The sequence below is a fragment of the Symphalangus syndactylus genome, chromosome 14, assembly GCF_028878055.3.
Source record: "Symphalangus syndactylus isolate Jambi chromosome 14, NHGRI_mSymSyn1-v2.1_pri, whole genome shotgun sequence".
Taxonomy (NCBI): domain Eukaryota; kingdom Metazoa; phylum Chordata; class Mammalia; order Primates; family Hylobatidae; genus Symphalangus; species Symphalangus syndactylus.
This window is the reverse complement of record NC_072436.2, coordinates 43400420-43522315: the sequence shown is the minus strand read 5'-3', so window position 1 is coordinate 43522315 and position 121896 is coordinate 43400420. Positions and strand designations below refer to the sequence as shown.

The window sequence follows — 121896 nt, the reverse complement described above, 5'->3', positions numbered from 1 at the left end:
CTGGCAGTGGGGATCCAAGGGCATCTGGGCAGAGCACTAGGAACTCAGCTTCATTACCAGGGAGCATCAGTGAGGATGAACCCACTTTTGAATCCCACATGAAAAACCCAGCACTGTGTGAGTGCCACCAAGAACCTTGAGCTCTGTGTGGTTGAAAAGCTTCCTTCTGAAGTTGGAGCTGAGTAGTCGTTGAATACAGGGTGCACATGGGGGCTGAGGATGGCGATGAACTACAGTGGTGGCACATGTGGGATTGATTGATCTGCCAGCTCAGCATTGATCTGTGAGCTCTGCCCTGGTCTTTGCCAGCCAAGCTGGAGGGCCTTCAGCCTTAAGGGGAAGTCCCCCTTCTTATCCCACCACACCCTGCTGCCCTGATACGGAGTGCGGCTACTTAGGTAGGAAACCCTAGAATTTGAGATACAACATTCTAGCCCCTTTCCATGGAGCAGGTGGTATGGGTCCAAGCCAGGGAGGTCCTAGGACAGGGTGTTTCCTACTCAGGGCAGCAGGCCCTCCTGTAATTGAGAGACCTGGGGTCAGAGTCGAAAGTCACAGAAACGAAGATGGAACCTGAGACCCAGAAGCTGGAAAAGACACTCTGGGGAGGGCCCGAGGCATGTCTCATGACTAAAACACAACACTGAAGGCATAGGGGATGCGGAAGGAACAGGAAGAACAGGAAAAGTAAACAACCAGGAAGGATTCCTGGGAAAATGCATGACCACTGAGCTATGATGATGACAAAACTCATAGACAGACTTGCTCCACTTAAACTAAAGGGACAAAATAATGTTTGTTTTTTGGGTATATTAAATGGATCTTTACTTAATTTCTGAAAGAAAGCTGAAAATATAAAACTGCTATACTTTTCCACCTGACATTGAATATTATAATGAAATCTCTGTGATATATCAATGATAGATAGATAGATGATAGATAATAGATATAGACATAGATATATACAGATAGACAAAGAAATGTTTTTCAGTGTATTTAGCTATGTAAGTACACCTTGATGCCTGCACCCCATGGGATTTCACAGAGATGTCTGCCTGGCAATCAGCCCCCAGCAGGATGCTCCTGTCTCCCAAGGGTTTGCCTTGGCAAGAAGCCTTTGGACATTCAGCCCGCTGTGTGATTATGCCAAAGTCAATCTAAAGCTGAAAAACTACTTGGAAATAATAAAGCAATCTGAACACAAGGCTTTACATAGTGTGCCTGTGAAGGTCTGTGATCAAAAGCCTTGAATTTCAGCCTTGTTTCTGGAATGTTGTCATAAATGTTAGTTGACAATCTATAGAAATGGAAGTCTTTCATTTCCCAGGCACAGGGACCTGACTCATGCTTCTCAAGCACACTTAAACCTCCGTCAACCCATCCAAAGGTATTTCACTTTAAATATATTTCTGATTAAGAGATGGGGGTTCAGGCTGGGCGCAGTGGCTCATGCCTGTAATCCTAGCACTTTGGGAGGCCGAGGGAAGCGGATCACTTGAGGCCAGGAGTTCAAGACCAGCAATGGCCAACATGGTGAAACCCCATCTCTACTAAAAGAAAAATAAAAAAATTAGCTGTCTGTGGTGGTGGGCAGCTGTAATCCCAGCTACTTGGGAGGCTGAGGCAGGAGAATCGCTTGAACCTGGGAGGCAGAGGTTGCAGTGAGCTGAAATAGCGCCACTGTGTTCCAGCCTGGGTGACAGAGCGAGACTCCATCTCAAAAAAAAAAAAGAGAGATGGGGGTTCATTGTTTAAAAAAAAGAAAAAGAGAGAGAGAGAGAGATGGAATATTATAAGCTTCCAACTTAGTGGGAGATGGAAATAAGAAAACACTGTAAGAATCCTTCCAACCTAGAGCCTATGAACTTGAAATGCAAATGTGAATAGATCATCTTCTCCCTTCAAAAGCTCCAAATGGAAACTCTGTGATTTGCTCCCACATCTAATTCTCCAGTTCCAAATATTCTGCAGGATTATTATGTTTTCAACTGCCTAGCAGATCTTCCCATCTCCACAAGTAATAACCCTCCATAGTACCTCAGTGTTGGAAATGTTTAAAATGACCCTCTACGTGCTGCTACTCCTTCTCCTCCTTAACCATTTATTCCTTGTAATTTCTAATTTCCAATTGCTGTTTATGAAAACAGTATTTTATTGGGTATCTTTCCCCTTGATGTCCAGTAACTTAAATACTATGATATAAAAGTAATAATACTTAAGCATTATAATTTAAAAGCAATACATCTTCTGTTACTTGATGGGGATGAGAGAAGGAAGAAAACAAGGACTTTGCTTAATATACATTTATATACACACATTCATAACAAAAAATACTCATGACAATTACAGCCTTCATTTCTGTAAACGGTTATGTGGTCATACCTGATATTTATAACTACCTTCTTCCACTACCCATTCCATATTCCTATGCTTCCTACAAACACCTCAGCTAGTCATGCACCATTACCTGGTGAGGTTACCCAAGGCTTCATCCTGAAGGGTCTGGACCATAAGTAGTCCTGCCCGAATTCAACTGTAGTTTTCCATTGAACTTAATAACAAGGCATGGTATACAAACACTCAAAGTTATCTCATGGATTCCAGACATACTCTTGCTTGTTTCTATTGTGGAGCATGGGGGCCATGGACATTTGGGACACTTCTTCATGTAACTTACTTGTGCCTTTAGGGCCTGCTCAAGCCCAATCATGTATACATCACTTCCATTTCATGGTGAGTTGCTGCTCTGCACGCCCAAGTTTATGGCTTTGTGGATTAGATAATAGCTCATGATGGGCATCTCAGGTCATATGGTAACTTGGGTGTCCATGGTTAAGCATTCAGTCTCTACCTAGGCCCAGTAGCAGGCCAAGAGCCGTCTCTCAAAAGGAAAGTAGTTGTCTGTGGAAGATAGCATTGGCTTGCTCCAAAATCTTGAAGACCTGTGCTGTGATTCACCTGCCAAAGATTCCACACAGCATCCCTGTCTGCCACTGACACCTCAAGCACCATTGGATCTGCTGGGTCATGTGGCACAAATGGCAGAACAGCTTGTGCAGCAGCCTGGACCTATTGCAGAGACTTCCACTCTTCTGGGTCCTTCTTAAACATAATGAATTTTCAGATTGCTCAGCAAATGGGCTGATGTAAGACACACAAAGAGGAAGATGATGCCTCCAAATTCCCAAGAGGCCTACTGAGCATTGTGCCTCATTTTTGGTAGTAGAAGGGAAAAGATGCAAGAACTTACCCTTCACATGAGAAGGGATATTTCAACATGCCCCATACCACTGGACCCTTAGAAATTTCACGGAAGCAGAAGGCCCCTGAATTTTAGTCAATTTATTTCCTACCCTCTGACACTCAAATGTTGTACCAATAAGCCCAGAGTGGTTGCTACTTCTCGCTCACTAGGTCCAATCAGCATAATGTCATCAATAAACAGAACAGTGTAATATCTCACGGAAGAGAAAGGTAATCACATCTCTGTGAACTAAATTATGACATAGAGCTGGAGAACTGATAGACCCCCAAGGAACAATAGTGAGGCGTGTTGCTGGTCTTGCCAGCTAAAAGCAAACTTTCTTATGAGCGTTATGGACAGGCATGGAGAAAAATGAATTTACCAGATAAATAGCTACATGTCAGTTCTCAGGGATGTGTTAATTTGCTCAAGCAATGAAACCACATCTGGTGTAGCAGCTGTAATTAGAGTCACCACCCGGTTAAACTTATGAGAATTCACTGTCATTCTTTAAGATTCATCTGTCTTCTGCATGGGCCAAACAGGAGAGTTGCATGGGGATGTGGTGGGAGTCATCATCCCTGCATCTCTCAAATCCTTGACGGTGGCACTAATCCCTGCAGCCCCTCTAGAAATGTGGATTTGTTTTGATTTACCATTTTCCTAGGTAAAGGCAGATCTAGTGGCTGCCACTTGGCTTTTTCCACCTTAATAGCCCTCACTCCACAAGTCAAGGGAATAATGTGAGAATTCTGCCAACTGCTGAGTATGTCTAGGCCAATTGTACATTTCAGAACTGGGGAAATACCCACAGGATGGGTTTAGGAACACACTGGATCCACTGTGAGAAGGACCTGAGCTGAATTCCATGGCTCATCTGACCGCCATAAGCCGTTACTCTGACTGTGGTGGGCCACGGTGGAATTTTGGATCTCTGGAACTTAGTGTCAGTTCAGGGCCCACGTGTTTAGTAGTGCCCCAAGGGTCTGATTATTTTCTTTTCTTCAGTGCATAGTCACCCTGGTAAAAGATAATAAGTCCTTTTGAGGAAGGCTGGAAGAAAGATTATAAATTTTGGTGGTGTACTGAGGCCCATCCTCAAAGAAAGCACAAACAAAAATTAAAAATAAGTAAATGGAGCTTCATCAAAATTACAGACTTCAGACTTCAAAAGAAACCATCAAGAAAGTTAAAAAAAACTATAGAATAGAAGAAAATATTCATTAATCCTCTATCTGACAAGGGACTTCCGCATAAAATATATAAAGAACTCTTACAACTCAAAATAAAAATGGACAAACCGCCAAATTTTTAAATGGGCAAACTTATATCAATCCTTCACATTTCTTTGATTTATGAAAGAAAAAATGTTGCAACATATAGAAGATCAGAGGAAGGAAAGGAGGAAGCAGAAGCTAGAAAAATCTAGATTGTCTTCATGAGCCAGAGGATGGCAGAAGCTGGCCCAAGTCTGGAGCTGGCTGAAGATGAGGCCAATCTCTTTGCAGCAAAACCCCCGAAGCATGTGGATCGTATGGATGGATTTTTTCACTTTCTGCCTTGTCATTTAGTCTAACAACTGAGACTCAGATGAGAGCTGAGTAAAAGGTCTCAATCAGGCCACATGAACCACCTCCACCTCCACTAATTCAAGGAAGAAGAGGTGCAAAACCCATGCCCACCTGTGTAAGTGCTGCTGCAGGTTTGATAGAAAATCATGATCAGTCACCAGCTATAGGCAATACATGTGTCTCTGTGAGCTCCACCCCCACACCTCCTCCACCACTTCTTCCATCTCCCCTGTCAACGTCTTCATTAGGAGCTTCAGTGACTTCAACTGCTCTCCACCAAGACCTCTCCCACCTCTGCCTCCACCTCCAAACACTGCCTTGGGAACTCCAGCAGTACCACCTCCTCCAGCTCCTTTCCACATTTTCCCCAGCTGTCTTCACCCATCTCCTCCTCCAGCTGCTCCTCTACACATCCCTCTCTGCCGGGAACTAGTGCTGTCCCAGTTCATCCATCCCACAAGACATCAAGGCTACCTCCAGCCCCACACTACCTTCTCTGGCTCCACTTGGTATTCAACCATCATCATCTGTCACAGTTGCAGTCCTGCTCATCCTCCCTCTGGCTATATCCAACTTCACCTACTGCTGTCCCAAGTCCCCAAGCTCCATGAATGACCCCATCTCCTCCAACACAAGTTCTGTCTGCTTATGAGCCAAAGCGTCATCTCCCGGCCGTACCCATAGTCTGGGTTGCCAAGAGTGTACTTCTGGAAGCAGTAAGGAAAGGTGTTCACTTACACAAAGTAGAAGAGCAGGGTGAAAAGAGAGTTCACCATGAAGACATTGAAAATGATGTTGCCACCGTCCTGTCTTGCCATACTGCTGTGGAATCTAGTGATTCAGAAAATGTTTCCAAATTTGATGAGGTAGACTGTCTGGAGAAATATGCATTGATAAATATTTAAAATTCAAGGTAAGTGACCTTTGTGGTGCTTGTTCTTTGAAAATGTTTGCTCATTCTAGTGTTTTACTTTATTTCCCTTATGATAAATAACTTTTCCTCCATAAATTTTTATTTCTAAGAAAAATATTTCAAACTAAATGCTTTACAGTGGTACATTTTCTTCCCCTAACAAAATCCAATTTGGTCAGATAAACTACTAAACGTTGAGCGTGGACATCTGTTAGAGTAGCAGATTCAGTTTTTGGACACATTTTAATTGTACGCTTCATGAATTTTAATTTAAAGAAAGCCACCGAGATTGAAAAGATTGAAATCTTGAGGGCGGCTATATCTGTTAATGAGCATTTGTCCATTTCATGATACTATAAAAGAATAAACTGCCTTGATTACAGAATCATTGAAAAAGTACATTTAGCTTGTAGTGTTGAACTCTCATATAGGAATCTTGAATTTTTTAAATATTATTTTGTTTTTAAATACTTAGCTCTTAGTTGAATGTTTTGTAGTACCCCCTTCCTCCTTATATACTGTGTAGTATGATGTTGCTAGTCCATAACAGTTAAAAATTTTCCACATTAAATGCTCTGGCTTAAACATACATATAATTATATAACTGCTAAAAATGATTTTTGTAATGGGCAAAGAACTTGAATAGACATTTTTTCCAAAGAAGATATAAAAATGGCCAAAAGATACTCAGCTTAATGAGTCGTTAAGGAAGGCAAATTAAAACCACCATGAGACGCCACCTCCTACTCACTGGGATGGCTATGATAAAAAAGGAAGATGATAACAATCATTGGTGGAGGTGTAGAGAAATTTTATCCCTCATACACTGGGGGTAGGAATGTAAAATGATGCAACTACTTGGGAAAATAGTCTGGCAGTTCCCCAAAAAGTTCAATAGCATCACATTTGACCCAGTAATTCCACTTCTAGGTATATGCTCAAAAGAAATGAAAAGATCTGTCCACACAAAAGCTTATACATGAATGTCTATAGTGGCATTACTCCCAAAGCTAAAAGAAGGAAACAACCCAAATGTCCATCAACTGAAGGATACACAAAATGTAGTATATTCCTGGAACAGAATACTATTCAGCCATAAAAAGGAATGAAGTGCGAGACAGGCTACAACATGGATGAACCTTGAAATGATAACGAAATTAAAATGTAAGATTGAGAATATTATGAAAGAAGCCTGTCACAGAAGGCCACATACTGTGTGATTGCATTTATATGAGATCTCCAGGCTAGGGAAATCTACAGGGATATAAAGTAGAATTGAGATTGCTGAGGGCTGGGAGCAGGAGGCTGGAGGATGGCATCTAAAGGGCACCGCATTTTGGGAGGGTGATGAAAATGTTCTAAAATTAATTGTGGCACAACTCTGTGAATATGCCAAAAGAAACACTGAATTGTACATTTTAAATGAGTGAGTGAATTGTATGGTGTGTGAACTATATCTCAATAAAGTTGTTACAAAAAGAAAAAAAGATCAGCAATATGGAGACTTCAAGATGACATTGGCAACTCACATGAGGAGAATGATCACAAAGAAGCCAGAGGTGCAGGGAGGAAAAAGTTTACTGAAAGTGACTTTTACGTCAAGTTCAAGAGTTTCCTCTTTATTCTATACAGCAGAGTGGGCAAGCCAAAGCTCACTGCCTGTTTTTGTAAATAAAGTTTTATTGGAACACAGTCCCAACGATCTGTGTAATGTTGTCTGTGGCTGCTGTCACAAATCAGCGGCCAACTTGAGTAGCTGCAACTGACACCGTGTGATTGACAAAGCTTGAAGCAGTCACCACTTGGCCTCTTACAAAGAAAGCTTGCTGACCCCTGCTATGCACAGGGTGAAGCCCCTGGGATGTTTAGGAAGGTATCTCTGCTGGCTACTTGGAGGGTGGTTTGATGGAGAACAAGGAGAGCACACTTGCTCTAGTACCATATTCTTTCTTCTCACAGGCCCCAAAAACTCCGTCAGTCTCTTTCTCTTCCCCAGAGCTGTCAGCTCCTGCTGGAACCTCCTGTCTCTCTCTCTGCTGGGGACTCCACAAAGGGAAGCATGGCCCAGCATTCCACTTCCCCCGGCCCTAAGACTGGGGTTGCAGACCCTTTCCTTTTGAGATTTTTGTATCTCATCACTATAAGGAAATAAAGAGGGAAGAAGCAAAATCCACAAGTGCTAAATTCCATAAATCATATAAAGCTCTTATAAAGCTCTTATTTCTTTGTTTTCTCACTTCCTAATGCAGTGCCTGGTGATCAATGAATGGTGAATGAATGAATGAATGAGTGAATGAATGAATGGTGATCCTTGCTAGTCTACTATAGAAATCTAAGTATCTCTGTATGCCTTCTCTTTTATTTCTGAGGGAAGAGTCCTTTGTGCCCTTCTGCATGTTTTTATAGAATTCCTAGGCTCCCTCCAAGTTTCTGGCTTTCTGTAACAGTATCGTGATGCCAGCATCAACATTTAAACTAGTAGCCATCCCCATGAGAAGGATATTTAAGGGCAGACCACTTAAATCTCACAGGAACTGAGGAGAGCACATGGCCTTTTCTCTGTGGCATGATTTTCACAGAAGCTGCTCACTCAGTGATTTCCTCCCACTCTGGAGAATGAGTTCACCCTGGGTGTGCTTATCTCCAGAGGACAAAAGTCCAACCCTGATTTTGTATCTAGGTGTGGCCAATGCTATCAAAGGTAAACTCATTAATCAGCATCCTGATAAGGTGATCCCAGAAAATGAGTTATTGGAGAAGAAAGCTGTACCAACATAGGAGCTGCAGCTCTGCCAGGATGTGGCCACACACCTTGATGGTGGGGCCAATGGCAATCGCGCCTTCCTGATGCCAGTTAACCCTGAGTCAGAGTACTCAGATAGCCCAAAAGCAAGACCTGACTAATGGCCCTTTCAGCAAAACCAGGACCTGGACCCTAACTTCCTCACCCGATGATACACCACTTGTCCTTAAATGCCGAGTGTCAGTAACCAGAGAGACAGAGAGACAGACAGAGAATGTATTTGTAACTTTTCTTTATTTTTTGTTTTGTTGGAAAAAAATACATAGGCATTTTAATGTTTTCAATCAGATTACCAAAGGCCCTTCAAACTGTACCATTTTATCTCTTACTAACAGTATTTTTTTAATACTTTAAGTTCTGGAATACATGTGCAGTACATGCAGGTTTGTTACGTAGGTATACACGTGCCATAGTGGTTTGCTGCACCCATCATCAACCAGTCATCTACATTAGGTATTTCTCCTAATGTTATCTCTCCCCCAGCTGCTCACTCAGCAACAGGCCCTGGTGTGTGATGTTCCCCTCCCTGTGTCCATGTGTTCTCATTGTTCAACTCCCACTTATGAGCTTTTCTTTTAGTCCTTTAAATGAAATGGATTAAAACATTAAATATAAAATATGCTATTAATTTGGTAAGCGTATGGGATTCTTAGCCCTTTGAAAGACAAGAATAAATTTCAGATGACCTTGGCTAGTAAGAAAAATGTCTCCAAAAAGTGATACTGCTCCACACCTTCAACCATCAAATTACCCTTTGCAGTTAACATGTGAGACCCCAAGGATGAGCGAACTTCCATAGAGGAGAGAGTGAGTTATAACTGTTTTAAACATGTGGCCAGAGAACCCTCAGGTATTTGGGGAGGGGATTCAAGGGGTAAGCTCTGCCGTAAGAAAGTAGCTGAGGCCCTTTGCCTCCAGAAATCCAGCCTGGAGGCCTGGTCTTGAGGGAAACGACTCAGCAAGGAATACATCTCATGTTGGTGCCAATCCCACTACTCTACATTCACCAGGAAACAAAGCTATAGCAGGTGGCCTTAAAATGGAGAGTGATGTGGTATTCAAAAGCCTCAATTAGAGAAGCAGCCTGCTGGGGTTCAAATCCATGCTTTGCAGCTGTGATGTGGAGCAAGGTATTTACCCCTCATTGTCATCATGACAGAGGAATAATAATAGCAGCTACCCCACAGGGTTACTAGAGGTCTACATGAAGTAATAAAAATGTGAAATTCCTAGAATTGTGCCAGTTATAGAGTAAGACATATTATATCATCATTAATATCATACATAGATATTTTGACTTAAAGAAAAGGTACTAAACAATAAAATGCAGAAGTGTGTTTACTGAAACATGGATACCTTGAAGAACAATAACTATAGTGTCAAAATAGCCCACTTGGATTGCCTGACATCTATATCTGGTACATAGACCTACAGATAAAATACTGGACTGTATGAGCCTGCTGTGTACTTGGATGGCCAAGAACTATAACAATTTCTGGAGAGAAGTATATTAGAGTAGGAAGTCTTGGAAGAACTGATGCAGAAGAAATAGGCTTAGCCACCAAGACCCTGTCATTGGCCCCTTAAGACTATTACAGTTCAGTGGGACAGTGAGATACCCAATGTCACAGTCATCTACACTCTACCTGCTGAGATGCTGCAACCCAGAGTCTGTTCCTGCTGAAGTTCTTTTCAGACATCAAAAATTCTGCCCCTTAAATTACCCTCTATAACCTGGTTCTGTTAATTGCCCCATGCCCTCTAAAGAACCAGTCTAAAACCTGCCATATTTATTTGGATAGATCCTTCAGTTCTGCCCATCTTTTAGTTTTAGTTGCTGAGCTGGAAAACATTAAGAAAACAAGAATCTGCTCTGTAGAAAAATATCATTATAATCTGATTGAGAAGAACATAAATTGAGTAGAAAGTCTGGAAAACATAGAAAGACAGAAGGAAAAAGCAACTGTAATTGGATCCTAGTTTCTCATCATCACTAAAATTTTACATATCCTGACCTTGTGATTTTAGACATTCTGGTGGTTGGGTAGTACTACTGAATTGTGATATAATTTTCAATTGAATTTATTTAAAATAGCATGAGTTGGGCACAGTGGCTCATGCCTGTAATTCCAGCACTTTGGGAGGCTGAGACAAGTGGATCACTTGAGGCCAAGGGTTCAAGACCAGCCTGGCCAATATGATGAAATCCCGTCTCTACCTCTAATACAAAAAAATTAGCCAGGTGTGGTGGTGCACACCTGTGATCCCAGCTACTCGGGAGGCTGAGGAAGGAGAATCGCTTGAACCCAGAAGGCGGAGGTTGCACTGAGCCAAGATTGCACCACTGCACTCCAGCCTGGGCAACAGAGTGAAACTGTGTGTAAAAAATAAATAAATACATAAATAAAATAGCTTATTTAATTACTTGATTTGATTTATTTCTCTGGTAATTACTGATGTTAGCATCTTCATGTATTTATTGGTCAGATCATCATTTGTGAAGTACCTGTTCAGGTCTCTTGCCCACTTTGCTATTTGGCTGTCAGTCTTTTTCTCATCGATTTGTAGGAGTTCTTTATATAATCTGGATACAAATTTTTTTTAACAACTTCTATGTTACAACGGAAGAATCTTCTTCCACCCTGTGGCTTGCCTGGTGAGAGGTAGTTGAATCATGGGGGCGGGTTTTCCCCATGCTGTTCTTGTGATAGTGAATAAGTCTCATGAGATCTGGTGATTTTATAAAGGGCAGTTCCCCTGCACATGTTCTCTTGCCTGCTGCCATGTAAGATGTGCCTTTGCTCCTCCTTTACCTTCTGCCATGATTGTGAGGCCTCCCCAGCAATGTGGAACTGTGAGTCCATTAAATCTCTTTTTCTTTATAAATTTCCCAGTCTCAGTTATTTCTTCTTAGCAGTATGAAAATGGATGAATGCAGTCACATTTGACAAGTGGTTCACACATCCTTCCCCCATTCCCATCCCCAGTGACACATCTCATCCCAAGAGATCAGCATGGCTAATGCAGGGGTAGAGGCTTTGGTGTATCTTTTTCCATACAATTGTTGATGGACAAAACATTTTTTACAAAGACAGGATCACACCAAACATATCATTCTCTAATATGCTGTTTCACTCACTATATGATCAGTTATTCAGTGTCCTAACATATGTATAAAACATTATTTATTAATTTGAGAAATCCTAAAAGTGTGTTGGGACTATCATGGGTCTACTTTCCTGTGTTTTTTAAAGGTTCAATTATCACATATGATAGACCCAGAAACTTGCACAGGAAGCCCCCAGTTAAAAATTGACTGTGCTCAAAGTATACTTTCAGTCTTTTGAAACTTGAAAGATATTTTCCCAAGAAACAATGCTGAAATGAGTACTAGGTTCTCAAGATTAGAGTAATATCTACAATGAACTCACAAGGAAGCTGAAACACCAGGCACTCCAAATGAATCATAAGTAAAAAGATAACACTACTGCAAAACTAGCTATTAAATGAAACAGATTATTGTATTTACTTGAATGTCTGTGCCTTAAAACAAACTGCCAATTTAGCTGGAGAAAATGGTAAATGAAGTTGAAAACTACCATGGAATTTTGAAAGAAACTTCTACTTTTTCAAAGCTCCAAAAACTGATAGTGTGTTATGGGTTGAATTGAGTCCCCCTCAAAAATGTTTAAGTCTTAACTCCTAGTGCTCGTGAATGTGACTTTATCTGGAAATATGGTATTTGCAGAGGAGATCATTAGGGTGAGCCTTAATCCAATATGACTGATATCCTTATAAAGGGGGGAAATTTGGACACAGGCCACACAGTCAAGACAGAGACTGGGGTGGTGCCTGCAAACCACCAGAAGCTGGGAAAGAGGCATGAAACAGATTGTCCCTCACAGCTCAAGAAGGAGCCCATACTGCACCTTGATCTTGGACTTTTACTTATCAGAGCTGTGAAACAAGAAGTTTTTGTAGCTTAAGCCACCCAATTTGTACAGAAACCCTGGGAAATTAATGCAATGTGAAATTAATGCAATGTGATTCTTCATTATTTCTAACTTTGTGTCAATCACATCTCAGGATTCCTCTCTTCCTTAATACAAATGTGCCACATCCCCATGCCAACAGCCATCAGCCATGGCTGGAGTGGGGCCAGGGTCAGCAAATGGAAGGATGAGTAGGAGAATATGAAAGAAAGGAGACAGTAGAAAATGAGGGAAAAAGAGACTTGTTCTGTCTTTCCCTGGGTGACTGGACAAGAATTAGACAAGAAAAGAGAAAGGGAGAATTAAAGCCAATGAGCATTGCAAAGTAAGAAAAATGGCTTGAGAAACACATAATTATGTGAATTGCGGATGGTCAAAAACAGAAGGAAAAAAATTTAAACGACAAGGGAGCACAAGCCAGGAGAATGCTTAGCCAGTTTCCTGGACAATAAGCGAGATCCATGAAGTTACAAAGGAGTCAGAGTTTGCCCACCTAGTACCACACGACCTGCAGGAAACAGCTTGTCTGCTCATTTGTGGACTTGGTCAAAGGATCTGTGTGACTGAGGCAAGTGTTACAAAGCTTGCCCGAAGCAGTTGCAGCTGTAGGAGGTAGTGCACCCAGAAGGAATGGCTCTGTCCAGGGGGGAGACCTTTGCTCCCGCTGCTCTTCAAAGCCAGCCTGCTGGAACACAGGCACCTTCCACTTTGTGCCAGTGGCACAAAGCAGCTTGGGTACTTTTCCCAATTGAAAACCATGATCAGATCCCTCACAAAACTCTTCCAGGAGGCAATGGTGACTTTGGTCTTTCTAGTGGAACAGAGGCTGCCGTGTGGACACTCCCCTAACTCCAAAGAGGGCACACTTTACCTGGTTCTCAGAAACAGCTCAGAAAGTTCCTGAGGCGCATGAATCACAAATCAGGGAAAAATCCATGTGGATGGATTATGTATAAACCAGGGCAGGGACCAGGGTGAGGTAAAGGAATAGCATTGAAGGAGGCATTCATTCTCTTGCACAGCCCTGGAGCGAGTGTCTCCTTAACATTTTGCACCTTAGTTCCCTCATTCAAGTCCCAGTCCTGATGAAAACTAAAGTTTTTGTTTCATTCGTTTATTCGTTCAGTAAGTATATTAATCCAGTTGAATGGGTACATGGTACAGGTGGTCTTAGAGATAGGCCCCAGTCGACGCACTGGGAGAGTAGTTAATTTCCTCATTAAAGTAAAAAGAGAAAATTGCTGTAAGAGAAGGCCAAATTAATCCTATGGACCACACACTGTATGATTCAATTGACATAAAATGTCCACAATAGACAAGTCTATAGAGACACAAAGTAGGTTTTGGTTTCTTAAAGCTGGAGGTGGGGGTAGGAGGAATTAGGCATGACTACTAATAAAATGGGGTTTCATTTTGGGGTGATGAAAATATTCCAGAATTGAGTGTGATGAGGGTTGCACAACTAAAAACATTGAACTGTACACTTGGGTGAAGTGCATAGTATGTGAATTTGATCTCAATAAAACTTATTTTTAAAAAAGCATATGGTAGTTCACGGTAGAGATTGCTTCCAGCTATAACCTAAGGAAAGGCTTCAGGGAAAAGATGGGTTTGAAGCTGAAGAATCTGACTCTATGGAAACAGAGTAAGAACATTTTTTTAGAGATGGGATCTCACTATGTTGCCCAGGCTGGACTCAAGTAACTGGGATTACAGTTGCACAGCAGTGTGCCAGGCTAAGAGTAAGAGCATTTTTGGCAGAGAGAAACAAGAGGGAAGCAGGGAGGCAGGTAATTATAGGATGCATACAGGGGACAGTAAGTCATTCAGTTCACCTGTTGTGTGGGGCCCATGGTGGGGATGGTGTTATATTAAAGAAGGCCTTGAGCCAGGCATTCAGGAGGCTTGAAGTGGGAGGATCACTTGAGCTCAGGAGGTCAAGGCTGCAGTGAGCTATCATCATGCCTCTTCACTCCTGCCTGGGCAAAAGAGTGAGACCCTGTCTTATAAAAAATAATAATTAATGAATTTAGAAGGTCTTGAATTCCAAGTGGAAGTACCCAGAATTTGAGGCATAAACAACCAAAAGATAGCCTGATCTGAGCTGAGCTTAATTTATATTTTGAAAGTATGACAGACTAGTAGCGAAGAGACCAGAAATAAGGAGACTGCTAGAAGATTGTGCAGCATCCCAGTTCATCTGCCACAAATATGGAGGAAGCAGATACTAGCAGTGGTTACTAACTGCAAATTCTGGGATTGTAGAAACTGTGACCCATGCAGACAGCAAAGGCAGGGAGATGCAGCATGCAGTGCAGCATGGCACCAATACTGGCAGACACTTTAGTAGACTTAGGGAATTTAACTGCAGAGAAAATGTGAGGTTGCACTAAGAACTGTGAATCAGCCCTATGGGGCTGAAAATTGACAGCATTGGGAGAAGTGGAACTGGGAAGAGAGCAGAAGTAGAAAAATAAAGTTCAGCCGGGCACGGTGGCTTACGCCTGTAATCCCAGCACTTTGGGAGGCCGAGGCGGGCAGATCACCTGGGGTCAAGGGTTCGTGACTAGCCTGGCCAACATGGTGAAACCCCATCTCTACTAAAAATATTTAAAAAAAAAATTAGCTGGGCATGGTGGCACATGCCTGTAATCCCAGCTACTCAGGAGGCTGAGACAGGAGAATCGCTTGAACCCGGGAGGCGGAGGCTGCAGTGAGCCGAGATTGCGCCATTGCGCTCCAGCCTGGGCAACAGGAGTGAAACTTCATCTCAAAAAAAAAAAGAAAGAAAAAGAAAGTTCAATTTATTTGAGAAAAAAAAAAAGAGCCCTTTGGAAACAAGGAGTAAGAAGTGTCGACAAAGAAGCATTAGGAGGTACAGGGTCAAAGAAGACAAGGAAAGCTTTGGCAAGAAAGGCAGATGGGGTGCAGAATTATGCTTCAATTCCAGAAAGAAAAGCACTGGGGTAGATACAAGGTTGGGGCTGGCAGAAGAGTAGCAGTTCAGAGATCATTAACACTTGATCCATTTAATTTCCCAGGTAACCAAAGACACCATGAAATATAATCTGCCTCTACTAAAGTGTACCTTTTGTACAATAAGGCAAGGTATAAATAAGTACACACCTAAGCTCTAGACTTTTGTTCTATCCTCTCTGCATTTCAGTGTGGATGAATACAGCTTGGGAAGAAAGGAAAGAAGAACCAGCAGTTTTAAGCACTTACTATTGCTATGCAAAGTGTATTCATTACCGTTATTGCTTTCAATCTTAAAGCATGGATTGGAGACAGGCAGTATTACCCACACTTCATAGATGCAGAAATTAAATCTCAGGCTAAGGAGGAAGGAAAAGGGAGTTCACCAAATAAGCAGGAGCCTATCTGAAGCCTGATGCATCAGGGCCTAGAGCCAACCTTCCATTTCCCCCCAGCCCCCACCTGTTTAAGCTTCTAGGCCAGTGAGAGGAGGGAGGTGCCAGACAGCTGAGGGCCAGGAAAGATGTGAGAAACTCTAGCTGGTGACCGAGAGGAGTAGAGTGTGCCCTTAGTTCATATGAACTAGAGGGAGCTGGTATTTGCACAGCAGTCAGGGTCACATGAGTGATCATGGTACAGTGAGAAGTTCTCCCTCCCAAGGCGAGGTCACAGGGTTTGTTTCTGTTCAATCCGGATTTCTCCAGTAAAAGCTTCAACTTCCCACACTGAAGCTGAGAGCCTCCCAAAGTGCTGGCTACCTGCTGAGCGCCCCTGTAACTCTGACACTGTCGTAATTTGAGCCTCTGCGATTGCCGTCTGCTTCCTGTGAAAGTCCTTTCCGTGCCCCAGACCCTTGAGTGGGCCTTTCAGCTGCTGACTTTCAGCTGGAACTTGAAGGTAGGAATACGGCTTAAAACAAATTCTGTACCTAACTCGTTAATTGATTTTTTAACCTTTAGCCACATAGGTGCGACTTTATAGATGCATTTACTCAAACCAGGAAAGATCCTAAGTATCTGATAAAATAATATAAAAGAGCTTTGTAACAGCCTCCAGCCAAAAATTCAGACCTAGAAATTCAGGACCCCCCTCAATCACCTCCAAAAGCTCTCTCCCCAGTAATACTATCTCTGTCTTCCACCCTGATCTTTTCCCAAATACCCTCCCTGTCCCATCCTCCTCCAGGGCCAGCTCAACTTATCTGGCCAAGACTATTTCTTTTTTTTTTTTTTTATTGTACTTTAAGTTTTAGGGTACATGTGCACAATGTGCAGGTTTGTTACATATGTATCCATGTGCCATGTTGTTTTGCTGCACCCATTAACTCGTCATTTAGCATTAGGTGTATCTCCTAATGCTATCCCTCCCCCCTCCCCCCACCCCACAACAGTCCCCGGAATGTGATGTTCCCCTTCCTGTGTCCATGTGTTCTCATTGTTCAATTCCCACCTATGAGTGAGAACATGTGGTGTTTGGTTTTTTGTCCTTGTGATAGTTTACTGAGGATGATGATTTCCAGTTTCATCCATGTCCCTTACAAAGGACATGAACTCATCATTTTTTATGGCTGCATAGTATTCCATGGTGTATATGTGCCACATTTTCTTAATCCAGTCTATCGTTGTTGGACATTTGGGTTGGTTCCAAGTCTTTGCTATTGTGAATAGTGCCGCAATAAACATACGTGTGCATGTGTCTTTATAGCAGCATGATTTACAATCCTTTGGGTATATACCCAGTAATGGGATGGCTGGGTCAAATGGTATTTCTAGTTCTAGATCCCCGAAGAATCGCCACACTGACTTCCACAATGGTTGAACTAGTTTATATTCCCACCAACAGTGTAAAATTGCTTCTTCCACGACAGCCCTCCTCTTATGCCAGCCATTGACTAAGACACATGCTGGGCCTGCAAGGGGACTGAACTAGATCCTGTGCTCCAAGGGTCCAGACTTATAAGCAAGTAATTGTACGACATGGAGTAAGAACTATAAAATTTGCACACAAAATACTATGGGATCCCATGGAAAGGAGTGATTACTTCTGTTTACAGAGTCAGGGATGCCTCCACAAAGGAGGCCATAGTGATCTGTCCTGATAAGATGAAAAGGTTCCTGCTGGCTGCTCAAGGGGAAATGTGTGTGTCTACATGCCTGACTCTCCAAGGGCAGGAACCAGGTGCTGATGTGGCCCAGCAATGAGGGGCCTGGGGAGGGTGAGAAGGACTTGGGACTTCTCCTGTGGGAACTGGCAGATCCCTCTGCTCCCACTGCGCTACCCAGCTGCCTCAATCTCTTGCTGCATCTCCTTCTCCCAGCTTTAGCCAGGTTCTGTCACTTCCTGTGCAAGCCTCCAACAAGAGCAATACAGTGGGATCCACAGTTCACTGGACAGCCAAGCCCTTAACCGCCCTGGTCCTCAGCAGCAGCAGGTGCCCTTACACACATGCTCATAGCCATGCCCAGGCCCTCGATAGTCAGCTACCTGCCCAGAGCACAACACCTACCACAGAGTTGGTCAATGTGTTGCATGAATGATTCTCAGGACATTATTTCGAGGCCAGAGCCCTAAGCTCACATGTACACCTGCCTACAGGTGTACATTGGGAAGTCCCATAAATACATCAGACTCAACCCCAGAATTGGACTCACCATCCCCTCACCCCCACCCTATGGAGGACCTTCTCACTGTGTCCTTACATGGTCTTTCCTCCATGTGCACACATCCTTGGTGTTGCCTTGTGTGTCCTAATCTCCTCTCATTACAAGGATACCAGATTGGAATAGGTCTCATCCTAGTGGCCTCATTTTAACGTATTCACCTCTTTAAAGACATTATCTCCTTTCTATGCTAACATACTATGGATTAGGACTTCAACATACGAACTTAGAGAGACACAATTCAAACCATGATTATGTCCGTCTTAGTCCATTTTGTGTTGCTAAACAAAATACCTGAAGCTGGGTAATTTATAAATATAAGAGGTTTATTTTGAATCATGATTCTGGTGGCTGAAAAGTCCAAGAGCATGGTGCTGGCATCTGCTCAGCTTCTGGTGAGGGCCATGCTGCATCAAGACATGGTCAAGAAATAGAAAGGCAAGCAGGCATCTGTAAAGGGACCAAACTCACCCACTTCTGGGAGATGGCATTACTCTACTCATGTGGAATCCACCCTTATGGCCCAAACACCTCTCACGAGACCCCGTGTCCTAGCACTGCCACACTGGCAGTTAAACTTCAACAGAGAGTTTTGGTGGGGACTAACCACATCCAAACCACAGCAGTATCCAAAAAGTGTTTTGTAGTTTTATGCTTATATATATGTATACTTTTTGTTCATAACTATGTATAAATAGTTTTCTATCACTATCACTGCCATAACAAATTATCAAAAATTTAGCAGCTTAAAACAATACAAGTTTATTATCTCACACCTCTGTAAGTCAGAAGTCCAAACAGGTGTCTCTGGGTAAAATCAAGGTGTTGGTAGGGCTGTGTTCCCTTCTGGAGGCTCTGAAGAAGAATCCCTTCCAAGCTCATTCTGGTTGTTGGCAGAATTCAGATTCATGTGGCTGTAGGACGGAGGTCCCATTTGCTTGTTGGCTGAGGTTCATTCTCAGCTTCTGGAGGCCATGCCTTGTCTTGTGTTCCCCTTTGTCTCTAAGCCATCAATGGCAAGTTGAGTCATTCTCATGCTTCCAAACTCTCCAGCCACTTCTTCTGCCACATGACTCTCTGACTGACCCTTCTACACCCTTGTCCACTTTTAAGTGCCCTTGTGGTCACATTAGACCCACCTGGATAATACAGGACATGCTCATTGCCTTAAGGTTCTTAACCTAAATTCCATCTGCAAAGCCCTTTGCCACACAATGTAATGTATTAGGAATTAGGACGTGGACATCTTTAGGGCCATTATTTTGCCTACAACAATATACATTTGAAAAAGACAGATAGAAATACATCAAAATAATAACAACTCTTGTGTGATAGATGTTTTCCTTGTACATTTGGACTTTTTCTGAAGTTTCTGCAATGTATAACTTTAAATTCACAATAAAAAAAACAAGAGGCAATTTTTAAAGAAGGAACATAGGATTTGTATACAGGTGTTGGCTGTGATCCTGGGCAAGTTATTGATCATGTGACTGTCAGCTTCCTCACATTTATGAGGCTGATAATTATTCCTTCCTAATAAAATTGTCATATGAATTAAGAGAGAAGAAGAAAAGTCCATGAAGGACCTAACATAGAAGGCCTGCAAGAAATGTTTGTTCTTATCCCTCCTCTCCTGAATTTGATCATACCATAATCTCAGGAGTACTATCCAAACTCCACCTTCTTTGATATATTATAAATACAGCTGCTTCTCATATTTGAAAATTTTCAGAAATAATTTGTCTTTCATTTTCCAAAAATTGTCTTCATCTTAAAGGGCTCAGCTCAATCTGGAAGCAGAAGCCACTGTGAAAACTGGCCTCGCTAGTTTTCTCATCCATTCCATGAAGCAGCTGGGCCAGATTATTTTATTCAACCTCTAGCAAGCAGGTACTGTTACATTTTCTGTAAGGACCCTTTCAGCTCTGAAGTTCTATCACTCATATTCAGCAAAAGTTAAAATAAATGTATACAAGACACTCAGTCCAGCATTGGCAAATTGACGTGTTTGATAAATGTTAGCTTTTAACTACTATTTCATTAGTAGTAGTAGTAAGAAAGGTCTTCTGGAACCCCAGTAGCCAGTTATCCTTGAGTAACAGTGATTTACATCTTCTGCTTTCTCCTTTTGGTGCATTTAAAAGTGTTCCCTCAATACAACAATGACACACACACACACACAAACACACACACACAACGCAAAACTGGGCAAAGCAGATATTTCTCCTACAAATGGCCAATAAGCACGTGCGAAGATGCTCAACATCATTAGTCATTGGGGAAATGCAAATCAAAACCCCAATGAGCTATTTATCACCCCACAACCATTAGGATGGCTATTATCAAAACCAAAAAAACAAACAAAAAACACAAGAAACAACAAGTGTTGATGACAATTTGGAAAAACTGGAATACTTGTGCACTGCTTGTAAAAATGTAAAATGGTGCGGCTGCTGTGGAAGATGCTGTAACATTTCCTCCAAATATTAAACATAGAATTACCAGATGATCTAGCAATTTCACTTCTGAGTATATACCAAAAAAAATTGAAAGCAATAATTCAAAGAGATATTTGTACATTGATGTTCATAGGGACCTAATTCACAACAGCCAAAAGTTTCCATCAACAGATGAATGAGTAAACAAAATATAGGCTGGGCACGGTGGCTCACACCTGTAATCCCAACACTTTGGGAAGCCGAGGTGGGTGGATCACCTGAGGTCAGGAGTTCAAGACCAGCCTGGCCAACATGGCGAAACTCTGTCCCTACTAAAATTACAAAAATTAGTCAGGCATGGTGGCGGGCACCTATAATCCCAGCCACTCAGGAGGCTGAGGCATGAGAATCACTTGAACCCTGGAGGCAGAGGTTGCAGTGAGCCAAGATCATGCCATTGCACTCCAGCCTGGGTAAACAGAGTGAGACTCTGTCTCAAAAAAAAAAAAAAAAAAAAAAAAAGGTATATATCTACAGTGAACTAGGGAAGGAAATCTTATCACATGCTACAACACGGATGAGCCTTGAAGAGATTAAGCTTTGGATCAAGCTTTCAGTTAAGCGTAAGATTAAGCTTAATTAATAAGACATTCACAAAAGGGCAGATATTATGTGATTCCACCTAAATAAGGTATATAGAGTCCATAGAGACAGAGAATAAAATGGTGGTTGCCAGGAGCTGAGGGAGGGGGAATGGGAAGTTATTGTTTAATGGATACAGAGTTTCTGTCTGGATGATGAAAAACATTCCGGAAAAGGATGGTTATAATGGTTGCATAACAATGTGAATGTACTTAATGCCTCTGAACTGTACACCTAACAATGGTTAAAATGATCAATTTTATGTTACGTGTATTTTACCACAACTTCTTAAAAAATCTCCTCTATTCTTTTCCCATAGGGACCCCCAACCCTGAGACACTATGGCCCTGACCTCAGAGCTGGGGAAACAGATAAAACTGAAAGAGGTGGAGGGGACCCTCCTGCAGCCTGCAACTGTGGACAACTGGAGCGAGATCCAGAGCTTCGAGGCCAAACCAGATGATCTCCTCATCTGCACCTACCCTAAAGCAGGTGATTGCAGGGCAGGAGGGACAGCAAAGACCTGCTGAGCCAGCATGGTCTCATCACTTAAGTTAGAATACCCCTTCATAGGAAACCTGCTCCTTCTTATTGTTCCACAATGGGTTTTGGAGCTCAGGGCTCATGCAGGATGCCTGATATCCCTGAGTTTTCCAGGAAAGCTGCCATGCTCTACCATGCACTGGTCTTGGGTGGAGAGACCCTTGCCTGTGCTGCTCCACTCCCTACAGAGATCCAAAGTCCATCCCTCATGGACTTCTATCACTCATGGCAAACAGGATCCTGACCCAAGGGGAGGTTGATGCAAACACCAAGCTCTACATCCTCTTCGTTTACTCGGGACTCTTCAGGGAAGATTGTCTAAAAGGTTTCTGCTTCTTATCCTTCCTTTCTGAGCCTCAGGGACAACGTGGATTCAGGAAATTGTCGATATGATTGAACAGAATGGGGACGTGGAGAAGTGCCAGCGAGCCATCATCCAACACCGTCATCCTTTCATTGAGTGGGCTCGGCCACCCCAACCTTCTGGTGAGAGCACCTCTCTCTTTCTTTCTTCCTGCTTTCTTTCCCTCTCTCTTCTGTTTTCCCCTGTCTTTTCTCACTTTTCTCCTCTTCTCTCCTCTTTCTCTCTCTCTCTCCCCCCTCTCTCCTTCCTCTTCTCTCTCTCCCTCCCTCTCTCCTTCCTCTTCTCTTTCTCCCTCATTTTCACTGTCATATGTTTCTTCCTTTTATCTTCCTCTCATCCTCTGTCTACATATTATTTAAGATTTTTTACCAAAAGTGAATCACCAAGTGAAAAGGATGTGTGCTAGGGTCAGATTCTGCCTTATTTTCTTCTTAAGCCCTCCCTCTGATCATGTGCAACTGTAGATCACACTGAAGATGTGAAAAACCATAAGCCATTTATTCCTTCTTCTATCTGTACCCCAACCTGATAAAATCCAGTGCAGCCAGGAGAGTATCCAAGAATTGATAATTCACACACACATACACACACACACACACACACACACACCATTGCATTTGGAACCAATTATTTCTGTTCAATAGAGAAGACTTTTCAGGCAATGCTCAACCTGGAAGTGTTTCTCTTCACATCAAAAAATAAAAGAAGCTAAAAAATACAACCAGAATGCTATATTTCAGGTAACTGGAGCTGCTGGAACTATTTTGCAAAACAAGGATAGGAGGAAGGCCTACTTCCCTAAATTACAGCATTGCAGAGATCCATGTGATAGAAAGCTGGGAGCACAGTAGCTGAAGCTATGAAAATGTAGTTAATGCAGCTCTAGCATGAAGTCTAGACTTGGAGCAACTGTAGACAGAGGTCTGATAAATCCCCAAAAATGTCCTGAGATAGAAATTCCCTGATCTGATGCATACAAGACACTTGTAACCTGTGGAAGGAGGTGTCTCCAAGTCAGAATAGCCTTAAAGGATTTTGCTTTCCCCTATAATCCTACCATTCAGCCCCTCTGGCTCCTCTGGCTCTCGAAGAAGAGAAAATGGTCACTAGGTAGGTAACCACTGGCTTTGTAAACCAGTGCCTGTTCCCGCCCTTCTCTGATATACCTGTGGGGCTCTGACCCCATAAACAGGCCAGCCTCTGCCTGCTTAACCACGATCTCACTCCATGTGCCATCAGGACCTGCTGTTTTGTGTGTGTCTGGTCTTCTGCTCCTTGAGCAGCAGGATGGTATAATAGTTAAGGACTACCAGGGTTTAAATCCTGACTCCATCACTCACCTCACGATGTTTAAATCCTGACTCTGTCACTCACCTCACAATGTTTACATAACCTCTCCGTGTTACAGTTTCCTTAGCTGCAAAGTGTGGATAGAATCAAGGCCTATCTCAAAGAGTTGTGAGCATTAACAAATTCAATATAGGTAAAAAGCTTGAAGCAGTGCCTGACACTCAGAGGATACTATCTACGTGTTAGCTATCTTTACTAACCACTACTCCAGGCCCCATGACCCCGTCTGTTCCCTGATTATCTAAGACCAGCATTTTTTGTTTATTTAAAGATGGAGGCTAGCTCTGTCACCCAGGCTGGACTGCAGTGGTGCCATCATAGGTCACTGCAACCTGGAACTCCTGGGCTTAGGCAATCTTCCCACCTCAGACTCCTGAGTAGCTGGGACTACAGGTGAACACCGCCACACCTGGCAAATTTTTTGTTTGTAGAGATCGGGTTTCACTATGTTTCCCAGATTGGTCTCAAACACCTGGCTTCAAGCAATCCTCCTGCCTTGGCCTTCCAAGCCACTGGGATCACAAACATGAGCCACCACACCCAGCCCAAGAACAGCTTTTGATCTTTGTTCTACCTCCTGCCCCTGCTGCTGCCCAACGTCTTACCTCTGACAATTTGAGAGATTAAAGAAAGAGGAGAGGCCTAAGCAAGATTTCTAATGAAGTATTCTCAGCAGTAGAGAGCAGAGTGTTCAATCACTAAATCAGCATAAAAACCAGGATAGAGCTGTAGAATCCAGAGAAAGGATGGTAATCAATCGGCCAGCTTCACATGTCATACAGAGGCACCCTGGCCTCTTTAGGAACCAAGGTGCCCTGTGTGAGAATAACAAACAGTCTCAGGCTTTATGATCTGCCCAGTCATAAACAGCTGAATGCTGGCTGGAGACTCAGCTGTGCAGTGGTTGTTTGTTTTTTTGTCTTTTTGTTTTTTTTTGAGACAAAGTCTGGCTCTGTTGCCCAGGCGGGAGTGCAATGGCGTGGTCTTGACTCACTGCAACCTCTGCCTCCCGGGTTCAAGCAATTCTCCTGCCTCAGCCTCCCAAGTAGCTGGAATTACAGGCACCTGCCAGCACACCCAGCAAATTTTTGGTATTTTTAATAGAGTCGGGGTTTCACCATGTTGGCCAGGCTGGTCTCAAACTCCTGACCTCATGATAAACCTGCCTCGGCCTCCCAAAGCGCTGAGATTATAGGCTTAAGCCACCGTGCCCAGCCAGTGGTTTTCTTTCAGAGTAGATAATCCCTGCCAGTCGAGGTGAGGAGCACCACTGGGAGGAGACCAGTTGCTGACATAGACTCCTGGCTGTCGGCCAAAGGTCTCAACCACCCTTGGAGCATTCTGGAGTGGTCAGGCACTACTGGACAATGGACAAGCTTGTGCCCTGCATGGTCAGTCTCCCTTCCAGGCCCCCTTCTGCTCTTCCATCAACTCCCAGCCTCGTAGCCATTCTGTGACAAAAGGGATTACATCTGTGACCCACAGAAAATTGGTTTGGAAAGACTTTGAAAAGACCTGTGTGCATGTGTGTGTGCATGTGCATGTGTGTGTGCATGTGCATGTGTTGGCATGCATGTGTGTGTGTCAACTGTATATAGGTGAAATCTAGGAATGACCCACTCAGTTTCAGCAACATCTATGCTCAAGGGCCTATACTGCTCATAAGACTTCACACCTACTTGCCCTCAATAAGTTATAGTCCCATAGAAGAAACCAATGCAGATGATACAACAATAAGCGTGGAGTGCTACTGGCAGGGTGAGGGGAACATGGCCAAAGAACAGTTCCTGGAGGTGACACCTGAAATGATAAACTGTTGTCATTACTAATTTTCTGCCTTTGTCTCCTGCCAGAATGCAAACTCTTTGATGGCAGGAAACAAGTTCTCTTTAACTTTGTACTCCCATGGGGCTGTTTCTACAGTATTGGCTGAATTGATTTATCCCGCACAGCCACATGCAATTTGGCTCAAATCCCAAGGCTAAAATCTTAGTGCAGCTGATGAAGGCCAAAAATGACCTCTTTGCCCCCTTCTTCCCCACTAGTGGGCTTGGGAATGGGCCCTGCAGCCTGGGCTGTCATGCACATTCTCCATGCTGTGCTTCTCCACCCTGAGTCTGAGCAACCATCATGGTATTCCTGGCGGGTGAGGCAACCCCATGGGGCTTTTCTGAATCATTGATGAGAGAGAGGTGGGGCGAGGTTGTGGGGGGGCAGAATGTACAATGTACCTATGTTCATAAAAGAAAACACTGGTCAACTGCTTTATGTAAAGCTGCGACTCCACAGTATCTCTCTCCTGTAGGGGATTTTTGGCAGAAAATTTGGAGTTGGAGATGGACTGAGCCCACCAACAGGGCTGGATCAGGAGTAGGAGTGGGCCTCCTTACTTGTCATGGGCAGGAAGGATGACTGTGAGCCATCTGAGGACCACAATGACTGAGTACAGATTTCCCAATTAGAAGACTGGGTCTCTTTTAGGCATTAAGTGGTTACTGCCCACAGGGCATTAAATCAGGTGTAATAGGAAAGAGGAGAGCCGCGAGTACCAGGAAGGAAATCAACCAGCCTGTAGATCTCACTTTCTGGCAGATTCCCTGAATTTGCTCCCCAGCTTGGGACTGACAGTCCAACTCCACCCATAACCTTCCCTTCTGTCCTCTATGTCTGCTAAGGTTTCTTATAGTTTTCATCTCTGTGTTTCTCTACATTGTGCTTCTTTAGCTCTGCCACTATTTTTCTTTTCAGCTATATAAGCTCTGCTATTTAACCCTACTCATTGTAGGTTTTCATGTCCAAACACTTTATAAATCTTCCCAGTCTTTTTAGTAGTCTCTTGTTTCCTTGCTCATGTTTTCAGCTTTCTCTTTTATTCCTTTGCACTTTTTTTTGAGACAGGGTCTCACTCTGTCACCCAGGCTAGAGTGCAGTAGTGCAAGCACAGCTCACTGCAGCCTCAATCTCTCGAGCTCAAGCAATCGTCCCATCTCAGCCTCCCAAGTAGCTGGGACTACAGGTGCGTATCACCATGCCCAGCTAATTTTGGTATTTTTTTTTAGAGACAGGATTTCACCATGTTTCCCAGGCTGGTCTCAAACTCCTGAGCTCAAGCAATCCACCTGCCTCAACCTCCCAAAGTGCCAAGATTACAGACATGAGCCACTGCCCCTGGCCTTCTTTGCATATTTTAAACATAGTTATTTATATTCCCTATTAGGTACCCAATAACTGAGGTCACTAGGTGTTTAGTTCTTCCACCTGTTTTTTTCTAGCTCTTGTTCATAGGGCTTTTCCCTCATTTGTTTTGTAATTTTGTATAAAAAGCTCTTTTCTCCCTGTCTTGATCTCACACCTACATTGGAACATTTCCAATCTAGAATAGTTTAAGTTAACTTCTGGTCCAAGCTGGTAGTATGATTTCATATCCATGCATGTAGTATGAAAACAGGATTGTGGTTATGAGTTCTCAAGAAAGCCTCTTTTTCTGCACCCAGAGGCGAGGCAAAGAAATTACCTTACCTCTCTTTGTCAGTAGGTGATGTTTTTCTCTCTCACCTTTCACTGAGGTAGCAGACATCTGAGTTTCTCTGGCTAATGCATGGGTCTCTGTTCCTAATCTGTGCCTCACTAAAGTCCAGGCCTACCAGCCTCTTCCCTGAGCAGAGGTCACTGAACTGAACACTGGGTGTCCAGGGGGTGAACCCACTCAGGGCAGCTGTCATCAAAGCCTTTGCCCACTTCTCCATCTTGCAGCTCCCTCCCTCTTCACTTTGGTCCCTGGAGGCTCCCCTTATTTTCTTATTAGCCTGATTATGCACTTAAATGATATGTTTGGTGTTTTAATCAGAATCTGCAGGTGTGTGATTAACAGGGAAGATCTTCGTAATGTTCAGGCCACCATGTCTCCAGCAGTGAAAGTACTTGGAGAGACCCTTGAAGAGTGAGTGGGACTGTCCAGATGTGTAGAAATGAGGGCCGGGGAGAGGCACAGGGGCATGGGACAGCAGGACCAGGGCATGTGGAAGGACAGAGTATGAGCTGACGTAGAAGTGGAGCTGAGGAAAGAGACTAGAGGCAGGACAGCTTTGCAGTTCTTCTAAGGAATATGGACTTCAAAAATGGTTAAAGGTGGTTTTCCAACTTTTTAGTACCAAAACACTTTTTTATTTAACAAAAATTACCATGATTATATGATCCAGCAATTCCACTTCTGGGTATATATCCCAAAGAAATAAAAACAGGGTCTCAAACAGATACCTGTACAATCTACATTCAAAATAACAGTATTCACAATAGCCAAAAGGTGGAAACAACCCAAGTGTCCACCAATGGATGAACTGATAAACAAGATGTGGATATACATACAATGGAACATTATTCAGTCTTAAAGAGGAAGGAGATTTCCAGCACTAACTTGACCCAGCTCCTCTGACATGATTTGCATGAGCCTCTCATTCCCATACTAGAGTGGAAGCTCCTTAGGGAGAAGGTCTGTGTTTTTCTTGTCTTTGTTGCCTTTTCCTCTAACCTCAGCTTAACACAATGATTGCACAAGCTGCTCATTAAGGCTTTTAAATGACAGAGTAGAAATCATGACTCACAGGCCAGCAAGTACATACGTTTTTAGAAATGAAACAAGTGATTGCAAACAGGCCAGGTACATGAGACAGCCTGTTGCAGGCATGTGGGGGTCATCTCTGGCTGGCAGGAAGATGAGGGAGACCTCTGCTCTCTGGTCCTGGCTGACTCTGCCTCAGCAAGACATCACTTGCCCATTCTCAGCTTCTATCACCTCATCCTTAAAGTGACAGAGTAAATTAACTCTAAGGCCCCATCCAGGACCCAAGCTGTGTGATTCCACAAAAATGAAAATTATATCAATAATCCCATTGTAAAATCCCGAAAGAACGTCAAGAGACTAGCAGAAAGATAGGTGGGTGATGGGATATCCTGAACAGAGCCTGGATCATGAGGTCCCCGTGTAGTGCTTGTACTACGTAGATATTTCCTCTTGAACTATTTTAAAGGTGTGGAAAAAGCCAAAGCAATGCCCTCTCCACGGATACTAAAGACTCACCTTTCCACTCAGCTGCTGCCGCCGTCTTTCTGGGAAAACAACTGCAAGGTAAGATACCAACAGCTCCCTGTGACAGAAGAGAGAGTAAGCCAACCAAAGCGAGTCCTGCAGACCCCAACGCAGAGCATTCATCATCACCTTTGCCTCTCCACTGTCTCTGATGCTTACCAGCAAAGAGAAAACGTAAAGTTCTACACTCAGCAGGACATTCGCCTGAACAGTTTCAAATAGGACATGAAGGCAGGATCCAGACTGAATTTTTGGAGGGAACTAGAGACATGGGGAGGCAGTGAGTGCAGTAAGCGTAGCTGTGAAATGAAGGGGAGAATGTGGTGGTCCCAGGCTGCAGGCCATGGGGAGGTGCTCTAACAGACCAGGGAGGGAAGAATGAGAGGAAAAAAGCTAAAGCTCTTCCCAAAGGGGGCCAGGTGCGGTGGCTCATGCCTGTAATCCCAGCACTTTGGGAGGCCGTGGCGGGTGGATCACGGAGTCAGGAGATCCAGACCACAGTGAAACCCCGTCTCTACTAAAAATAAAAAAAAGTTAGCTGGGTGCGGTGGTGGGCACCTGTAGTCCCAGCTACTCGGGAGGCTGAGGCAGGAGAATGGCGTGAACCTGGGAAGCAGAGCTTGCAGTGAGCCGAGATCATGCCACTGCACTCCAGCCTGGGCCACAGAGCGAGACTCCGTCCCAAAAAAAAAAAAAAAGTTCTCCCCAAAGGGTAAACAGATGAACAAGCAGAGCAACACTCTTCAGGACACCCCACCTCAGCCTCTGGTAGACTCTGAGTTCTTCGTTTTATTTATTCTGTGACTTTATTTGTATGCACCCTGGTGCCTAATAAGTTCCTGGCACGTAGAGGGCATTAGACACGTCCTTGCTGAGTCAATACGGAAGTGGCTGTAGAGCAAGTGGAGTCAAGGGTACAAACTGAGCTGCCAGCCTTGGTGAGAAAGTGGGGCACTGTTTCCTTACAGGCAGGAATGAAGGGGAAAGAAGGGCTAAGAAAGATATGTTGCTAGGGGACTGGAGTGAAGTTGGAGGACTCAAATAAATGACTTCAGTCCTTTCAGCAATGTTGGATAAAGGGACAAAAACTTCCATTTCCAGAATTACGGCAAACGAGGTATTCTGAACCTCTAAAGCCCTTATATGTAAAACATCCAGGATTACTGCATAAAAAATCACAAGTTTCCTTTTAAATGCGTAACTGAGATAAAAATAAAGTCCCTAAGTTTATAAACTGCAGAGGAAACTGAAACTCAGAGAGGCAAATTGAGACTGGGACTCTCCTGGGGAAATTTGATGACCTGGATAATCCAGCAACTTGAGTTTTAATGGCTGCACAGGGACAGGGCCAAAGCCCACGGCACAAGGAACCAGAAGAACGAGGAGCCAAAGCTGGGACCACTGAAGGGCTACATCCTCAATGGATGGGTGGGGGAGGCAGAGGAAGACCTTAGGGAACCGCTCCGCCTTGACCTAGGCTCTCAGCTCCGTTGAGAATGTGTAGCCACAGGTTTCCTCTCTCAGGGTTTGGGATTCAAAATTGCACTCCTTGCATTGTCCAAGAAACTACAAGCAGAGAAGTTACACAAGGTGATCCCCACAGCCAGTGTTCCCAGGTCCTCTCTGTAGTGACACAGCTGCAACTCAGACCCCCATAGGATCCCCACTTGAGCTCACCATCCCACATTACGAAATACACAAAAGAACAAGCCACCATGAGATACAGTCTTCAGAAAGAACCCGTGGAAGAGTCAGACCTCAAGAACTTCAGACAATATAATTATCAGCTTTAGAAATAAAAGAAGGTTCAAGTTGTGTGAATAAATGAAAAAGTGAATCAAAAATAAAATAAAGAAATAAGATGCTACTTTTAGACGAAGAAGTATTAAGTAAATAAATGGAATTTCTATAACAAAAAAATATAAAATCATGGAAATTAAAAACTCAAACATAGGATAAAGTGCAGAACAGCTGCACAGAGAATTAGTGAACTCAGACAGGAAGGTTTGAGGGTAAAGGTTTGAGGAGAGAGGAGAGACCTGTGTCTGGAGCTAACAGCCAAGAGATGGAGCACAGGGGGGATTAATAAAAGGATTATCAAGCAGCAATGAAGAGGAAGAAAACTGAGGATAAAAAATTTAGAAACTCGGGGAATTTTTTAAATCAGCATTTCTGAAAACCTTTTTTACTGGTGCTTAGCAGCTTGGTAAGTTGGAGAAGAGAAGATGGGCAGTAGGACTTAGTAGACAGTAACAGAGTCAACGCTTTCAGGAACAGGGTTTCTCAACCTTAGCACTTGCTCTAAAGGGCCTGGGGCTTGATATAATCAAGCATGGCAAGACACGCAGGTACAGTGGTGACTGTCATAAGGAAGAAGTGTGTCCTCGCAGATCCCTTGAACAGGAGGCATGGCACACAGAGCCTCACAAGGAAGCAATGGGATAGGTCAGGAGGAAGAGAGAGTGAGTAGGAGACACAGGCAAGAGCCTTGATGTGGTTTCTTTGGGAAGGAATAGATGAGGCGAGGTAGGCAGGCTTGGGATTGGCCAGTTTGAACCACTGCAGCAGGCTTTCAGCCACAAGGGCTGGGCCTAGTGGTCTGGTATCTGACCCTGGGGTGGTCAGGGCAGGTGAATAGTGGCCCCGTGTGTAAAAGCCCAACAGTGGAAGTGTTGGGGGTGTAGGCTCTGGGGTGATGTCAGCAGTTCCTCCAGAGTCAGCAAAGCCCCAGGATGCCAAAGCATCAGATACAGAATACAAAAGACATAATTAATACAGCACTCCTGACATTTGAGGCAGATTTCTTTCTTGTGGGTGGGAGCAGGGGACTCTTCTGTGTATTGTAGAATGTTGAACAGCATCCTTGGCCCCTGCATGGATGCCAGTAGCACCACCACTCCAAGTTGTGCAATCAAAAATGTCTCCAGACATTGCCAAATGTCGCCTAGTGGACACAATCATCCCATCATCCCCAATTGAGAACTTAAAAGTGAAAGAATAAAAAAGCACAGCATTGAAATAGGTGGTCATAGATCTGAGATGCGTAGTCAAGAGGTCCATTTGGGATTGATGCCGTTAAACTGTGAACTGACTACTGGATAAAAGGTCAGATTTGGTAAAATGAAAGGTTGGGAGGGTAGAGGGTTGTGAAGTTGTGGGCAAAGTGGAACTTGAAAGGATGTCTGTAGGGGCAGAGCTGAAATGATTAGAGATGGAAATCATTCAAGCTGAGGAGGCCAGAAGAAAAATAGGAGCTATTTTCTTGCTGTGTGGCTCAAACTCTTAAACATGAAGCTTCTGTGCATCTTTGGGAGGGTGCGGGAGGGGTCATCAGTTTACGCTGATACTGTAGAAGTCTCCTATTCACGTGGCAGGTCACAGTTTATAGAGAAAGATTTTGCTCCTGATACCAAAGGGGCAATCAGGCAATCTAATCCTCACCAATCCCTAATTGATTAGCTAATGAAAAGCACTGAGTTTGAAGTAGAGAGCAGACTTGATGATGAAGCAGAGACAGAAAGAAGAGAGAGGTCACACGGCCAAGTCGCAGGGCCAGCACTGCAGAACTGAGCCAGAGTGCACAGCAACCCTCAGGATGGCTCCGCCTAGGGGAACTCTGTGAAAGTCCACTTTTTATACCATCTTTTACCCACCTCTTTTCTTACCCCAAAGTTCCTTTATGTAGCTCGAAATGCCAAAGACTGTATGGTTTCCTACTACCATTTCCAAAGGATGAACCACATGCTTCCTGACCCTGGTACCTGGGAAGAGTATTTTGAAACCTTCATCAATGGAAAAGGTATGGGAACATCCTTCACACGCTTGCATTCTCACTCCAGCTAGGCTGGGGCTAGGGAACCACAGGTAGCATTTTATCCCCTAGAATGCCTGTACCTCATCAGGTGTGTCCTACCACAGACTGGGACTGGGCAGAGCAAGCTGGCCACTTTCTGAGTGTATGTCCACAGCCCTCAGCAAACATCTTCCACCTGATTCAAAGCCTTTAATTAGAGCCATCCTCTTCCAAACGGTGTCCCTGTCCCTATGTGATTGCACATAATAGACAGGAAGCCACTTTAGGGAGGATGTTGGGGCAAGTAACCCCAAGGCTGTCCCTATCTACATCACCCTCAAAATCAAACAGATCAGAACCCTTAGGACATATCTAATCCAGAATTTGGGTTTTCTCTCTCTAACTCACTTCAGGAAAATCCCTAATACTCAGAAGGTTTTGTACGATGCCTATGTAGACCATTCTGTTTCCTGTGTCTATTTCAGTGGTTTGGGGTTCCTGGTTTGACCATGTGAAAGGATGGTGGGAGATGAAAGACAGATACCAGATTCTCTTCCTCTTCTATGAGGACATAAAGAGGGTGAGTGAAGGCTCTGCAGAAGAACCATTTTAAAGTGGTTCTTCAGGTGCAGAGAAATCCAAAGTTGTTTCAAAGGACATCCCAGAGAATTGTAGTATTTCTTTATGATACTCTCATTCATTCCAGTCCAATGTTACCCTTGCCACAGGACCCAAAGCATGAAATTCGGAAGGTGATGCAGTTCATGGGAAAGAACATGGATGAAACAGTGATAGATAAAATTGTCCAGGAGACGTCATTTGAGAAAATGAAAGAAAATCCCATGACAAATCGTTCTACAGTTTCCAAATCTATCATGGACCAGTCAATTTCCTCCTTCATGAGAAAAGGTGTGTGGTGCCGCTTTATCATACATTCAGATTGTCTCGTAACATCCTGCCTGCCTCTTAGCAGACAATATTGAGTTTTATTAATTCCAAGACAATGCACTTCAACTATTCCTAATATGTGTTTCTAATAAAACCAGGGATTTGATCCTGTTATAGAAGAGAGCTTTCTCGGGTATTGCTCCAGTATTTGGTTGCAAGAACAGAGAGTCCCTCAAACTAGCCCCAAAGAAAGGGGCTTACTGTGAGGATTCACACTGGACAATAAAGGAAATGCAATCACATAGAAAACTAGGAAGAGGAGCCACCACTGGTCCAGACCTCCCGGGGGCCCCTGGATCTCAGGGTCCAGGACTCAGCAGCAGGAGGGAGGTGTCTTTGCTCCAAAGCTCTACCACTTACAGGACTCAGCTGCTTTTCACATATCTTTTAGGCATGGCTTCCTCTGCTGACCAGCTTCCCGTCTCTGCACCCGTTACAACTTTCTCCCACTTTATAACTTCTGATGACTCAGTTTCTGCACATAACTTGGTCTTGACCCTTGCCCAAACCTTCTCTACTTCATGAGTTTCAACTACAACTACTGTTGAGAACTGCGTCATCCTCAGTATTTCTTAGTTCCAATTCCCAAAGGAGGAATTCTAATTGGCCCATCTAATATTTTTTAAGAAAAAACTTTATCACTTTCTAATTTAAAAATCAAAACATGTCATTGTTAAACATTAAATTGGGCTGGGCAGATTGGCTCATGCCCATAACCCCACATCTTGAAAAGCTGAGGCATGAGGATTGCTTGAGGCCAGGAGTTCGAAAGTAGCCTGGGCAACACATCAAGACCCCATCTCTACAAAAAAAAATTAATTAGCTGGGTGTGGTGATGCATCCCTGTATTCCCAGCTTCTCAGGAGGCTGAGGTGGGAGGAGCACTTGAGCCCAGGATTTTGAGAATGCAGTGAGCTAGGACCTTGCCACTGTACTCCAGCCTGGGTGACAGAGGAAGACACCAGCTCTTCATAAAAAATAAATTAAATTAGCTGGGCACGATGGCTCACGCCTGTAATCCCAGCACTTTGGGAGGCTTAGGCAGGCGGATCACGAGGTCAGGAGATCAAGACCATCCTGGCCAACACGGTAAAACCCTGTCTCTACTAAAAATACAAAAATTAGCTGGGCGTGGTGGTGCACACCTGTAGTCCCAGCTATTCGGGAGGCTCAGGCAGAAGAATCACTTGAACCCAGGAGGCGGAGGTTGCAGTGAGTCAAGATCATGCCACTGTACTCCAGCCTGGTGACAGAGCGAGACGCTGTTTCAATAAATAAATAAATAAATAAAATCAATATAAAATTAAATTTTTTAGAAGTCTCTCCACCAAAACTCCACCCCCAAGAAGTAATTACCAACAGTATGGAAGTCCCTTTCTCCCTCATTTATAACATACAGACTTTTTATTCACAACAGTGAAATCATGGTATACACACTGCTTTGAAACATCTTTTCTTCTTCCTCTTTGGTTTTGCATGTGCTTGAATTTATGTTGTTGCATTTTCCAATCTACAACAGTATTCCATACCAATGAAACAAACCAAGAGAATTCTGCCCCTTTTCTCTTTGGATAACCAGTGGTAATGATTTGTCAAGGTGCCCTTCTTCAGGCTCATACATAACCATCTTTTTATACACCCTCCTTCTTCAGACTCATAGAGACACAAAGATATGTAACCATAATGAAAGCTTGCTCCCTAAAATGCAGAATGGGGTCATATTTTATACCTTTACTTACCAGGATATGAGAAACCCCTCTAGGGCAAGGCATATAGACTCATACACCTCATTGATTTTTTTGGTCCCATGTTATACCAAGCTAAGGATACATCATAATTCATCCAACTACTCCCTTAATGATAAACACTATAGTTATTGTTGTTTTCAATGTTTGTTTTTATGCATAATGTTACAGTAAATATCTTTGTGCATAAATTATTATTTCCTGATGCCTTTATTTCTGTTGCATAATTTTCTGGAAGAGGTATTGGTGAGGGAAAGAGAATTTCCCCTGTTTAAAATTAGTTTAAGTTGTTGTTTGGTAAAAAATAGTATCTCATTCATATTTTTCCAAAATTGTTTTTTGTTGAGATATAATCAAAATACCAAAAATCCACAGATCTTAAGTATACAGTTCAACCCATTTTGATAAACGTATACACCCACACTACCAGCACCCCAATCAAGATATGAAACATTTTCATCACCCCAGAAAGTTCCCTCCTGTGCCCCTTTTCAGTCGTCTACCTCCAGGGACAACCGTTTTCCAACTTCTATTACTCTGGATTGATTTTGCCTGTTGCTGGACTTCACATAAATGGAATTTCACAGTATTTACTTTCTTGTGTCTGGTGTCTTTTGCTCAACATAATGTTTTGAGATTCCTCCATGTGGTTGTGTGTCTGTAGTTCATCCTTCTTTTATGTCTAGGTAGTAATCCATCAGGTAAATATACTACAGGTGGGGCCAGGTCATGCAGGCCACTAGCTGCCTTGGGTCAGTTGTCCAGCTGACTTAGAAGTCCATCCCCCTGCACAGAGTCTCCTGGGACTGCTTCTTAGAGGAGAGCTGTTCGTGGACAGGTGTCCACTGAAGGGGGAGTTGGGTGAGCCAGGTATGTGGACAGGCCAGATTCAGTATGGGCACTACACCAGTTTACTCAGGGACACCACATTTTTCAATCAGAGAGTGACACTCCTGTCTGGCCTTCCTTTTTCTAGGAACTGTGGGGGATTGGAAAAACCACTTCACTGTTGCCCAGAATGAGAGGTTTGATGAAATCTATAGAAAAAAGATGGAAGGAACCTCCATAAACTTCTGCATGGAACTCTGAGCAAGATGTAAATAAAATTAAAAGGTGGATGGCAAGAGTGCAAATACTACCTTCAATCCTTCAGTCCCAGCCAGAAGAATCTCTGAAAGCATATTGTGAATGTATACAATGTAGTATAAACGATCTCTGTGATGATTAACAGTATGTCACCACTTCATTTTTTAAAAAGGATCATGTCTAATGCCCATTTTCCCAACTATTCTTTCCAAAGTAAGATATAAGATACCTTAATAAACTAAGTAAAACATATGACTTGAATACAAAAGGATTGTTTTAATCCCCGTTCTTCTGGAAAGTGTGTCCTAGTCTCCCAGTCTAGAACATCATAATACCTTGAGTATAAGTCCAAATATTAGGTTATATCTATATTAATAACAAAATATCTGGCATCTGTCCTGGCCATTCAGGCAACTCCCAATCCTGGAGTTCTGTCTGGTCACTATCAGAAGGAACACTTTGAGGGAAACCCTGGTGCAGCCAGCCCTGAGGAAGCATGGCCTGAGTGCCCTCACTGGTGGGTGGGAATAAAATGGAAGTGCACAGAGGAGATGTCAGAAGACCAAAACCTGGTTAATAGTCCTAGTGCTAGGTCATATAGGAAACAGAAAGCATGATAGTGGCCTTTTGGGAACCCAAGTTGTCCTGGTGAAAGCAGAAAGGAGGAGACAGGATGGCTGTCAACAGTGTCAGCATGGGCATGGCTCCCAGGTATGGAGGTAATTGGGTCTTGGCTTCAATGCCACCCTTTTGGGAAGCCCTAAACCAAGTGAGGTGTTCTTTTCCCTTGCTTCCCATATTTGTCCCAGTTGCAGCCCTGCTGTTATGTACTTACTCATCAATTTCTTATCTATACCTCTCACTCAATTGTTAATTCTTTGGGTTCAGTCTCATGCCATATTTACTCCTAGTACCTAATGCAGTGCCTGGCACACAGCAAGTGCCCTTGAGAACTTGTAGAGGGAGTAAAAAAATGCATGGATAAACGACTGCAGCAAATCACAAGTTTTCAACTTTGACCCTTTTAGTCCCAAATAGTGGCATTCCATAGCTGAGGGTGGTAGGAACAGTTCACCCTGGAAGCAGGCAATAAGAGGAAGAATGAAGCCAACTAAAATTCTGACTGCTTTTTGTTGGATTTTGTAGGGTATTTTTTTTAAATAGAGTCTTGCTATGTTGCCCAGGCTGGTCTCACCTGATTGCTTTTTATTATTGCCATGCACTGGCAGTTCCAAACAATGTCAGTGTTAAAATATTTCTCCCTGAAAAAAAGAAAAGGAAAGGAAAAAAGGAAAAGAAAAGTGAAAAGAAAAACTCCTATTGGCCTAAGTTCTAAATAATAGCTAGGTTACCACTGAGTTTTAACTATATGCATGTAAGCTTCAAATAAGCACCTTTTTATTATGTAAATAAATAAAAGTGATCTGTATCCCCACTACATTGTAAAATTTGTGTTACTTGGTTTCATGTCTTATTCACCTTTGTATGGAAATTAATTCAGAAACCCCAGGCATAGAGTCTACTTCTATAATTCCAGCAGGCAGATATAGCTCTGCCTGCTGCCTTCCAAGGTTAGGTTCATAACAGTTCAGAATCCTGCAAGCTCACTTCAGGTATAACCTGTGTCTCCAACCCTGCAGTATTTGGATATTGCTGTTTAAACAGTAGATTTGGCATAGATGATGGTGGCACAATGGTTGTAAACGAAAAGAAGCAGAACACCTGAGTTCATTCAATTCTCTCATTGGGGTTTTCAGTTGTATCCAGAATTTAAAACAGTAAAATGTTTAAGAGTGTGAACAGCAACATTCACACATTTGTTTAGTAAGTACAAAGTTGTGCTCATACAGGAAGTTTACTGACTTTGAATAATAACTTTAAAAACAAAATTTACCCTTTTCTAGGTGTGAATTATTTGTTTTAAAATTTAAGAATGAATCAAGAAAATAAAATATTACACCAGTGGTATGATTTAGTAATTGTCTGACTTATACTTTTTGTGGACATTTTAGTTTTATTAAAATTGGCATTCTGATTTTTTTTACTGGCGTTGAGTCTATACACAAAGTTGAATAAAAGAAAACTTTCACTGATGACATTTCTTTACTATTATTATTATTTGTCTCTATTCATGATTAACACTGAAAATAATTTTGTTGTATAAGGAAGTAATGTTGATATGGCTAGGCTGTGTCCCCACCCAAATTTCATCTTGAATTGTAGTTCCTATAATTCCAACATGTGGTGGGAGGGTCCCCATGGGAGATCATTGAATCATTGAGGTGGTTTTCCCCATACAGTTCTCATGGTAGTGAATAAGATCTGATGATTTTATAAGGCGCTTCCTCTTTCACTTGGCTCTCATTCTCTCTTGTCTGCCACCAGGTAAGACATGCCTTTTCACCTTCTGCCCTAATTGTGGGGCCTCCTCAGCCACGTGGAACTGTAAGTCCATTAAACCTCTTTTTCTTTATAATTTACCAAGTCTTGGGTATGTCTTTATCAGCAGTGTGAAAATAGACAAATAAAGTAAATTGGCACTGGCAGAGGGGGGTGCTGCCATAAAGATACCCAAAAATGTGGAAGTTGCTTTGGAACTTGGTAACAGGCAGAGGTTGGAACAGTTTGGAGAGCTCAGAAGAAGACAGGAAAATGTGGGAAAGTTTGGGACTTCCCAGAGACTTGTTGAATGGCTTTGACCAAAGTAGCTTATAATAATATGGACAATGAAATCCATGCTGAGGTGGTCTCAGATGGAGATGAGGAACTTGTTGGGAACTGGAGTAAAGGTAACTCTTGCTATGTTTTAAGAAAGAATGGTGGCATTTTGTCTATGCCCTACAGATTTGTGGAACTTTGAACTTGAGCGAGATGATTTAGGGTATCTAGCGAAATAAATTTCTAAGCAGCAAAGCATTCAAGAGGTGACTTGGGTGCTGTTAAAAGCATTCCATTTTAAAAGGGAAACAGCATAAAAGTTCAGAAAATTTGCAGCCTGACAATGCAATAGAAAAGAAAAACCCATTTTCTAAGGAGAATTTCAAACCAGCTGTAGAAATTTGCATAAGTAACAAGGAGCCAAATGTTAATCACCAAGACAATGGGGAAAATATCTCCAGGCCATGTCAGAGAACTTCTTGGCAACCCCCCCCATCATAGGCCCAGAGGCCTAGAAGGAAAAGATGGTTCCATGGGCTGGGCCCAGGGCCTTCCCTGCTGTGTGCACCCTAGGGACTTGATGCCCTGTATCTCAGCCACTCTGGCCATGGCTGAAAGAGGCCAATGTAGAGCTCAGGCCATGGCTTCAGAGGGTGCAAGCCCCAAGCCTTGGCAGCTTCCATGTGGTGTTGAGCCTGCAGATGCACAGAAGTCAAGAACTGAGGTTTGGGAACCTCCACCTAGATTTCAGAGGATGTATGGAAATGCCTGGATGTCTGGGCAGAAGTTTGCTGCAGGGGAGGGGTCCTCATGGAGAACCTCCTCTAGGCCAGTGCAGAAGAGAAACGTGGGGTTGAAGCCCCCAAAAAGAGTCCCGACTGGGACACTGCCAAGTGGAGCCATGAGAAAAGGGCCACCATCCTCCAGACCCTAGAATGGTAGGTCTACTGACAGCTTGCACAGTGCACCTGGAAAAACCACAGGAACTCAATGTCAGCCTGTGAAAGCAGCCTGGAGGGAGGCTGTACCCTGCAAAGCCAAAGGGGTAGAACTGCCCAAGACCACGGAACCCACCTCTTGCATCACAGTGGATATGAACCTGGATATGAACATGTAGTCAAAGGAGACCATTTTGGAGCTTTAAGATTTGACTGCCCCACTAGATTTCAGACTTGCATGCAGACTGTAGCCCCTTTGTTTTAGCGAATTTCCCCCATTTGGAATGGCTGTATTTAGCCAATGCCTGTACCCTCACTGTAGCTAGGAAGTAACTAACTTGCTTTTTATTTTAAGGCTCATAGGTGAAAGGTACTTGCCTTGTCTCAGATGAGGCTTTGGACTGTAGACTTTTGAGTTAATGCTGAAATGAGTTAAGACTTTGGGGAACTGTTGGGAAGGCATGATTGGTTTTGAAATGTGAGGACATGAGATATGGGAGGGGGCAGGGGAGGAATGATATGGTTTGGCTGTGTCCTCACATAAATCTCACCTTGAATTGTAGCTCCCATAATTCCCATGTGTTGGGGGGAGGGGACTGGTGGGAGATAATTGAATCATGGTGCAGTTTCCCCCATACCATTCTCTTGATAGTGAATATGTCTCACGAGATCTGATGATTTTATAAGGGGTTTCCACTTTCACTTGGCTCTCATTTTCTCTTGTCTGCTGCCATGTAAGACATGCCTTTCATCTTCCACCATGCTTGTGAATCCTCCCACCTCAGTTTCCCAAAGCACTGGGATTACAGGCATGAGCCACTGTGCCTGGTCTTTTTCATTTTAATTGCAGACACAGTTCTTTAGTACTTGCATGCTTGTGAGGCCTCCCAAGCCATGTGGAAATGTGAGTCCATTAAACTCTTTTCTTTATAATTTACCCAGTCTTGGATATGTCTTTATCAGCAGCATGAAAATGGACTAATACAAAGATAGTTTTAAAAAAAAAATCATTCACTCCAGGGTCAGCTATGATCCCAAAAGATAAAATGAGTTCTGACTTTTAATTGGTTGGTTGGTTGGTGGGTTGGTGGTTGGTTGATTGGTTGGTCCTGTTAAAGAAAAAATTATTCAATGACACTTATTAAAGCACAGTAGGGCAGATTTTAGTCAGGACCACCTCCATAGGTGTAGGGACCATGGCAATGGAGTCTTGCAGTGGAAGAGATTGTGTTCAACTCTTAATATGACATGGGCAAGTGGGAATTTATAGCCTTGCAGAAGGGTGGAGAAGGAGGGATAGAAAATTCCTAAGAGGAAACATCATCGGTAAGGAAAGGGATGGGTTTTGGCTACAGTGATCCAACAGGCTTCTTGCTAAAGATAGGCCAGGGTGATTAGGTATTACCTGGGTGGTGGAGGAGTATGAAGAACCTGATCAGATGTTGGGGGTAGGGAGTTCCTGCTACATTGACTTAATAGTTTTCTTGCAAAAACTGGATTTTTCAAAGAATTACACAGAGGGGTATAGGAGATATGTTAAAAGCCTTACTAAAGTTTGGTCAAGAAAATAATCTTTGTCATTTTGTTTAAACTCTTTCTGCTTCCTTTTTCTCCACTCACTAGGACCTAAACATGCCAACTTTGAGGTTTAGTATTTCAAAGAGCTTTGAGGTTTAATGCTGTGAGATTACATGGGACTGTGAGTTTTTCAAACACCCATAAGTCACATTTAAATTCAGGCTTCCAACAACCAGTGGAAACTACATGGCAACTGGAACACGTTAGAATCAGGGTCAAGAATGAAAAGCCGCATAAATGTCTTCTTTTGAGAAGTGTCTGTTCATGTCCTCTGCCCACTTTTTGATGGGGTTGTTTGTTTTTTTCTTGTAAATTTGTTTGAGTTCATTGTAGATTCTGGATATTAGCCCTTTGTCAGATGAGTAGGTTGCAAAAATTTTCTCCCATTGTGTAGGTTGCCTGTTCACTCTGATGATAGTTTCTTTTGCTGTGCAGAAGCTCTTTAGTTTAATGAGATCCCATTTGTCGATTTTGGCTTTTGTTGCCACTGCTTTTGGTGTTTTAGACATGAAGTCCTTGCCCACGCCTATGTCCTGAATGGTATTGCCTAGGTTTTCTTGTAGGATTTTAATGGTTTTAGGTCTAACATTTAAGTCTTTAATCCATCTTGAATTAATTTTTGTATAAGGTGTAAGGAAGGGATCCAGTTGCAGCTTTCTACATATGGCTAGCCAGTTTTCCCAGCACCATTGATTAAATAGGGAATCCTTTCCCCATTTCTTGTTTTTGTCAGGTTTGTCAAAGATCAGATAGTTGTAGCTATGCGGCATCATTTCTGAGGGCTCTGTTCTGTTCCATTGATCTATGTCTCTGTTGTGGTACCAGTACCATGCTGTTTTGGTTACTGTAGCCTTGTAGTATAGTTTAAAGTCAGGTAGCGTGATGCCTCCAGCTTTGTTCTTTTGGCTTAGGATTGACTTGGTGATGCGGGCTCTTTTTTGGTTCCACATGAACTTTAAAGTAGTTTTTTCCAATTCTGTGAAGAAAGTCATTGGTAGCTTGATGGGGATGGCATTGAATCTATAAATTACCTTGGGCAGTATGGCCATTTTCACGATATTGATTCTTCCAACCCATGAGCATGGAATGTTCTTCCATTTGTTTGTATCCTCTTTTATTTCATTGAGCAGTGGTTTGTAGTTCTCCTTGAAGAGGTCCTTCACATCCCTTGTAAGTTGGATTCCTAGGTATTTTATTCTCTTTGAAGCAACTGTGAATGGGAGTTCACTCATGATTTGGCTCTCTGTTTGTCTGTTATTGGTGTACAAGAATGCTTGTGATTTTTGTACATTAATTTTGTATCCTGAGACTTTGCTGAAGTTGCTAATCAGCTTAAGGAGATTTTGGGCTGAGACAATGGGGTTTTCTAGATATACAATCATGTCATCTGCAAACAGGGACAATTTATGCAGCCAAAAAACACATGAAGAAACGCTCCTCATCACTGGCCATCAGAGAAATGCAAATCAAAACCACAGTGAGATACCATCTCACACCAGTTAGAATGGCCATCATTAAAAAAGCAGGAAACAACAGGTGCTGGAGAGGATGTGGAGAAATAGGAACACTTTTACACTGTTGGTGGGACTGTAAACTAGTTCAACCATTGTGGAAGTCAGTGTGGCGATTCCTCAGGGATCTAGAACTAGAAATACCATTTGACCCAGCCATCCCATTACTGGGTATATACCCAAAGGACTATAAATCATGCTGCTATAAAGACACATGCACACGTATGTTTATTGCGGCACTATTCACAATAGCAAAGACTTGGAACCAACCCAAATGTCCAACAACGATAGACTGGATTAAGAAAATGTGGCACATATACACCATGGAATACTATGCAGCCATAAAAAATGATGAGTTCGTGTCCTTTGTAGGGACATGGATGAAACTGGAAAACATCATTCTCAGTAAACTATCGCAAGGACAAAAAACCAAACACCGCATGTTCTCACTCATAGGTGGGAATTGAACAATGAGAACTCATGGACACAGGAAGGGGAACATCACGCTCCGGGGACTGTTGTGGGGTGGGGGGAGGGGGGAGGGACAGCATTAGGAGATACACCTAATGCTAAATGACGAGTTAATGGGTGCAGGAAATCAACATGGCACATGGATACATATGTAACAAACCTGCACATTGTGCACATGTACCCTAAAACCCTAAAGTATAATAAAAAAAAAAAAAAAAGAATGAAAAGCCACCATGATGGCTTTTCACATGTAAAGCACAGTGTTTTGCAACTCGACCAGTTGTCCACAACTCAAGCAAGGAGGGACCAATCTAACAGGAACAGAGATGCAAGAAATAGAACTAGCCCCAGGAAATTCAGTATTCAAACTAAGATGCAAAGGGCCCTAGCACACCCTCTCCCCACATATACCTGCACCATAAGTATGTACCAGCAGCTAAAAAGAAATGATTTTATGTTTCCTTCCTCTTAGAGTTACAGCCATTCTTCATTTATTCATTCGTTCATTCTCAATTGTACACGTACTATGGCCAAGTACTGTGTGAATAATGGGGATACAGTGGTGAGCAAAGCCCTTCCCCTATGGATTTTATGGTCTAGCATGTGAAGCAAAAGTCCACTAAGTCGTGACACACATCACCAACCGAGGAGAGTGCCATGTGAGATGGTTTCAGGCTTCGAGAGGCCAGAGCAGATCAGCTGAGACTGGGGCCTGCGGCACAGCTTTCCTGAGAGGACATGGTACTTCCTAGGTGTGAAGCATGTGCTGGCTTTAACTAGGCAAGAGACTGGGTAGAGAAAAGGAGACCCAGGAGCAGTCTTGGTGACGGGGGCTATTTCAGGGCAAGAAGGAAGGGCTATGAGGGGAAGAGCCACAAGCTCAGGGAGAACTGACAAGATGCCCCAAAGAAAGATGGGCATGTCACACGGGGCCTTGATGATCATAGCAGAATGTTAGACTTTATCCTAGGAGCATCAGGAAGCCCCTGCAGGCTCCAAGAAAGATGGTGAAATACTCAGACTACCATGTCAATATGTCAACTGTGTCTGTGCCATACACACAGCACAAGGGTGGAAGCCACACTGTTCCAGTTGAGAGGGCTGGGAATTGTTCATGGGTGTGGAGACTTTCAGGATTAAGGGTTAAGGGGGCCTCCTCCCTCAGCCTCTCACACCTGGTTACAAAAGCAGGAAGTAGAATTTCAGGTTGACTAGCAGGATACTCACTCCTTATAAAAAAAAAAAAATTTAAGACAAGGTCTCACTCTGTCGCCCAGGCTGGAGTGTAGTGTCACAATCGTAGCTCACTGCAGCCTCAACCTCCTGGGTTCAAGCAATCCTCCTGGCTCAACATCCTGAGTTGCTAGGACCACAGATGTGTACCATCATACCTGGCTAATTTTTATTTCTTACTCTGTAGAGATGGGGTCTCACTATGCTGCCCAGGCTGGTCTAGAACTCCTGGCCTCAAACAATCCTCCCACCTTGGATTCCCAAAGCACTGGGATTACAGGCATGAGACACTATGCCTGGTCTTTTTCATTTTAATTGCAGACACAGTTCTTTAGTACCTAGTATGCTAAGTACCACTGGAGATTCATGAGAAGAGAAAGAGTAATAGGAAAAGATTAGGGTGACCAAGCCTCAGATCAGCAAGCAAACTATCAGAGATTCACAGATCTCTCTGAAAAGAAAAATGTGGCCTGAGATATTTAACAGATTCTCTATCAGGACTGTTTCTCATATGCAGCAATATATCCGACCCAAAAGACACAATTTGGTTAATGTCTTAATAATACAGAAGTAAACATACCCAAGCAGGTTGCTGCAAGTCAGAGATCTCAGAGATTAGCCCAATGCTGGTCAGGTTGTCAAGTGTTTGTGAGAGTGACTGGTGTGGTATTCTCTGCCCTGCCTGTGGCAGGCCAGGTCTCATTAACAGTTGAACAGGCAGCCCTCCCTAACAAGTGTTTTAGCACTGACTGAGTGGTTAAATATTAAAAGCTGAAAGAACCAGTGCCCTTATACAAAGGCTGGAATGTAACAAAGGCCCACAAAGAGTTTCGCCTGGGCCTTTCCTGGACCTTGAAGCATGACAAATAATGAAGGAATTCTTAACAGGACCCATAAAGGATTAAACAAGTTTTTATGGGTGGTCTAAAGAAACTCCCCAGACCTCCACAAACAGGTTTTATTGGGGGTCTAAAGGAACTCGATAAACCTCCATGATTTAGCAGGAGACAAGATAAGGGTTATTACCCTAGCACCTGGACCCATCTGGATTAAGTAAATTTACTGAGGCTCCAAAGGAAGGTCTTCAAAACTCAGACCTTAACTATAGATTAGAAGACGTTAATCACTTATGTCTTTGGATGAATGCACATTTGCATGTAGACATATAGCTTAGAAGGTATATAATCCCTGGAAAACTGTAATTTTGAGTTGGTGTGGCAATATTTTCCAGGCCTTCTCCTTGTACCTAGTTACAGAATTAAACTCTCTTCTTTCCTAGTTCATCTGCATCTCATTACTGGGCCATGAGAATAAGCAGCCTGACCCTCGGTTTGGTCTGGGAACATGCCTAGTCAAGGGCATCAATAGGGTCACAGAATAGAGGTTGGTCCGTGGCCATTCAGCCTTGCCCTTTCCTGCCTCTCTTCACTCAGCCACACCTTTCCCTCTCCTTCTTCCCACCTCTCCCACTCGTCAAAGGACGAGCTGGCCAATCATTTCCAAATGGGGAATACTAAAAACACAGGGGAAGTGCAGATAACTTCTAGCATTTCCTGTCCCCTCAAGAGGATACTTAACATAGATTTTCAACAAAAGAATACCATGGCCTAACTGTGTGAGGTATTAATGGAGGTTAATTTATAAAAAAGAAGGAGGAAAGCTGTGCTTGCTTTCTCAGCAGGGAAGCCTATGGACTGAGCCAGGTCTGAGTTCTGTGCCTACGCAGGCTGCCCGGATCTAAACTAGGCACTGTAAGCAGGGCGCTGCAGGAGAGAGACTGACCTCACCAACTGCGTGGGAGCTGGGTGAGGCCTCTCGCTACCGGCTATCCCCCACTCCCCCACGAATTCTGCTGCACAGCAGAGACAGCCATACTCCCCTCTGGGTCATAATCCCATTGGCCTGAGAACCACCCCTGCATCCCCCACAGTGGCCATGGCAAGCCCCGCCCGAAAGCTCAGACCAGCCTAACCCCGCCCCTAACCGATGGTATTTCTCTACCAGCCCTAGTAGCATAACACAAAAGACATAAACTCTTGAGAGCTTTATGGTCCCACCTATGAGCTGAGAAACAAGAATACTTACCCTGGTCAACTTAGAGCAAGCTTATGTCCCACCACTACTACTGCAGCAGGAGCTCTCTTGCAAATTCCACCTCCGGGCTGGTAGCCATTCAACTCAGACCATTACAGCAACTCTTGGCAGAAAAACACTGCTCCCAGAAATAAGAAAACAACAGCTAACACCACTGCCGGCAACACCACGGTCCTGAGTCTGCCCACACGACAACTTCGCTGCTAGCATAACCAACATTTGAGAAAGCTAGCACACTAAATGTCTTCTACAGCCAAGGAATCTCAGAGCCTACATCACTTCCCTGCCACTTCCACCCCTGCAGGTGCTGGTATCCACTGCTGGGAGACGTCAATATGGGTCACATCACAGGACTCTTTGTAGATATTCCCCAGCACCAGACAAGAGCCTGGTAGCCCCACTGAATGGCTAGACCCAGAAGAGCAATAATAATCACTGACGTCCAGCTCTCAGGAAGCCCCATTCTCAGGCGAAGGGGGAGAACACCACATCAAGTGATCACCTTGTGGGACAAAAGAATCTGCACAGCAGGCCTTGAGTTCCAGATCCTTCTGCTGGTGGGAAGTTTCTCACATCAGAGACACAGCTGCAGTGCTGGGCACAATAGGTAAAGTTTAGGTGAGCAAGATCAACTATATCACAAATATCGAGATGAAGAGAATTGAAATAACTTTTCCCAGATTTGTTTTCCTTGTTTTCCCTTGTTCTCTCACCCAAATCCCCTAATGACTGCTTGTGGCCCTTCCCCACTCCACAGAACCCAGAACATGAAGTTCAAAAGGATAATGGAATTTATGGGGAATAAACTAGAGGAAGAGCCTGTCAAAAGAATTGCTCAGCACACATCTTTTGAAAGTAAGAAGAAAAACCAGATGACCAACTATGTAATGATAACCTGTGACATCATGGACCACTCCATCTCCCCATTTATGAGGAAAGCTGCCTGCCAACCATCATGAATTTCCTTGAGAAGAATATTACTACATAACTAGTATTTTGGGAAAGAATATTAATATGTTTATTTCCTTTTTATTCATTTTTTAAAAGATAGAAACTCACTCTGTCACCCAGGATGGAGTGCAGTGGTGCAATCACAGCTCACTGCAACCTTAAACTCCTGTGTTAAGGCAATCCTCCCACCTCCAGCCTCCCAAGTAGCTGAGACCACAGGTACACACCACCATGCCCAGCTAAATTTTTTATTTTTTGTACAGATAGGGTCTCACTGTGTTGCCCAGGCTGGTCTTGAACTTCTGGGCTCAAGCAATTCTCCCACCTTGGCCTCCAAAATGCTGGGAGTTCAGGCATGAGCCACCATGACCAGCCTTATTACCTTTTTAACTAACATGATGCTGCCAATAATTTTGAGGTTTTCTCAAAATATTAATAAGTCTTTGAAAGAAAATAGATTGTGATGTGTACCTGTAATAAGAATTTATACTTTTTAATTATCTCTAAAGTTTCACTTTATGGAAAAAGTATTCAGAATAGACTTCCCGTCCAATCTCTCAAGCACAATTGCACTGCTTTTAAGGGACCATTGAAGGGTGGAAGGATTACTTCTCAGCAGCACAGAATAAGAGATTTGATGAAGACTAGGGAGGAAAATGGCTGACTCTTCTCTGACCTTCCACACGGAGCTCTAAAGAGAGAGACAAAGTCTATACTACACAGGGGCAATTTTATTACCCTATCTTCCAGTTTTTATTCCCCTTATCACTGTTTTTCTCTAGAAATGACTTCCTGAGCTTGCTCAAATGTTCAGGCAAGAACTGTAAATTACCCTTTCCTCTCTGCATGCCCCTGGAAAATAAAATCGTTTTGTTAGCTAAGGAGCTGGGCTCAACATTCTTCACAAACTGACTGAATAGTTGTAAAAGAAATTTGGAACCTTGTCAAAAGTCTGGTGGTTAAGTCTCCAAACCAAAGTTTCGAGGTCCTGAGGTCAGCTGGCCACGTTCTTCCACCTGTCACCTGGCCCTGTCCTTCCCAGGAAGAGTATCTTCTCTGATGGGTGCTTGGCAGGAGAACCCCCCGACAGCTTTGCTAAAGTTTTCTGAGAGCTAAACCAGTCTAAGACTTTGCCTACCCAGTCTTCCTTCCTTCCCTCTTTCCTGCCCTTCTCCACAGGGGTTACTACTACACCAGGCTCTGACAGCCCTGCTCATTTATAAATCCCTCACAAGCGTTGTCCCTCAATAAATCTCTTACTCTTACTCTCTCTCAGTGATAGGCCAAGCATCTGCCTATCACTGAAAAGGGAGCAATATTCTCCCTTTGTTAGAGTGACCATTATATTTATGATTTACTGTTAAATTCAGATGTGCAAATACTAGGTTGAGTCATTTGAAATTGGTATTAAAAAAGAAAGCAAACATTCAAGAATCACAGAGGCAGCAACTTCAGAAAGATGAGAATTACTGAAACAGGATCTTGGAGGAGGGGCATGTGGAGAAAACCCCCACCCCTGGGGAAGGAGCACAACTTGGCCAGGGCTCTGTCCCTGAGGACACTATGAAGATACTGACTCTGAAGTGATCTGCACACTGGACTCTGCTGCTGCTACAGGAAGTGAATTATCTCGCGGATACCACTCACTGGAGCAAGAAGGCAGTGAAGAGAGCAAGTCCCTACTCCTCCTTTTGTCTCTCAGTCTCCCTGTGAGCAGAGACTCAGAGAAGACGCACCAGCTGGCCCAGTGGAAACACAGATGGCAGAGTCCCAGCCCAGCATCTCAAAGAAAACCCGAGACACGTGAACTAGGACATGAGAGGCAATAACTTTATAAATAGGCCAGCCAATAGCTGACCTTTTTAAGCTCAAAAATGGCCATTTCAATAGTTCAACCTAATGTGTGTGTTTGTGTGCGTGTAAATATAAATGTATATATGTAAATATAAAATATATTCTCATGTAAAAAAAAAAAACCCAGGCCGAGCACAGTGGCTCATGCCTATAATCCCAGCACTTTGGGAGGCCAAGGCAGGTGGATCACCTGAGGGTGGGAGTTCGAGACCAGCCTGTCCAACATGGTGAAACCTCGTCTCTACTAAAAATACAAACTTAGCTGGGCATGGTGGCGCATGCCTGTAATCCCAGTTACCCAGGAGGCTGAGGCAGGAGAATCGCTTGAATCTGGGAGGTGGAGGTTGCAGTGAGCCGAGATCATGCCATTGCACTCCAGCCTGGGCAAAAAGAGTGAAACTCCATCTCAAAAAAAAATAAAAAATAAAAAATAAATAAATAAAAATCTAAACTTACCTAAAATAAATCAATAGACTTACTATTGTTGGCAAACACTTCCTCTCCTCCTTCTGCTGGAGACTCCAGGTGGCAGGTCTTCTCTGAAGTCTCAAAGCCCCTGCAAGGGCTCTCAGGAGCAGCGGCAGTGACTGCAGCTGAGGCTGCAAAACGACTGAGAGTGGGATGCCACAGCGGCTATTGTGAACTTGGTAGAATTCTCTCCATCTAACCAACTGAGGCAATGTTTCTCTGATGGCCTTTATAATGGTTTGTTTGAAAGGTGTGGTTAGTGCCAATGCCCAGCATGCCAGGTGACACATTCTAGAAAGTAAATGAAGTAGTATGAGCTCTAAAATCCCTTCAACATGACTGAGGGAAGCACCCTTGCTTGGGTTGAGTTAATCTAAATGCTGAGAGAAATCCCAGCAGAGGTGGTCCCTGGAAAAATCTGCCTCTCCAACACAGTGGCAGGGCCCATTTGTTCTGTGGCCCATTGTTCAGCAGCCACTCATTTCAAACTGAGTGGAACTTACAGCCCCGATAAGGCACACAGCTGGCTGAGCCAGCAGCTAAGTGACATAAATAAGGAGCTGCCAGTCCTCCCACACTACCAGGGAGCCAGAATCTCAGAATTAGAAAAAGCACTTAGAGGCCGGGCGCGGTGGCTCACGCTTGTAATCCCAGCACTTTGGGAGGCCGAGGCGGGCGGATCATGAGGTCAGGAGATCGAGACCATGGTGAAACCCCGTCTCTACTAAAAAATAGAAAAAAATTAGCCGGGCGTGGTGGCGGGCGCCTGTAGCCCCAGCTACTCGGAGAGGCTGAGGCAGGAGAATGGCGTGAACCCGGGAGGGGGAGCTTGCAGTGAGCCGAGATTGCGCCACTGCACTCTAGCCTGGGCGACAGAGCAAGACTCCGTCTCAAAAAAAAAAAAAAAAAAAAAAAAAAAGAAAAAGCACTTAGAGATCATTCAGACAGGTGGTCAGGTAGCTCTTTTGATGTCATTAACTGAAGTGTCATTGTCTACATATGGAAAAACTGGAAGTTTCCACAAAGGTTAAATATACCAATGATCCAGCAATTCAAATCATAGTCATACACCCAAGAGAACAAGAGAGAATGCATCTGTCCCCCACCCCCCAAAAAAAAGTGTGAAAATATCATAGAAGCTCTATTCATATTCATAATCACCAAAAACTGGTATCAACCTATATGTCCATGAAAATAAGAATTGAGTAAAAAATTCTGGTATATTCATTCAGTGATATAGTATATGGCAATAGAAATAAATGAACTACTGATACTTGCTGCTGATACTTGATGAATTTCAAATACATTATGTTGAAAGAACAAAGCCAGACACAAAGGAGTACATAATGTATGATTCCATTAATTTGAGGATTAAGAACAGACAAAACTAAACTATGGTGACAAAAGTCAGAACAGCCTCTGCCTTGAGTGTGGGGCACTGGTGCAGCATCGCCTGGGAAGGAGCATGAGGGAATTGTCCGAAGCAATGGGAATGTCCTATATCTTGATCTAAATGGTAGTTATGTGGGTGCATATAGAAGTATAAATTCATCAAGACATAAACTTACACTTTATGCATTTGTCTGCATGTAAACTGTGCCTCAATATAAAAAAAAAAACTCGTTGTAATAATAGTCCTCAAATATTGCAGTCTAACCTCTCACAGAACAGAAACAGACCTGAGATTTAGGTAACTCTCTAAGTCAGTCTTGGAAGTTGGGATGGAATTCCCAGCTGGACTGTCCCAGCTGACAGCATGTGAACCTAACATGGGCACCTAGCATGTGATATGTCAATAGAAGCATGGGTCTCCCTGGGTCTGGGGAAGGTGTTTCTCCAAATCTCCATGGATAACCAAACCCAGAAGGGAGGATCACTTTCCTTTCTGTAGGGAGAGTAACTCCAGGTGAAGAGAAGGAAGAAGGAAGGGAATTCCTGGAGGCTTGCTCCAGGCATTCCTTCAATATTTTCTCTCAATTCCCCATCTCCATGGGCATCCACAGGACCAGGAAGTGACCTCCTGGACTTGGGCAGGCCCCTAGACTGGTGCCCCACTGCTGTTCTTCCTCCTGGCAGTACAGAGGTGCAGCCCTGCCAGAATCTCACCAGTAGAAAGAGTGAGGCCTATTCTGGCACAATGCTGAAGATTTTGTTCCAGTTCTACCCAGGAGTCATGCAAATTGTCTCTGTTTGCCTGAACATATTTACCTGTAATGAGTGACCAGAGCTCTGTGCCCAAAGCACTGAATACATAAAACCCATGTGAATCTCGACTTTCATTTACTTTTTACTTTCCCTTGCTGGTGCCCAAGACCACGGTGGAAGGAATGGCTAAGGATAAGGTGGAGGAGACAAGTGAGTTAGAATGGGGCTTGTTACCCCGAGAAGAATTTTCCCAAGTGAATGGAATCATTCTTCAAAAGAAAGTATGCGATTTCTGGGATAAGATCTGGAACTTCCAAGCCAAGCCTGATGACCTGCTCATTGCTTCTTACCCCAAAGCAGGTATGTACATGTACATGAGAAGAGGGAAGTAGAAGTTGGAGCATGTATCAGCACCTTATGGGGTCATGTAGTAAAGTCAAAGAGCAGAGGAAGGAAGTGTCCTTGTCTATAAATCAGACAGAACGGCAAAGGATCTAAGATTTTTCTATAAAACTATAGGGATTTTTTTAGAGATAGAGTAGTTGGTATATCAAAAATATATAACTAGTCAAAGCAGATTCTTCAGATTAAAAAAATCCATGTTATTCATTTTTTTTCTTTCATTCAACAATTACCTATCAAGAATCTTCTAAATGCCAGAGACTGGCACCAAGCATAGTGATCGGTAAAATGTTTGTTATCTTTGTCCTGCAGAGATTTACAGTACAGTCTAGAGAAGAACATTAAACCATTAAACAAATCATTTCACAGAATTTTGATTACCTGTGATAAGATCTTAGAAAGAAATGTAGAGGGTGTAATGAGAGAACATTGGGGGGTCCTAATTTAGGTTAAGGAATTAGTACTCTGAAACTCTGAGCTACTGTGATTATTACATAGGGAATGTATTATCAGTTTGCTCTGGCTATGAAACAAAGTACCACTAGCTCAGTGGCTTAAACAATAGATATTTATTGTCTCACAGTTTGAGAGGCCAGAAGTCCAAAATCAAGGTATCAGCAGACTTGGTTTCTTTCGAGGGCTGTGAGGAAAGGCACTGTTCCAGGCCTCTCTCTTTGGCAGGTATATGGCATCTTCACATTCACATTGCACTCTCCATGTGTGCACATCTACCTCCAAATTCTGCCTTTTTATATAGACATCAGTCATACTGGGTTAGAGCCATCATAATGACATCATTTCTATTTGATTACCTCTATAAAGACTCTATCTCCAAATAAGGTCACATTCTGTGGTACTGTCGGTGAGAACTTCAACATATTAAATTGGGGGGGCACACAAGTTAGCCCATAACAGAGAGCATGGAGAGGAAGGTTTCCATATGCAGACAGGAGCAGTAGGACTTACTGATAGATGGGGGGTGAGAGAAAGACAGGAGACGAGCTTTGGGGCTGGAATGATCAGGTGGATGCCAGTGCCAAGAACTGACTCAGGGAAGTCCAGCGAGGACCAGGTCTGAGAGGGGCCAGGGCATCTATTAGGCAGTTGAATGGATTGAAAGGGGTCAAAAATGGACTGGGGAACACAAGATGTGTGTGTGTTGCCATTTCCAGAAGAGAAAGAAAGTAGCTTGGACTAAGGAGGTGAGAGTGCAAATGAAGAGTGAGAGAAAAATTGAGGTATTTTGGAGGTAAAATTACTTGAGACCCGAGAGGAAGTGATGACTTGTGGGTGACTCTCTTCTGGCTTTATCAAGTGAGTGGCCTCTTGTGCTGGGATGGGAAAGCCTGGGAGAGGGAGAGGCATGGAGCCTATGCAGGAGGTGGGCAGGTTAAACTACAGCTCAGTTTGGGATATGTTAAGTTTGAGGTGACCTTTAGACCACTAAGTGTTGACGTCAAGGGGCTGTCAGAAATACAGCACAGAGGGAAGCCCACTCTGGCTTAAGATATAACTGGAGTTGCTACAGATAGTGAAATCTCAGGTTAAATGGCCTACGGCAGAGCCTGAGGCAAGGATTCAGGTACACGTGATTTATTGGAAGGCTGCTCTTTAGGAAAAAAAAAAAAAAAAAAAAAACCAGTAATGGTATGTATAGGATAGGGGAAGGGAAGGGGCCAAGTAAAGATGTGGCATTGGGTAAAGCCTTGCCCTGATGTGGTTAGGGCAGGAGGGGAAGGAGTAGAAGAATGGAGACTTTCTCCATTAGGAGCCTCCCTTCAGAGGAAGACACTTCTCTAGCAAAGCAGGTAGCTGAGAGACATGAGCGGCCAAAGCTCACAGCCATGGAGGAGGTGAGCGGGTGCAAGAGGCTGGTACAGGGGATCTGAGGAAGCCACCAACAGTGTCTACTAAAGATGGTGTTCAAAGCAATGGGAATGAATGAAATCACATGAGAAGAAAGCATAGAGGAAAAAGAGGGCACAGGACCAAACCCCAAGAAGCTTTCTCACTTAGTTGTTGGACAGAGAAGAAGTCAGAAGTGGGTAGTGTCCTGGTAACCAGTGGAGTGAATCTTTGAGCCAGAAAGATCTGAACTGAGTGCCTGTTTTGATCGAATTAATCACATGGCTGTCAGATGGGCACTGCACTTGGTGCTTGTAAACAGCCCCAGCCACAGCCTGGAATGACTAGTGGGTTTTCTTTCCTCAAGTTGTCAGTTGTATCAACACAGATTCTATTTGACTCTCCTGGAGGCAGGATTATCCCCTGAAAACTTGAACAGCCTTTTTTACAAAGCAAGTCAAGTTATCCAGGGTCATACTCTTAGTAACTTCCCTCTAGGATAACACTTATCAATGTGGTAGAAGAAATACTATGCTACAAGTGGGAAATAATTATGAAAAGAGAACTTCATTCGAGTGAGAAGTTTATCTCCTGAGACTCATGAGAACTGAGCATTTTCCCAGCTCAAATCTGGAAAATGAGAAAGAGCATTTTTTCTGAGACTAGCTACAGGGCATGACAGATACTTGAGACATGCAGGAAACAGCTGACCTGATGCTGTGGTAACTTCATCATTTATCCTCCAAACTAAGTCATCTGATATAGAAAGAGACACTGTTAATAATTAATCTAGGACAACAGAATCAAGCTGTATTGCCCTGGGTAAGTTGGAAGGTTACAGTGACCCTACAAAACACAAGCCATCCCAGATGCTAGGTTCCAGGCCCCATCTACTACTTACCTAAGTAAGTCAGCCTGTCGTAATCTGAAATCATGATCCTCACTCCCAAACGAGCCCCTTTTCTTCCCAGGAAGCAGATTCTGAGTTGAAGGTAAGTATGTGAGATGTTTATTAGGGAGTGCTCCTGGGATCACTCCCTCTGGAAGTAAAGGGAAGAAAGCAGGATTGTCCAGAGGGAGAAGTTGAGCTTCAACTCAGTCCTAGCAAAACGCCTCCTATGGGATGATCTGAAGCTGGGATGGCCCTGCAAAGTTGGTTCCATCCCAGCTGGGGAGAGGGGAGCAGAGTGTCAGCCAGTCCCTGGATGGAAGATGTCCCAGGAAGGGACCTGGAAAGGGCTGAATAGCTGCGGGCCATCTGCCAGCAGCATCCCCAGCAGCTGATGGAATAAACACTTCCTTTCAGAAGCAAAATCTGGGCTGTGCATCCGGCGCCTTTTACAATATCCATGAATAGCCGTAGAGCACAGCCCTTGCCACAGCTTGCCTGAGCCATGCCATGGCTTTCTGAGTTGCCATTCAGGTCAACAACTGTGCCTGGAATTGCCACCTTGTTGGTGGAGTCCACGGAAAAGCAGACATCAACTTGTGCTGGAAACTAGTCCATAGTGGTGACTGAGAAGCATAATCTAGTGGAACTCAGCTCCCCAGGGCAAGAGGGAGGCAGTTACTGGTGAGTACGACTCATGATGCAAGGTGCCCTGTCAGCAGGCTGAGTTGGGAGCAAGTCTGGAATGTGAGGCAAGGAGGTCTGGCAGAAGCCCTTGCACAGTGTGGGCCAAACAGGAATAGGGTCAGGGGCCACTGAGGGAGCCCAGGTTTCCTGAGATGCTCACAGCATCTACGACAGCAGAGCCAATTACAAAGGTGGAGTCTGGAGGATGAGGCACCCAGGACTTCCTGTGAGAGGCTACAGGCAAGCAAGGCCCAAATTCCATGCTCAGAGCTGAGAGGAAAAAGCAGAGCTAGCCTATGTGGAGAAGGGCTCTCTGGAACTGCCAAAGCAGTGTGGATTGGGAATTAGGACAGCACATCATCAGGAGGCAACAAAGGTTCGAAGATGAAGCCAGTGCTGACCCCAGAAGGGCAGAAAGAGAAACTGGTTTTAGTACAGAGTAGAAACTGACCAGGAGCTGAGCAGCTGGCACAAGGGCATAGTATAAACGTGGGGCCAGAGCCATGGCACTGCACCCAGGTACCTCTATCAGGGTACTAGGAAAAGGAGACCAGGATCACAGAAAACTGGTATGGGGGAGCCATGATGAGAATGGCACCTTCTTCCCCAGGGCTTCCCTGAGCACGGTGGTCCCATCTGTTCTAGCTCTGGCCCTCAGGATGTACACTAACACCCTCAAAACATGAAGACAGCTACCACTTCTTTAGCGCCTATGGCAAGCTGGATTCTGCCTATTTTCTCTTCCAACTCACAAAACCACGTGAGAATCATTAATATAAATCAGGTTTACGTAATTCATCTGAAACCACCCAACGCATACATCGTATATAGGAGTCGAGTCCATTTGATTCCACAGCCCCACACACATCCAATCCATGCTTCCCCACAGAAAAACAGGACCAGGTCAGCCAAGCGTCCCAGAAGCCAAACAAGGATGCACTTTCTGAGGACAGACACTGCAGAAGCCAGGGCCCAGTCCAAGAAAGCCCCAGAATCAGGAAGGAGATCGCAGACGAGACCTTGAAGAGAAACAAATTTTACCCTCGAGTGCAGCAAACGTCATTTTTTCATTTACAAGGAGTTCACCTTTCTTGTAGAAGCCACTGTTTAACTTTTCTTTGCCTTTGAAAGAGGAATTCATTCAATCTCATTTTTTCAGTTTGCAGATTATTTGAAATTCTTACTTTTCCTTCTTTTTCTTATTATGGACATTGTGTCAGTTCCTTGGTTCTAAAAAAAATAAAAAATAAAAAAATAAAATTAATCCAAGGAAAAAAAACTAGACTACTTATTAGCAGCCAGAGCTTTTAATGGTAAAAGTTGGGGTTTGGGAATTTCTGTGATTTTCTTCAAATGGAAATTTTTTAAATAATCCCTGTTGTTACATATAATAATTATTTGTATTATTGTTTTATAGAAATACCAATGCATATTCAGATTTTTTAAGTACATCATTGGAGTACAAAAATAAAGAAGTCACATTTCTACCCTTAACCTTTCTGGTGAGGAAAAGATTATCTTAATAGTTGGTTTTAATTCAATGTTGTAAGCAACATAAGTGAGGTATTAACAGGCAAATTAATTTTTTATAGCACGTTTCTAACTTCTAAGTTGCAGAAAAGCAATAATCAGTTTCTCAGATCTTTATTCTATTCTCTTTCAGGAACCACTTGGACACAGGAAATTGTAGATCTGATACAAAATGATGGCGATATTGAGAAAAGCAGGTGCGCTTCCATTCAACTTCGACACCCTTTCCTGGAGTGGATAAGAATGACACACTGTGGTAAGTCTTCCATTTACACACCCACAGTCCTCGCATAAAGATGAACAATTCAAGAGTAGACAGTATGAAAGTCAAACATATTCTGGTGGGGAAAAACTCCCTTTAATCCCTAATTCTAAGTACTGGATGAAAAATAACTTTTCTTGTGCTAATCTAGATAGATCCTTTCACCTAACGTATTTCGCTTCAACACTGAACAATAGAGAGGTACAATCTCGCAATTAAACAAAGTATTCAACCAGTTACAAGTGCCAAGCATTAGCTACACAGTTCTCACCCAACAGAGTCCCGGCTTGCTCATGTGGCACCCCAGGGTCAGTGCCAAAGACATCTGGCACCAAGGACCACAGATTCAAATTTGGGATGAGCCATGCACTTCCCATGAAAAAATAATAAGTGTCATAGTCATAGCTAAGATTTTCATAGCACATACCATTTGTCAGGCATTATTCTTTTTCTATATATATACTTTAAGTTCTGGGGTACATGTGCAGAATGTGCAGGTTTGTTACATAGGTATACATGTGCTATGGTGATTTGCTGCACACATCATCATCTACATTAGGTATTTCTCCTAATGCTATCCCTCCCCTAGTCCCCTGCCCCCCAACAGGCCCTGGTGTGTGATGTTCCTCTCCATGTGTCCATGTGTTCTCATTGTTCAACTCCCACTTATGAGGGAGAACATGTGGTGTTTGGTTTTCTGTTCTTGTGTTAGTTTGATGAGAATGATGGTTTCTAGCTTCATCCATGTCCCTGCAAAGGACATGAACTCATCTTTTTTATGGCTGCATAATATTCCATGGTGTATATGTGCCATATTATCTTTATCCAGTCTATCATTGATGGACATTTAAATGGCTGGCATTATTCTAAATAGTTTTTGCATATTAACTCACTTATTCTTCACAACTTGTGAGGTAGCTTCCAGGTTATATGTGAAGAAATTGAGATACAGAGGGATTATGATTGCTGAAGGTCCACAATTAATAGGTAGCAGAGCCAAGATCTGGACCCAGGAATTCTGTTTCCTAAGTTCATGCTCTCAACCACTAAGCTATGCAGTGTGCGTGGATGTGTGTGTGTCTCCTATATGGACTCCAGCTATACATATCTGAGGGATAGAGTGGAATTAAATAGTCCAGGTTGGACCAGCATTGGTACCTGGTCATCTTTAATTAGACTTTTTCTACAGAAATCCATTCTAGTTCCATCTGAACAATTGACTTCTGACCTCATCTTTGGGAAATGAATGAACAAACTAATGGCCTAAAACCAAATCTTGCTCGTTGTCTTCTCTCTCATTCCCTTTTTGTGGGTGGAGGGGTACGATGGGGGGAACTAGACTAACATGTGCCAGGTTTTCCAAACCACGCATTTGGTGTCATACCAGTGTGCTTGAGAAAAATGGCCAAAATAAGGGTTAAATATAATGGGTAACAGGTTTTGAAAAGTGTTCTAGTCTATACTAAGTGATCTGGGTTTTACCCTGGAGGCCATCTGTGGACACATCTTTGAAAGTCCTCAAGACCTCTAAAACAATTTCTTAATTATGATTTTATTTTCATGATAATTAAAAAATACATAAAGTAAACACATTCTGGGTCACCTGGATGATCACCATGCAATCTAAATTCTGCCAATGTGGTCTCATTGTCCTCATTTGCATTGGTGCCAACAATCCCTTGTTGCCAAGCGGAACTGTGGTAATTTCTAAAGGCCAATGGGATGAGAAATGGAGAGGACACTTAACAGTAAATAATATACCAAATGAAGGCCAATGTAGCAAAAAATCAGAGGTATGAAAGGAAATACAAAGTGCTAAGTACTAAAAGAAAATAGGGAGAAATGGTTTCTTATCATCTAGGGGTGAAGAAGGCATAACATGGCACAAAACCCGGAAGCCATTAGGAAAAAACTGAAAAGATCAACTGCATAAAAATTAAAACTTTTTTAAAAATTAAAGAATAGCCAGGAAAATTTTTGCAGGGATCGACCAGGCTAATGCAATGCCTTCCCCAAGGACCCTGAAAACTCATCTTCCTGTACGACTGCTGCCTCCATCCTTCTGGGAGGAAAACTGTAAGGTAAGCTTAAAACAGAAAATATTCAGAGACAAATTTTCCTCATGAGAACATAGGGAGCAGTTTATTGTATCATAACCATTGCCCAGCCATCCCTACATTGTGTCTGCCAGGAGCAGATTATGGAACCTACTATCATCTTCCATGTTCTTAATCTCTCATTGATAAGGATGTGCTTAGCATATACCTATATCAAGAAGAAGGAGAGGATAAACATATACTAGGCTCGTTTCTGAGCATCTTAGCCCCTTAATAATGCTATAAGGTAGAGGTACCTGAGCACATTGTAGCCCAGAGGTGTTACATAACTTGTCCAATGACAAACACACGGAAGGTGGAAGAGATGGGCTGCAAATCTACCTCTTCACTACCCAACAGCCCATGCTCTTTCTGTTACTCTACACCACCTACTCTATGCCTCCTATAACCACAGAAGTCTTCCAAAGCTTCTATGTAGTTGGCCTCCCACAAGTCTTAAGATAATGAGTATTTAAATGATCAGAAAGTGGCACTGAAGGAATCTTAAAAAATTATATGCTGTCCTATCCTCTCACTTTATCTCACTTGCAAGAGACAGATATCTCTTGCAAACATCTAAAGGTGCCTACAAGCTGCGAGCCCTAGTCATTCTGAGACCTGATGAAAGTCAAATTTTTGTAAACATCAAATTTATTTTCCATATTGAAGCCTACAGGGGCACAGATGCATTTTCATGTATGTCTTAAATTGGTCACTAAGGAATTTTTTTAACTCTTTCAGAGCACCAAGAGACCATTTATTGCCTTTCAATCTAAAAAAGTGCTCCTTTACAGGGAGGGTCTATAAATGGGCCTTGGCACTAAGGTAAAGCAGTCCCCACCCTCCCTTTCCATGTGGTGTTCTGTTCCCTCTGACAGCTTGCCAAGATCCACATCTTTACTGTCTCTAGTTCTCTAGAGTACATCCAGGGTCTTACTCACTCTACCTTACTGACCCTAGTGGATCTTCCTATGTAGATCTGGAGTCTGGGGGGCAGGGGTGGCTGAATGACTGAAAGAAAATGGAAACATATTGTTAGTACAAATAGAGCCAGGCCTGGGATAGGAGGGTCAGTAAAATAAGAATAACTATAACAGCAATCTAGCAAGTACCAAAAGCATGCTCAGGTACCTCCACCTTATAGCATTATTAAGAGGCTAAGAGGCTCAGAACTAAACCTAGTAGATGTTGGTTCTCTCTTCTTGAAGTAGGTATATACTGAGCCCACCCTTATCAATGAGAGATTAAGAACCAGGAAAAGTGTCATGGGAGCAGAAAATGGGGAGTATGAAACTTCTTGAAAAGGAGGGTCAACAAAAGTGACAGAGGAGTCAGGGCATAAAGAACAGACATAAATTTGTCAAGTGATAAGAGAGGGAAGGACATTCCATGTTACTGAAAGAGCAGAAGCCAAGACTTACGAAAATAGGCCCAAGGCCAGAAAAGAAGCATGAGAGGTGGGAAGGAGCCAGAGATGCCCTGTTGCACAGCCTTGCCTGCTAAGATGTTTGGACTTAACCTGTAGGCTACCTGGATCCCACTGAAGAATGTGAAATGAACAAGGAAGTGACATTATCCCATTTACATTTTAGAAAGCTCCCCTGGGGGATGTGGTGATGGGGAGGGGTGAACAGAACTGGAGCAAGACTGAAAACAGGATACCAGTGAGGAGATGGTGGCAATAGTCCAGGAAAAGAATTTAAAAGGCTTGGGTTAAGGCAGAGGCAGTGAGAAAATGAATTCCAAATGCACACAACAGATAGAATTTATAAGATCTCTCAAGGGCTGGCTATGGAAGAAATGGAAAAAGAAGCATCTTGTATGATTTTGTCACTGTAACTGTTGATGGTGGTACCATTAATGGAAAGAGATCATAAAAGAGGAGCAGTTAGATTGCGTGAAGATGAATTGAATTTTGAACTCATCGAGTCTAAAATGCATGCAGAACATTCAGGTAGGGATACAGATACATGAGTCTCTAGCTCGGGAGACAGACATGTACTAGAAACAAATTCGTGAGTCATAAACTTATGAAATTTATCACAACAGAAACAGATAACAAAAAAAAAAAAAACAGGAAAAGCAAATATAGTGAAACTAAAAGTAGGCCCCAGGCAGAGCACTAAAGAAGGCCAACATTTAAAGATTTCAAACTTTTAGTGATCATAAACCCCATCAAGAATCTACAGAAAGTTGTGTCAGGAGATATGTACTCCTGACAAAGTACATATCTATAAAAAATTTTGCATACACTTTTAGAGGGAAGGACAGACCTCTTGAAGGTCATCATTTTAAGACACCCTGATTTAAGAGTAGAATGGCAGAGCAGGACACACCAAAGAAGGACAACCAGAAACATTATAGGACAGCCATGAAATCAGCACTACCACAGAAGAAGGGAAGGTAAGTGTGACCAGGGAAGAGTAAGCAAAGGGAATCAGAGGGCGAGATTACACAGACTCTGAACACCAGGTTGAGAACTTTGAACTTAATCATAAGAACAAGGTACAGAAATTGACAAGTTTTACACAGGGAAGCAACATCATCTGATTTGCATTTTTACAAGATCATTCTGGCTGCTGGATGATAAGCGGAAGAGAACAAAGATGCATTCATGACTTTCAGGACATGGTTACCAGAACACATATGCTGTGCACACTGAATGCCCAATTTCTAACTTGTTCTATCATTTATTTTGTTTCCTCTCACCATTTTAGATGATCTATGTGGCAAGAAATGCCAAGGATAACCTGGTGTCCTATTACCATTTTCAAAGGATGAACAAAGCACTCCCTGACCCGGGAAACTGGGATGAGTACTTTGAAACATTCCTGGCAGGCAACAGTGAGCCAAGTGCATGAAACCAGCCTTCACCTATGTCTGCAGAGGATAAGCTTTCCTCATCAAATTCTCCTTGGGAAACAAAATTCATCCGTAGAAGGGGCTCAGATTTTCTTGGAGGGAAGGACTAGAGGCAACATCTTGAGAGATGTGGCTAGCCCTGGCTGTCATCTGTGGTCAGTGGATTTGCTTCCAATTGCAATATATCCTCTGAATGAAGTCAAATCAGTATTATAGGCAAGCCAGCTATAAAAGAAGGTCCCAACTCTAAGCCTATGTTAAATGTTTTACATGCATTAACTTGTTTAATCTTTAGAGCAACCCTATAAGCTTGGTAACAATATTCATCATTTGTAGGTGATGAAACTGAGGCTCAGTGAGTTTGAGTAACTTGCCTGTCATTATCCTGCTAGCAAGAGCAGGGCTAGAATTTGAACATAGGCAGGTTTAGTTAAGCTCAAACCCTGTGTGCTTGGTGGTTGAAGTCTTACCAATTGCCTGCATGTTCGACTGGAAAGAAAGAAAAGGTTTAGTGTGTATGCAAGTTTTCCAATCATTACCATCATTTGAATTGGTGATGCAGTGGTGGCCCCTGACACTGTAGGTTCACAAACTATCATGTGCAAAAATGTATGATCTTTCAGTCAGGCTTCCAGTGTCAAAACTGAGTCTTCACAAGTTTCTTGACATTTTTCTAAGTCTCAAATGCTGCTATATCTTTTAATACATCAACTGTTCTCCTAAAGAAGCCTAAAGAGTACTAAAAGTACTAAAAGTACTAACCGGTGATGAGATTATTGAAGCTGGATAATCGGTTCATGGGAATTCATTACACTATTTCCTCTACTCTTGTGTATATTGTATATAAATCAGAGAGCTGAGAGGATAGTTCCAACTCCTTGCCCTGCATCAGGCAAGTTGCGCACTAGAGAAGAGAAGCACTGAAGTCAAACAAGGCCTTAGGGCTACTCCTCTACACACCGACACACACACACACAAACACACGCACACATGCACACACACACACACACGCACACAGGAACTCCTGAAGAATATTTTCATAATGAAAAGATTTCTCAAAAGTTTTTTTAAAAATGGTAATTTAAGCAAGCTTTTACAAGGTTATATGTTTGGGGAAGTACAATATAAATATAATATCAAATTGGTTTGCAAGATGAAGTTGAATTGACAGCTTTGCATGATTAAAACCTAAATATTTGCACCAAAGCACTTTATTATTCAAATTAAAAATTTATAACTGAAACAATTATTTATATAGTCCTATGGTGAAACAACTGCCTTGTCTCCTATATTTGTTTTTTTCTCTGAAATAATTATAAATAGATGTAATAAAGTAGTCCTTCCCATTAGTAACAAACCACCAGTAATACATGAAAATGTGATACCTTTGATTGCCATTTGACTTTCATAATTTTAAATAACAGAAATTATTATTATTATTATAGTCTTCTCCTTATGAGATACACTCTGAAAATGATCCATTGTACCCAAAGGTATTTTCACTGGTTGAATGTCTCTAGTAAATTTCATTGTAGGTGTTCTAACAATGATGTCAGAATGTCTTTGGACAAAGAGTGATCCCTAAGAAAGTGACCTTGTTGACAGGTTGAGACATTGGGCTTGTGCAGGGCCAGGACTGGGCTGATGTAGATGGCTGTTCCTAAATCAGAGAGCTGAGAGGATAGTTCCAACTCCTTGCCCTGCATCAGGCAAGTTGCGCACCAGAGAAGAGAAGTACTGAAGTCAAACAAAGCCTTAGGGCTACTCCTCTACACACACACACACACACACACACACACACACACACACACACACGCAAGAACTCCTGAAGAAGTACCTTCAGGGCCAATAGCATGGAACATGGGTAGAAGGAATCAAGAATAAGAAGTAGAACAATAGCAGCTCCCCCTATTTATGAGGGTCTTAGTACCAGTGCCATGCTGAGGCATTTCACCCAGCTGGAGTAGCACAAGTGCTTTCTGCCAAAGTGCGGATAGACTGGCCCTATGTCTTGGTCATCCACCCGTACAGCTTGCCCTGACCTAAGCAGGTTCCTGCAGCATAAGGTTCTCAGTAATTAAACTGACACAGCCCTAGACAGAATAGGATGGCTGGTCACCCTATGACTACGTTGCATGCCAAAAGAGAGAAAGGGGTTGAATAGATACTCTCTGATGATTGGAAGCTATCACTGGGAGTGGGGCTGAAGTGCTCTTAGACATCCTAGTATCAAAGAGACTTTCAGACACATCCTACCTAATCTTTACGCTGTGTAAATGAAACATAAGAAGGGCAAATTTTGGCAGAAGGGATAATATAATAGAAGAAAGGGGAAAAATATTACTGAATTTTTTAGTTAAATTTTTAAATGAGTTTTGTTGAGTAGCTACTATGTGTCAGACACTTACTATTATACTGTGTCCTAGGCACTACCAGACTATTGCTTTCATATGTCTTAGCATTGGCCCATGCTATTATTTCTCCCACCTTAAAATAAAATAACATTTAAAAACCACTCTGTTGACCCTACCTCCCCAACCCCAGTTACCTCCCCCATCTTTCCCTCCATTTACTACAAACACCTTGTGGCACTGGCTTACACTATTATCTTCAATTTCTCTCCCAACACCACCAAACCTGTCCTGCCAGGGTCATCATGACTTCCACATCACTAAACCCAATGATCAATCCTCTGTCCTCATCTCATTTAAGCCATCAACATCATCTAATGCAATTGGTCACACTCTCTCTTCCTTGAAATGATTTCCTTATTGGCTCCCAGGACCCCTCCCTCCCCTGACATTCCTCCTATGTCTCTGTTCCTTCCCAGTCTCCTTTGCTGGTTTCTCTTTATCTCCCAGATGTCTACAGTTGGCTCCTTTCTCTCTTCTACCTACATCATTCCTTGGTCAATATCACTCACTTTGTGGTTTAAGATGTCACCTATCTGCTGATGACTCCAACATTTGCACTATTCCTGGCCTTGGCCCTGGGCTCCAGGTGCATAGACCCAGCTGCCTTACCAATGTCTCCACCTGGATGTTTACAGGGCATCTTAGACTTCATGTGTCCAAATCTTAACTCCTGCCTTTCCTCCAAAACCTGCTTTTCCTTCAGCCTCTGCTTCTTGTTAATCATGACTCTGTCCCTTAAATTACTCGGGCCTAAAATCTTGATCTTATCTTGAGCCTGTTTCTCATATACCCCATCCAGCCCATGAGAAAAATCTATCAACCCCATCTTCAAACTCCATCCAGAATCTCACCAATCCTCACACTTCTGGAAGTGTGATTAGATTACACACTTCCAGGAGCACGAGGATTGGTCAGATTCTGGACTTAGTTTGGGCCAAACTATCATCAGATTTTCCCTGCATGAACGAAACAGCCTCTGCCCCAACTTTTGCCCTTGCCAACCTACACTCTACTCTCAACAGAGAAACCAGAGAGATTCTACTAAAAGTGAAGTCAGACCATGCAACTCCTCTGCCGGAAGCCCACAACTGGAATCCCATCTTACTCAGAGTAAAGTCAGAGTACTTAGGGCATTGCACAGGTCCACAGGGCCGGCCTCACACTTCTTGCATCTCTCCCCACTCCTCTGGCCTCACTCACTCTGTCCTGGTCCCCCAGGCACACCCAGAACCTCCTAGCCAATGCCTCCCCTGGCTGTACCCTCTGCCCAGCAGGGCTCCTCCTTTCCCTTTTTTCAGGGTTGTGCTCAATAATCCCTTCTCAGAGATCCCTTCTTCTGACCAGCCTACCTAACTTTCAGCCTCCTATGTACCCTCAACATTTTCCCTCTCTTTCCCTGGTTTATTTGTTCTGCTAAGCACACACTGTGTTCTAGCATCATGCATATTTCACATCTATCTCATTTGTCTCCCCCATAAAATGTACTTCCAAGAACAGGGCTTTCTGCCTGTCTTGTGTGCACTACTCTATCCCCAATACCTAGGACAGTGCTGAGCACACAGTAGATGTTACAGAATACATTTATACAAATATTACCTTACAAGATAGTTACTAACCTTCTTTCAGAAGATTGTTTTTAAAAAGCACAGGCTCAGAGAGGTTAAGTGACTTGCCCAGGGTCATGCAGCTCTAAGGGTCAAAGCTAAGATTCAAACCCAACAGGTTCTGGAGACTAAGGGAGTAATCTTGTCAGCTTCCAAAAGGAAGAAAAGTTGTGCTGAAGCAGAGACAGGAAGTGTGATAAGTAAGTTCTCCTGGTCACATCTTCCATTTGTATCTTATGGAAACAGCTCAGTTTTTTCCCTGGGGTTCTTCTACTCTCAGCTCCTCATGGCCCAAATATGTATGTGTCTTTCTTTCAGTGGTATGGGGGTCCTGGTTCAACCATGTGAAAGGCTGGTGGAAGAAGAAAGACAGTCACCCCATTCTTTATCTTTTCTATGAAGATATGATGAAAGTAAGAATTATATTTGAATTTTAATTTCACAGTATCTTATCTCAGAGCTCCATGATAGAAGAGAAGGCAAGTCATACTTGAAAGTTTATCTATGCAAAATATATTTGCATGTCAACTTCGACTTCTCCAACCACCTTGCCATGTAGCCTACAAAATTCCACACAAAATACCTTAATTATGGTTTTCCGTAGGAGGCAGCCTGCTTCTTCCTGCAGTCCCACTGCACTCTGGAGTCGATTCCTACCTCATCCAAAAGCATAGAAGACATGTCCTATTTGAACCAGTTTTCTCCCTCTCTAGGTCTCTAGATTCCTCCTTCCAAAATCTCTACCTCCCGCCATAACTTGCTCTGACTTCTGAGGAAAAGAATTAAGAACCCTGGCAGGAAAGACCTAGTGAGGAAGAATATAGCTGATTTGATTTTTTTTCTTTCTTAAAATATTAAAATTGTGTCATTTTAAACAAAAGATCCTCATCAGCAACATCTTTGCATGTGCAATTCCTAATTCCAAATCTGTCTCATAAGTTTCTATGTAAAATAAATAATTATGGCACAGTGTTCCTGACTGGTCTTCAAGCCTTGATTTAGGACTGGGTTCAATAACCAACTTGTGTCCTTCACTGACCATGGCTTCTATTTCCTCTTCCCCTCTGGGTAGACAGAATCCTGGCTTCTTCCCTTCTATCTATTCAGGTAGGGTCAAAGTTCCTCTTTCTGTTTGTTCTTGCTCTATACAGCTTTGTAGGTGCTAGCACAGCCCTCACCTCCCCCAGCCCTGTGTCTGTGCCAAGGAGCAAAGGAGCAGCACGGGCTGGGCAAGCTGGGCAAGAAGGACAGACATGAGACAGAACTGCTAGTGAGGAGAGAGGAGGCCTGCAAGGCGAGCCTGGAGATCTCCAAACCAGGTGACTCTCACACCAAACTGAACCCCTCCTCTTCACTTCTGGATGAGATGGGTACTTATCTCAGAGTAAGGGGCTTTTGTGAGATCTATCTGCCAAGAGGTCTCCCCAGTAGGCCCACAGTCAGGAATGAGCCCAGATGTAGAGTCAGGAGACATCAAAAGCAGCAGCAGAGACAAAAAGTCACCATGCTGATTTTGTGCCATGCCAGAGGAGTGAGGATGCCATATATTTGTTTCTCAAATCAGAAGGAGGAAATACATCTTGCTTATTTTGAAAGATAGCCACCTCTTTTCCCAAGTACCTTCTTTTTTTATTTACTTATTATTATTTCAATAGTTTTGGGGGAACATGTGGTGTTCGGTTACATGGATAAGTTCTCTATGTGTGATTTCTGAGATTTTGGTGCACCCATCACCCAAGCAGGGTACACTGCACCCAATGTGTAATCTTCTATCCCTCACCCCCTCCCACATTTCTGCCCAAGTCCCCACAGTCCTTTATATCATTCTTACGCCTTTGCATCCTCATAGTTTAGCTCCCACTTATAAGTGAGAACATACCATGTTTGGTTTTCCATTTCTGAGTTACTTCACTTAGAATAATGGTCTCCTAAAAATACAAAAAAATTAGCCGGGCGCAGTGGCGGGCACCCGTAGTCCCAGCTACTCAGGGGGCTGAGGCAGGAAAATGGCGTGAACCCAGGAGGCGGAGCTTGCAGTGAGCCGAGATTGCGCCACTGCACTCCGGGCTGGGCGAAAGAGCGAGACCCCATCTCAAAAAAAAAAAAAAAAAGAATACTGGTCTCCAGGCCCGGCGCTGTGGCTCACGCCTGTAATCCCAGCACTTTCAGAGGCTGAGGCGGGAAGATCACGAGGTCAGGAGATTGAGACAATCCTGGCTAGCACAGTGAAATCTCGTCTCTATGAAAAATAAAAAAATTTAGCCTAGCGTGGTGGTGGGCGCCTGTAGCTACTCAGGAAGCTGAGGCAGGAGAATGGTGTGAACCCGGGACGCAGAACTTGCAGCAAGCCGAAATCGCGCCACTGCACTCCAGCCTGGGCAATAGAGTGAGACTCCGTCTCAAAACAAAAATAAATAAATAAGAATAATGGCCTCAAACTGCATCCAGGTTGCGGTGAATACCATTACTTCATTCCTGTTTATGGCTGAGTAGTATTCCATGATATATATATCACATTTATCCACTCATTGGTTGATAAGCATTTAGGCTGGTTCCACATTTTTGCAGTTGCAAATTGTGCTGTTATAAACATGCATGTGCAAGTGTATTTTTCATATAATGACTTCATTTCCTCTGGGTAGATATCCAGTAGAGTTTTGCTAGTTTGCTGGATCAAGTGGTAGCTCTACTTTTAGTTCTTTAAGGACTCCCCATACTGTTTTCCATAGTGGTTGTACTAGTTTACATTCCCACCAGCAGTGTAAAAGTATTCCCTTTTTACCATATCCATGCCAATATATATCAATTTTTTTATTTTTTAATCATGGTCATTCTTGCAGGAATAAGGTGGTATCGCATTGTGGTTTTGATTTGCATTTTCCTGATAATTAGTGATGTGCATTTTCATATGTTTGTTGGCCATGTGTATATCTTCTTTTGAGAACTGTCTATTCAAGTCCTTAGCCCACTTTTTTTTTATTATACTTTAAGTTCTAGGGTACATGTGTACAACATGCAGGTTTGTTACATATGTATATATGTGCCATGTTGGTGTGCTGCACCCATTAACTCGTCATTTAGCATTAGGTATATCTCCTAATGCTATCCCTCCCCGCTCTCCCCACCCCACAACAGGCCATGGTGCGTGATGTTCCCCTTCCTGTGTCCAAGTGTTCTCATTGTTCAATTCCCACCTATGAGTGAGAACATGCAGTGTTTGGTTTTTTGTCCTTGCAATAGTTTGCTGAGAATGATGGTTTCCAGCTTCATCCATGTCCCTACAAAGGACATGAATTCATCATTTTTTATGGCTGCATAGTATTCCATGGTGCATATTTGCCACATTTTCTTAATCCATTATATCATTGATGGAAATTTGGGTTGGTTCCAAGTCTTTGCTATTGTGAATAGTGCCACAATGAACATACTTGTGCATGTGTCTTTATAGCAGCATGATTTATATTCCTGTGGGTGTATACCCAGTAATGGGATGGCTGAGTCAAATGGTATTTCTAGTTTTAGATCCCTGAGAAATCACCACACTGTCTTCCACAATGGTTGAACTAGTTTACAGTCCCACCAACAGTGTAAAAGTGTTCCTATTTCTCCACATCCTCTCCAGCACCTGTTGTTTCCTGACTTTTTAATGATCACCATTCTAACTGGTGTGAGATGGTATCTCATTGTGGTTTTGATTTGCATTTCTCTGATGGCCAGTGATGATGAGCATTTTTACATGTGTCTTTTGTCTGCATAAATGTCTTCTTTTGAGAAGTGTCTGTTCATATCCTTCACCCACTTTTTGATGGGGTTGTTTTTTTCTTGTAAATTTGTTTGAGTTCATTGTAGACTCTGGATATTAGCCCTTTGTCACATGAGTAGATTGCAAACATTTCCTCCCATTCTGTAGGTTACCTGTTCACTCTGATGGTAGTTTCTTTTGCTGTGCAGAAGCTCTTTAGTTTAATTAGATCCCATTTGTCAGTTTTGGCTTTTGTTGCCATTGGTCTTGGTGTTTTAGACATGAAGTCTTTGCCCATGCCTATGTCCTGAATGGTATTGCCTAGGTTTTCTTCTAGAGTTTTTATGGTTTTAGGTCTAATATTTAAGTCTTTAATCCATATTGAATTAATTTTTGTATAAGATTTAAGAAGGGATCCAGTTTCAGCTTTGTACATATGGCTAGCCAGTTTTCCCAGCACCATTTATTAAATGGGGAATCCTTTCCCCATTTCTTGTTTTTGTCAGGTGTGTCAAAGATAAGATGGTTGTAGATGTGTGGTATTGTTTCTGAGGGCTCTGTTCTGTTCCATTGGTCCATATCTCTGTTTTGGTACCAGTACCATGATGTTTTGGTTACAGTAGCCCTGTAGTAAAGTTTGAAGTCAGGTAGCATGATGCCTCCAGCTTTGTTCTTTTGGCTTAGGATTGACTTGGCCATGCGGGCTCTTTTTTGGTTCCATATGAAATTTAAAGTAGTTTTTCCCAATTCTGTGAAGAAAGTCATTGGTAGCTTGATAGGGATGGCATTGAATCTATAAATTTCCTTGGACAGCATGGCCATTTTCACGATATTGATTCTTCCTACCCATGAGCATGGAATGTTCTTCCATTTGTTTGTGTCCTCTTTTATTTCATTGAGCAGTGGTTTGTAGTTCTCCTTGAAGTGGTCCTTCACATCCCTTGTAAGTTGGATTCATAGGTATTTTATTCTCTTTGAAGCAATTGTGAATGGGAGCTCACTCATGATTTGGCTCTCGGCTTGTCTGTTATTGTTATATAAGAATGCTTGTGATTTTTGCACATTGATTTTGTATCCTGAGACTTTGCTGAAGTTGCTTATCAGCTTAAGGAGATTTTGGGCTGAGACTATGGGGTTTTCTAGATATACAATCATGTCATCTGCAAACAGGGACAATTTGACTTCCTCTTTTCCCAGTTGAATACCCTTTATTTCTTTCTCCTGCCTGATTGCCCTGGCCAGAACTTCCAACACTATGTTGAAGAGGAGTGGTGAGAGAGGGCATCCCTGTCTTGTGCCAGTTTTCAAAGGGAATGCTTCCAGTTTTTGCCCATTCAGTATGATATTGGCTTTGTGTCCTTAGCCCACTTTTTGATGGGTTTGTTTCTTCTTGTTGATTTGTTTGAGTTCCTTGTAAATTCTGGATATTACTCCTTTATCAGATGCATAGTTTGTTAATATTTTCTCCCATGCTGTGGGTTGTCTGTTAACTCTGCTGATTACTTCTTTTGCTGTGCAGAAGCTTTTTAGTTTAATTAATTCCCATCTATTTATCTTTGTTTTTGTTGTATTTGCTTCTGGGATGTCTTGGCCATAAACTCTTTGCCTAGGCCAATGTCTAGAGGAGTTTTTCCAATGTTATCTTCCAGAATTTTTACAGTTTCAGGTCTTAGATTTAAGTCTTTGATCTATCTTGAGTTGATTTTTGTGTAAGGTTAAAGATGAGAATCCAGTTTCATTCTTCATATGTGGCTTGCCAATTATCCCAGCACCATTTGTTAATAGGATGTCCTTTCCCCACTTTGTGTTTTTGTTTGCCTTGTCAAAGGCCAGTTGGCTGTTAAGTATTTCGCTTTATTTCTGGGTTCTCTATTCTGTTCGACTGGTCTATGTGCCTGTTTTTATACCAGTACCATGCTGTTTTGGTAACTGTAGCTTTGTAGTATAGTTTGAAGTTGGGTAATGTGATGCCTTCAGATATGTTCTTTTTGCTTAGGCTTGCTTTGGCTATGCAAGCTCCATTTTTGTTCCATATAAATTTTACAATTGTTTTTTCTAGTTCTGTAAAAACTAATGACAGCCAGGTGCAGACGCTCACGCGTACAATCCCAACACTTTGGGAGGCTGAGGCAGGTCAGGAGTTCGAGACCAGCCTGGCCAACCTGGTGAAATGCCATCTCTACTAAAATACAAAATTAGCTGAGCGTGGTGGCACATACCTGTAATCCCAACTACCCAAGAGGCTGAGGCAGGAGAGTCATTTGAACCTGGGAGGTGGAGATGGCAGTGAGCCAAGATCATGCCATTGCACTCCAGCCTAGACAAGAGCGAGACTCTGTCTCAAAAAAAAAAAAAAAAAAAAAAAAAAAAAAAAAAAAAGGATTGTATTTTGATTGGAATTGCATTGAATTTATAGATTGCTTTTGGCAGTATGGTCATTTTCACAACATTGATTCTACCCATCCATCAGCATGGGGTGTGCTTCCATTTGTTTGTCATCTATGATTTCTTTCAGAAGTGTTTTGTAGTTTTCCTTGTAGAGGTATTTCACCTCTTTAATTAGGCATATTACTAAGTATTTTTTCTTTTGTAGCTATTGTAAAGGGGGTTGAGTTCTTGATTTGATTCTCAGCTTGGTCACTGTTGGTGTATAGCAGTGCTACTAATTTGTGTACATTGATTTTGTATCCTGAAACTTTGCTGAATTCATTTGTCAAATCTAGGAGCTTTTTGGATGCATCTTTAGGGTTTTCTAGGTATACAATCATGTTACTGGAAAACAGCAACCTTTTGACTTCCTCTTTACCAAATTGGATGCCCTTTATTTCTTTCTCTTGTCTAGCCAGGACTTCTAGTACTATGTTGAATAGAAGTGGTGAAAGTGGGCATCCTTGTCTTGTTCCAGTTCTCAGGGAAAATGCTTTCATCTTTTCCCCTATTCAGTATAATGTTGGCTGTGGGCTTGTCCTAGATGGCTTTTATTATCTTAACGTATGTCCCTTCTATGCCGATTTTGCTGAGGGTTTAGATCAAAAACGGATACTGGATTTTGTCAAAGGTTTTTCCTGCATCAATTGAGATGATCACATGATTTTTGTTTTTACTTCTGTTTATGTGGCGTATCACATTTATTCACTTGCATGTGTTAAATCAACTCTGCCTCTCTGGTATGAAACCCACTTGATCAGGGTGTATTATCTTTTTGATATACTGTGGGATTCAGTTAGCTAGTATTTTGTTGAATATTTTTGCATCTATGTTCACCAGGGATATTGGTCTGTAGTTTTTTTGTTATGTCCTTTCCTGGTTTTCATATTAGGATAATACTGGCTTCATAGAATCATTTAGGGAGGCCTCCCTCTTTCGCTATCTTTCAAATAGTTTCAATACGATTGGTACCAATTATTCTTTGAATGTCTGATAGAATTCAGCTCTTAATTCATCTGTTCCTGGACTTTTCTGTTGGCAATTTTTTTATACTGTTTCAATATCACCACTTGCTATTGGTCTGCTCAGATTTTCTATTTCTTCCTGGTTTAATCTAGGAGAGTTGTATATTTCCAGGAGTTTATCCATCTCTTTAGGTTTGCTAGTTTGTGTGCTTAAAGATGTTCATAGTAGTCTTAAATGATCTTTTGTATTTTTGTGATATTGGTTGTAATATTTCCCATTTTCTAATTGAGCTTATTTGGATCTTCTCTGTTCTTTTCTTGATTAATCTCACTAATGGTCTATCGATTTTGTTTATTTTTTCAAAGAACTAGCTTTTTGTTTCATTTATCTTTTTTGCTTTAATTTCATTTATTTATGCTCTGATCTTGGTCATTTCTTCTCCTGGGTTTGGATTTGGTTGGTTCTGTTTTCTCTAGTTCCTTGACATGTGAGTTTACATTGTCTATTTGTGCTCCTTCAGACTTTTTGATGTAGGCATTTAATGCTATGAACTTTCCTCTTAGTTCTGCTTTTGCTGTATCCCAGAGGTTTTGGTTGGTTGTGTCACTATTATCATTTTATTCAAATTTTTTTTAATTTCCATCTTGATTTCATTGTTGACCCAAGGATCATTCAAGAAAAGAGTATTTAATCAAGAAAAGAGTATTTAATTTCCATGTATTTGTATAGTTTTGGGGATTCCTTTTGAAGTTAATTTCCAGTTTTATTCCACTATAGTCTGAGGGAGTACTTGATATGATTTCAATTTTCTTAAATTTATTGAGGCTTATTTTGTGGCCTATTGCAAGGTCTGTCTTGGAGAATGTTCTATGTGCTGATGAAAAGAATTTATATTCTGCAGTTGTTGCATAGAATGTCTTGTAAATGCCTGTTACGTCCATTTGTTCTAGGATGTAGTTTAAGTCCATTGTTCATTGATTTTCTGTCTTGATGACCTGTCTAGTGCTGTCAGTGGAGTATTGAAGGCCCCCACTACTATTGTGTTGCCATCTCTCTCATTTCTCAGGTCTAGTAGTGGTTGTTTTATAAAACTGGGAGCTCCAGTGTTAGGTGCATATATATTTAGGTTTGTGATATTTTCCTATTCGACTAGTCCTTTTATTATTGTATACTGTCCCTTTTGTCTTATTATTCTTCTTATACTTTAACTTCTGGGTTACATGTGCAGAATGTGCAGTTTTGTTACATAGGAATACATGTGCCATGGTGGTTTGCTGCACCCATCAACCATCACCTACATTAGGTATTTCTCCTGATGTTATGCCTCCCCAGCCCCCCACCCCCACAGGCCCGGGTGTGTGATGATCTCCTCCCTGTGTCAATGTGTTCTCATTGTTCAGCTCCCACTTTATGAGAACATGTGGTGTTTGGTTCTTTGATCTTGTGATAGTTTGCTGCGAATGATGGTTTCCAGCTTTATCCATGTCCCTGCAAAGGACATGAACCCATCCTTTTTTATGGCCGCATAGTATTCCATGGTATATACGTGCCACATTTTCTTAATCCAGTCTATCATTGATGGACATTTGTGTTCGTTCCAAGTCTTTGCTATTTTGAATAGTGCTGCAATAAACACAAGTATGCATGTGTGTTTATCGCAGAATTACTTATAATCCTTTGGGCATATGCCCAGTAATGTGATTGCTAGTTCTAGATCCTTCAGGAATCGCCACACTGTCTTCCATAGTGGTTGAACTAATTTACCCTTTCACCAACAGTGTAAAAGTGTTCCTATTTTTCCACAACCTCTCCAGCATCTGTTGTTTCCTGACTTTGTAATGATCACCATTCTAACTGGCATGAGATGGTATCTCATTGTGGTTTTGATTTGCATTTCTGTAATGACTAGTGATGATGAGCACTTTTTCATATGTCTGTTGGCTGCATAAATGCCTTCTTTTGAGAAGTGTCTGTTCATATCCTTTGCCCATTTTTTGATGGGGTTGTTTGCTTTTTTCTTATAACTTTTTTTAGGTTCTTTGTAGATTCTGGATACTAGCCCTTTGTCAGATGGATAGATTGCAAAAATTTTCTCCCATTCTGTAGGTTGCCTGTTCATGCTGATGATAGCTTCTTTTGCTGTGCAGAAGCTCTTTAGTTTAATTAGATCCCATTTGCCAATTTTGGCTTTTCTTGCCATTGCTTTTGGTGTTTTAGACATGAAGGCTTTGCCCATGCCTATGTCCTGAATGGTATTGGCCTGGTTTTCTTCTAGGATTTTCATGGTCCTAGGTCTTATGTTTAAGTCTTTGATGCATCTTGAGTTGATTTTTGTATCAGGTGTGAGGAAGGGGTCCAGTTTCAGTTTTCTGCATATGGCTAGCCAGTTTTCCCAATGGAATTTATTAAATAGGGAATCTTTTCCCCATTGCTTGTTTGTGTCAGGTTTGTCAAACATCAGATGGTGGTAGATGTGCGGTATTATTTCTGAGGCCTCCATTTGGTTCCATTAGTCTATATATCTATTTTGGTACCAGTACCGTAATGTTTTGGTTACTGTAGCCTTGTATTAAAGTTTGAAGTCAGGTAGTGTGATGCCTCCAGCTTTGTTCTTCTTGCAAAGGATTGTCTTGGCTATACAGGCTCTTTTTTGGTTCCACATGAAGTTTAAAGTAGTTTTTTTCCAATTCTGTGAAGAAAGTCAGTGGTAGTTTGATGGGGATAGCATTGAATCTATAAATTACTTTGGGCAGTAAGGCCATTTTCATGATATTGGTTCTTCCTATCCATCAGCATCGAACGGTCTTCCATTTGTTTGTGTCCTCTTTTATTTCATTGAGCAGTGGTTTGTAGTTCTCCTTGAAGAGGTCCTTCACATCCCTTGTAGATTGCATTCCTAGATATTTTATCCTCTTTGAAGCAATTGTGAATGGGAGTTCACTCATGATTTGGCTCTCTGTCTGTTATTGGTGTATAGGAATGCTTGTGATTTTTGCACATTGATTTTGTATCCTGAGACTTTGCTGAAGTTGCCTGTCAGCTTGAAGAGATTTTGGGCTGAGATGATGGGGTTTTCTAAACATACAATCATGTCATCTGCAAACAGGGACAATTTAACTTCCTTTCTTCCTATTCGAATACCATTTATTGCTTTCTCTTGCCTGATTGCCCTGGCCAGAATTTCCAATACTATGTTGAATAGGAGTGGTGAGAGAGGGCATCTTTGTCTTGTGCCAGTTTTCAAAGGGAATGCTTCCAGTTTTTGCCCATTCAGTATGATACTGGCTGTGGGTTTCTCAAAAATAGCTCTTATTATGTTGAGATACATTCCATCAATACCTGGTTTATTGAGAGTTTTTAGCATGAAAGGCTATTGAATTTTGTCGAAGGCCTTTTCTGCATCTATCGAGATAATCGTGTGGTTTTTGTCATTGGTTCTGTTTATGTGATGGATTACGTTTATCGATTTGCATATGTTGAACCAGCCCTGCATCTCAGGGATGAAGCCAACTTGATCGTGGTAGATAAGCTTTTTCATATGCTGCTGAATTCAGTTTGCCAGTATTTTATTGAGGATTTTTGCATCAATGTTCATCAGGGATATTGGCCTAAAATTCTCTTTTTTTATTGTGTCTCTGCCAGGCTTTGGTATCAGGATGATGCTGGCCTCATAAAATGAGTTAGGGAGGATTCCCTCTTTTTCCATTGATTGGAATAGTTTCAGAAGGGATAGTACCAGCTCCTCTTTGTACCTCTGGTAGAATTCCGCTGTGAATCCGTCTGGTCCTGGACTTTTTTTGGTTAGTAGTCTATTAATTATTGCCTCAATTTCATAACCTATTATTGGTCTATTCAGAGATTCAACTTCTTCCTGATTTAGTCTTGAAAGGGTGTATGTATCCGGGAATGTGTCTATTTCTTCTAGATTTTCTAGTTTATTTGCATAGAGGTGTTTATACTATTCTCTGATGGTAGTTTCTATTTCTGTGGGATTGGTGGTGATATCCCCTTTATCATTTTTTATTGCATCTATTTGATTCTTCTCTCTTCTTTATTACTCTTGCTAGTGGTCTATTTTGTTGATTTTTCAAAAAAACAGCTCCTGGATTTATTGATTTTTTAAAGGGTTTTTTGTGTCTCTATCTCCTTCAGTTCTGCTCTGATCTTAGTTATTTCTTGTCTTCTGCTAGCTTTTGACTTTGTTTGCTCTTGCTTCTCTAGTTCTTTTAATTGTGATGTTAGGGTATCCAATTTATATCTCTCCTGCTTTCTCTTGTGGGCATTTAGTACTATACATTTCCCTCTACACACTGCTTTAAATGTGTCCCAGAGATTCTGGTACATTGTTTTTTTGTTCTCATTGGTTTCAAAGAACATCTCTATTTCTGCCTTCACTTCGTTATTTACCCAGTAGTCATTCAGGAGCAGGTTGTTCAGTTTCCATGTAGTTGTGCAGTTTTGAGTGAGTTTCTTAATCCTGAGTTCTAATTTGATTGCACTGTGGTCTGAGAGACAGTTTGTTGTGATTTCTGTTATTTTACATTTGCTGAAGAATGTTTTACTTCCAATTATGTGGTCAATTTTAGAATAAGTGCAATGTGGTGCTGAGGAGAATGTATATTCTGTTGACTTGGGGTGGAGAGTTCTGTAGATGTCTATTAGGTCCACTTTGGTCCAGAGCTGAGTTCAAGTCCTGGATATCCTTGTTAATTTTCTGTCTCATTGATCTGTCCAATATTGACAGTGGGGTGTTAAAGTCTCCCATTATTATTGTGTGGGAGTTTAAGTCTCTTTGTAGGTCTCTAAGAACTTGCTTTATGAATCTGAGTGCTCCCGTATTGGGTGTGTATATGTTTAGGATAGCTAGCTCTTCTTGTTGAATTGATCCTTTTACCATTATGTAATGGCCTTCTTTATCTCTTTTGATCTTTGTTGGTTTAAAGTCTGTTTTATCAGAGACCAGGATTGCAACCCCCTGCTTTTTCTTTTTTTTTTTTTTTTGGTTTCCATTTGCTTTGTAGATCTTCCTCCATCCCTTTATTTTGAGCCTATGTGTGTCTTTGCATGTGAGATGGGTCTCCTGAATACAGCACACCAATGAGTCTTGACTCTTTATCCAATTTGCCAGTCTGTGTCTTTTAATTGGGGAATTTAGCCCATTTACATTTAAGGTTCATATTATTATGTGTAAACTTGATCCTGTCATTATGATGCTAGCTGATTATTTTGCCCATTAATTTATGCAGTTTCTTAATAGCCTCAATGGCCTTTACAATTTGGCATGTTTTTTCAGTGGCTGGTACCAGTTGTTCCTATCCATGTTTAGTGCTTCCTTCAGGAGCTCTTGTAAGGCCGGCCTGGTGGTGACAAAATCTCTCAGCACTTGCTTGTCTGTAAAGGATTTTATTTCTCCTTCACTGGGAAGTTCCCTGGGTAATATCCTGAAGAGTGTTTTTTGTTTGTTTGTTTGAGACAGAGTCTCGCTCTGTCACCCAGGCTGGAGTGCAGTGGCGCGATCTTGGCTCACTGCAAGCTCCGCCTCCCAGGTTCATGCCATTCTCCTGCCTCAGCCTCTCCGAGTAGCTGGGACTACAGGCGCCTGCCACCAAACCCGGCTAATTTTTTGTATTTTTAGTAGAGACGGGGTTTCACCATGGTCTCGATCTCCTGACCTCGTGATCCGCCCACCTTCGCTTCCCAAAGTGCTGGGATTACAAGCATGAGCCACTGCGCCCGGCCCTGAAGAGTGTTTTCTAACTTGATTCCATTCTCCCTGTCGCTTTCAGGTACAACAAGCAAACGTAGATTTGGTCTTTTCACATAGTCCCATATTTCTTGGAGGCTTTGTTTATTTCTTTTCACTCTTTTTTCTCTAATCTTGTCTTCTCACTTTATTTCATTTGATCTTCAATCACTGCTATCCTTTCTTCCGTTTCATCAAATTGGCTATTGAAGCTTGTGTATGCTTCACCAAGTTCTCGTACTGTGTTTTTCAGCTCCGTCAGGTCATTTAAGCTCTTTTCTACACTGTTTATTCTAGTTAGCCATTCATCTAACCTTTTTTCAAGGTTTTTAACTTCCTTGCAATGGGTTAGAACATGCTCCTTTAGCTAAGGGAAGTTTGTTGTTACCCACCTTCTGAAGCCTACTTCTGTCCACTCGTGAAACTCATTCTCTGTCCAGTTTTGTTCCCTTGCTAGTGAGGAGTCGTGATACTTTGGAAGAGAAGAGGTGTTCTGGTTTTTGGAATTTTCAGCCTTTCTGCTCTGGTTTCTTCCTATCTTTGTGGTTTTATCTACCTTTGGTCTTTGATGTTGATGACCTACAGATGGGGTTTTGGTGTGGATCTCTTTTTTGTTGACGTTGATGCTATTCCTTTCTATTTGTTAGTTTTCCTTCAACAGACAGGCCTCTCAGCTGCAGGTCTGTTAAAGTTTGCTGGAGGTCCACTCCAGATCCTGTTTGCCTAGGTTTCACCAGCAGAGGCTGAAGAACAGCAAATATTGCTGCCTGATCCTTCTTCTGGACGCTTCATCCCAGAGGGGCACCAGCCTGTATGAGGTGTCTGTCAGCCCCTACTTGGAGGTGTCTCCCAGTCAGGCTACATGGGGCTCAGGGACCCACTTGAGGAGGCAGTCTGTCCATTATCACAGCTTGAACACCATGTTGGGAGAACCACTCCTCTCTGTAGAGCTGTCAGACAGGGACGTTTAAGTCTGGAGAAGCTGTCTGCTGCATTTTGTTCAGATACACCCTACCCCCAGAGGTGGAATCTAGAGAGGTATTAGGCCTTGCTGAGCTGTGGTGGGCTCCACCCAGTTACAGCTTCCCTGCCACTTTGTTTACACTGTGAGCATGGAACCACCTACTCAAGCCTCAGCAATGGAGGATGCCCCTCCCCCCACCAAGCTACTGCACCCCAGGTCGATCTCAGACTGCTGTGCTAGCAGCTAACAAGGCTCCATGGGTGTGGGACCTGCCAAGCCAGGCACAGGAGGGGATCTCCTGGTCTGCTGGTTGCAAAGACAGTGAGAAAAGTGCAGTATTTGGGCAGGAGTGTACCACTCCTCCAGGTACAGTCACTCATGGCTTCCCCTGGCTAGGAAAGGGAAATCCCCTGACCCCTTGAACTTCCTGGGTGAGGTGACACCCTCCCCTGCTTCGGCTCACCCTCCATGGGCTGCACCCACTGTCCAACCAGTCCCAGTGAGATGAACCATGTACCTCAGTTGGAAATGCAGAAATCACCCATCTTCTGCATCGAACTCACTGGGAGCTGTATCCTGGAGCTGTTCCTATTTGACCATCTTCCCTTTTGTCTTTTTTAACTGTTGTTGCTTTAAAGTCTGTTGTGTCCAATATAAGAATAGCTACTCCTGCTCACTTTTGGTTTCCATTTGCATGGATTATCTTTCTCCACCCCCTTACCTTAAGTTTATGTGAGTCTTTATGTGTTAGGTGAGTCTCTTGAAGACAGGAGATACTTGGTTGGTGGATTTTTATCCATTCTGCCATTCTGTATCTTTTAAGTGGAGCTTGTAGGTCATTTACATTCAATGTCTGTATTGAGATGTGAGATGCTGTTCTATTCATCATGCTAGTTGTTGCCTGAATACTTTGTGCTTTTTTCATTGTGTTATTGTTTTACAGGTCCTGTGAGATTTATGCCTTAAGGAGGTTCTATTTTGGTGTATTTTAAGGTTTTGTTTCAAGGTTTAGAATTCCTTTTGGCATGTCTTGCAGAGCTTGCCAGTGCTCTGCAAGCACTGAATTCCCCGAGCATTTGTTTGTCTAAAAAAGACTTTATCTCTTTCATTACAAAGCTAGTTTTGTTAGATACAAAATTCTTGGCTGTTAATTATTTTGTTTAAGGAGGCTAAAGATAGGACCCCAATCCCTTCTGCCTTGTAAGGTTTCTGCTGAGAAATCTGCATTAATCTGATAGGTTTTCCTATATAGGTTACCTGATGCTTTTGATTCACAGTTCTTAAGATTCTAGCTGGGTGTGGTGGCTCATGCCTGTAATCCCTGCACTTTGGGAGGCCAAGGCAGGTGGATCACTTGAGGTTGGGAGTTCAAGACCAGCCTGACCAACATGGAGAAACCCTGTCTCTACTAAAAATGCAAAAGTAGTGGGGCGTGGTGGTGCATGCCTGTAATCCCAGCTACTTGGAAGGCTGAGGCAGGAGAATCACTTGAACCTGGGAGGTGGAGGTTGCAATAAGCCAAGATCATGCCATTGCACTCTAGCCTAAGCAACAAGAGCAAAATACTGTCCCCCCCCAAAAAATTCATTACTTTGTCTTGACGTTAGATAACCTGATGACTATGTACCTAGGTGAAGATCTTTTTCATGATGAATTTCCTGGGTATTCTTTGAGCTTCCTGTATTTGGATATCTAGATCTCCAGCAAGACCAGGGAAATTTTTCTCAATTATTCTCTTAATTAACTTTCCCAAACTTTTAGATTTCTCTTCTTCAGGAACACCAATTATTCTTATTTTTGGTTGTTTAACATAATCCCAAATTTCTTGAAGGCTTTGTTCATTTTTTGGTACTTTTTTCTTTGTCTTTGTTGAATTGGGTTAATTCAAAAGCCTAGTCTTCAAGTTCTGCATTACTTTTTTCTACTTGTTCAATTCTATTATTGAAATTTTCCAGTGTATTTTTCATTTCTCTAAGTGTGTTTTTCATTTCCAGAAGCTCTGATTGTCTTTTCCCTGTGGTATCTATTTCTCTGGAGATTTTTTCATTCATATCCCCTAATTTTATAAATTTCTTCAAATTGGTTTTTACCTTTCCCTGATATCTCCTTGAGTAGCTTAATAATCAACCTTCTGAATTCTTTTTCTGCCAATTCAAAGATTTCTTCTTGGTTTGGATCCATTGCTGGAGAGCTAGTGTGATCTTTTAGGGGTGTTACAGAACATTGTTTTGCCATATTACCAAAATTGTGTTTGTTCCTGTGCTGTAGCTGATGTTAAGAGGACATGCTGAGAAGGGTTTCATCTGGGAAGTTTAGTATTTTACTCACTTTCATTGTTAGCAGATAAGAAGTTATTTTGGAAAAACATCACAAGATGGCTGAAAAACTCTGAAGACAAAAGACATAAACTACTGGGAGCTCTATCACCTGAGAAACCCAAGTACTCATCCTGGAAGATGTAGGGCAAAATTACTTTTCTGATTCCTTCTCATTTGGGTAGACTGTTTCAGTGGAAAGATCTGGAATCCATGGACTGTTGTTCAGATTCTTTTGTCCCACAGGCTAACTCCTTTATGTGGTGCTCTCCCTGCTTTCCTCTAGGATTAGGGCTTTTGGAGAGCCATACTGCAGTGACTGTTATTGCCCTTCTGGGCCTAGCCACCCAGTAGAGCTACTAGGCTATGGGCTGGCACTGGGGAGTGTCTGCAGAGAGTCCTGTGATGTGATCCATCTTCAGATCTCTATTTCCTTCAGTTCTGCTCTGATCTTAGTTATTTCTTGCCTTCTGCTAGCTTTTGAATGTGTTTGCTCTTGCTTCTCTAGTTCTTTTAATTGTGATGTTAGGCTGTCACATCACAATTAAACTACAACTAAACTCTGGGAGTCCCTGTTTGTAGTTTTGTTTAGTTCACTGGTTTTCTTGAATGCTGGTTATGCTAGCAATGAAGTTGTCACATGGACAGACTCAAGATCTCTAGTTAGCCAGAGTGTTGCAGGCAGTGGAATTAGCTATTGTTTTTTCTCCTTCTTTGGAGCAGGGTTGTTCTGTTATGAGTTGCTATAATGAGTTGCTTGGCCTCCAGCCAGGAGGTGATCCTTTCAAGTGAGCACCAGCTGCAGTAGTAGAAAGGCAATATAATCTTGCCCTACATCTTCCAGGATGAGTACTTGGGTTTCTCAGGTGATAGAGCTCCCAATAGTTTATGTCTTTTGTCTTCAGAGTTTTTCAGCCGTCTCGTGATGTTTTTCCAAAATAACTTCTTATCTGCTAACAATGAAAGTGAGTAAAATACTAAACTTCCCAGATGAAACCCTTCTCAGCATGTCCTCTTAACATCAGCTACAGCACAGGAACAAACACACTTGTTTTCATATCATTGCACTTTAAGATTGCCGTATTTGTTGAATGACATTTACAAATCTGCATATGTTAATAAGCAAAGCATTTCAAAATTACTTTTAAACATAAACTGACATCGTTTAAAATATTTTAACCCTCATTCCCATAGTTCTTCAAGGTTGGACTGTTGTTATATTTTTTCCTTTGTTAGAGAGCTCTCTTTTCTTCTACTCTCCCCAACAGGATCCAAAATGTGAAATTAGAAAGATAATGGAATTCCTGGGGAAGAACCTCAAAGAAGAGATTTTAGACAAAATCGTTTATAATACTTCATTTGATGTAATGAAAAAGAGCCCCATGACCAACTACATAAATGAAATTAGAATGAATCATAATCTCTCTCCATTCTTGAGAAAAGGTGATGTATACTTGCTTTCTTTCCTGACAATGGAAAAAAATATCAATTTATCAATGTCTTCTCATCTTCAAGCTAGTTGAAACCACTGTTTACAGTGTTTCCTGAAGTGAGTTGTTTAAAGCTTTATTCCAAGAGCATGTGCTTCACCATCAGAGAAGTGTGGGACAATACACACCATGCCCTACACCCTTTGAAGCATATTATAGTTTCTGCAAGGAAACTGGTTTAACTGCATAACTCAGAGCTTCAAAAATGTATGTGACCAGAAACTCTTTCTCCAGTAAAGCCTATTAATCTCCATGAAACAAATATTCCTCCCAATACATTCTGGGAGACAGTGGCAAATGTCGTTGGCCTTAGGAGTCAGAGGGTGGCACTTCGGCTGTCACTCAGTCTGTGTCATCTCACAGAATGGCCAAGGTAGGACTATGAGTCATCATTGTCAGAGCCTAGCCAGACTGGGATTCAGCCTCCAGCCCATTGAGCACCCTCCACTATCCAACAGTTGGCTCCTTAAATGAAGACTAATTTTGTTTCATTCTCTTTATTTTGGTAACTTTTTAAAAAATTATCTAGTACTTTTTTAAAAATAAAAAGCAAAAATCTAAGGCTTACTGGAGAAGTATCCTCTCTAATTTAATCAATTAGCCTAGTTTTCTTTTAAACCAACTGGTAAGTAATATGATGATATTACTCATAGACAAGCAAATTTACATGGCACACATGAAAATTATGTTATACAGCTCAAAGTGCCTAAATACATTCAATACTCTGGAGCTAACAGAAGAGAAATGGCTTGCTAATGGTTATCTGACCATTTTTGGCTATTGAAGCTAAAAAAAAATTTGAATACTCTATTGCATAAGTATAAAACAAAGTTAGCCAACCCTACCATTGCTTCATATTCTATTGCTTTAACTTAATTATATGTTTACAGCAATGAGAATTTAGATTGGAAAAGAGAGTTCTCAGTTGTGTTCAACTGAGAATTTTGTCTGAACTAGAGGCACAGATGGAAAGAGCACATGATACTCTGAGAATGTGGTCATTCAGTGACCTCTGAAGATAGGGTAAGCAAATTAGGTCTCACTAACTTGGATAGAATGTTAGATATATTGAGGTTTAAGAAAGTGCTGGTACAGCAGAGAAATGCAGAGAATTAGGGAACCTGTGGTCTAGAGTTCGGGCCTTACCCAGCAAGTTTTGTGTTTCAGTACAAAACTTGCTATTTACAAATACCTCACTTGTGAAATGGAGTATTCATACCTGTGGCTTCTTTTCTCACTTCGATGTCAGCAGGACAATGTATTAATATCTATATAAGCAATCTAAGTATTGAGAGGAATGAGATTATCTAAATCCAAAATGGTCAAAGTTTATGAAAATATCATTGAATATGCTCTGCATTACTCTTTGCAGGAGTCGTGGGAGATTGGAAAAATCAGTTCACTGAAGCTCAGAATACGCAATTTAATGAATACTATGAGAAAAATATGGCTGACACTTCACTGTCATTTTGCATGGAACTCTAAAAAACACAGTGAGAGAATAAAACATATTCTCTCACCAGCTTCTGTAAAGTGAAAAGGAAATCTGTTTCCAAATACCACTAATGGTTTGTCTCACTCAGTGTAAGAGTTTTTAAACAAGGGCATGAACATTCTTTATCCTTGAATTTCTGATCTGCTTTTTGGATTACCCACAATCTGACTTGTTATATAATTATTCTGTTTTGTGTTTTTCTCCCTTCTCTGCAGATTTTCAGGGTTTAGGTGAATTTCAATATCTCAACATGTAATATATATAAAACATTTAATCATTTCTGTTCCATTTATATATGCTTCTGTATTTTATTATAATTTTAATTGAATTAAAACATTTCTTTCATTACTTGCAAAAGTTCTATGCAATACAATCTTACTTAGCAAAAATGCCAGACCCACTGATTTGAAAGCAGACATATTTTGAGCACCTTATTCATGCTAGGCAATGGGCAGCACCAAAAGATGATAAGAATAAGATCCCTACCCCTAAGAAAGTTACAGCCTAATAAGAGATCACAGCATGAGCACAACCCAGTTATTACCAGGTAAGCACTACACCAGACTGTTGGTGCAGAGGGATCAAAGAGGAGAATAAACAAAGTTGTATGGCATGGAGCCCAGGAAAGCAACAGCAGAATTAAGATTTGCAGCCTTGGATGTTTTTCAACAGCCCATGCTCCAGCCTCAAAGCACACATCCCACATTTAGCACAGTCAACATTCATGTCTCCTCATCCTCAAGAGTTCAAGTTTGTCCCACTTAATAGTTTACTTTTAAAAACCTTAGGGACACTCATTTCAGAGGTCTCTCCTGAAACCCAGAAATCCTTTAAAGGCCCAATGAAGTAAGTCACCAGTGAGAAAGCCCAAAGGCAGCAAGAAGCAGAGCGATATTTAGGAAGAAGGGAATGTAGCTCTATCATCTCCCCCAACCCCTCTCTCAGAGGCATGTAAACCAGGGCAACTCCATCTTGAATAGGGGCTGGGTAAAATGAGGCAGAGACCTGCTATGGCATTCTGAGTCACAGGATGAGATAGGAGGTTGGCAAAAGATACAGGTCATAAAGTCCTTGCTGATAAAACAAGTTGCAGTAAAGAAGCCGGCTGAAACCCACAAAAGCAAGATGGCCACAAGAGTGACCTCTGGTCATCCTCACTGCTACACTCCCACCAGTGCCATGACAGTTTACAAATGCCATGGCAACATCAGGAAGTTACCCTATGTGGTCTAAAAAGGGGAGGCATCAATAATCCACCCCTTGTTTAGCATGTAATCAAGAAATAACCACAAAAATGGGCAACCAGCAGCCATTGGCCCTGCTCTGTCTATGGAGTAACCATTCTTTATTCCTTTGCTTTCTTAGTAAACTTGCTTTCACTTTATTCTATGGAATCACCCTGAATTATTTCTTGTGCAAGATCCAAGAACCCTCTCTGAGGGTCTGGATCGATACCCCTTTCCTGTAACATCTTTCTGACAACCATGGAAGTGACAATAGTGCCAAAATCCCTGACCCAATGACTAACTTTTGGTAAGTGGTGGGCTCAAGTAACATCCTTCTGGCTAACCTTAAAGGGACGATACTAAGAAGACCCCTCTGACCCAAAGGAAACAGACTGCAGCGCTGATAGGCCAAATTTGGATAAGTGGCGGGGTACCTGGGTAAAGGATGGGATTGGGTTAGAGGCCCAACTTAGGGGAGTTATAGTCTCTCCTAAGACAGAGTGGGTTAGAGGCTCCTCTTAATAAAAGGCAAGGACACTTGACTGATCTTGGGTTAGAGGCCCAACTTAGAGGTTTAGAGGCCCCTCTTGGTAAAGTCCCTTTCAGCTAAGAACATGTTTGGCACTATGGGATGTTAACTGCTATTCTCTTTGGATTAATCTGCCTTGCACTGCTTGCTGATGGTTATGGGTGACAGGATTAGGCATGGACAGGACCATGGGACATGGGGAGCTTTTTCCTCCCTAAAAGAGGAAACTTGAGAGCTAATGGGACTGCTGGAAAAGATTCCTTCAAGGAGCTGCCTGAACTTTTCAGTGTCAGCTGTAATGGATGGGTCTTTTCTCTGGCCTTCCTGAGTGCCTTGTCTTCCCCACTCTGCCTCAGGCAATGCTTTCCTCTTTCTTTTTTTTTTTTTTTTTTTTGAGACAGAGTCTCGCTCTCTCACCCAGGCTGGAGTGCAGTGGCGCGATCTCAGCTCACTGCAAGCTCCGTCTTCTCAGTTCACGCCATTCTCCTGCCTCAGCCTTTCTGAGTAGCTAGGACTACAGGCACCCGCCACCACGCCTGGCTAATTTTTTTGTATTTTTAGTAGAGACGGGATTTCACCGTGGTCTCAATCTCCTGACCTCATGATCTGCCCGCCTCAGCCTCCCAAAGTGCTGGGATTACAAGCATGAGCCACCATGCCTGGCCTCCTCTTTCTTAATATCTCTCTCTTTCTCTGTGCAAACTGGTTGAATAAATGGAAAAAAAATCACTGGTTATCTCCTGTAAAGTTTTAATTAATGGGAAAAACGACTTATGAGGCTAGTCTTAAGCTGCATTGAATTTGGTGTGCTTTTTGTGTCTTTCTGTGTTCTATAATGGAGAGGAGTACCTTATAATAGAATATGGGCTTAGGACACCTGTAAGCCCACTTTTCAAGATGGCCCAGCAAACTGATCAGTTACAGACTTTGCTGCACGTCCCTGAAAAAACTGAATGAGGTTTCCCTCTTGTCTTGGGAGGTTGCCCCTGTAACCATGTGGCCATGCTTTCTCTTTTTACAATGGTAGCCCAGGTTCAGGGTACAATTCTTGGCTTAGAAGATGATCTTTTATCTTTTGTCTGTGTATTTATATGTATTATGTGTGTGATGTTTATACATGAAAGAGCTTTAATTAATTGCTTTACAAATAATAAGATCTTAAATCAAATGCTTTGTCAGAAAAGTAAAGAGTGTAATGCCTTTTAGTTCATGTGACTTAAGTAATCTTTGGGAAATAAAGACACTTTTAAAGATTATTGGCTGAGCGTGGTGGCTCACGCCTGTAATCCCAGCACTTTGGGAGGCCAAGGCGGGTGGATAACGAGGTCAGGAGATCAAGACCATCCTGGCTAACATGGTGAAACCCTGTCTCTACTAAAAATACAAAAAAATTAGCTGGGCATGGTGGCGGGCGCCTGTAGTCCCAGCTATTTGGGAGGCTGAGGCAGGAGAATGGCATGAACCCAGGAGGCAGAGCTTGCAGTGAGCCAAGATTGCATCAATGCACTCTAGCCTGGGTGACAGAGCGACACTCCATCTTAAAAAAACAAAAAAAAAGAAAGAAAAAAAAAGATAGGTAAAATATAAATATCTTCAAAAATGTAAATATTTGGCCTAAATTTTTCAGGTCAGATATTAAGTTTATTAAATGCTTTAAGGTCATAAACTGCTCCTTTGACTTCTAAAACTTGTTCAATTTATTTAAGGACATTGAAGTCTAGATAAGGCTTGGGGACATGTGGAATTATCCATGGCCCCTAGCTATGCAAAGAAGGTTATAAAGAAAAGAGATTTGTTACTGGGGGAACCTGCCCCCAATATTTCAACATAGGTCCTTTCTATTTTCCGTAAGTGTCGGCCAGCTGAGAAATAAAGAGAGACAGTACAAAAGGAGGGATGTTACAGCTGGGCTGCCAGGAGTGACATCACATATCGGTAAGACCATGATGCCCACCTGAGTCTCAGACCAGCAAGTTTTTCTAAAGGATTTCAAAAGGAGAGGGGGTATAAGAACAGGGAGTAGGTACATAGATCACATGCTTCAAAGGGCAAAAAGCAGAACTGCTAATAAGGGTCTAACAAGGATCACATGCTTCTGATGGAACAGGACAAAGGGAAAAAAGCAGAACCACTGATAAGGGTCTATGTTCAGTGGTGCATATATTGTCTTGATAAACGTCTTAAACAACGGAAAACAGGGTTCAAGAAAAGAGAACTGGTCTGACTACAAATTTACCAGGGGGGAGTTTTTCCCCACCCTAGTAGGCCTGAGGATACTGCAGGAGACCAGGGCCTATCTCAGTCCTTATCTCAACCACATAAGACAGACATTCCCAGAGTGGCCATTTATGGACCTCCACCCAGGAATGCATTCCTTTCCCAGGGTATTAATATTAATATCTCTGGAGGGTGGAGCCAAGATGGCCGAATAGGAACAGCTCCGGTCTACAGCTCCCAGCCTGAGCGACACAGAAGACGGGTGATTTCTGCATTTCTGTTTGAGGTACCGGTTTCATCTCACTAGGGAGTGCCAAACAGTGGGTGCAGGACAGTCGGTGAAGTGCACTGTGCGTGAGCCGAAGCAGGGCGAGGCATTGCCTCACTCGGGAAGTGCAAGGGGTCAGGGAGTTCCCTTTCCTAGTCAAAGAAAGGGGTAACAGACGGCACCTGGAATATTGGGTCAGTCCCACCCTAATACTGTGCTTTTCCAACGGGCCTGGAAAACGGCACACTAGGAGATTGTGTCCCGCACCTGGCTCAGAGTGTCCTATGCCCACAGAGTCTCGCTGATTGCTAGCACAGCAGTCTGAAATCAAGCTGCAAGGCGGCAGTGAGGCTGGGGGAGGGGCGCCCGCCATTGCCCAGGCTTGCTTAGGTAAACAAAGCAGTCAGGAAGCTTGAACTGGGTGGAGCCCACCACAGCTCATGGAGGCCTGCCTGCCTCTGTAGGCTCCACCTCTGGGGGCAGGGCACAGACAAACAAAAAGTCAGCAGGAACCTCCACAGACTTAAATGTCCCTGTCTGACTGACAGCTTTGAAGAGAGTAGTGGTTCTCCCAGCACACAGCTGGAGATCTGAGAACGGACAGATTGCCTCCTAAAGTGTGTCCGTCACCCCTGAGCAGCCTAACTGGGAGGCACCCCCCCAGTAGGGACAGACTGACACCTCACTCGGCTGGGTACTCCTCTGAGACAAAACTTCCAGAGGAACTATAGGACAGCTGAATTTGTGGTCTCATGAAAATCCACTGTTCTGCAGCCATCACTGCTGACACCCAGGCCAACAGGGTCTGGAGCGGACCTCTAGTAAACTCCAACAGACCTGCAGCTGAGGGTCCTGTCTCGTAGAAGGAAAACTAACAGAAAGGACATCCACACCAAAAACCCATCTGTACGTCACCATCATCAAAGACCAAAAGTAGATAAAACCACAAAGATGGGGAAAAAACAGAGCAGAAAAACTGGAAACTCTAAAAAGAAGAGCACCTCTCCTCCTCCAAAGGAATGCAGTTCCTCACCAGCAATGGAACAAAGCTGGATGGAGGATGACTTTGACGAGTTGAGAGAAGAAGGCTTCAGATGATCAGACTACTCTGAGCTACGGGAGGAAATTCAAAACAATAGCAAAGAAGTTAAAAACTTTGAAAAAAAATTAGAAGAATGGATAACTAGAATAACCAATGGAGAGAAGGGCTTAAAGGAGCTCATGGAGCTGAAAGCCAACTTTCGAGAACTACGCGAAGATTGCAGAAGCCTCAGTAGCAGATGCGATCAACTGCAAGAAAGGGTATCGCTGATGGAAGATGAAATGAATGAAATGAAGCCAGAAGGGAAGTTTAGAGAGAAAAGAATAAAAAGAAATGAACAAAGCCTCCAAGAAATTTGGGACTATGTGAAAAGACCAAACCTACATCTGATTGGTGTACCTGAAAGTGACGGAGAGAATGGAACCAAGTTGGAAAACACTCTGCAAGATATTCAGGAGAACTTCCCCAATCTAGCAAGGCAGGCCAACATTCAGATTCAGGAAATACAGAGAATGCCACAAAGATACTCCTCGAGAAGAGCAACTCCAAGACACATAATTGTCAGATTCACCAAAGTTGAAATGAAGGAAAAAATGTTAAGGGCAGCCAGAGAGAAAGGTCGGGTTACCCACAAAGGGAAGCCCATCAGACTAACAGCTGATCTCTCGGCAGAAACTCTACAAGCCAGAAGAGAGTGGGGGGTGATATTCAACATTCTTAAAGAAAAGAATTTTCAACCCAAAATTTCATATCCAGCCAAACTAAGCTTCATAAGTGAAGGAGAAACAAAATACTTTACAGACAAGCAAATGCTGAGTGATTTTGTCACCACCAGGCCTGCCCTAAAAGAGCTCCTGAAGGACGCACTAAACATGGAAAGGAACAACCGGTACCAGCCACTGCAAAAACATGCCAAATTGTAAAGACCATCGAGGCGAGGAAGAAACTGCATCAACTAACAAGCAAAATAACCAACTAACATCATAATGACAGGATCAGATTCACACATAACAATATTAAACTTAAATGTAAATGGGCTAAATGCTCCAATTAAAAGACACAGACTGGCAAACTGGATAAGGAGTCAGGACCCATCAGTGTGCTGTATTCAGGAAACCCATCTCACATGCAGAGACACACATAGACTCAAAATAAAGGGATGGAGGAAGATCTATCAAGCAAATGGAAAACAAAAAAAGGCAGGGGTTGCAATCGTAGTCTCTGATAAAATAGACTTTAAACCAACAAAGATCAAAAGAGACAAAGAAGGCCATTACATAATGGTAAAGGGATCAATTCAACAAGAAGAGCTAACTATGCTAAATATACATGCACCCAACACAGGAGCACCCAGATTCATAAAGCAAGTCCTGAGTGACCTACAAAGGGACTTAAACTCCCACACAATAATAATGGGAGATTTTAACACTCCACTGTCAACATTACACAGATCAACGAGACAGAAAGTTAACAAGGATATCCAGGAATTGAACTCAGCTCTGCACAAAGTGGACCTAATAGACATCTACAGAACTCTCCACCCCAAATCAACAGAATATACATTTTGTTCAGCACCACACCACACCTATTCCAAAATTGACCACATAGTTGGAAGTAAAGCTCTCCTCAGCAAATGTAAAAGAACAGAAATTATAACAAACTGTCTCTCAGACCACAGTGCAATCAAACTACAACTCAGGATTAAGAAACTCACTCAAAACTGCTCAACTACATGGAAACTGAACAACCTGCTCCTGAATGACTATTGGGTACATAATGAAATGAAGGCAGAAATAAGGATGTCCTTTGAAACCAACGAGAACAAAGACATAACATACCAGAATCTCTGGGACACATTCAAAGCAGTGTGTAGAGGGAAATTTATAGCACTAAATGCCCACAAGAGAAAGCAGGAAAGATCCAAAATTGACACCCTAACATCACAATTAAAAGAACTAGAAAAGCAAGAGCAAACACATTCAAAAGCTAGCAGAAGGCAAGAAATAACTAAAATCAGAGCAGAACTGAAGGAAATAGAGATACAAAAAACCCTTCAAAAAATTAATGAATCCAGGAGATGGTTTTTTGAAAAGATCAACAAAATTGACAGACCGCTAGCAAGACTAATAAAGAAGAAAAGAGAGAAGAATCAAATAGATGCAATAAAAAATGAAAAAGGGGATATCACCACCGATCCCACAGAAATACAATCTACCATCAGAGAATACTACAAACACCTCTATGCAAATAAACTAGAAAATCTACAAGAAATGGATAAATTCCTCGACACATACACCCTCCCAAGACTAAATCAGGAAGAAGTTGAATCTCTGAATAGACCAATAACAGGTTCTGAAATTGTGGCAATAATCAATAGCTTACCAACCAAAAAGAGTCTAGGACCTGATGGATTCACAGCCGAATTCTACCAGAGGTACAAGGAGGAACTGATATCGTTCCTTCTGAAACTATTCCAATCGATAGAAAAAGAGGGAATCCTCCCTAACACATTTTATGAAGCCAGCATCGTCCTGATACCAAAGCCTGGCAGAGACATAACCAAAAAAGAGAATTTCAGACCAATATCCTTGATGAACATTGATGCAAAAATCCTCAATAAAATACTGGCAAACCGAATCCAGCAGCACATCAAAAAGCTTATCCACCATAATCAAGTGGGCTTCATCCCTGGGATGCAAGGCTGGTTCAACATACGCAAATCAATAAATGTAATCCAGCATATAAACAGAACCAAAGACAAAAACCACATGATTATCTCAATAGATGCAGAAAAGGCCTTTGACAAAATTCAACAACCCTTCATGCTAAAAACTCTCAATAAATTAGGTATTGATAGGACGTATCTCAAAATAATAAGAGCTATCTACGACAAACCCACAGCCAATATCATACTGAATGGGCAAAAACTGGAAGCATTCCCTCTGAAAACTGGCACAAGACAGGGATGCCCTCTCTCACCGCTCCTATTCAACATAGTGCTGGAAGTTCTGGCCAGAGCAATCAGGCAGGAGAAGGAAATAAAGGGTATTCAATTAGGGAAAGAGGAAGTCAAATTGTCCCTGTTTGCAGATGACATGATTGTATATCTTGAAAACCCCACTGTCTCAGCCCAAAATCTCCTTAAGCTGATTAGCAACTTCAGCAAAGTCTCAGGATACAAAATCAATGTACAAAAATCACAAGCATTCTTGTGCACCAATCACAGACAAACAGAGAGCCAAATCATGAGTGAACTCCCATTCGCAATTGCTTCAAAGACAATAAAATACCCAGGAATCCAACTTACAAGGGATGTGAAGGAGCTCTTCAAGGAGAACTACAAACCACTGCTCAATGAAATAAAAGAGGATACAAACAAATGGAAGAACATTCCATGCTCATGGGTTGGAAGAATCAATATTGTGAAAATGGCCACACTGCCCAAGGTAATTTATAGATTCGATGCCATCCCCATCCAGCTACCAATGACTTTCTTCACAGAATTGGAAAAAACTACTTTAAAGTTCATATGGAACCAAAAAAGAGCCCTCATCGCCAAGTCAATCCTAAGCCAAAAGAACAAAGCTGGAGGCATCGTGCTACCTGACTTCAAACTATACTACAAGGCTACAGTAACCAAAACAGCATGGTACTGGTATCACAACAGAGACATAGATCAATGGAACAGAACAGAGCCCTTAGAAATGATGCCACATATCTGCAACTATTTGATCTTTGACAAACCTGACAAAAACAAGAAATGGGGAAAGGATTCCCCATTTAATCAATGGTGCTGGGAAAACTGGCTAGCCATATGTAGAAAGCTGAAACTGGATCCCTTCCTTACACCTTATACAAAAATTAATTCAAGATGGATTAAAGACTTAAATGTTAGACCTAAAACCATTAAAATCCTACAAGAAAACCTAGGCAATACCATTCAGGACATAGGCGTGGGCAAGGACTTCATGTCTAAAACACAAAAAGCAATGGCAACAAAAGCCAAAATCGACAAATGGGATCTGATTAAACTAAAGAGCTTCTGCACAGCAAAAGAAACTACCATCAGAGTGAACAGGCAACCTACAGAATGGGAGAAAATTTTTGCAACCTACTCATCTGACAAAGGGCTAATATCCAGAATCTACAATGAACTCAAACAAATTTACAAGAAAAAAACAAACAACCCCATCAAAAAGTGGGCAAAGGACATGAACAGACACTTCTCAAAAGAACACATTTATGCAGCCAAAAAACACATGAAGAAATGCTCATCATCACTGGCCATCAGAGAAATGCAAATCAAAACCACAGTGAGATACCATCTCACACCAGTTAGAATGGCCATCATTAAAAAAGCAGGAAACAACAGGTGCTGGAGAGGATGTGGAGAAATAGGAACACTTTTACACTGTTGGTGGGACTGTAAACTAGTTCAACCATTGTGGAAGTCAGTGTGGCAATTCCTCAGGGATCTAGAACTAGAAATACCATTTGACCCAGCCATCCCATTACTGGGTATATACCCAAAGGACTATAAATCATGCTGCTATAAAGACACATGCACACGTATGTTTATTGCGGCACTATTCACAATAGCAAAGACTTGGAACCAACCCAAATGTCCAACAACGATAGACTGGATTAAGAAAATGTGGCACATATACACCATGGAATACTATGCAGCCATAAAAAATGATGAGTTCGTGTCCTTTGTAGGGACATGGATGAAACTGGAAAACATCATTCTCAGTAAACTATCGCAAGGACAAGAAACCAAACACCGCATGTTCTCACTCATAGGTGGGAATTGAACAATGAGAACTCATGGACACAGGAAGGGGAACATCACACTCTAGGGACTGTTGTGGGGTGGGGGGAGCGGGGAGGGACAGCATTAGGAGATATACCTAATGCTAAATGACGAGTTAATGGATGCAAGAAATCAACATGGCACATGGATACATATGTAACAAACCTGCACATTGTGCACATGTACCCTAAAACCTAAAGTATAATAAAAAAAAAAAAAAAAAAGAATCAGCACAGTTCCTGACACTTTCCACCCATGGTACACCCAGAAAGAGCCAGAGAAAACAACTCACCTTCTACTTCTCCTCAGAGAGAAAGACAGCAAAATCCAGGGCAAAGAATTGCCCTGTTTTCCAGACAGGCTCAGCAGACAGTTCCACAGACAGGAATACAAAACGACAAAAATCTTCCAGGCTCCAGGGCAGTTGTCTTTACCCACTAGGTGGCATCTTTGGCTAGATTATCCACCTCGTAGTCCTTCTATACCATCTGGGAGAAGTAGGTTGGTGATTGACCTTATCACTGGGTTGTTGGAGGCATTAAATAAGTTAATGTGTATAAAGTGCCTGGCATATAACATGGGCTTAATTGGTATAGTTATTTAGTTATTGTCAGATTTTTTTTTTTTGAGACAGAGTGCAGGGGTGCAATCTTGGCTCACTGCAACCTCCATCTCCCACGTTAAGTCAGAGTGTGATTCTCTTGAGTAGCTGGGATCATAGGCGTGCACCACCACACCCGGCTTTTTTTTTTTTTTTTTTTTTTTGAGATGGAGTCTCACTCTGTCACCCAGGCTGGAGTGCAATCTCGGCTCACTGCAACCTCCGTCTCCTGGGTTCAAGTGATTCTCCTGTCTCAGCCTCCCGAATAGCTGGGATTACAGGCATGTGCCACCATGCCCAGCTAATTTTTGTATTTGTAGTAGAGACAAGGCTTCACCATATTGGTCAGTCTGGTCTGGAACTCATGACCTCAGGTGATCCACCCGCCTCAGCCTCCCAAAGTGCTGGGATTACAGGCGTGAGCCACTGCGCCCAGCCTAATTTTTGTATTTTTAGTAGAGACAGGGTTTCACCCTGTTGGCCAAGCTGGTCTCGAACTCCTGACCTCAAATGATCCACCTACCTTGGCCTTCCAAAATGCTGGGATTACAGGTGTAAGCCACTGTGGCCAGCATCAGATATTTTATTCATGAGAGACATTCTCGGATGCTGGAAACACTATAGGTTTAAAGCTGACATTCCTTGGTTTGAAATAAAGCTGCCATTAAAAAGCTATTTTGTATTTGGAAAATTACTTAACCATTATTTTAAATAACACTGCTTAATACATAGGGTTTAAATTTGGAATAATGTAAAAGAAAATAACTCAGGCACCCATCACACGTGACAGGAGATCCAGTATTCTCCTCAATGTATTGGGTTTGTCTGTAGTTAACAGAAAATCCAGTGGTTAAAACAAGATAAAATTTTGATAGAAGTTTATTAATCTCTAATATTAAATCCAGATTTAGCTGCCCAGGGTTGGTCTAAACAGCCCCCTATGAAGATGTTTCAAAACCAACAATTTACTCCTGTCTGCAACAATAAAATACCAAGAAAAAGAAAAGGAGGATGCTCAACAGGTAAACCTCTCTGAGACTTCCAAGGACTCCAGTGGAGGAAAGAAGAAGTGGAGATGGAGGGAGCTACCATTCTGCTGGAGGTGGCTCTTCACCTCCTGCTCTCAAGTCTTGCAGCTGATTCAACCCCCAATCCCCTTTGCCTGCTTGCCACTTGTCCTACATATTTTGGACCACATGCTTGCTCCTCTTAAGCCAAATAGAGAACAACCTCCCTGCACTGCCAGGGAACCACAAATGCAAAACTATTATAGCAGACCTTTGCTGAAGATCGGGACAAATCTAAGGTACTTGCATCAAATAAGAAGAAATAAAATCTAACACAGACCTCATTATTCTTCAATTCATCAGTCAATAATTGCTGGGAAATTCCTTACCCAGTCCTCTTCCTCTTGGGTCCCTGGCTTGCTGCCATTTCTCTCGCTCTGCTAAGACCCTCTCTCCATTCTTTCTTTCCCAAGTTCAGGACCCCAATCTTCTCTCTTTCTTGTCAGACTACTTTGAAGTAAGGTAAAATGTCTATGGCTAATTATATACAACAGAAACAAGGCCAAAGGCTGGCAAATATAAAGGAGAGGATTCCAGAGAAGGTGGCTTTCACCCAGAGAAAATAAAGATTATTTAAAATATGATCTCTTAAGATAAGCAGACCCATGTGGGAACATCTTTCTGCAAAGAGAGAACCCACAACAACTCTCGGGGGTTACACCCAGCTGCCCTGCTTAGACAGGTTGCAAGCTACAGACTTTCTCAGTTTATCCTGGCAAAAGAGGCACTCATGGGAGGAGACAGGACAAGGGCAGCTGAACTGGAAGTGGTAGCCTAGGCTGATGAAACTTTTTCTCTGTGGTCTGCCTGGCTCCCTTTCACTGCTGCTTCGAGCCAAGTAGGGACTCCATTTTCCTCTTGCTCCTCCCCAGCATTTCTTCTACTTTTTCCTATTTTCTGTCTCCCCGACACTTTCCTTAGATGGGCCATTTTCACTACAAATTGACAAGCTTTCTGTATTTTTGCTCCAGTGTCCAAGAGGGAGAATCTGAGTCCCACTTTCCTGAGGTCATCCACTCCGATCCCATCTTTTCAGGGGTATGGTATGGCAGGTGTGGCAGAGGGATGGAGGAGAGGAGACACCAGAGGAAAAAAATAAAAAACCAAATCCTGTTCACCCAGGAGGTCAACAACGGAAGGAATACAGAAGAGAAAGCATCAGGAGGGCATAGCAGGCATACCCCAAGATGAAGAGGGGTTTGGGCAAAGTTGGATGTGCAAACAACTCAACCCCACCATCACATGAAGGAGGCCACTATGTGAGCACAGGGCCTGGAAGAGCCTTGTCCCCATTCAGTAAGTAACTGAATGAATGAATCAATTAATTAACAATCCTGGAAACTGCCTATCTTGAGAAGGTAGAGTAGCACACTACAATGGGTGTAATGAGTTACTGCCACATCAGAGAAATTGATTGCTCCTGTTGATATGGTTTGACTGTGTCCCCACTCAAATCTCATCTTGAATTGTAGTTCCCATAATCCCCACATGTTGTGGGAGGGACCTGGTGGCAGATAATGGAATCATGGGTGGTTACCTCCATGCTGTTCTCATGATAGTGAGTTCTCATGGGATCTGAGGGTTTTCTAAGGGGCCTTTCCCCTTTTGCTCAGCACTTCCTTTTGCTGCCACCATGTGAAGAAGGACATGTTTGCTTCCCTTCCACCATGATTGTAAATTTGCTGAGGCCTCCCCAGCCATGCGGAACTGTGAGTCAGTTAAACCTCATTTCTTTATAAATTACCCAGTCTCAGGTATGTCCTTACAGCAGCGTGCGAACAGACTAATACACCTGTCAATGCCAAAATGATATATTTTGGTGGATTTAAAATTAGCAAAGCCAGCCTGCCCAATCACAAACACCTCCATCTCAGGCAAATGGTACTGTTTTAAATAAATATCAGTAGGACATGAAAGCTTGGGTCTGAAAAGTCATCACCCACCTAACTTCCTCAGATTCCTACCTTTTTTTATATTAATCTTGAAGCTTGCTCTCCCTATCTAATTTTATATATATCTAGGAATGTTAAAGGTGTGGATAGGCTGATGCTATAGGTTGCTTCTAGGGGGAGGAATCTGCCAAGAGATACTGACTCCTGACCCTAGTCATAGACTGTTCTCACTTCATGGTAAGTCAACAAAATGATAGCCTTCCTGTTTGAGGGATGCCCAAATTCTTTGCAAAATCTAATTACAAGTCTGAATAAGCAGTAAAATTTGTTCTTGCTATTTATAGAATTGTAAATTTTAACTCAGAAATGGACATTATAAGCTGTTCTCAGAGTATCCAAAGATAAGGTTGGCACCAACAGGTCCCAAGTAAGTCAGGTTTTCTTCATCCCTCCCTGTGTCCCTCTGGGGACCGAGCATGTAGAGGGAGCAAGCAGCAGACCAGTCAGCAAAATGTAAAACCTGTCTTAACCTGGAAGGTGGGGCTGACTTATCCACATCTGGCTCTTCACCTCTGAGCTAACTTCTGATTAAAGCTGATCTAAGGAAACGACTGTGGTCTTCTGTGTGTTGGGAGTCCTCTGGTCATGCTGTCTACCCACACACTGTAGCTTCTCTAGATCTGTACAAAGTCAGATGGGGGGGCTTTGAAGATCTATACAAAGTCAGATGGGGGTGCTTTGAGATCAATCGGAGGCTTCTGTGGCCATGGATGCTGTGAGGCAGGTCAAAAAGAGATTAAAGACACTAGCCTAAGATAATACTTCTAATAATGAGAACTAAAAATATTAATAGTATTAATAATGAGTATTAAAAGTATTAATACTTTTAATAATGAGTATTACAGGTTCCCAGCTGACTCTGTAGACCTAGTGCCAGATACTGGAGAGGAAAGGAGGAATCAGACACAGCCCCTACCCTCGAGGTGCTTCTGTGGGGAGACACAGAATGAACTATAAGTCTTGTTCTTGCTTTTATTTTCTGACCACTGGGCATTGAAATGGTTAGGCAACATGCAGAATTCTAATTTTATGTAACCCAATGTGAGTACTAAAATCTTTTGACACCAAGTCCTGTGTTACTAAGGATCGTCTCAAAACAGAACTTTGGAATTGCCACACACGTTCTCACATATAACTGTTTTGTTTTGAAAACATCAGGAAGGGGGAGCATGTGGCAATTTGCTGGTCTCTCCTTACAGAGAAATGAATATGAGTCTTCTCACAACGTTTTGGGTCTGTTTCTTAACGCGCAATTTCATGATTTCGATCAATAAGCATATGCCTTAGGAGCTGAGGAGAGTATAAAGGTGAGAAGCTTCTAGATTCTGCCCTTAAGGAGCTCAAACTCTGGACCCAGAAATAGCAAACTAATACTGCTTGGAGTAACATCACGGCTGTGGGAGCCAGGCTAAACTCCACCAAGGGAAAATACCTTGGTCTCAAAGACAAAATTCCACCTAGCTCTCCACTTAGAGCAGAGGTCTCCAACTAGTGGCTTTTAGGTTGAATATGGCTTGTAGATGTGCTGTTTTTAAAAAATTTTGAATTAGTTGTCAACATGTAAAAGTCAGGAGATGTTCCATAAACTCCCAATTTCTGGCACCAATGGCCCCCAGAGCTCCATGGCCTCCTGCTGTAAATGGGGCTGGCATTCACCAGATGCCAACAAGTTCACTCCACCTGCTTACTGCCCTGCCCTTGCAGGCATTGGGGTTGCGATTCTAACAAACGATGTGGCTCAGAGTTCGTGATTGAAATGCATAAATCCTATCTAGAAGGACACAGACTTTAACAGGACCCATGCAGGAAAGGAGATCCAAAGCCTTGGAGCCAGGGGATTGTGCCAGCCAATGGAGGCAGACTACTGAGTAATAATCTTCAGATGAATAAAATCACCCATTTCCATGTACTTAAGTTTATTTCACATTTTTGTTTCCCTTTAATAAAGTTAGTTTTGTAAAACTTTCTCAACTTAAGTTAGAGAAAGGAAAATTTTGTATGATGATAGCCATTAAGGAGATAATGCAAAGACTAAAGGAGTGATCAAACTTCATCAGGAGAAAGTGCTAAAGTGCAGCTGCTCTGCTGACGCATCCTCACACACACACCACAGGCTCTTCTTAGAGGTCTTTTCTTTTCTTTTTTTTTCTTTTTTTTTTTTTTTTTTTGAGATGGAGTCTCACTCTGTCACGAGGCTGGAGTGCAGTGGCGCAATCTCATCTCACTGCAACCTCCGCCTCCTGGGTTCAAGTGATTCTCCTGCCTCAGCCTCCTGAGTAGCTGGAACTACAGGCTCCCGCCACCAGGCCCAGCTAATTTTTTGTAATTTTAGTAGAGACGGGGTTTCACCATGTTAGCCAGGATGGTCTCAATCTCCTGACCTCGTGATGCACCCGCCTCAGCCTCCCAAAGTGCTGGGATTACAGGCGTGAACCACCGCACCTGGCCAACAATGTTTTATGGTTTCATTTCTTAATATTTATTCTTTTCAATGCTATAATAAATGGAATTATTTTCTCAATTGCATTTTTGGATTGTTCATTATTCGTGTAAAGAAATATGAATTTTTATATATTGATCATGTAATCTGCAACATTGCTAAATTTATTTATTAGCTCTAAGGGTTCTGAAGGGATTCATTAGGGTTTTCTGTATACAGTCGTGCCTTGCATAATGATGGGGAAATGTCTGAGAAATGTGTCGTTAGACAATTTCGTCACTGAGTGAACATCATAGAGTGTACTTACATAAACCTGGATAGTATACCCTTCTCCATTATATAGTTCCATTATAATCTTATGGAACCACTCTCATATATGCAGTCCATTGTTGACCAAAATGTCATATGGCTCATGACGATATAAGATCATGTCATATGCAAATAGAGATAGTTATACTTCCTCCTTTCCAATCTGGATATCTTTTTCTTATGCAAGTTTTTTGACTAGGACCTCAAGTGCAATGTTGATTAGAAATAGCGAGAGCAGACATCCTTGCCTCATTCCAGATTTTAAAAGCAAATATCTCTCTTTCACCATAAGTATAACGTTAACTGTGGGACTTTCATAAGTGCCCTTTATAAGAATCAACAAGTTCCCTTCTATTCCTACATGGGTGAGTGTTTTTATCATGGAAATATGTTGGATTTTGTAATGTGACTAACAGATCTGCATTCATTTCCTACGGCTGCAAAACCCTCAACAAATTACCACAAACTTAGTGGCTGAAAACAATACATATTTACTCTTTTACAGAGACCAGACGTGTAAAATCAGTTTCACTGGGCCAAGATCAAGGTTGCAACAGGGCTGGGCTCCCTCCAGAGGCCCTAGGAGACAATTTGTACCTTGCCTCTTCTAGCATGTAGTAGTTACTGGCATATCTTGTCTTGTAGCCACATCACTCTAATCTGCCTCCATGGTCACATTGTCTTCTTATTTTCTGTGGACAAATCTCTGTCTCCCTCTTTTAAGGATACATGTGATTGCACTTAGTGGCCACCCAGAATCCAGGAAAATCTTCTCAAGATCCTTAATTTAATCATATCTTCAAACTCCTTTTTGGCACACAAGGTAGTATTTTCAAGTTCCAGAGATTAGAACATGGATATCTTTAAGAAGACCATTATTCAGTCTAGAACATCTTCTATTACTAATTTGTTTTATTTTGTTCATGAAAAGATGTTGGATTTTGTCAATTGCTTTTTCTACATTGATTAAGAAAACCATGTTTTTCAAATTATTAATAATTCTATTAATATTGTACATTACATTGATTTTGATATGTTGAATTAATCCTGCATTCCTGGAATAAATCCCACTTCATCATGGTGTATAATCATTTCTCTGTGCTGCTGGATTCAGTTTATTTTATTTTTTGAGGATTTTGCATTTATATTAATAAGGAATATGGGTCTACAGTTTTCTTTGCACGTTATGTATTTCTCTGGCTTTGGTATTAGGGTAATGTTGGCCTTATAGAATGAAGTAGAAAGTGTTCTCTCCCTTTCTAATTTTTGGAAGAGTTTGAGAAGAATGGGTGTTTATTCTGTGAATATTTGGTAGAATTCTCTATTGAAGCCATCTGAACATGAGTTTTTTCTTTATTGGAAGTTGTGTCATTACTGACTTCTTTGCTTATTATAGATTTATTTAGATTTTCTATTTCTTCTTTAGTCAGTTTCAGGAGGATGTGTGTTTCTAGCAATTTTACCATTTAATCTAGGTTATTTAACTTGGCACAAAATTTTTCATAGTTTTGGTTATTTGAGTCTTCCCTCTTTCTTTCTTGGTCAGTCTCACTAAAGGCCTGTCAATTTCGTTGATATTTTCAAATAACCAAGTTTTAGGGTCATTGATTCTATTGTTTTTCTATGTTCTATTTCATTTATCTCCACACTAATCTTTAATATTTTCTCCCTTCTTCTTGCTTTAGGTTTAGTGTGCTCTTATTTTTCTAATTTCCTATGGTAGAAAGTTAGGTAATTTGATTTGAGATCTTTATTTTTAATGTAGGAATTTATAGCTATAAATTTCCCTCTGATCACTACTTTTCCTGCATCTCGTAAGTTTGAGTATGTTGTGTTTTCACTTTCTTTTATAGTAAAGTATTTTCTAATTTCCCTTGTGAATTTCTCAGTGACCCATTGGTTATTCAAGAGTGTGTTGTTTAATTTGCACATACTTGTAAATTTTCCAAATTTCCTTCTGTTATTGATTTCTAATTTCATTTTATTGTGGTTGGAGAATATATTTACCTGATGTCAATCCTTTTAAATTTACTGAGGCTTTTTTTGTGATCTATCATATAGTCTATCTTAGAGAATGTTCCATGTGCACTTGAGAAGAATGTGCATAATGTTGTTGGCTAGAGTGTTCTATAGATATGTTAGGCCTAGTTGGTTTATAGTGTTTTTCAAGTCTAATTTTTTTTTTTTACTTATCTTCTATCTAGCTATTATGTTCATTACTGGAAATAGAATATTGAAGTCTCCAACTATCACTGTTGAACTGTCTTTTTCTCTAAATTATGTCAGGTTTTGCTTCATGTATCTTGGGGCTCTGTTGTTAGATTCATATATATATATATATATATATATATATACACTTTTTTTTTTTTTTTTGAGACGGAGTCTCGCTCTGTCACCCGGGCTGCAGTGCAGTGGTGCGATCTTGGCTCACTGCAACCTCCATCTCCTGGGTTCATGCCATCCTCCTGCCTCAGCCTTCTGAGTAGCTGGGACTACAGACGCCCGCCACCATGCCCGGCTAATTTGTTGTATTTTTAGTAGAGACAGGGTTTCATCGTGTTAGCCAGGATGGTCTCCATCTCCTGACCTCGTGATCCACCCGCCTCGGCCTCCCAAAGTGCTGGGATTACAGGTGTGAGCCACCACGCCCGGCCCTATTTTTCCTTTTCTATACCTGCACTCCACACACTTCTGTGACCAGGGATTGAAGGGATGTCAAGGAATACTCTGACACCAGCAAATGGACACCAAAAGTGAGCAGGGTAGCTATTCTTGTATCAGACAAAACAAACATGAAAGCACAGCAGTTAAAAGAGACAAAAAGGGACATTATGTAATGGTAACAAGCCTTATCCAACAGGAAAATATCACAATCCTAAACATATATGCACCTAACACTGGAGCTCTCAAATTTATAAAACAACTACTAATGGGATTAGTAAATGAGATAGACAGCAACACAATAATAGTAAATGAGATATACAGCAACAAAATAATAGTTGGGGACTTCAATACTCCACTGACAGCACCACACAGGTCATTAAGACAGAAAGTCAACAGAGAAACAATGGATTAAAAATATACTTTGGAACAAATGGACTTAACAGATATATACAGAACATTTCATCCAACAACCACAGAATACACATTCTATTAAACAGTGCATGGAACTTTCTCCAAGGTTAGACCATATAATAGGCAAAAAAATAAGCTTCAATAAATTTAAGAAAATTGAAATTATATCAACCACTCTCTCAGACCACAGCGGAATAAAACTGGAAATCAACTTCAAAAGGGACCTTCAAAACCAAGCAAATACATGGAAATTAAATAACCTACTCCTGAACGAGCATTGGGTCAAAAAAGAAATTAATATGGAAATTTCAAAATTCTTCAAACTGAAGAACAATAATGACACAACCTATCAAAACCTCTGGGATACAACAAATGTGGTGCTAAGAGGAAAGTTCATAGCCATAAATGCCTACATCAAAAAGACTGACAGAGTGCAAACTGACCTTCTAAGGTCACACCTCAAGGAACTAGAGAAACAATAACAAATTAAATCCAAACCCTGCAGAGGAAAGGAAATAACCAAGATCAGTGCAGAACTAAATGAAATTGAAACAAAGAAAAACAATACAAAAGATAAATGAAACAAAAAGCTAGTTCTTTGAAAAGATAAATAAAATTGATAGACCATTAGCAAGATTAACCAAGAAAAGAGAAGACTGGGAGTGGTGGCTCATTCCTGTAATCCCAGCACTTTGGGAGGCCGAGGCAGGCAGATCACCTGAGGTCAGTAGTTAGAGAACAGCCTGGCCAACATGGTGAAACCCTGTCTCTACTAAAAATACAAAAATTAGCTGGGCATGGTGGCAGGTGCCTGTAATCCCAGCTACTCGGGAGGCTGAGGGAGGAAAGTCACTTGAACCCAGGAGGTGGAGATTGAAGTGAGCTCAGATTGCGCCATTGCACTCCAGCCTGGGCAACAAGGACGAGACTTCATTAAAAAAAAAAAAAAAAGAGAGAGAGAGAGAAAATCCAAATAACCTCACTAAGAAATGAAATAGGAGATATTACAACTGACACCACTGAAATATAAAATATCATTCAAGGCTATTATGAACACCTTTATGCACATAAACTAGAAAACCTAGAAGTGATGGATAAATTCCTGGAAAAATAAAACCCTCCTAGCTTAAATCAGGAAGAATTAGATACCCTGAACAGACCAATAACAAGCAGCAAGATTGAAATGGTAATTTAAAAATTAACAACAGAAAACAGTCCAGGGCCAGATGGATTCACAGGAGAATTCTACCAGACATTCAAAGAAGAATTGGTACCAATCCTATTGAGCCTATTCCACAATGCAGAGAAACAAGAAACCCTCCCTAATTCATTCTATGAAGCCAGCATCACACTAAATAACAAAACCAGGGAAGGACATAGCCAAAAAAGAAAACTACAGACCAATATCCTTGATGAACATAGATGTTAAAATCCTTAACAAAATACTAGCTAACCAAATCCAACAACATATCAAAAAGATAATCCACCATGATCAAGTGGGTTTCACACCAGGGATGCAGGGATGGTTTAACATATGCAAGTCAATAAATGTGATACGCCACATAAACAGAATTAAAAACAAAAATCACATGATCATCTTGATAGATGCAGAAAAAGCATCCAACAAAATTCATCATCTCTTCATGATTAAAACTCTCAGCAAAATTGGCATAGAAGAGACATACTTCAATGTAACTAAAGCCATCTATGACAAATCCACAGCCAATGTAACACTGAATGGAAAAAAAGTTGAAAGCATTCTCTCTGAGAATGAGAATGAGACAAGGATGCCCATTCTCACCACTCCTCTTCAACATAGTACTGGAAGTCCTGGCCAGAGCAATCAGACAAGAGAAGGAAATGAAGGGCATCCAAATCGGTAAAGAGGAAGTCAAACTGTCACTGTTTGCTGATGATAGGATTCTTTACCTTGAAAACCCTTAAGACTCCTCCAGAAAGCTCCTTGGTACTTCAGAATAAGTTAGATCTTGACCTGCCAGGGTGTGTCCAGAGGAAGGTAACTGAAGTGACAGGTATCTTAAAATTATGTAGCATAAGAAACATTTAAAGAATCTTAGAAAAAAGTAGACTTGGGGAAGATATAATTCTTCAACTGTTAAAAAAGTTGTCATGAAAAGCAGAATGAGCTTATTCTGCATGGCTCCAATGAACAAGAGTTGGACAATGGATGGATGCTGTAGTGAGGAGTTTAGCTCAGGATAAGAAAAAAAAGTTCTAAAAATAGAGCTGATAAAAATGGAATAGACAACCTGTTAGGTGGTGATAACTAGGCTGAAAAAGTATAACAGCAACTATAGAGATGTGGTAGAGGAGATTCTTACACCATCTGGGAAGCAGGAGTAAGATTAGAACACTTGCAATGTCCTTTCCAACTCTAAGATTCAAGATTCTGGACTCTGGCTCCCATCTTCCCCCACTCCAACGTTTTTTTGTTTTTTGTTTGTTTTTTTCACTACAGTTAGGATGATTTGTCTAAATCAGAACTCTGATTTTCTCACTTTTCCACTTAAATCCCTTCAGTAGCTTGCCATTTTCCTTGGGATGAAGTTAAAATGCTTCAGCATGACCCTACTCCTTCGGTCTATTCCTATTCCTTCCCACCTACCACCACCACTGGTGGATCACCTCTGCATCACTATGTACCTTTCTCGCACCTCAAGAAAACAGAAAAATAAGAGTACACCAAACCTAAAGCAAGAAGAAGGGAGAAAATAGTAAAGATTAATGTGGAGATAAAAGAAATAGAACATAGAAAAACAATTGAATCAATGACCCCAAAAGTTGGTTCTTTGAAAATATCAACAAAATTAACAAACCTTTAGAGAGACTGACTAAGAAAAGTAGACAGAAGATTCAAATTACTAAAACCAGAGATGAAAGAGGTCCCTACTGAATTCACAGAAATAAAAGGATTAGAAGAGAAAACTATGAACAAATTTATACCAAGCTAGATAACCCAGAAGAAATGGCCAAATTGCTGGACATACACATGCTACTGAAACTGACTCATGAAAAAATAAAAAACCTAAATAAATCTATAATAAGCAAAGAAAAAGTCAGTAGTGACACAACTTCCAACAAAGAAAAACTCATGTTCAGAGGGCTTCACTAGTGAATTCTAACAAATAGCCACAGAATTAACACCAATTCTTCTCAAACTCTTTCAAAATTAGGGCCAGGCTCAGTGGCTCACGCCTGTAATCCCAGCACTTTGGAAGGCCGAGGTGGGCGGATCACCTGATGTCAGGAGTCCGAGACCAGCCTGGCCAACTTAGTGAAACCCCATTTCTACTAAAAATACAAAAATTAGCTGGGCCTGGTGGCGGGCGCCTGTAGTCCCAGCTACTCAGGAGGCTGAGGCAGGAGAATCTCTTTAACCCGGGAGGCAGAGGTTGGACTGAGCCAAGATTATGCCACTGCACTCCAGCCTAGGTGACAGAGCAAGACTCCATTCTGAAAAAAAAAATAAAAAATTAGAACAGGACCCATCCCTGGATGGGTCAGCTGGTAATGACTCAGGGAAGGCAGAGGTTACTTTCAGCTTCTCTAGATGGCTGGACTCCTGTTTTTGCTCTGAATTTAAATGGGACAGATGGCTAGGCTCTGCTATCTGGCAAAACTACTGGCTGAGCTCTGCCATCAAGCTGAGCCGGTCAATTGGCACTACAATGGCTTCTGATCAGGCAGGGCCACAGGCTGTATTCCCTGGTCAGATGGTACTGATATCTGAGTTCAGCAGCTAAATAGTGTTGCAGGAGGGACCCTGAGGTTAGGTGGAGTTACTGATTGGGATGGATGAACCAGCTGCTATGCTTAATAGCAATGGATGGTTGAGGTTTGCTGCCCTGCCTAAATGAGTCCTTGGGGTGGGCTTTGAGGTTGGGCTGAGAACTGTTTAAACTCCTGTGTGTGGCAGATCTAGCCTTGGCCCTTTGCCAAAGTTTGCTGCAGCAGTTGTCCCCCTCTGTGGGTAGGGTTTGGCGATGGGCTTTGAGGATGCTTCAAATGCTGTTTGAACTTCTGGGTGTGGCAGAACTAGTCCCTACCCTTTACTGAAATTTGCTGCAGTGATCATCTTCCTCCTTGAGTGGAATCCCTGGGTAGGGTCTAAGGCGGGTCATGGAGGCTGACCATCAAGCTAGGTAGAGCATTACATCACATCTGTTAGCTGGTACCTCTGATTGGGCTCCATCACTGACAGGTACACAGAGTTACCACCAACACTGCTTTGTTACCACCTCCTTGCTTTGCTTCTACCTAACCCCAAGTGTTCTAGCCATGCCATTTCCCGCTGTATTTCCTATGAAGTAAAACTGGAATGGGCTTTCTGGGAAGCATCTCTGAAGACTAGGGAAGCTGGATGTCCTCCTCTGGCTCTACTTCCCACTGTAGAAATCATGGGCCCTGGGGAATCCCCTCTGTGTGGCACTGTGCCAATTTGGGGGAGTGGAAAGGGTGATATGGTTAATGTGAGACTATTTCTATTACCCCTTTAATGTCCTTTTTATTCAGTTCTGTGGACAATGCAGGAAACTTCAGCTTATACCCAAAGTTTGGGATTTTTACCAAGGTGTTCTTTGTTGTTAGTTGAACTTTATGTTGGCAGTAGTGAAGCCTGGGACCTCCTATTCTGCCATTTTGCTGATATCACCTATCTGCAGATTTTAAAGTGTTTCACTACAGTTTCCTGAAAACCACTTCTGCTTTGGTCTTCACGATATTTTCATTGCCTTGGCTTCAAAGCTTCGTGCTAGCTTCTCCTTTTCTCCTTTTTCCATGAAGCTGGCTTCTAAATCAGCTCTGTTAGCAACATCTACTTTTCTTTCCGCAGTCAGTCATAAAATCCTGTCTGTTTTTCTTGTGTCCTGTGTTTTGGATCTCTCTTTCCTTTCAATTCCATTGTCAAAAGTCAAATCCAGGCCCTCACTGACTCATGCCTTAACAATTGTCTTTTCAGGCCGGGCGCGGTGGCTCACGCTTGTAATCCCAGCACTTTGGGAGGCCGAGGCGGGCGGATCACGAGGTCAGGAGATCGAGACCACGGTGAAACCCCGTCTCTACTAAAAATACAAAAAATTAGCCGGGCATGGTGGCGGGTGCCTGTAGTCCCAGCTACTCGGAGAGGCTGAGGCAGGAGAATGGCGTGAACCCGGGAGATGGAGCTTGCAGTGAGCCGAGATCGCGCCACTGCACTCCAGCCTGGGCGACAGAGCGAGACTCCGTCTCAAAAAAAAAAAAAAAAAAAAAATTGTCTTTTCATTGGCTAACCTTACTCCAAGGTTTTTCTCCAATTCTTTGAAAAGCTTGTTGTCTTAAGCACTGCCTTCTTACATTTTTCCTGCCCAAAAATCTTTAATGTTCAGGCACCCAAGAGTGTCTGATTACTACTATATCCCCAAAATATATATAACTACCATTTATCAATTTACAATATAAATAAATGAGCTTCAGGAAGACTTAATTGAATAGGAAACATACTTGGATTTTTTTTCTCATATTCATAGTTCTTTAGTGATTCTGATAAAAGAACCTATAGAGAGAAAAAGTAAGCATCCAAAAACAACCAAAAGTTGTTCTCACTTAGAGGCTGCCTCAGAATCCTAATCCTGTTATCCTTCATTATCTAATTTTTTTAAAGTCTGCTTTTAATAAGAAAGATTTGCAAATTCTCATCCCCTAAAATGTTAATTATTTTCCAATATATGCAATTTTTCTAACATGAATCACTTTCCTTTGTTTGACCATGGCAGTAATCTAAAGGAGAGGACACAGGAAGAAAAGCAAGGGGAATCTCAGATCTGTTTTACTATTTGCTAATATGTAGAAAATGAAATAAGTAGAGGTTCCTCTTCAAAGGTACTTTCCTCCCAGTCTAATTGAGAATAGATAGTAACCTCTCTTAGAAGCAAAATTTACTCAAAGACCTGTGCTAATATTCTTAAATATCTGCTAGCCATAATAAAGAAATCAATATACTCTGTGTTCTCAGCTCCCACATTCTAGCCTAGATATTTGCCCTGGCATGCCTGAACCAGTCCAAGCAAGCATTAGGTCATAGCGAATTTCTCTTTCTTATTGAGAAATGTTTTTGCCTCTCTCAACATTCTGCAAGTTACTTCCTCTCTTCCTTTGTTCTCCTCTGCCTTTGCCTGTTTTGGGAAGTTCTGGGTTGCTAGCCAATCGAGTGGAATACAGAATGTGAGGTCCTGTTCCAGCCAAAGGAAACCAGACACAGCAGTAGAGTGGACACGTCAGGTTATAAATGACCCCGTCTCCTTTGTTCATGTGTGCTCTCATGACAAGACTGCTAGAGAGCAGCACCCTTTCTGCAGAAAGTAAACTAGCCTTGCTGAGAGATCCTTTGTCTCAGTGTTGATTTTTGCGACACCGAGCACCCATTCCCGACATAATACAATCACTAAAATTAGACTTACAGATTTTCTGCAAATTTCTAGAGTTATCTTTGCCAGCCTTGCTCCTTATTCCCACTTATAACTTAGTTTTTCTGTTCATCTTTTGCTAAAATTGCCATTATAGATTTCACTTTTTACTATAGAAAGTTTCTCTAACTACTATTTTATAGATAATTAAAGTACCTTGATTTTTTTCCTTATATCCCATCAGGAATCACTTGGACATGAGATTACAAATATAGCACAGAATAATGAAAATACTGGAAAAAGGCAAGCTCCCATTCAACCTCAGCATTCAGTGCTTGAGTGGGTAAGACCAGTCCACTTTGGTATCTGAAGCAAGCAGTTTCCCATACAAAATCATCTGACTTATAAGTAACTCAGCCACAGGAACCAGCAAGGAAAACATTCACACCCTGAATCCACGCCCCAGTCAGAACACCTAGAAATGACCAGCATCCATTACTTGTTACCCTTCTTCAGTGAATGCAAAGGAGTAACTCATATATGGAAGTGGCTTATCAGCTGTAGATATTAACTTCAACAACCAAGAGACTGGTACTTGTTGTTTATTGGTAAATTTTCTGCCCCATTCCTTCCACAAAACAAAAGGAGATATTTATCTCTAGCGTTCAAAGTTGGGAGATAGAATACATCTGCCACAGAAACAGTTCCATGATTTGCAGCACTTGAAATGTTAGTATTTATTAGTGTTTGGGAAGTAGGCATGAGTTAAATAAACATAAAGATAGATGATCAGGATCTTAGCTCTACCACTCAAGCTATGTAATCTTGGACAAGTAACTCAATCTTAGCAATCCTCATTACTAAGAAATAAATACAACCAGGAATCACGGTGCATGCCTGTATTCCAGATGCTCAGGAGACTGAAATGGGAGGACTGCTTGAGCCCAGGAGTTTCAGACCACCCTAGGCAACATAGTAAAACCATATCTCTACAAAAAAAAATAATAAAATGGCCAGGCATGGTTAGCTCACACCTGTAGTCCCAGCTACTTGAGAGGTGAGGCAAGAGAATGGCTTGAGCCCAGGAGTTTGAGACCAGCCTGGGCAACACAGTGAGACCCCCATCTCAAAAAAAAGAAGAAAGAAAGAATGCCTTCCTTCCTTCTTTCCTTCTTTCCTTCTTTCCTTCTTTCTTTCTTTCTTTCTTTCTTTCTTTCTTTCTTTCTTTCCCTCTCTGGCCCAGGCTACAATCTACTCGGCTTGCTGCTGCCCGCGCCGCGGACTGCCTGGGACTGCCGGCGCGCGCCACCGCTGCCTGCCTTTTCTCCTTTGGATGCAGGCACGCGTTCGCCATCTTGGCCACGCTGGTCGCCAGCTCCTGACGCCGAGTGCTCTGCCCGCCTCAGCCTCCCGAGGTACTGGGACTACAGACGGAATCTCGCTCACCCAGTGCTCGGTGTTGCCCGGGCTGGAGGGCGGTGGCGTGGTCTGGCCTCGCGGCAGCCTCTACCCTCCGGCCGCCTGCCTTGGCCTGCCAGGGTGCTGGGATTGCAGCCCCTGCCCGGCCGCCGCCCCATCTGGAAGGTGGGGAGCGCCTCTGCCCGGCTGCCCCGTCTGGGAGGTGAGGAGCACCTCTGCCCGGCCGCCCCGTCTGGGAAGTGAGGAGCGCCTCTGCCCGGCCACCCACCGTCTGGGAAGTGAGGAGCACCTCTGCCCGGCCACCCACCGTCTGGGAAGTGAGGAGCGCCTCTGCCCGGCCACCCACCGTCGGGGAAGTGAGGAGCGCCTCTACCCGGCCACCCACCGTCTGGGAAGTGAGGAGCGCCTCTGCCCGGCCACCCACCGTCTGGGAAGTGAGGAGCGCCTCTGCCCGGCCACCCACCGTCTGGGAAGTGAGGAGCGCCTCTGCCCGGCCACCCACCGTCTGGGAAGTGAGGAGCGCCTCTGCCCGGCCACCCACCGTCTGGGAAGTGAGGAGCCCCTCTGCCCGGCCACCCACCGTCTGGGAAGTGAGGAGCGCCTCTGCCCGGCCGCCCCGCCCGGGAAGAAGTGAGGAGCGCCTCTGCCCGGCCGCCCCGTCCGGGAAGAAGTGAGGAGCGCCTCTGCCCGGCCGCCCCGTCCGGGAAGAAGTGAGGAGCGCCTCTGCCCGGCCGCCCCCGTCCGGGAAGAAGTGAGGAGCGCCTCTGCCCGGCCGCCCCGTCCGGGAAGAAGTGAGGAGCGCCTCTGCCCGGCCGCCCCGTCCGGGAAGAAGTGAGGAGCGCCTCTGCCCGGCCACCCACCGTCTGGGAAGTGAGGAGCGCCTCTGCCCGGCCGCCCACCGTCTGGGAAGTGAGGAGCGCCTCTGCCCGGCCGCCCACCGTCTGGGAAGTGAGGAGCGCCTCTGCCCGGCCGCCCACCGTCTGGGAAGTGAGGAGCGCCTCTGCCCGGCCGCCCACCGTCTGGGAAGTGAGGAGCGCCTCTGCCCGGCCGCCCACCGTCTGGGAAGTGAGGAGCCCCTCTGCCCGGCCGCCCACCGTCTGGGAAGTGAGGAGCGCCTCTGCCCGGCCGCCCACCGTCTGGGAAGTGAGGAGCGCCTCTGCCCGGCCACCCACCGTCTGGGAAGTGAGGAGCGCCTCTGCCCGGCCACCCATCGTCTGGGAAGTGAGGAGCGCCTCCGCCCGGCCGCCCCATCCGGGAAGAAGTGAGGAGCGCCTCTGCCCGGCAGCCCCGCCCGGGAAGAAGTGAGGAGCGCCTCTGCCCGGCCGCCCCGCCCGGGAAGAAGTGAGGAGCGCCTCTGCCCGGCCGCCCCGTCCGGGAAGAAGTGAGGAGCGCCTCTGCCCGGCCGCCCCGTCCGGGAAGAAGTGAGGAGCGCCTCTGCCCGGCCGCCCCGTCCGGGAAGAAGTGAGGAGCGCCTCTGCCCGGCCGCCCCGTCCGGGAAGAAGTGAGAAGCGCCTCTGCCCGGGCGCCCCGTCCGGGAAGAAGTGAGGAGCGCCTCTGCCCGGCCGCCCCGTCCGGGAAGAAGTGAGGAGCGCCTCTGCCCGGCCGCCCCGTCCGGGAAGAAGTGAGGAGCGCCTCTGCCCGGCCGCCCCGTCTGGGAAGTGAGGAGCGCCTCTGCCCGGCCGCCCCGTCCGGGAAGAAGTGAGGAGCGCCTCTGCCCGGGCGCCCCATCCGGGAAGAAGTGAGGAGCGCCTCTGCACAGCCACCCATCGTCTGGGAAGTGAGGAGCGCCTCTGCCCGGCCACCCACCGTCTGGGAAGTGAGGAGCGCCTCTGCCCGGCCGCCCCGTCCGGGAAGAAGTGAGGAGCGCCTCTGCCCGGCCGCCCCGTCCGGGAAGAAGTGAGGAGCGCCTCTGCCCGGCCGCCCCGTCTGGGAGGTGAGGAGCGCCTCTGCCCGGCCACCCATCGTCTGGGAGGTGAGGAGCGCCTCTGCCAGGCCACCCATCGTCTGGGAGGTGAGGAGCGCCTCTGCCCGGCCACCCATCATCTGGAAAGTGAGGAGCGCCTCTGCCCGGCTGCCCCATCTGGGAAGTGAGGAGTGCCTCTGCCCGGACACCCATCGTCTGGGAGATGAGGAGCGCCTCTGCCCGGCCGCCCATCGTCTGGGAAGTGAGGAGCGCCTCTGCCCGGCCACCCATCGTCTGGGAAGTGAGGAGCGCCTCTGCCCGGCCACCCATCGTCTGGGAAGTGAGGAGCGCCTCTGCCCGGCCACCTATCGTCTGGGAAGAAGTGAGGAGCGTCTCTGCCTGGCCGCCCCGTCTGGGAAGTGAGGAGCCCCTCTGCCCGGCCGCCCCGTGTCTGGGTAGAAGTGAGGAGCTCCTCTGCCTGGCCGCTCCGTCTGGGAGGTCTACCACGGAGGCCAGAAGCAATGTGGGGGCTGGACGTGGTGGCTCACGCCTGTGGTCCCGGCACTCTGGGGGGCGAGGTGGGTTGATCACTTCGGGCTAGGAGTTCGAGACCAGTCTGGCCAACTTGGCGAAACATGAAGAATACAACAGACAAACCAACCAACCAACTCAATGACAACAAAACAGGTCTACCCTGGAGTCATACTCTAATTTTTTCTATTTTCCTCCCTTTCTGATCCTTTATCCCACTTTCTTTTTCTTCCTCTTCCTTCTCCTTCTTCTTTGTCAAATAGAGGATTGAGTTATTATCACTGATCCATATAAAGTCCCTCTCTCATTTATTTTAACTCCCACCCCCATTTCTATTCCCCGACTTCCCATGTGCAACCTTCCTAATATGTTTGATACGCATCTTTTTGTTTTTATGTATTTTTAGAAAATGTTTATTGTTTTTGTATGCAAAAAAAATTAATAAAAAAAAAAAAAAAAAAAAAAAAAAAGAAAGAAAGAATGCTCCCCAAATGTCAGATTTCAAAATGTGTGATAAATGCAAGTGAGGTTGGGCAGGAGGCTTCTCCCACTCTAGTAGTGGAACTGGAGGCTGTGTTTGAGGAGGGGTTGGTGTGAGGTCAGAGGCTGGCTATGGAGTGGGCTCAAGGGGGCAGCTGGCATCCTAGAGTGCCATGGTACCAGCAACCCACAGACTCACTGAGCCCAAGCCACAAGAGCAGGCCATAGGCCAGGACACAGAGAAGGCCCAGTGGCAATGATGGCCTGGTAGCTGAAATCCCCTACTCTAAGGAAGCTGGATGAGGGTACCAGAGACCATCCACCACAATATGTCTTTAAAGAAAACTGAATGGCTTAAGGTGACATTTGGCTCACTGAATCAAGGTGACGTCTTAACAAAAGCCAGAGAAGTTACTGCTATTTGAGCAGCAGCTCATATGCTGGTAGCAGAATAGCTTAACTCAGCAATGTAATGAGAAATGAAATACATGATTAATAAGAAAACCACTGTGGCCGGGTGCATTGGCTCATGCCTGTAATCCCAGCACTTTGGGAGGCCAAGGCAGGTGGATCACCTGAGGTCAGGAGTTTGAGACCAACCTGGCCAACAACAGTGAAACCCTGTCTCTACTAAAAATACAAAAAAAAAAAAAAAAAAAAAAAAAAAACTAGCCAGGTGTGGTGGTGGGCGCCTGTAATCCCAGCTACTCAAGAGGCTGAAGCAGGAGAATCACTTGAACCTGGGAGGCGGAGGTTGTGGTGAGCCGAGATTGCGCCATTGTACTCCAGCCTGGGCAACAAGAGCAAAACTCCGTCTCAAAAACAAAATAAAAATAAAAAAATAAGAAAACAATTTGTGGCTCTCACACATCAATAGAGAGGTATGACTCAATTCAATTTTTTTTAGAAAGGTGCAAAATGTGTCTTAAATGGCTTCTAAACAAGTTGGTGACTCACCCATGTGGAACTTTTTGGAAAACATTGTAAAATCTCATGCAGCAACTCCTCTGTGTTCTAACCCACTTATAACGTAAGGAAATAGTGCAGTTCTTTCTTCTAGTGTTGTCTTGAAATAAATCATTAATGCTGCCTCTAAATGAAGCAGAGGCCAAGTTTCCCAGGTGTATTTAATTTTTTGAGGACCGTGTCTTCCGTAAAACCAAAGAAGGAAAAGCATTTCACTGGTGAGGCAAATCAGATTAGGTCACATTATCAATGATCTGTCATCCCTGGAATCTTCAACCCAGGCATCCTCCATATACAAACAGCAATGGTTTGCCATGTTCAAAGAGCAGAAGACCATGACGTTGAAAATGAGAAAGTCAAATTAAGAACACCTTGAAAAGAAAGTATGAGTTGTAAAAAGAATGCCAAGGCTGGGGAGCTCAGCTGGTAGACAACAGAGTTTAAATTCAGCCTTGACTTCCTGCCACGTATCAACTGCAACATTAGTTTCAAGTACAACACATAGAATCATCATGTAGCAGAGTACATCTGGAATTCTTCCAGAGCAGTGAGAAATTTATTTGCACTGGAACTAGTAAATATCATATCTTCACCCTTAAAAATAACCAGGAATAAAGGGTGATGAAAATGAATGGGAAACTTCTCATTTTTCTCTTATGTATCTGCTGTAATTTCCTATAAATAACATTCCAAAAGAAAAAATACAATGAATGTCAGAAATGCATAAACATTGTCAGGAAGCATATGTCAATAGCATATGTCAGGAAGCAAAACAGGATCTCAGTCGCTACAGTAGCTGCTGTATTATTTTTGGCATGTCTTTACGGATGTGGAATTTAAACAAAGAAAGAACTAGAACATAGGCAAATATCACAGTGTGCATGGTACATTGTGGTACACCTTTTTTTTTTTTTTTTTTTTTGAGACAAAGTCTTGCTCTGTCACCCAGGCTTGAATGTAGCGGCACACTCTCAGCTCACTGCAACCTCTACCTCCTGGGTTCAAGCAATTCTCCTGTCTCAGCCTCCTGAGCAGCCGGGATTACAGGCGTGTACCACCATGCCCAGCTAATTTTTGTATTTTTAGTAGAGACAGGTTTTACCATGTTGGTCAGGCTGGTCTCGAACTCCTGACCTCAGGTGATCTGCCCGCCTCAGCATACCAAAGTGCTGGGATTACAGGTATAAGCCACTGCGCCTGGCCAGCTGGTACAAATTTAAAGCATTGTCTCTCTCCAGGACGTTGATCTGGCACACCAGTTCCAACAGGCCAGCACAGTCCCTTTGATCACCTGAGTGATCACATTAATATTCTACCTTTTTGACCTAGCAAATGGCATCCATTGCCCCAAAAGTAGATTAGAGCTTGATTCTTTTTGAAGCAATCTAAAATCAATTGTTTTAAAACTTTCCCAACATACAGGAAAACTAAGTATCCATTCCTATTCCTAGGAAAAAATCTACAGCACACTTCCCATTATTTTTTTGTCATGTCCTTCTTAGTGTAACAATTAGAAATGTATACTTCACAAATTCTGAATTTACAAAGTGCTTCCTCTAAACCATATATGCCTCTTATTTTGAGTTGATACCATATTTACCAAGTAATTTAAGGTGAGAGCACCAAAAATTCTTTGCATTGTGGTAATTCGATGTCATTGGGTAAGATCATATGCTTAATATTATTATTTACTATTTATTACATGAGGTTCAATTATTTGTTCACATTGCTGCCTCCCACCACTCTGTCATAATCTTCGCAAGGGCAACCACTATGATTTATTTCTTTCTGCTTCCTCATTACCTTAGAATATACTTGATACATAGTAAACAATATGGTTAGGTATAAATGAAGGAATGAGTTACATTCTACATTCATATCTTTCTATCCTGTTGTCCTCAAAAGAGACAAAGCATAATAAATATAATGCCATTTCATATATATCTTTTTCCATTTTACAGTCTCTTGCTCTATTTTCAAAAATCTATTCCAGCTAGTTTATGAGATAAGAAATGTCAATGATGATATTATATCTTTTTGCCATAATCACAGGATGAATAATGTACTTCCTAATCTAGGACTGTGAACACTCTGAAGCATCTTTTCCTAGCAACAGCAAGTGATGCACAGTAGGTGATGCTCTCCAGATGTCTTCCATTTTGAAGCAAGTGAAAAGCACAGTAGCATTCGCTCTATACATGCCGTACATACATCAGGTACACAGGAAGTGTTCATGAGTAAATGATGGAAAGGTGAGTCTGCAGGCAACAGCAGTGGTCTTCCTAGGGAACAGGACAGGGGCTTTGGTATAAAGAGATTTCACAAACAGAGCTCCAGCTGAAAGTCCTGTGCAAAGGATGTGATGGGAAGTTCTTTTGTTTCTATCCATAATGAAAAACTCTGTCTTGAACATCACCCTGCACATTAGTAAGGAGGTGGCAGTAGATGACAACAGAAGCTTAATTCTCCCCAAATTTAAAATGAATCCATGATTATTTATTAAAATGTAAAGCCACCTCTAACTGCACCCAGAAATGTTCTATTTGTAAATTTCCTTTCAGCATCATATGTATTTTTTACATAAGTGAGATCACACCACATGAAGCTTTACATCTTGCTTTTTTCTTTTAACATAACAACCAATTCCCAATTACCTGGCTCATAAATTCTTCAATAACAAGAGAAGCTGGAAGCTCCTAGAGCAATATTGAGTATGTCTGAAACAAATATGGCCAATTCTATCTCTTCTTCACATTACTTTCCCTCTGGATTAAATGTTCAGGGAGAAGGTGTAGATTTTAAAATTAGACTTCAGAACATCAGTGGTGCTGGAAATTTCATCTGAACTAAAGAATCAGACAGTGGCTCCAGCCACAGCTCTCTGCACTTCCAATACCTCTGAAGATGGGGCTGAAGAGCAGAGAAATAAGGGGTTCTATTTGTTTAAAAATTGTTTTACTTTGAAGACCAGTTTGTAAAATAAATATTGGTATAGCATAAGCTTGACATGAATCACCTGGGGCCTATAAATATTGATATAGCATAAGCTTGAGATGAGTCACCTGGGGCGTTACATTTAGTATGCTTTTTCTGTTTTGAGGACAACAGGATAGAAAAGTACAAATGTAACTCATTCCTTCATTTATACTTAACCATATTGTCTACTATGTATCAAATATATTCTAAGGTAATGACGAAGCGGAAAGAAATAAATCATAGTGTTTGCCCTTGTGAAGATTATGAGTGTGGTGCAAGGCAGCAGTGTGTAACAAATAATTGAACCTCATGTAATAAATAGTAAATAATAATATTAAGTATATGATCTTACCCAATGACACTATCCCTGGCCATTCCCCGCCCTGTTCCTCCTCCCATCCCTATGCACAGTAACCTCTGGAAGACAATACCTGGAGGCCTAGGGCTCTCAATAAAATGGCTATAAAAACTGTTATAGGTGGACTCCATGAAATTATAACATATTGTCATTCTGTCAGCATTTAGCATACATGTCATTTGTGAGCATCCTTGGTCATCACAGAAGTCAAATTAAGAAGTAAGAATCTTTGTGAAAGGCAGTTGTTGATACTTAGGGCAGTGGCCAAATTTCCTGCATTCAAATACCGGCAATGCCACTGATGGGGTGTATTACCTTGGACAAGTTACTCAACTTCTCTGTTCTTCTGTTGTATCTTATATAAAATGGGAAGAATATTAGTATCCACTTCAAGTAGATGTTGTGGACAGTAAATGAATTATTACATGTAAAGAGTTTAGGAAGACGCCTGCAACATCACAACCCCTCCTCAAAGAGATACAATTAACACAGAGGTAGGAAACCGAACACCAGACTCTTCTGATCTCTCATTCATTTGTCCAGAACAAAATTACAGAACTTTCCTAGCTCATGTTTCCTGATATATTATAGGGACCTCATAATAATTCATTTCTCACTAAGATGTTAGAAGAAAATCAACTTTGAGACACTTTGAATCTCCAAAAAAGTTTCCCATTATATTTAAATTATAAACTGTTGTAATTTTTTAATAACTTTCATATTATAAAATAATATATACTTATTGAAGATTACAGATGTATATTAAGTTATGTCATCCCATCTTCTAGAGATAACTTTAACGTTTCAGCATACATTTATCAAGATTTTCTACACTTTTTTTGTTTTTGTTTTGTTTTGTTTTGTTGTTGTTGTTTTTTAGACGGAGTCTCGCTCTGTCGCCCAGGCTGGAGTGCAGTGGCGTGATCTCAGCTCACTGCAAGCTCCACCTCCTGGGTTCATGCCATTCTCCTGCCTCAGCCTCCCCCCAAGTAGCTGGAACTACAGGTGCTCACCACCATGCCCAGCTAATTTCTTTTTGTATTTTTAGTAGGAGGGGGTTTCACCGTGTTAGCCAGGATGGTCTCGATCTCCTGACCTCATGATCTGCCCATCTCGGCCTCCCAAAGTGCTGGGATTACGGGCATGAGCCACTGTGCCTGGCCACTACACATGTATTTTTATGGTAAAGTATTTTTTATTGCTACGTTTTAAGTACCATTGGAGGCTGGAAAAAGTCACTTCATAGTGGTTCAGAACGAGCAATTAAATGACTATGAAAAGGTATTGTACTTTCTGCAGGGCTCTGAAAAGTAAAGCTAGATGTCAAGACAAGTGATAAAGACTACCTCATCACTCACATTGACCAGTTACAATGTAGCCAAAGAACATTTTGTTTTCAATGCAATTAATAACCCATGTGGTTCCTTGTAACACTTTTTAAAATAATAACCTAAAGTAAAAGAAATATGCATTAGTTTTCTCTCTAATGGCCTTTCTAAACCTCTGTGAGGCCATAATTTGATCATGGCACAGTC

At 42.6% G+C, this 121896-nt stretch overlaps 2 protein-coding genes across 7 annotated transcripts; both read left to right on the top strand.

Annotated features, from left to right (window-relative positions):
• Positions 1-15855: 15855 nt before the first annotated feature.
• Positions 15856-50818, top strand: SULT1C2 (sulfotransferase family 1C member 2). 4 transcript variants are annotated; one of them, XM_063616663.1, is made up of 9 exons: positions 15858-16396; positions 19937-20049; positions 21559-21731; positions 22143-22268; positions 28524-28621; positions 32255-32381; positions 32861-32955; positions 33104-33284; positions 36045-37589. In XM_063616663.1, the coding sequence occupies exons 3-9, from the start codon at positions 21581-21583 to the stop codon at positions 36155-36157; spliced, it is 891 nt and encodes a 296-aa protein (XP_063472733.1). In that variant the 5' UTR covers positions 15858-16396; positions 19937-20049; positions 21559-21580; the 3' UTR covers positions 36158-37589. The 4 variants fall into 4 exon arrangements, with proteins under 4 accessions (XP_063472734.1, XP_063472732.1, XP_063472733.1 ...); XM_063616664.1 differs by lacking the exons at positions 19937-20049; positions 36045-37589 and adding an exon at positions 47395-50818 and having other exon boundaries at positions 15856-16396; positions 22137-22268; XM_063616662.1 differs by lacking the exon at positions 19937-20049 and having other exon boundaries at positions 15857-16396; positions 22137-22268.
• LOC129463211 (sulfotransferase 1C4-like) lies at positions 38288-86302 on the top strand. Of its 3 annotated transcripts, none has more exons than XM_055243862.2 (8): positions 38288-38599; positions 52223-52415; positions 57542-57664; positions 59654-59751; positions 62484-62610; positions 66965-67059; positions 84072-84246; positions 85666-86302. In XM_055243862.2, exons 2-8 carry the CDS (start codon positions 52238-52240, stop codon positions 85776-85778), a joined length of 909 nt encoding a protein of 302 aa, XP_055099837.1. In that variant the 5' UTR covers positions 38288-38599; positions 52223-52237; the 3' UTR covers positions 85779-86302. The 3 variants fall into 3 exon arrangements, with proteins under 3 accessions (XP_055099837.1, XP_055099835.1, XP_055099836.1); XM_055243860.2 differs by having other exon boundaries at positions 62484-62619; XM_055243861.2 differs by lacking the exon at positions 38288-38599 and having other exon boundaries at positions 51939-52415; positions 62484-62619.
• The last annotated feature ends 35594 nt before the right edge of the window (positions 86303-121896 follow it).

Bases quoted from the DNA above. Each gene is read 5' to 3' on its own strand.
- SULT1C2 (XM_063616662.1), top strand. From the start codon at position 21,581: ATGGCCCTGACCTCAGAGCTGGGGAAACAGATAAAACTGAAAGAGGTG. The intron at 21,732-22,136 runs GTGATTGCAGGG...TTCCTTTCTGAG, and splicing joins CTGCACCTACCCTAAAGCAG to CCTCAGGGACAACGTGGATT. The intron at 33,285-36,044 runs GTGTGTGGTGCC...TCCTTTTTCTAG, and splicing joins TTCCTCCTTCATGAGAAAAG to GAACTGTGGGGGATTGGAAA.
- LOC129463211 (XM_055243860.2), top strand. From the start codon at position 52,238: ATGGCTAAGGATAAGGTGGAGGAGACAAGTGAGTTAGAATGGGGCTTG. The intron at 52,416-57,541 runs GTATGTACATGT...ATTCTCTTTCAG, and splicing joins TGCTTCTTACCCCAAAGCAG to GAACCACTTGGACACAGGAA. The intron at 57,665-59,653 runs GTAAGTCTTCCA...AAATTTTTGCAG, and splicing joins GATAAGAATGACACACTGTG to GGATCGACCAGGCTAATGCA.